Source organism: Equus caballus, chromosome X (assembly GCF_041296265.1).
Source record: "Equus caballus isolate H_3958 breed thoroughbred chromosome X, TB-T2T, whole genome shotgun sequence".
Lineage (NCBI taxonomy): Eukaryota > Metazoa > Chordata > Mammalia > Perissodactyla > Equidae > Equus > Equus caballus.
Genome location: NC_091715.1, coordinates 45,966,736 through 46,110,914, shown reverse-complemented (window position 1 = coordinate 46,110,914; position 144,179 = coordinate 45,966,736). Strand labels below are relative to the sequence as shown.

General features: G+C 37.9%; 1 protein-coding gene and 2 pseudogenes across 2 annotated transcripts; all 3 read right to left on the bottom strand.

Moving 5' to 3' along the window:
* Positions 1–32,046: 32,046 nt before the first annotated feature.
* On the bottom strand, positions 32,047–64,105 carry RRAGB (Ras related GTP binding B). 2 transcript variants are annotated; one of them, XM_023634395.2, is made up of 11 exons: positions 63,339–64,102; positions 62,436–62,469; positions 59,410–59,509; positions 54,913–54,996; positions 52,944–53,010; positions 48,314–48,536; positions 39,142–39,237; positions 36,840–36,962; positions 34,671–34,762; positions 33,497–33,612; positions 32,047–32,573 (listed from the first exon to the last, which is right to left on the bottom strand). In XM_023634395.2, exons 1-11 carry the CDS (start codon positions 63,428–63,430, stop codon positions 32,476–32,478), a joined length of 1,125 nt encoding a protein of 374 aa, XP_023490163.1. In that variant the 5' UTR covers positions 63,431–64,102; the 3' UTR covers positions 32,047–32,475. The 2 variants fall into 2 exon arrangements, with proteins under 2 accessions (XP_023490163.1, XP_023490164.1); XM_023634396.2 differs by lacking the exon at positions 54,913–54,996 and having other exon boundaries at positions 63,339–64,105.
* On the bottom strand, positions 50,074–51,967 carry LOC100146389 (aldehyde dehydrogenase, mitochondrial-like; annotated as a pseudogene).
* OR12B1P (olfactory receptor family 12 subfamily B member 1, pseudogene) lies at positions 139,180–139,928 on the bottom strand (annotated as a pseudogene).

Genomic DNA, 144,179 nt, shown 5'->3' with positions numbered 1-144,179 from the left:
TTTACAGAAATTGAACAAAGAATCCTAAAATTCAAATGGGGTAACAAAAGACCCCGAATTGCTAAAGCAATCCTGAGAAAAAAGAACAAAGTGGGAGGCATCACAATTCCTGACTTCAAAACATACTACAAAGCTACAGTAATCAAAACAGCTTAGTACTGGTACAAAAACAGGTGCACAGATCAATGGAACAGAATTAAAAGCCCAGAAATAAAACCACACATCTATGGACAGCTAATCTTAGACAAAGGAGATGAGGGCATACAATGCACAAAAGCAAGTCTCTTCAACAAATGGTTCTGAGAAAACTGGACAGCCTCATGTAAAAGAATGAAAATTGACCATTCTTTTTCACCATTCACAAAAATAAAGTCAAAATGGATCAAAGACCTAAAGGTAAGACCTGAAACCATAAGGCTTCTAGAAGAAAATATAGGCAGTACACTCTTCGACATCAGTATTAAAAGGATCTTTTTGGATACTATGTCTTCTCAGACAACAGAAACTATAGAAAGAATAAACAATTGGGACTTCATCAGACTAAAGAGCTTCTTCAAGGCAAAGGAAAACAGGATTGAAAGAAAAAGTAACCCACTAATTGGGAAAAATTATTTGCAACTCATATATCCAACAAAGAGTTAATCTCCATAATATATACAGAACTCACACAACTCAACAACAAAAAAATAAAACAACCTGATCAAAAAATGGGCAGGGGACATGAACAGACATTTCTCCAAAGAAGATATACGGATGACCAATAGGCACATGAAAAGATGCTCGTCATCACTGATCATCAGAGAAGTGCAAATCAAAACTACACTAAGATATCACCTTACACCTGTTAGAATGGCAAAAATAACCAAAACAAAAAGTGAAAAATGTTGGAGAGGTCGTGGAGAAAAGGGAACCCTCATACACTGTTGGTGGGAATGCAAACTGGTGCTGCCACTATGGAAAACAGTATGAAGATTTCTCAAAAAGTTAAAAATAGAAATGCCATTTGACCCAGCCATCCCACTACTGGGTATCTATCCAAAGAACTTGAAATCAGCAATTCCAAAAGTCCCATGCACCCCAATGTTCATCGCAGCATTATTTCTAATAGTCAAGACATGGAAGCAACCTAAGTGCCCATCAACTGATTATTGGATAAAGAAGATATGGTATATATACACAATGGAATACTACTCAGCCATAAAAAAGGGTAAAATCGTCCCATTCACAACAACATGGATGCACCCTGGGGGTATTATGTTAAGTGAAATAAGCCAGATAGAGAAAGACAATCTCTGCATGACTCCACTCATATGTGGAAGTTAAACATGTAGACAAAGAGAAAAGATTAGTGGTTACCAGGGGCAAGTGGGGGTGGGGGGTGGGCACAAAGGGTGAAGTAGTGCACCTACAACACGACTGACAGACAATAATGTACAGCTGAAATTTCACAAGGTTGTACACTATCATAATCTCCACAAAATTTTTTAAAAAGATCAAATAAGACATGACAAAAATAACTTAGAAAGGGAAAAGGAAAGGGACGGAATTGCGATAGTCTAAGGAAACAGAGGCTATCAGAAAATTGACTCTCATCTACTAGACTTTTTATACACACTTAAGCATAATCCCTAAACAAATAATTAGAATGGAGACACATATGATAAACAAGGAGAAAATGAAGAAAACCATCAAAGAAAACTACCTAATCAAATTGGTAGTGTGAAGTACTCAAGATGAAAAAACAAAGAAATTCAGGGGAAGTGGGAAACAAGGAAGAAGATGGCAGCATTAAGCACTCACATATCAATAATCACTCTAAATGTAAATGGATTGAATTCTCCAATCAAAAGATATGGAGTGGCAGGATGGATTAAAGAAGAAGACCCAACAATACGCTGCCTCCATGAAACACATCTCAGCTCCAAAGACAACACAGGCTTAGAGTGAAGGGATGGAAGATATACTCGAAGATAACAGCCAACAAAAGAAAGCACATGTTGCCATAATTGTATCAGACAAAGTAGGCTACAAGATAAAATGAGTAAAAAGAGATAAAGAGGGGAGGTATATAATGATAAAAAGGACACTCTACCAAGAAGACATAACACTTATAAATGCACCCAACACAGGAGCACAAAAGTACATAAAGCAACTATTAACAAACCTAGAAGGAGATATTAACAACACAATAATAGTAGGGAACCTCAACACCCCATTTACATTAATGGATAGATCATCCAGATAAAAAGTCAAGAAGAAAATAGTGGAATTGAATAAAAAACTAGACCAGATGGACTTAATAGATATATATAGAGCACTCCATCCAAAAACAGCAGAATATACATTCTTCTCAAGTACCCATGGAACATTCCCAAGGATAGACCATATATTGGGAAACAAGGCAAGCCTCAATAAATTTAAGAAGATTGAAATCATATCTAGCATCTTTTCTTACCATGATGCTATGAAACTAGAAATAAACTTCAAGAAAAAAGCTGAGGAAGGAACAACAATGTGGAGACTAAACAACATGCTACTGAACAACCAGTGTATAACTGAAGAAATAAAGGGAGAAATCAAAAAATATCTGGAGACAAATGAGAATGAAAGCACGCCACACCAACTGATATGGGATGCAGCAAAAGGGGTCCTAAGAGGGAAATTTATAGCAATATGAGCCCACATTAATAAACAAGAAACATATCAAATAAGCTATCTTAAACTACACCTAACAGAATTAGAAAAAGAAGAGCTAACAAATCCCAAAGTCAGCAGAAGGAGGAAGGTAATAAAAACTAGAGCAAAATAAATGAAATTGAAACAAAAAAGACTGTAGAAAGGATCAATGAAACAAAGAGCTGGTGCTTTGAAAAGATAAACAAAATCGACAAACCCTTAGCCAGACTCACTAAGAAAAAAAAGAGATAAGGCTCAAATAAACAGAATTAGAAATGAAAGAATAAAGTACAACAGATACCACAGAAGTACAAAAGAGTATAAAAGAATATGGTGAAAAACTATATGCCAACAAATTGGGACAACCAAGAAGAAATGGAGAAATGCTTAGACTCTTACAACCTTCCAAAACTGAATCAAGAAGAAATAGAGAACCTGAATAGACAAATCACAAGTAAAGAGATTGAAACAGTAATCAAAAACCTCACAAAAACTAAAAGTCCAGGACCAGACAGCTTCTCCGGAGAATTCTACCAAACATTACAAGAAGAATTATTACTGATCCTTCTCAAACTATTCCAATAAATTGAGGAAGATGGAACAAATTCTAACACTTTCTATGAAGGCAACATCACCCTGATACAAAAGCCAGACAAGGACAACAGAAAGAAGGAAAATTACAGGCCCATATCACTGATGACTATAGATGAAAGACTCCTCAAGAAAACATTGGCAAACTGAGTACAGCAATACATTAAAAAGATGATACACCATGATCAAATGGAACTCATGCCAGCGACACAGGGATGGTTCAACATCCACAAGTCAATCAATGTGATACTCCACATTAACAAAATGAGGAACAAAAACCACATGATAATCTCAGTAGATGCAGAGAAAGCATTTGACAAGGTCCAACATCCATTCATGATAAAAATTCTCAATAAAATGAGTATATAATGAAAATACCTCAACATGATAAAGGCCATATGTGACAAACCCACAGTTAACATCATACTCAATAGAGAGAAACTGAAAGCCATCCCTCTGAGAACAGGAACAAGACAAGGTTGCCTTGTCTTGTTACCATTCTTATTCCACATAGTACTGGAGGTTTCATTCAGAGCAACTAAGCAAGGAAAAGAAATAAAAGGAATCCAAATAGGCGATGAACAATGAAACTCTCACTGTTTGCAGGTGCCATGATTTTATGTATATAATACCCTAAAGACTGTATTGGAAAACTGTGAGAAATAATCAACAACTACAGCAAAGTTGCAAGGTGCAAAGTCAACTTACAAAAATCAGTGGCATTTCTATACTCCAATAATGAACTAACAGAAAGAGAACTCAAGAATACAATCCCATTTACAATAGCAACAAAAAGCATAAAATATCTAGGAATAAATTTAACGAAGGAGGTGAAAAACCTATACAAGGAAAACTATAGACATTACTGAAAGAAACCGATAATGACATAATGAAATGGAAAGATATTCCATGCACATGGATCAAAAGAATAAACATAGTTAAAATGTACATACTACCTAAAGCAATCTACAGATTCAATGCAATTGCGATCAGAATCCCAATGACACTCTTCATGGAAATAGAACGTAGACTCTTAAAATTCATACGAGGCAACAAAAGACCCCGAAGAGCCAAAGCAATCCTGAGAAACAAGAACAAAGCTAGAAGCATCTCAATCCCTGACTTCAAAATATATTACAAAGCTAGTAATCAAAAAAGCATGGCACTGGCACCAAAACAGGCACACAGATCAATGAAACAGAATTGAAAGCCCAGAACTAAAACCACACATCTACAGACAGCTAATGTTTGACAAATGACCCAAGAATATACAATGGAGAAAGGAAACCCTCTTCAATAAATGGTGCTGAGAAAACTGGACAGCCACATGCAAAAGAATGAAAGTAGACCATTATCTTTCTCCATACACAAAAACAGACTCAAAATGGACTAAAGATTTGAAGGTAAGACCTGAAACCATAAAACTTCTAGAAGAAAATATAGGCAGTATACTCTTTGACATCAGCCTTCTATAATCATTTCATTGAGAGTTTTTTTAATCATAAATGGATGCTGTATCTTGTCAATGGCTTTCTCTGCATCTATTGACATGATCACATGATTTTTATTCTTCACTTTATTAATGTTATATATCATGTTGATTGATTTGCAGATATTCTACCATCCCTACATCCCTAGAATAAATTTCACTTCGTCATGGTGTATGATCTTTTTAATGGATTGTATTGGATTTGCTAGTATTTGGTTGAGTATTTTTGCATCTATGTTCATCAGCAATATTTTCATCTAATTTTTTGTGTTTGTGTTGTCCTTTGCTGGTTTTGGTATGAGGGTAAAGTTGGCCTTGTAGAATGAGTTCAGAAGCATCCCATCCTCTTAAATTTTGGGAGGAAGTTTGAGAAGGATAGGTATTAAGTCTTCTCTGAATGTTTGGCAAAATTCATCAGGGAAGCTATCTCATTCTAGACTTTTGTTTTTTGGGAGGTTTTTGATTACTGGTTCAATCTCTTTACTAGTGATCAGTCTATTCATATTCCGTTTCTTCTTGATTCAGTTTTGGAAGGTTGTATGATTCTGAGAATATATGCATTTCTTACAGGTTATCTAGGTTTGTTGGAGTATAGCTTTTCATAGTACTCTCTTATGGTTCTTTGGATTTCTGTGGTATCTGTTGTAATTTCGCCCCTTTTATTTCTGATTTTATTTATTTGGGCCTTCTCTTTTTTTCTTGGTGAGTCTAGCTAAAGGTTTGTCAATTTTGTTCATCTTTTCAAAGAACCAGCTCTTAGTTTCATTGATCCTTTCTCTTGTTTTTTTAGTCTCTATTTCATTTATTTCTCATCTTATTTTTATTATTTCCTTCCTTCTACTGATTTGGGGCTTTGTTTATTCTTCTTTTTCTAGTTCCTTACAGTAAACTGTTATATTGTTTATTTGAGGTTTTTCTTGTCAGTTGAAGTAGGCCTATATTGCTATAAACTTCCCTCTTAGAACCACTTTTGCTATATCTCATAAATTTTGGCATGTCACATTTTCATTTTTGTTTGTCTCTAGGTATTTTTTGATTCCCCCTTGATTTCTTCATTGACTCAATCATTGTTCAGTAGCATTTTGTTTAATCTCCACATATTTTAGCTTTTCCAGTTTTCTTCTTGTGATTGGTTTCTACTTTCATACTGTGCTCAGCAAGGATGCTTGGCATTATTTCAATCTTCTTATATTTATTGAGACTTGTTTTGTGGCCTAACATGTGTTCTATCCAGGGAATGTTCCACATGTATTCAAAAATAATGTGTATACTGTGGTTTTTGAATGGAATGTTCAATATCTATTAAGGCCATCTGGTCTAATGTGTCATTTAAGGCCAGTGCTTCCCTATTGACCTTCAATTGGGTGATCTAGCCAGTGGTGTAAGTGGAGTGTTAAAGTCCCCTACTGTGATTGTGTTAGTGTCTATTTCTCCTTTTATATCTCTTAATAATTGTTTTATATATTTAGGAGCTCCTATGTTGAGTGCATAGATATTTACAAGTGCTATATTCTCTTATTGGATTGTTCTCTTTACCATTATGTAGTGCCCTTCTTTGTCTCTTGTTACAGTTTTTGTTTTAAAGTCTATTTTGTGTGATATAAGTATTTCTATCCCAGCTTTATTTTCATTTCCATATACATGGAGTATCTTTATCCACCCCTTCAGTTTCAGTTTGTGAGTGTCTTTGGGCCTGAAGTGTGTCTCTTTTATACTGCATATATATCAGTCTTTTTTATCCATTGAGCCATCCTCTGTCTTTTGATTGGACCATTTAATCCATTGATATTTAAGGTAGTTATTGATGAGTAGGTACTATTCCCATTTTGTTGCTTTTTTTCTGGATCTTTTCGTAGTTCTTCTCTGTTCCTTTCTTCTCTTGCTCTCTTGCCTTATCATTTGATGGCTTTGTTTAGTATTATATTTGTGTTCCTTTCTCTTTGTTTTTTGTAAATTTATTATTGGTTTCTAGTTTCTGATAACCATGAGATTCATGTATCATAACATATTTAAATAGCAATCTATATTAAGTTGATGATCTCTTAAGTTCGACCTTTCACTAGAAGCCCTACGCTTTTCATCTCTTGCCCCACATTTTATGGTTTTGATATCATATTTAACCTCTTGTGTGTGTGTGTGTGTATCGCTTATCTTCTTATCACGGAGATAGTTGTTTTTAGTACTTTTGTCTTTTAACCTTCATACTAGCTGTATAGGTGGTTAATCCACTACCTTTACTGTATATTTGCCTTTGTATATTTTTTATTTGATAATTTTCTTATTCCTGTTTGTAGTCTTTTCCACTTAAATAAGTCCCTTTAACTTTTCTTGTAAGGCCGGTTTATTGATGATAAACTCCTGTAATTTTTGCTTGTCTGGAATACTTTTTTACCTCTCCTTCCATTCTGAATAATGGCCTTGCAAGGTAGAATATTCTCTGCTGTAGGTTTTTTCCTTTCAATGCTTTGAATATATCATGCCACTCCCTTCTAGCCTATGAGGTTTCTGCTGAGAAATCAGCTGATAGCCTTATGGGGCTGCCTTTGTATGTAAGTTGTTGCCTTTCTCTTGCAGCTTTTAAGATTCTCTCTTTATCTTTAATTCTTGACATTCTAATTTTAATGTGTCTTGGTGTGGGCCTCTTTGGGTTCATCTTGTTTGGTGCTCTCTGTGCTTCTTGTACCTGGATATCTGTTTCCTTCCCCAGGTTAAGGAAGTTTTCATGTATTTCTTCAAATAGGTTCTCTGCCCCTTTGTCTCTCTCTTCTCCTTCTGGGACACCTATAAAGTGGATGTTAGAATGTTTGATGTTGTCCCAGAGATCCCATAGAGGGTCCTTGTTCTTATTAATTCTTTTTTATTTTTTCTATTCAACTTGGGTGATTTACTCTACTTTTTTATCCAGATAACTGATATGTTCTGTTTCATCTACTCTGGTGTTGATTCCCTCTAGTGAATTTTTCATTTCCATTATGGTATTCTTCAGTTCTGATTGGTTCTTTTTTATATTTTGCAATTCTTTGTTGAAGTTCTCACTGTGTTCATCTGTTCTTCTCCCAAGATCAGTAAGCATCCTTATGACTGGTTGTACTCTTTATCAGGTAGATTGTTTATCTCATTTCATTTAGTTCTTTTTCTGAGTATTTGTCTTCTTCCCTTGTTTGGAACATATTCTTTTGCCTCCTCATTTTGTCTACATCTCTGTGTTTATATCTATGTATTAGGTAGATCAGCTATGTCTCCCAATCTTGGAGATGTGGCTTTATGTAAGAGATTACTTAAGGGTCCCAGCAATGTGCTTCCCTATCCTCACCTTTTCCAGATGTTCAAGGAGTGTTCACTGTGTGGGCTACATGTACCCTTCTGTCATGGTAGGCTTGTTCTTGCTGCAGGAACACAGCTATGCTAGGCTGGCCCCTGGGCTGGTTGGTTGTAAGGATCAACCATGTTCAGCTGCTACAGTCACTTTCATCACTTTATTGGGTGGGGCAATCCCTGGCACAGCAGGCTGCAAAGTCTAATAGCACACACCTGCTTCTGTTTTGCTGTTAAGTGAGTCTGGCCCCCCACATGGGTGGTTGCTAGGCTCAGGATTGTACAATTCTTGCAGGCATATAGCAAGGCTCCCTATGGTATGAGGCTGTTTTCAGCTTTCTCAGGAGCACAGACTGGAGGGGCTGGCCCCAGACGTGGAAGTGCACAATCTTTTCAGGTGTTGGAAGGCAGTGCAGATTCCCTGTGTGACCATTTTGATGGCTAGAGGCATGAGTCTGAGGCCAACATGCCCCATCACCCACAGGCCCACACAGGCCCAATCTGCATGCATGTGCCACCAAGACAAACCCACTCTCCATGCTGCAGAGGTCCCACACACCCTACCTACATGGACCCACCAGTTCCCTGTGGACTTTCTTGTAGGCAGGGACAGTCCCTCAGGTGGTTTTAATTCAAACTGAGATCCCTGAAATACTAATATACAAACGAAGAGATCTGGGTTATAAAATACCAAAAACTAAATATTCAATATGTCCTAACTAAGCACTGAAAAGCTGACATTGATAAAGGAAGAAAACGTTACAGCATAAATGACAATGCTAAAACTCAAAGAAAGAACCACACAAGCCTCATTGATACAGAAAATCATTATCATCATCACCATCAACATCATTATAATAATTGCTAAGATTTGTTAAGTACTTAGTATATCAAGCACTATTCTGTATCCTTTTATAATGTTTCTCCTGTGAAGCAAATTGGTAACTTGCGAAGGTCCTTCATTAGGTAAAGAATTACCCTGTCTAGTCAATTCCTGCCTTCAACTGTCCTTCAAAGAAGACCGCATCCAAGAAATTTGAAAAGCTTATTTTCCTAACCAGCTCACCTTTTCCTTCCTTAGCTATCCATCATCAGTTTAATGCTCAAAAAAATTCAGTATGTATTCTTCCATATCTTTCTTCAAATGTATACAAATATATGTGCCCAAAGAAAAAAGTGGCAGAGTTCTTTTCTGTGACTCACATTTTACTCAGGAGATTTAAGCTTCTTATGAGTTCTATGTTACATTCCAAATCAAATACATATGACAATTTTGGGGTAGGGGCAATAATTAATGTCACTTCTCATTTTAATATCTATTTCTAAGTGACATCAGGATCACGGCAGAGTGAATTGGTCCCTTTGTCTCTCCCCTCTAACTTGCGACCAGTTGGACATCCATTGACCCAGAAAGGAGCCCTCTGCAAAGCACACTGGAATGCCTGAGAAAGCCACACATCTATAAATATGAAGGTGGTGGACCGGACCTCTGGGAGGCAGTGGAAATAGGGGAACATGCAGTTCCCCCTCCTCTAGTGGTGGCAGTCCAAAATGCAGATCCTCAAACCAGCACATGGTGGCAGTGATCCCAAACATGGATACTCACACTGGAATGTGGCAGTGGTGATCCAAAATGAGGATCCTCACACTGGCATATGCACCAGTAACCAGACTGCAGGGGCAAGCATGGCACTCATAGCTTAGCACCTGTTCCCCCCAGCAGTGCAATGTGGTGCACACATCCTGAGAATTCAGGACACAGAGCAGAGCAGGTGGCCCAGCAGCATTTGCCTCCCCTGGCAGTGGTACCCATATTTCCAGCAGTAGAGATAGCATCCAAACACAGATTTCCCCATCAGGAGTGGAGTAGCATGACTGGAGGTTTTAAAAACCACATGAGTTTGCATTAGTGGCCAGAATCTGCAGGACGTGCAGCAATATTCATGGCTTCCTTCCTGCCCATCCCCAAGTGGTGGCACATGGCACCTGAAACCTGAGACTTTAGGAACCACAGAAGAACATGTGACCTGGCCCCCAGTGGCAGCACACCCAAGACTGGCTCTTACTAGCATCAGGAATTGCATAGAAGACCCCAAGCTTCTGGCAGTGACAGCGACGCCTGTGAACCCAATGCCCCTTGCAAAAGTGCTGGTAGCACTCTCAACAACCTGGGAGCAGTAGCAAAGGTAGTGCATGGGGCAGTATCATCCAAGACCATGGTGAGCCTGCAGGGAGCTAGTTGGCAAACACAAGACCAAGGTGACCCCAGAAGTAGTAGTGCTTGCAGCCTAGTGACCTAATGGTGACACCTGAGACTACAGCAACAACATAAGCAGCAAGGCACCAGCAACCTCAGAGGCACAAGCGGCACAAGGAAGTCACTGATGACACCGCTCTCAGAGGAAGTGGAGGGTGGAAAGTGCAGGCTCTCAAATACAACAAGAAACAGCTCAGAATCAAAGTAAACAAAGCCTTACCCAAATAAGAAATGTGGTAACTACCACAAACCATCAGTAGAAGATCAACTCATCAAGTACCATGAAGAACTACAGTAACAACTCAACAGAAAGAGAATGACAACTCTCCAGAAACCAAACTGGAAATCACAGAAAATTACAATTGAACGACAGAGAATTCAAAATAAGTGTCATGAAGAATCTCAGTGAGTTACAAGAAAACTCAGAAAGACGGTTCAATGAGCTCAGGGATAAAATTAATGAATACAAGGAGTACTTCACCAAAGAGATTGAAACTCCAAAAAGAAAAAAAAACCAAACAGAAATTCTGGAGCTGAATAACACTAATAATGAGATGAAAAATAAAGTAAAAAGTATTCAAAATAGAGTAGACCATATGGAGGAGAGAATTAACTCAAAGACATAACTCAGGAAATGATTCAGATGGCAGAGGAGAGAGAACTAAAATTATTTTTAACAATGAAGAAATTCTATGAAAAATATCTGACTCAATTAGGAAAAGCAACATAAGGATAATAATATCCCAGAGGTAGAAGAGAGGGAGAAAGGAGCAGAGAGCTTATTCTAAGAAATAATAGCTGAGAACTTCTAATTCTGGAGAAAGAACTGGATACACAAGTCCATAAAGCAAATAGAACTCCCAATTATCTCAATGCAAAAAGACATTGCCCAAGGCATTTAATATTAAAAGTGTTAAAAGCCAATGAGAAACAAAGAATATTAAGGGCAGCCAGAGAGAAAAAAATAACTTACATAGGAACCCGCCTTAGGCTATCAGTGGATTTCTCAGCGGAAACTTTACAGGGTAAGAAAGAGTGGAATGACATATTTAACATATTAAATGATAAACTATCAGCCAACAATACTCTATCCAGCAAAGTTTTCCTTAGATATGACAGAAGAAAAAAGCTTTCCAGACAAACAAAAGCTGAGAGAGTCCATCATTACTAGACCTGCCTTATAAGAAATGTTGAAAGGAGCCCTCCTACCTGGGAGGAGGAAAGGCAAAGGTTTAGAAAGTTTTGAGCAAGGTGATAAATAGAATCAGAAAATTGCAGCTCTATATCAGAATAAGTTATTAAACACTTAAATCTAATGCAAAGGCCAAAGGGAACAAAAGCATAAAAATAACTATAACCACTTTAATTTGCTCACAAACTCACAATACAAAAAAAAGATAATTTGTAGCAACAAAAACATAGAAGAAGAGGAGGAAAAAGACAGAAGCTACATAGGCTAATCAAGATAAGATGCTATCAGCAGGAAAAAGACTATCTCATCTATGATATCTTTTACGCAAACATCATGGTAATCACACAATAAAAACTCAGTAGAGTGACAAATCATAAATAAAAAGGGAGCTGAGAAAAAAATCACAGAAAACCACAAACTGAAATGGCAGACATAAATACAAGGAAAACAAATAATAGAAATATAGAACAACAAGAAAACAAAAGATAAAATGGCAATATTAAGCCCTCATATATCAATAATCACTCTAAATGAAAATGGATTGAATTCTCCAATCCAAAGACACAGAGTGGCTGCATGGATTTTTTAAAAAAGACCTAAAAATATGCTGCCCCCAGAGACCTATCTTGGTTCTAAAGACAAACATAGGCTTAAAATAAACAGATGGAAAATGATACTCCATGCAAATGGCAACCAAAAGAAAGTAGATGTAGCCATACATATATCAGACAAAATAGACTTCAAGCCAAAAAAGATAACAAGAGACCAAGATGGACATTTTATAATGATAAATGGGACATTCCACTCAGAAGACATAACACTCATCAACATATATACACACCTAACACAGGAAGACCAAAGTATATAAAGCAACTATAAACAGACCGAAAGGGAGAAATTGACAGCAACACAATAATTGTAGGGGACTTTAACACCCCACTTACATCAGTGGATAGATCATCCTGGCAGAAAATCAAAAAGGAAACATTAGCCTTAAATGAAACACTAGACCGGATGGACTTAATTAGTATATATAGAACATTCTATCCCAAAGCAGCAGAATACACATTCTTCTCAAGTGCACAAGTAACATTCTCAAAGATAGACCATATGTTGGGAAACAACAAGCCTCAATAAATTTAAGAAGATTGAAGCCATGTCAAGCATCTTTTCTGACCACAATTGTATGAAACTAGAATCAACTACAAGAATGCTGGAAAAGTGACAAATATGTGGAGACTAAACAACATGCTACTGCCCAATTATTGGATCAATGGAGAAATCAAAGGAGAAATCAAGAAGTATCTGGAGAAAAATGAAAATGAAAACATAACCTACTGAAACTTCTGCTGCAACAAAAGCAGTACTGAGGGAAATTTATAGCAATACGTGCCAAACGGAAGAAACAAGAAAAATTTCAAATAAAGAATCTAACACTATACCTAAAAGAACTAGAAAAAGAAGGACAAAAAAGCCCAAAGTCAGCAGAAGGAAGGAAATAATAAAATCAGAGCAGAAATAAATGAAATAGAGATTTAAAAAACAATAGAAAAAAAATCAATGAAACTAAGAGCTATTCTTTGAAACATACAGAAAATTGACAAACCTTTTGCTAGAGTTATGAAAAAAGAGAGAAGGCTCAAGCTATTAAAATCAGAAGTGAAAGAGGAGAAATTACAATGGACACATCAGAAATACAAAGGATTATAAGAGAATACTATGAAAAGCTATACTCCAACAAACTAGATAACCTAGAAGAAATGGATCAATTCCTAGACTCATACAACCTCCCAAAACTGAATCAAGAAAAAATAAGGGATCTTAATAGACCAATCGCAAGTAAAGAGATTGAAGCAGTAATCAAAAAACTACCCACAATAAAGTCCAGGAAAAGACAGCTCCTCTGGTGAATTGTACCAAACATTCAAAAACTTAGTACCTGTCCTTCTCAAACTCTTCCAAAAAATTGAAGAGTATGGGATGGTTCCTAACTCATTTTGTGAGGCCAACATTTCCCTGATACCAAAACCAGAAAAGAACAACCCAAAAACAAAAATTATAGGCCAATATTGCTGATGAACATAGATGAAAAAACCTTCAAAAATATTAGTAAATTGAATACAGTAATACATTAAATGGATCATACACCAGAATCTAGTGGGATTTATCCCAGGGATGCAGAGATGTTTCCTCATCTGCAAAAAAATCAATGTGATGCACCTCATTAATAAAATGGAGAATAAAACTCACATAATCATCTCAATAGATGCAGAGAAAGCATTTGACAAGATCCAACATCCATTTATGACTAAAAAAACTCTCAATGAAATGATTATAGAAGGAAAGTACCTCAACATAATAAGGGACATAGATGACAAACCCACAACCAATATCATGCTCAATGGTAAAAATAATGGAAGCTATTCCTCTAAGAACAGGAAAAAGACAAGGATGCCCACTCTTGCCACTCTTATTCAACAAAGTATTGGAAGTCCTAGGCAGAGCAATCAGGCAAGAAAAGGAAATAAAAAGGATCCAAATTGGAAAGGAAGAAGTGAAACTGTCACTATTAGCAGATGACATGAGTCTATATATAGAAAACTCTAAATAATCCACCAAAAAACCATTAGAAATAATTAGAAAATATAGTAAATTTGCAGGGTACAAAATCAACATGGAAAAATAAGTTGCATTTCTATACACTAACAGTGAACTAGCAGAAAGAGAACTCAAGAATAAAATCCCATTTCCAATCACAACAAACAATAAAATACCTAGGAATAAATTTAACCCAGGAGATGAAAGACCTATACCTTGAAAACTATAAGACATTATTGAAAGAAACTGAAGAAGATGTAAAGAAATGTAAAGATATTCTGTGCTCATTGGATTGAAGAATAAACATAATATTAATGTCCACATTATCTAAAGCAATCTACAGATTCAATGCAATCTCAATCAGAATCCCATGGACATTCTTCACGGAAAAAGAACAAAACATCCTAAAATGTATATGGAATGACAAAAGACCCCATGTAGCCAAAGTATTACTGTGAAAAAAGAACAAAGCTGGAGGTATCACATTCCCTGAATTAAAAATATACTACAAAACTATATTAAGGAACATAGCATGGTACTTATTAAAAATAAAAAACAGACACACAGATGAATGGAACAGAATTGAGTGGCCAGAAATAAAACCACACATCTATGACCAGCTAATCTTCAAAAAAGGAACCAAGAACGTACAGTGGATAAAGGACAGTCTCTTCAATAAATGGTGTTTGGAAAACTGGACTGTCAATTGCAAAAGAATGAAGGTAAACCATTATCTTACACTATGTAGGAAAATTAATTCAAAATGGAATAAATAATTGAATGTAAGACATGAAGCCATAAAACTCTTCAAAGAAAATGTGGGTAGTATGCTCGTTGACATTGGTTGTAGCAGCATTTTTCAAATACGATGTCTCCTCAGGGAAGAGAAATGAAGGCAAAAATAAGCAAATGGGACTACATCAGACTAAAGACCTTCTGCAAGGCAAAGGAAACCATCAACAAAACAAAAAGACAATCCACCAACTGGGAGAAAATATTCGCAAATCATATATCTGACAAGTGGAAGATAAACACATGGCTAAGAAGAACAGATTAGTGGTTACATGAGGGGTAGGGAGAAGAGCAAAAGGGGTAAAGGGGTACATACGCTGGTGACGGATGGAAACTTGGCTTTTCATGGTGAACATTATACAGTCTATACCATAGCTGAAATATAATGATTTACACCTGAAATTTATACAATGTTATAAACCAATGTGACCTCAATAAAATAATTTTTAAAATATTGATTTCCATTGTTAAAGTGAATATAGAACTGGAAAATGAGAAGTGTAAATCAGCTCTTGGTCGAAGGCTCAAATCTTGGGCCATAGCAAATAGAGAGATGTCCATTTCAGGTTTCAAATAATCTCACTTGGAATTTCCCAGGACTGTTGAAGCATAAAGAAACATTTTAGTTGGAAAGAAAATGAGTATAAGGATCGACAAGAAGGTGTTATCTGTTCTAAAAGCCTGATGTCACCTTAATCTTGCTAAAATATTGCTTTGAAGATACTGCTTTCTTATTCCTAAACTTTCAACAGCTCATCATTACCTATAAAACAAACCTTTTGGCCTGATTTTCAACATCCTTTTGGAACTATTCTCCATCTTCCTTAGTTTCCCCTCTCTTCTTGCTTTGGTTAGTTCCGTTCTTCAGCAAATACACATTGACTGTCTACTGCATGTCAAGTGTTCTAATGATGCCAGAGATACAAAGATGAAGAAAATAGATATGGACCCTGCCATATGGAACTTATAGCCCAATAAGGCTTGGATGGTATAATACATATAATGCATACATGCATACACAACTAGTAAATACATAGGAATCTACTCTGAGGAGAATGGGAAGTTATTGAAGAATTTCGAGTAGAAGGGTGGCTTGATCACTTTTATTGCTTTGTGGAGAATAGAATGTGGGAGGGCAAGAGCAAACACTGCAGTGGAGAATTGATGTTAACTAGAACTAGGATTTTTGTAGATTTCACATGAAAAAGTTCCACTGCTTTCTTTTTCTTCTTCATTTTTTAATTGATAACATTGATTTATAACATTATATAAATTTCATTGCACATCATTGTATTTTGGCTTCTGTATAGACTGTATCATGTTCACCACTAAACTCTAGTTTCCATCCATCGCCAGAATATGAGCCGCTTTACCCCTTTGTCCCTCCCCCCACTCCCTTCCCCTTTGATAACCACCAATCTGTTCTTTATATCAATCTGTTGTTTGTTTACCTTCCAACTATGAGTCAAATCAGATTGTATTTATCTTTTTCTGTATGTCTTATTTCACTTGGCATGATACCCTCAAGGTCCATCCATGTTGTCACAAATGGCACAATTTTGTCTTTTTGTGGCTGAGTAGTATTCCATTGTATATATATATATACCACATCTTCTTTATCCATTCATCTGTTTATGGACACTTAAGTTGTTTCCAAGTCTTGGCTATTGTGACTAATGCTGCAATGAATATAGAGATGCATATATCTTTTTGAATTAGTGTTTTTGTGTTCTTTGGATAAATATCCAGAAGTGGAATAGCTGGATCATATGGTAGTTCTATTCTTAATTTTTTTAGAAGACTCCATACTGTTTTCCATAGTGGCTGTACCAGTTTGCATTCCCACAAACAATGTATGAGGGTTCCCTTTTCCCCACATCCTCTCCAACACTTGTTATTTCTTTTCTTGTTAACAGTAGCCATTCTGATGGCTGTGAGGAGATATCTCATTGTGGTTTTGAATGCATTTCCCTAACAATTAGTCATGTTGAGCATCTTTTCATGTGCCTGTTCAACATTTCTACATCTTCTTTGGAAAAGTGTTGTTCAGGCCCTCTGCCCATTTTTTGATCGGGTTGTTTGTCTTTTTGTTGTTGAGTTGTATGCATTCTTTATATATTTTGGAAATTAACCCCTCATATGATATATAATTTGCAAATATCTTCTCCCAATTGGTGGGTTGCCTTTTGTTGATTGTTTCCTTTACTGTATAGAAAGTTTTTAGTTTAATGTGGTCCCATTTATTTTTTCTTTTTGTTTCCCTTGCTTGAGGAGACGTATTCCAAAAGATACTGCTAAGACCAATGACAAAGAGTGTACTGCCTATGTTTTCTTCTAGGAGTTTTATGGTTTCAGGTCTTACATTCAAGTCTTTAATCTCTTTTGAGTTAATTTTTGTATATGCATTGCTTTTTAATATTTTGAAGACTAGTGGTTTAGAATACTACCATATACCAATAATTTTAATACTTAAAATTAGTTCTTCATTTGTTTTTGTCTTATGCTCCAATTAAGGTTCTAAAAGGCCTGGGAAAATGTGTTTTCCTCTTTTACATGCCATGCTGACTTAATTACAATTTCCCAAATCTGTCATACTCCTTTACAATTCTATGCAAAAGTTCACAAACTCAAAATTCTACAGTGGTAAAGTGAGTAACATATATGAGGAAAGCAGGCCAACTATAAGCAAGTGGAAGAGGTGGAGACAGTGACAAACTCGAGTACTAAAATGCTCCTCTAAATATGGCAGCCACTACTTCCCTTCAGCCAGTTGTTGTTATGTGGAATTACTGGTCTAGTGTCTCCAGATCTTCTAGTTATTCAAGAAAAGCGAGAAATCTAATTTATATGTGAAATCTCTTGATTTTTTTTCACATTGTCAACTAATTCAATTTTTTAAAAAAGTCTGTGAAGACCAAATAAAACACATCTGCAGCCTGAATTCTTCCCAAGGGAAGTCCATTCATAAGCTCTGCTTCTTTCCTTTGCTTATACTATTCTCTCTGCCTAAAATGTTTGGCCTTACCAACCCTAACACCCTCCCCCCACTAATCCATCCATCCAGTAACTCATCATCCTTTAAGACTTAGCTCAAGTATCACCTCCTCTTAGAAGACTTCCAACAATACTTCTATTCCCAGCCTCTTCCTTTGAAGGGTTTAGAGTCAAGAGTAGAATATGGCAAATAGATGATTTCAGTACAGCACATTTGCTTGAAGGTGTGCTAAGGGTGTAATCAGGGAAAACTTCATAAAGCAGAATGATGCTTGAGATGAGCCATGAAGGAAAAGCAGGAGGTAGCCAGGTGAAGAATGAGGGAAAGGGCGTTCCAGGAAAAAATGAGTTATAAGGCATGGTAGAGCACACTGTGTTCATGTAAGTGCAAGCCATTCAGTATTGCTGGAGTATAAACTTGGAAGTAATGAATGGAAAGTGAAAAGCAACAGAAGTATAAATGAGGATAGTATGTCATGCTAAAAAGTTTGAACTTTATCTACAAAGTAATGGGCAGCCGTTGCAGAATTTTGTAAAAAAAAAAAAAAAAGAAGAAGAAGTGACAGGGTTTATTTGCCTTATTCTGGTAGCAGAATGAAAAAAATATTTTGGGGGGCTATAGTTGGGGAAGAAGAAGAAGAAGCCTGGAAGCTGGGTTCCAAGTTAGAAGGCTAATGTAGTAGTGCAGGTGAAGGATTATGAAGTTCTAAATCAAGATAACAATAGTAGAAATAGAGAAATATTTGGGAAGTCAAAACAGGGTGGTTTAGTGCTTGGATACTGGGGTAGGAGAAACAAAAAAGTTGGAAATGCTTCCATGGCTTGGCATTCCTAAAGTGATGATTAACCCACCAACTGAGAGGAGAAACAGGACGAGTTGGAAGGTTCAGTTCTGGACATGTTGAATTTAAGATACTTGTGGTATGTCCAGGCAGAAATGTCCAATAGGAAGTTTGATATCTTAGTCTATATCTCATAGGAGAAATGAGTGCTGGAGATAAGAATTTGTGAATCATTATCAAATACAGAATCACATATAGTTGTGCAGGTTGTGTACTATAGAAGCTTCCTGTTTTAGGGGCTCACTTGAGACTAAAATTCAGTCTACATGCTGCTAATTAAGCTGTCCACCCCAACATAAGACTAAGTCTGCTTAGGGAAAGATGTGATTTTAAAAACTTAGCACAATGTTGCTGTTCACTAGCTAAGCACTGTGCCCACAAGAGTGGGTCCACCAAGAGGAGATACCTTCTTCATATTCTCATAAAAGTGCCATAAACATTAGTGGCATACCTGAGCTAATTCATGGTCATTAAATGTGTGCAAGTGGATGAACACTTCCAAGGATGATTTGTAGTTCAAGAAGAGCAATGAGCTGAGGATGGAACCTTGAAGAAAGCTTACATTTAAGGCAACCGGTAGTGGAAGTGGAATAGGTGTGTGAATAAATAATAAATGAAAGAATGAGTGAATAAAAGAAACAGAAAAAAATGGTTGAGTTCTAAGAGATACAGGGAAGTATGTTATAATGGAAACCAAGACAAGATAATTTCCAGACACATGTGGTATAGTTGGGTAGGTGTGTCCCTGGATGTCTGTTACCTTATTTTCTACATTCATCTTTCTTGTTTGATATATTTAATCAAAATATGTAGAATTATAAATCCTATAAAATATTATGAAGAGATCTGGTAAGATAAGACTGAAACTGTTACTTTTTTTTGCATTGTGTTCCTGTTATCTGTTACAATGTATGTCTCCTCCAGTAACTGTGAGCTACTTGAAGCCAGAGACTGGTCTTAGTCATCACTGTATCCCTGGAACCTAGAAAAGTGGCCTAGAGCAGGCACTCAATAGTGTTTTCTGAACAAATAAATAAATGGCTGCCCTTAGTGTCTAACACAGGGCATCACACAGGATAGACTCTCCAAGAATGCTTATTAATTGCTCAATTGATTGAATCAATGAGAAACAAGCTTCTTTCTCTTAAGGGTTCAGGTGGATGAGAGACTATCTCTTTCCCCACTCTGGTAGGATAATTGTACTTGCATATGCTGACTTAGGAGTTAAAACACATCAAAATCTAATTAACTCTACCAATTTGGAATTCATGATGATTCCAGCAGGAGCTGGGCTATAACTTTCCTTATGTGGAGGAAGATCACAAAGAAATACCAGAGAGCAACTGGACTGAGTCACTATTCAGAGTTTGGTCCTCAGCTTTGTAGGCCCAGATGGACTTCATTCACTCACCCACATGATAAATTATCCCACAAAACCCAAATTCCCAATTATTAATTCAAATGAGGACTTAAATTTTGCAATTTTTGTGTTATATAAATAGGACACAGCCTTTCCCAGTATTGGGGTGCCTGGTATACCAAATGAGTGATCAGAAACTTGCTCAGAGATGAGGGAATTAGAACAGAGGAAACTGGATAGCTTTGCCGGATGTTTCATTATGGCCATGGACAAAACCTAGTGCATGATCCCCGGCTCAGAGAAGACTCTACCTCTCCAGTGACCAGAGTATATGTGTCTTCCAGCACTCTTGGACAGCACAAAAGAAATGCTGCCAAATTCCTACCCCTTTTTAGATGTAATATAGACTATTCATTTCTACTAACACAATTTTTCCCCCAGCTTTATTAATACCGTTGGTCGGCCCATACTTTCCTTCAATTATGTTAAAGTTTGATTAGATTTCCAAACCTTATCCTTCCTGCTTTGACCAAGGAGCCATCCTGATTTTTCAAAGTGACTTCTGCAGATGATTCATCTCACTGAATATGTGGTGAATTCATTAGCTTAACTCTAAGAGGGCAACATTTATTTCCAAGGTCACTTTAGCTTCAGATGCTGACAATAGCCAAGGTCTATGACTTTGTTTAATCCTTGCTTTGTTTAACTCATTAGTCTTTAAAAAGATTAGTTTGCAACATTTTAAATTCTGAGGATTTCATGCAAAACTAAGAAATTCGGGTTGCTCTTGAAAATTTGGCAATAAAGAGATCACATTTCTTCATGGTAACAATTGGCTCAAGCTGAGAAGTGGCTGCCCAGTTTAGATAGGGCATGTGCGTGTGATTTTCTCTCTCCATATTATCCCCTGACAATGAGGCCATGTGTCCCTCGCCATTTTATCATATTGTTTCTCTTATTCTTGCCTGCTTTACTCATGTATACTACCTGCTTTGTCCCTCTAGAAATTTAAGTTTGCAAGCCATGAATTACCTTTAAAGAAATGGCCTACCATGTAAACAAACAGTGTGAGTATAAACAAGATTTCAGGGGAAATACATACCATGAACTAGTGAATGTAACTAACAAATCTCAAGCATCCAATGTTCCATTAAAAATAGTCCATAAAATATTCCATTTAATATAGTCACAATGAATTATATGTCTTTCTTCTATATTCCTTATAGCCATTATCTCTGTTAGAAAATTCTGCATTCTAGTTTCTGTATATATTCGAAGGTAATCAAGCTATATTTCTTAAAAAACAGCAGCTGATTCAGTCACCATTGACCTAGACTGGTTGTCATCCAGTTTTTCCACACTAGTGAGGTGTAAGTGTATGAAGCATGAAGAAATGTTGCTCTCTGGTTTGGCATATATTTCCATGCTTCCTCCTTTCTAGAAAAATATTTCTAGATCTGGACAGAATTCGTTGAGTACATACTGATGCCTAGAAAGAAGAGTTAGCTACATTAAAGGTGAAGTTGTTGGAGAAAATTTCAAAAAAGAACCACAAGCTTTTCTGGAGATTTGTGCCACTGGGATGGGTTAGAAAATTTTACTTGTGCATGTCAGCAAACATTGTCCCATTCGGACAACTCACTTTTGTTTCTGTTGCTTTTATATTTCCTTTCAACTAAATTGAAGAGGATGCCCATAGCTTATCAGAAATCAATTTAACTTTTTAATGACATTTTAAAAAAAGAGTTTACTCTTGGTGAAAAATTTGGCCTTATGCTGGGTAGATTATATAGTGTATGATTGGGAGTTATCTTCATTTAAATTTGATATTAATCTTGTGTACAGAAAGAGGATGGGATTAATTGTTCTGAATCATGGGTGAAATTCTTGAGGTAACCTTTTCCTTTTTTTAAATGTATGTGTGTTGTATGAGTGCATGTGTCTGCACCTCTGTCTTTCTGTTGGGCATTTCTTGGTCTACCTTTGTCTTTTTCTTGTTGGTTAACAGTTAGTTATGAATGATACTACTTCCTTGTTGAAACTTGGGTCAGCTGAAACAGAAACAAATTTCCTGATTCTAGTCCTCAGAGGGACATGGATGTTTTATGAACTCAAGTCAGAGTCAGACTCAGAGTCAAACTCAGGTTGGAGAAGGAGACCAAAACTTTCCTCATATCGTAATCTTCTGAGCATAACATGGGACCTGCTAGGTTCCTCTGCCAACTTTTGAAAGCCCTTTACAAGTGCTTTCTGGCTTTGCTGATCCTCTGGGATCACATAGGCCTATCCTCTGGTTTTAAGGCCAAAGCAGGAGCATGAAGAGCATTGACCTTTTCCTGGCACTTGCTTAGCAGGACAGCATGGCCTTCCTGGTCCATCAAGGCATGCATAGTCCTCTGCACATGAGCTACCCTCAGACCCACAGCAGTATGAGATGCAAGGCTTCCTCATTTTCCCCAGGTGAGTACATATTTCTTCTTAAGCGGGGATTCTTAACCTGGAATCCATGGATGGGCTTTAGGGAGTTACAAATCTCATGAAATGTACAAATCCCCTGGAAAATATTTGGTATATGTGTACATTTAACTATGTAGAGAATCCATGGCTTTTATCAGATCAACTAATGGAGTCATGAGCCAAAAATATTAATAATTACACATCTAGAGAAAGGTCAAGATGGGGAGGTACAACAGCAGTAAAGGAGTGAAGTTTGACGGGAGAGATTCCACATTCTTGGGGAAAGATTCTTACAGTTTAATTTGTGTTGTATCAGTCAGGTGCTGGCAAAATGAAGTGAAAACTTGTTCTTAACTATTCTCAATGCCTTTTTGTTCATTAAAAGTGTTTTGTTTAGTTGGACCACATTTCTTGAAGACCTGCTACATGCCAGGCCATAATGCTAAGTATTTGGGGCTACAGAGATGGATGAGGCACAATCTCTGCCATTGAGCAGCTCAAGTTCTGGTGGGAAAGATATACATAGCTCATTTCAATATAACTTGGAAAACACAGTGTTAGAGACACATAAAGGGTGCCATAGGAATTTCCAAAAAAGGGTAGGTACAAGTCAATGAGATAGATGATATTATCCCAGATTTTCATATGAGGAAATTGAGGTTTAAAGAGGTTAAGTGAGGGGCTGGCCCCGTGGCCAAGTGGTTAAGTTCACGCACTCCGCTGCAGGCGGCCCAGTGTTTTGTTGGTTCGAATCCTGGGCGCGGACATGGCACTGCTCATCAAACCACGCTGAGGCAGCGTCCCACATACCACAACTAGAAGAATCCACAACGAAGAATATACAACTATGTACCGGGGGGGTGTTGGGGAGAAAAAGGAAATAATAAAATCTTTAAAAAAAAAAAAAAAAAAGAGGTTAAGTGACTTGCCTTTTATCTCTCAGTGGCATGACCCAGCAGTGCACTAGAACCCAGGTCTTTTGACTATAAATATAGTCTATTACCCCTTTTCTTATACCACAGCTTGTGTCTATAGAAAAGTTGCTCTTGGCGTAAAAGCAGTACCCAGGTGGCAAAAAAGGTAAGTGTGGTATTGGTGTGGTAATAGTTAAAGACTCCATATGTTCTACCTTTGAGAAATTGCTGTTGATAATAGGAACTAGAATAGGAGTGGAGATGGGAAAAGTTGAGGCTCAGGGCAGAGATCCTCAGTTTTTGAGGTACAATGGGAACCCTTCCTTGTCTCATCTCTTATCAATAGCTCTTTTTAGGGCTCTACCAGAATTTTAGGCCTCATCGACTACATGTCATATATTAGTTTGCCAGAGCCAGATCTGTATGAGCACTGCAGTGTCAAAGGGACATATCATAAACATAGTCTTAGGTAACTCGGGTCTCAACATGAAATTTTTAATTTAACTAGTGAAATGTGAATTGGTCTCCCTACTGCTGAAATAGAATGCACATTCAAATGGAAATTAAATTTTTTAAAAAGCTCACTTCTTATCAGCACTAGTTAATTAATCTCTGTTGAATAATTTTGTGACACACAAACCGCAATGTGCAACTACAGTCATGCACCACATAACAACATTTCGGTCAACAACAGACTCCATGTATGATGGTGGTCCCATAAGATTAGTACGATATAGCCAGGTATGTAATAGGCTATACCATCTGGGTTTGTGTAAGTACACTCTGTGATGTTCACACAATGACGAAATTGCCTAATGACACATTTCTCAGAACATATCCCATTATTAAGCGATGCATGACTCTATAGGCTAGATCGCTAACCTGAGACCAATCAACTGAGAGTTGTCTAAAGGTGATAGTCCAAGTCAGATGGAATTCTGAAAACAAATAGTGCATGATGTATACTGTTTACTGAAAAAAAGCGTTGTTTTATTAGCTGAACGTTATGTCTTTTAAATATGTCTCCCAAGAAGTTGTCTGGTTTTAGAAAATCACATGTAATAAATACACACCAAATTCTTTATTTTGAAATAAAGAGATATAAAAACGTATTGGTAGGAAAATTGATTATAATTTCAAAAATGCTAAAAACTAATGTTTGAAGAATATTGACTTCATGAGGAACTAAATAATTACCTTGCCTGTGTTCCACGTGTCTGCCTTTGTTCTGGCAGTAACATTTCCTGGGGCTTCACTTAAGGGCCATGATAATTACTTACAATTCAGTTAAGTTCATTTAATGAATATTTGAGAACTATTATATTCCAGGGACTGTTTTAGGTGCTTAGGATATAACGGTGCACCAGACAATGTCCCTGTCCTCAGAAAAGTAACATTTTATTGAGAGAGACAAAACATAAGCAAGTAAACAAAAAATGTTTATTACCATTTCAGATAGTGATAGGTACTTTTTAAAAACTGAAAAACGGTAAATAGTTAGAGAGTAACAAGTGGGAATGGGGTTTTCATCATCAGAAAAGATCTCTCTGAGAAGGTGACATTTGAGCAGAGACCTGAATGAAATGAAGGAGCAAGTCATGTGAATATTTGAGAAAGGAGTGGTCCAGAGGGAACATCAGGTGCAAAGCACTTGTGGACAGGCAGGCTTAGCATATTCAAAGAACAGCAAGGAGAACAGTATGGAGAAAATTCTGCAGGACAGGAGCAGAGTGGTAGGAAATGAGATCAAAACAAGTCATGTAGGTCCTTTTAAAGTCTTGTTAAGCAATTTTGTGTCTTTTCTAAGTGTGATGAGAGGTGATCTGAGAAGTTTTGTTTTTGTTTTGTGTATGTGCACATTTGTGTTTATCTGTATTTTGCTTTTCTATTTACTTTAAAATTTTTTATTATGTAATGTTTCAAATATATACTCATCACTCAGCTTTAATAATTATCAAGTCATGGCCTCTCTTGTTTCATCTATATACCTACCTACTCCTCACACACCTCCAGGTAATTTTGAAACAAATTTCACACTGCCTATCCTTTCATCCATAAATATTTCAGCATTTATGTCTGAACGGTAAGGACCATCTGATAGTTTTGAGCAGGAGAATGTTAAGTAAGATTACTTTGGGGATGAAACAAAATAAGTAAAATGACTTTCCAAATAGCAGTTATTATCTCTATTATTCCGGCAGGATGCTGAGTGAAGTTGCAATCTTGAGTGAGATTGAGACCAGAATGACCGAGAAGGGTAGAGACAGAACTGGGGATCAGATTAGGGGGAAAGCCAGTCAGGAGCAAGGTATGATGGAGACTGAATAGGGATGGATATAGATTAGGCAAATGAGCTATTGCCATCATGGTTACCAAATCAGACCCAGGTCTGTAGAGTGAGCCACAGATAGTCAGGTACATCTCTGAGCTAAGCTCCCTCAGTACCACAAGGAGTATTTCTGCTCATGTGAAGCCTTAGGAAGGCAGAACTGTGGAGCTTTCTATTGACCTTGCCAGGCTCAGAATTGCCAGAGATTTGTAGAGACTCCAATGCCTCATGACATTTCAATGGTTTAGAGCTTCAGTTTCTGGGGAGTTAATCAAGTCTCCTCCCCCTTAACATCTTCCTGAGCCCAGTATTCCAGCTTCATCTCACCATGGATCTACCAACTGGATGAACTTTTATTGTTGCTGTTATTATCTACTGTTGTTGAGTACCAAATATTTTCCAGGCATTTAGGGAGATTTAGATACATTATCTCATCTCATCTCATTCTTCATACTGCCTGGTAATGCTGGTATTATTACCATTTTACTGATGAGGAAATTGAGGCTAGCAGAGGTTAAGAGAATATCCAAAATAATCCACCTAGAAAGTGTAAACTTGGTTTGACTTTAATGCCCATCCTTTTACTTCTACACCAGGCTACCTTAGAGAAAAGTCATTATCTTCCATATTCAGACATCTAGGTAGCTCTTGGCAACCTGAGCCATTGAAAGTTGCACCTTACCTATCTCACTGAGTAGGGGGCAAAAGGAAGACCAGGCATCTGATTTGGGGGTTTGCAGACCCCAGTCCCTGACAGTTCTAAGACAGCATGACTAGAGGCAGAGATAGTGTCTGCAGTGAAAAAGTAGGAAGTATACATAACCTTGGCCATCCTTCTCCTCCTAGATACCAATCAGAGAATAGCCTGATATGAACTGATTTTATTCTCAAAGGCCCACAGCAGCAAAATACCTCTGTCTCGCTCAAAGTTTTGAGAGGTATTTTAGCAGTCTGGCTCAGAAAAACAGAAACCAGCTGGCTCAGGAATTTGACCCCCTGCCTCCAACTGATGACGTAAAAAAGAATCTGACTATACAGCAATCTAAAAGCTATTAACTAGAGCTACGTTTATTCTTGACCTCAATTAATCCAGCCAGCATTGCTTGCTCCCTCTCTAGAATAGAGACCAACTAGAGCAGAAGCTTTACTCATTCATTCATCAACTATTTAGTGAATGCCTATGACATGTCAGGCAGTATACTGTGTTGGGGAGAGACAGTGGGGAGGGGAAATAGACATGTTTATGCCCTCAAGGAGTTTCCAGTATCGTGAGAAGACCTTTTTTGCAAGCAGAATTTTTGTCTTCCCAACCACAAGGCTTAAAACAGAGATAAATACATAGGGCTGCTCAGTCAATGCTTGCTAATATATGAAGGAAAATTTAAAGTGATACCCTATTGGGCTAATTTAGTTTCAACCTAGTAGAGAGATAGTGTGTCTGCCTAGTTCTGTCCACCCCAATCTGAAGTTTCTGAGCTATACAGACTGCAGGCATCTCCTTATCTAAAATCTTTTCTGCTATTCCAGCACTACAGCAGGAGAGGTTGGTGGCACACACTAGACTGCTTGGATTCAAGTCTCAGATCTGTCACTCACTAACCATACAAGTTGTGGGCAAGTAACCTAACCTCTTTGTGCCTCAGTTTTATCATATATAATAGTACCTAATTAATGGAATTTTTGAGGGTTAAATGAATTAACATATATAAATTCTTAGAAGAGTGCATAATATATGATAAGCAATCAATAAATGTTGGAAATCATAATTGTTGTTCCAGGGCTAGAATGAAGGGAGCTATCAAAAGTTAGTTATTTCCAATTGAGCTACTCCAAAGAAATTCAGTTTCCTGTTTTTATGGGGTGAGAACTTGGCTGCTTTCTCTTCTACACTGAGTTGAGCCTTTCCAGTCTGAAGAAGTGCTCAAGAGGAGCATATATCTGGCATTGAAAATAGATTATATATGAGGCAGTCTTTCATTCAGAAACTGCTGGTCAGACTGAGAAATTTCTTTTGGAATGAGACCAGCCCAAGCAAGAAATTCTTAAGGAGTTATGAAAAAATACTTCCCTAGACTTTGCTGCCATCTTATCTCTTTTCTTCCCTGCATAACTATACTTTTTTTTTTAAAGATTTTATTTTTCCTTTTTCTCCCAAATCCCCCCAGTACATAGTTGTGTAGTTTTTTCAGTTGAGGGTCCTTCTAGTTGTGGCATGTGGGATGCCGCCTCAGCATGGCTTGACGAGCAGTGCCATGTCCATGCCCAGGATACAAACCAGCAAAACCCTGGGCCGCCAAAGCAGAGCACACGAAGTTAACCACTCGGCCACGGGGCCGGCCCCATAGCTATACTTCTGGAAGGAGGAGTTGTCACTTCTTAGGTTCATCGTTGTCCACATACTCTTCATGCCCAGTGAGCGTGACTTCTGCCTCCTTCACTCCAATGTAACCATTTGTAACATTGCCATTTGTGACATGAATGAACCTGGAGAGCATTATGCTAAGTGAAATAAGCCAGACACAGAAAGACAAACACTGTATGATCTCACTTATATGTGGAATCTAAAAATGTTGAACTCATAGAAGCAGGTAGAACAGTGATTGTACCAGGTAGGACAAAGATGAATAAGTTCTAGGTATCTAATTACAGTATAGTGACTATAGTTAACAATACTGTATTGTATACTTGAATTTACTAAGAGAATAGATTTTAAGTGTTCTTACCAGAAAAAAAAAGGTAACTATTATGTGAGGTGATAGATGTGTTAATTAAGTTGATTGTGGTAATCGTTTCACAATGTATATGTATATTAAATCATTACATTGTACACCTTTAAAAAAACAAACACATTGTCCAACTAAATATATGCAATTTTTTATTTGTCAATCATACCTCAATAAAGCTGGAAAAAATGCTGATTATGTTCCACTAAATTACACACCGTGAGGACATTTACATGCAATGAGGCCAGAAATCTTGTTAGTGAGGCTGCAGGAAGACCCTGACTGCCTTCCTGCTTTATAAGGAAGTTAGGAATTTAAGTGGGAAAACATAAGCTGGCCTTTGCAAAGCACTGCTGTAGGTGACCAAAAAAGTTACAAACTTCTTCTCTCCTGTTTTTAAAGGGGCTCCAGAGAAATAGAAGCTATAACTGCTCATAGTAGCCCAATTCTGGGAAGAAAACACTAAATACTGAAAAACTGCTTAGGTTTGATCTAAATCCTTCAAGCGAGGTTTTTTTCCTCCTGTTGACTCTGCTTTTTACTGCCTACTGTGATGAATGCTTCTTATTCCATATGGGAAAGCCCCAGTGAAAACAAGAGTTAGATTCACAAGCATTTGGTTTACTATTTCCATAGAAGCCAACACAGTAGTAGTCTCACAGCTAGGTACTGCACCTGGGTGCACCTCAAACTCTCCACCATGAGTAGGCCCTTAAATTCAGGAAAGCCATATAACTTCAAAGTTAAGATTAAGTGCACAAGCTCTGGAGTTAGACTACCTCAGTTCAAATCCCAGCTTCCACACTACTGCATAACTGTGGGAAAGTTTCTTATCCTCTCTGGGCCCAGTTTCCCCATCTAAAACAATGGGATAGCAACTTATCTCATCAGGTTCTCATGAAGATTAAATGAGATAATCCTTATAAAGCATTTACAATCTGACACTTAGCAAATATTCAACTAAAGGTAGCCCTGTTTTCATTTGGCAACCCACCTAAGTTTTCATGGTATCCTATTGAGTTAGCAAATAAAGCTGGTTGAAACTGGAAAAAGCTAGTTCCCAACACAAATCACTATCCATACTCTCTTTATGCTATAGCAATGGTTTCAATTTGCAACATATTACTTAGGAAATAGAAGCTTCCTAGTTATTGCTATTGTCTAAAACAGTGCTTCCCAAACTTTTTGATCACTTTGAGAATCAGTGTTCTAAACTATATATATCTTACATTAGTATCATGCCTTCAACTTTTTCTGGCAATCCTTGTGAATACGTTTTCCCACTCCTGTTCCTACATCTTCTTTTCCCTAAAGAAATGGTCCCCAAAGTGTAGACTCTGGACCAGTGGGATAAGTACCAGCATCACATGGGAACTGGTTAGAAATGCAGATTCATAGGCCCCATCCTAGACCTACTGAATCTGAAACTTTCGGTGGTGGGGGTAGGGTAGCAGTGCATGTTTTAACAATTCCCCTCCAAGTGATTCTGATACATGCTCAAATTTGAGAACCATTGCCCTATCCTACTAACATAGCTAACGGCCTATAAAAAGCATCATTTCATTGTATCACTAATTCTATAATTTTAACAACTCTGGTTTTGATTTCTTCTCTCCATCTGTTTCTATGTACATTCCTTCCATGTCCACTTGTGTTTTCTTCAGTTTCTAAGTGGCTCTATCTTTGGACAAATATCTCAAAACATTTTTTTGTCTTCAGTGACAATGAAGACTGGCTGGTCATTACCATAAGAAGGACTGAGTGGATTCATAACTTTATTTTTCTAACCTTTCATCATCCTTTCATACATTCCCTAAGTTATACCTAGAATCTGAGCAAGGGTTGAACCAAGAGCAAATAGAGTAATGATGTAACTTCATGTTGTTCATTTTTTGTGCTCATCTAATTTAATGTCTATATCTATATCTAGCTATTCACCTTGTAAAAACAAAAGCACCTTCTGAAAGACAAGAAAAGAACGTACAACTGAAATTGCACAATGATGTAAACTATTATGAACTCAAATTTTAAAAAAATAGAAATATTGTATGATCCAGCTATTCCACTTCTGGGTATTTATCCAAAGAGCATGAAATTAATAATTCAAAAAGATTTATGCATCCCTATGTTCACTGTAGCACTTTTCACAATAGCCAAGACATGGAAGCAATCCAAGTGCCCATCAATGGATGCATGGATAAAGAAGATGTGGTGTATATATATACACAATGGAATACTACTCATCCATAAAAAAGACAAAATCATGCCATTTGCAACAATATGGATGGACCTCGAGGGTATTATGCTAAGCAAAAAAAGACAGAGAAAGATGAATACCATATGATTTCATTCATATGTGGAAGATAAACAAAGAAACACATAGATACTGAGAACAGATTACTGGTTACCTGAGGAAAAGGGGGTGGGGGGAAGGTGAAAGGGCTAAAGGGGCACATATATATGGTGATGGATAAAAACTAGACTATTGGTGGTGAACACAATGCAGTCTATACAGAAACTGATATATATTAATGTACACCTGAAATTTACACAATGTTATAAGCCAATTTGACCTCAATAAAATAATTTTTTAAAAAACTCTCCTTCTGCATTAGATTAATATAACCATTGATAAAATTAATCCCATGAGGTTCTTTAAAGAATTTAGATTTTTAATCTACATTATGTAGACTACCTAAAAAACAACATGTTCTTTGCCACTCAGTGAAAACTCTCTCAACTGGAGATCATAAGATGGGGAAAGGTGAGGTTCTGGTGGTCTGGAATAAGTTTGTTCATGACATAGAGACAAGAAAAATGAGATGAGTTTACTGTGCTGTAGACTGCCTAAATGCTTTTCTGTTCTGTTATCCTATCTACAGAGACTGAAAAAGTCAGTGCTTTGAGTAATTCTAGTTAGTGTTGTCAAGTTCCATTTCTCCCAGTTCACAATGCTTCATCTTTTCTTTAGGCGCTAAAGTCAAATACAACTCCCAGCTTGAAAAAGGTTTTAATACTACTTGACTAGCATAATGAAAGCATATCCCATTAGGTGTTATGGAATATATAAAATTAACCATTCTCAAACCTCAAAGAATGAATTACATTTCATAAATCCTATCTATTTTCCCTGAAGTTTTTATTCATTCCTTCTCCAGTTGCATCCTGGAACAGACTTTCAACACAACTCAGGCTGGGATTACTACCACAGCTTCCCTAACTGCCATCAGTCAGCCCATACATATAGTCTAGGTTAATTTTCTTTCAAAATTCCTTTCACATAATTCCCCTCCTCAAAAGCCTACAATGGTTTCCTATTTCGTATCGCATTATATCTAAACTCTTCTGCCTAGCTTTAATGGTAGAATCTGGCTCTATCCTTCCAATCCAACTTTATTTTGTACTATTTCCCAACCAGCAGGTCCCCTTCCCCTAGGTTTTGAATAATTGTGAAATTCATTTGCTCTTTTCTAGGGAAAAGTTGAAGAAACCAGGAAAAGAAAAACAGACACTGAAATCCCTAACAGCAAATTTTATTTACGATTGAAGTTAAGGATTATTTTTAATGCATGCTGAGAAAAGAGTAATATTAAAACTTATAGGTTACTATCTGATAAGGAATACAAGATGATGTTGGGAAAGGCTTTGGCATACACAACTACTGGAACCAGGTTATCAGAACACTTATACTATTGGAACATTGTTATCAGAACACTTACATATCACCTACTTTTATATCACACCAATTTCATGGACAGCTCATCTTCTAACTCCTCACTGGCTATTTGAGTAACAGCATTCAAGGTTAAATGCTAAGACTGGGGAGTATGGAAGAAATACAGAAGTGGTAAGCATCACATTTCAGAGCCTATATATATGAATACAACATTAAGTTTAATTAAGAAAGAGTATTTCAACTTTTTTCTGAAACAACATTTGGCAATGTTTAGCGCATGAGAAGACACTGCTTTGGTCCATCCACTCTTTCCAGCTTTTCAAAGTGTTTCCTGGCATTGCGGATGTTGATCAGAGTAGCTGCGGAAGCTGAGGGTAGGGGTGGGGGAGATACCCAACAGAATAAGTACGGGCAGCCAAAGGAATGTCTGACTAGTAAAAACAAACAAGAGAGAGCCAAATCCCTCATAATATATGTCACCAAGAACATACAGAAATAGGAGGTCCCAAGTTAACCTGAGTTTAATTTTTTTGAATAAGTAGATTTGTTTATATTATAAACACAAAATTTCCAAAATAAATTTTCAAAATCTTTTGGTTTGGGGCAAATACTATAAAACCCATTATCTTATGTTGCATTTTAATATTAACCTAAGGCAGGAAAAGCCAGTGGATCAGAGATAATTTAAAATTCTGGGAACACCCAGGAAATACCGCTAGAACCTTTATTTCAATGGTTGTGACGGATACAGCTATTATGGCATGGAAGCGCCAAATATTTCCCTTTATGCCCATAACATAATTATGGGAATACAGTACTTAGGAATATACAATGACATATAAAATGGTTCAACATTTAATAGTTCAGAGCTTAGACTGACTAGTCTTTTAAAAATTCCATACCATATGGAGCATAAATCATACATTTTGGTTCTCTTTTCTTTAAAATCCCTAGATTTAGCAACTTGATTTTTGAAGTTCCCATGAAGAACACATAATACCCTGGAGTCTAAATTATTTTTAAGCTTCAAAGTATAAGTCTATTAAATAATAAACTATTTACCACTAGTACTAAAATATTTTTTTTTATTATGGTAAATATACATAACAATAAATTTACCATTTTAGTCATTTTTAAATGTACAGGTCAGTGGCATTAAGTAGATTCACACTGTTGTGCAACCATCCCCACTACAAAATAGTTTTTCAGTATCTAATAAAGTACTACCTCTAGAGCAATTAGTTTAAAGAATATGTGGCTTTGAACATATGTCAGCTAAGTTTAAACTTACGAATGGATGGATCAGACATCACAACCATCACATAAGTGTTGGATGTAAAGATATCAATGAAAGCAGCAAAGTTAGAGTTCCTGACTTCCATGCTCTGGAAAGAAGCAGCCAGCTTGCTATAGGAGAAAGGAGAAAAGTGAGTAAACATAAAATAACAGCAATATAAGAAATTCTTATCTTTTATGTTAAACATTTTCATAGCATTATACCTCACTTCATCGCTTCATGAATACAGTTAATCACTAACCCCTCTTTGTTTTCTAAGGAAACTCTAATGCTGAATTTAACATATTTTGGAAAGTGACTTAGACAGAAAGTGGGTTAGGACTTGATATTGACTGTGAAATGAAAGTGGGTTTAGACCTAGATCCATGTTAAAAATCATGTTACAAAAAGTTTCTCTAATATTTAAGAATATTTAATACTTAAGTTTAAATTTCCCTATCATTGAGATTAATAATTATGTCTTTTGAATGTTATATTGAAATTTAAAAAATGATCCTATTTCTTTGAAAACAAACAAGATAATTACATTTGAATGTAATTTGCTATTTCTTCTTAAAAATATTAGCATAAACATGCCAGAAAGTCTCAAAGTGTGCTAAGGCATAAAAGGAGTAAACTTATACCTATTCTATCATCTGGGCATCAAAGTTGTACCAGGATAATAATTTTGATTATTAAAGCTTTACTAAATTATGATGTTCAGCCATTCTTTTTTCCTATATTCGCAATGCTAAGATTCAAATTGTATTTAGTCAAAGCTGAGACAATATGATATTTCTAGACTCTGTATTTTGTACTATTTCCGAATCAGTACCTCACTATTTTAGTTACTGTAGTTTTACAGTAAATTTTGGAATTTGGTAGGGTAAATTCTCCTCCTTCTTATTCAAAACTCTCTTGGACATTTTCTGTTTATTTCTTCCCAAATCATATCAAACATCTTGAAAGGGCACTCTAGATATTTTTCACACGCTTCTTCTGTATCAATTGAGTGTGCATTAAAGAACAATGACTTTCACCTAAGTCAACTGTAGGCTCCCTTGGAGTTTAGCTTTCTTTTCAAAGGAACTATTCTGAATATAGAAGTGAAGTCCACTATAGTTATTTGAACCTCTCAAAAATGACAGTAAATTTTTCAGGGATAAACAGGTCACACAAGATCTCTTACCTGCAGCTCAGCTTAAACTGCTTAATAATGTTGCTGATTTTTTCAAATCTGTGAGCATCACGCTGCTCTTTACACTGATAGTGAGAAATCACCTATAAAAAAGAGCAAGCCCTTTAAATCAATGCAGTGTAGTCATATCACCTCTGCTACTCCTCAAGGCAGACATCTGTCAGTCTTTTGGTCACCCTGATTTTCAGGATAAACTTGGCACCTGGCTTACTGTCTCTTTTCCTCGGTCCTATATCCTGCCAAGATTTTGCATAATTTCAACATCCCTATGGATGATCCATCCAGTACCATTTGGTTATTATTTTATCACACCATTTAAGTATTATCTAATTTGGTTCACTGCTGTTCTTTCTCACTTACTTTAATCATTAAATATACATCTGTTTTCAATATTTCACAGGATGGTCTTTGATTAAAAACAAGTACAAATCAAAAAGGAAAAAGAAAAATTTTTAGCTGTTCTTGAGGTATACTTAACGTTAATTATAATGAAGGCTATAACAAAGTAGCTTTTGGTATTATATTTAAAAAGCATAACTAAATGAGTCTAACCTCTGAGGATTTACTATTTATAAATGAATGTATTCATGATATACACCCATGCCATCTGAAATTACTTTCCCTCACACTTTCAGGTTTTATTAAAACCACACAAGTATTTCCTATAGGCTGAATATACAGATGTAAAGTTTTTAGTAGAAAGCAAAACTGAGTCACTCATCAGAAGAAATTCACAGGGCAATTCTCTGAAACCATGTGAAACTTTCAAAACATAATTCCTAGACCAATGATGGAACTGGTTCCCCTTGCTTGACTTCAACTCTCTCAGTGAAAATGGTCAATCACACCTAAACTTGGTCTTCAAGAGAAACAAAAGACACCTGTAACTCTTAGTGAATAACAAGCAGCTTATATGAGGTTAACCCCTATGATCATGTGTGGTGGATGTAGCAGGGGAATACTGCTGAAAGAGAATTCTGCTGTGGCATGTACATCAAGACAGACAGAATAGTTCACTTGCTTCTTGCTATTCACACTAGCATGAAAAATAGGACTCAGGGTGGCATAATTCCAAGCAAGTGACCCCTGCCAATAGGCTAAGACAGACAGACACTCTGGTTAGGACTCCTTGCCTCAGGTGTACCAGCTAGAAGGAAGGATGACTCACAAATATATTTACATTTACAAACAATGTTTTCACAAAGGAAGGAGGAAAAATTGCACTCTGCATTCTCTGCCCTCTGTTGCCATATTAGCAAAAGGATCCAATGTTTAATTAACATTAATAGCAATGTTTTATATATATATATAAAATAATAATAATAGTGACATGCTAAGCTATGTGCTAGGGCTTGATGTTGCCTTGTCCCATTTTAATCTACACATAAAACCTACGATATAGACATTATTATCTCCATTTTATAGAAGGGGAACCAAGCTCAGAGAGATTAAAAAATGTGTCTAAAATCATCAAGCATTGGCAGAGCTCAGAAACAAATTATTTACTGTGAGCTGCTCTTAGAGTTACATTTACTAAGGTGATCACCAATGACTTGTGCAATGCTTTGTGACATCTCAAATTAGTTTCTATTACTGTTATTTAGAAATTTTACTTATAAATATAGGTATTTGCACCCCCGTCAGGGCCATACACACAGTAGACTCTAATATAGTTAAGTTGAATTTATAAGAAAAATAGAAATATCAACAAGCTCCTAACTCCTTCCACCTCTCCATCTGAACTCTTAGCTACGTCACTGAGTTGACCATTTTATCTCTTCCATGTTAAAAGTTTTCAGCTCAGTCTTTTGGAGAAAGAAGTGGAATGCAAGTTTTCTCAAAGGGAAAACTCTCCTCATTTCATAATAAAAGTCATAGGAAATAGGAACCCTTTAACAAAAATGAGCAATTATTAGCAGAAATAATCTAAGCTGTGTAGTAAGGCATACCTGCAAAAATGTAAGTTTTACTATTAAAGAGCTACACGCCAAAGGACTTCTTTCAGGTCATTTGCTGACAACACTTATAAATAAGGCTATGCATGCTAAAGTAATGACAAGAGGGAAAAAGGTTCTTCCTGAAAATGGGAACGTGTTGTTTTCTGTTGCTGAGTAGAAGAAGGTAAGAGTGAAGTACATATGCAGAGCAGAAAGTTCTCACCAGAAAAGTAGCTCTCTCAAAGAGAAGCACTTCATCAGCCTCGATAATTTCAGCAAAATTCCTTAGGTTCATTTCCAGCTGCTGAACATTGGGAATCAGCTGATAAACAATGCTGGACCAAGCCTAACAGAACAGAAGCACAGTGTAATATTATTAACAGATAGCCAGTCCCAGACCTGCGTAAATGAGTAAGTACACTAAAACATATGGACAGCAAAATATGGTAATAATTGAGTCTAAAGCAAATACTGATAACAAATATAACACAAATAAAATGAGAAAAAGATAATATTTGATTTTTATCCTTTAGTTGGATTTTTTTTACATTTTACTTTTTTTTACATTTTGTCAAATGCAGGAGAAACTTCTTTCCATTGATAATTAAAAATAAACAAATAATTTAATTCCATCATGTTGCCTTAGGAAAAGTTGAAAACTCTGATCTACTGGGCTAAAAAGCTTCTAATCCAGCCATTCAACAAATATTTAAGTCCAACAGAGTAGAGTGCTCTAAGATCAGAATCTAATAATGCTACATTTAACATACATCCAAAAATCAATTTTGTGAAAATATTAGAGCCACACAAACGGCCCCTCCTCTCAATGGGATAACATACAAGAGAAATTAGTGGCATTATCATTCCAAAAGGCTTCTTGTCAGCTGTATAAATTACTGATCCAATTGAGTTAAAAATGGTCCACTGTGTGTTTGCCTAAAACTGACTTCATCCAGAGGAGTACAGCTAATGTAAGGAGTTGAAATTAACCACACACTCCCTCTATTCTCTTAAGGCTCTTTTATTTGACTTTCCATTATAATACTTCCTTCAATCTTATTCCAATTTGTCTGGTATGGTGTACAATGTTCTTCTCTCCTCTACTAGAGGGCAGGAACCTGGTCTTAGTCATTTGTGTGTCCAACAGCATCAAGCAGATATGAAACGAGTGCTTGTAGAATAAAACAATATAAAAGTTTGTCAGCTCTATGCAACATTGATGTAAGAGATAGTAGTGTCATGTTTTTGTTCCAATTAGTTTTATTACTTAAGCATGGGGGTTCGGGTTCCAAGATCCCAGGTCGGTGTTAATGTCACTGCTGAATTTACCTTGGAGAAGGCACCAAAGCTAACCACAGCAGAGACATTGTCACTCACAGCAGTGTTGTGATTAGCCAATTGTCTTTGGTCGTGTTATGTATTGCCATCCTTCACACCGCAGTTGGTTCTTATCAGTGCGTGATGTCCATCCTTATTCACGGTTACCTGTTCTATGGGAATAAGGCTTTGAGAGAAATTCGGCCCAAATTAATCTAGAACAGTATTTCTTTGACAGGCATCTCAAAATGATCTGTTATTAGAGTGAGGCTGGGTCAACATAATATTGGGGAAAAAATGAATTAGTTAAAAAAATAAATCAATGGCTATTGTTCAAGTCCAATGGTTTTTCTCCTTGACAAGTCAGGTTTCTGTGCTTCTGGTTGTAGACACGTGTCAGATGCAGTTGATACTGAGGCTGTAGCTACCATTGATGGAGAAGGATGCTTTCCCACCCAGAGTCAGACTTGTCAATGGATACCAGAAGTAGTATGAGGAAAGGTCTGACCACAGGAGGACCCAAAAGGAGCCAGTCTTTCAAATCACTAGATCGGTAGAAGAAAGGGAGGAAGGAGGATAAGCAGCCTATGTGCCAATAAGGTAATTTTAGCTTCATCCATAACACAGCTACTGTTGGAACCTCTACAACTACTGCAAGCAGTGTGGTATCCACTCCGGCAATGAGAATAATCTTTCTGGTTGAAAAAAATGCTAGTCTCCAATTTGGCATGAAAGTTGAAGCTCCCATACTCCAGGCATAATATGTCTCATTCTAAGACTCCTTTCTCCAATCTCTCTCCTAAATATTTTTCTTCTATTGCTGTCCAAACTTAGGCATAATAGCTTATATCCTGTAGAGGTATCTGAATATTACACATGGCTCCAATCAGCATTGAGACCACAACAGGTCAAAATGGATGATGGCCAGTGAAACTTCTGCTTTCACGAAGATCAGTGTCAAATTTATCATAACCAAACTGGCTAACTCAGTCTGATTTGGTAGGTATGTCAACCCAATCTAAGATAAAAACCAAAATCTCTTAAGGTTAAGTCTGATATTTTTCAAACAATTTGTTGTAGATTATTTCATTTTTTAGTTCAACACATCTAGATGGCTATGAAAGAGTTCAAAATCTTTTAGTTTTGATAATACCCTTCTAGCTTTTTTTGTGGTCTTAAAATGAGGGAACTCAGGGAAACATACACACCTTATAGAGAGTTTCATCCCAGATAGATGTTCGGAAACAAGAACATTCCAATGGGCGAGACAAACGCCTCAGATCTTCTTCTCGCTCTTTAAAAATCTGAATTAAAAAGCCCAACATATTGATTAACACATAACAGCTGTCCTCTTTCATAGCAAAATCTAAGATATAACTGTTTCAGCATATTTTAAACAGGAGCATTTCCTCTTTCCTCAGAGGAATTTTTCAGTGTGAACATTATTTCACAAACTGGGATGGCAGGAATGATTTCAGATAAGGTCTAAAAGTACAACAGTTACTATAATTCTTCAGGCCCATGCTGTTTGTGCTGAGTACTCACTGAGAGCACTATGTTAGAAAATAAAATTTACCATACTGAGGAGTCTTAATAAAATATATCTAACATTCCAAATCACCCAACCTGGGTCATTTAAAAGATAGCTATCCCACATCAAGATTTTGTACACAAAAATACTTTAACCGCCGGAGTTCCGCCCAGGCAGCAGACAAAACCCTCTGTCTGCCATTAGCAGAGGGGCCACGCCGAGCATTCACGGCTCCGGGAGAGGCCTGGAGAGAATCCCAGAGGGCGGGGCGACCCCCAGCTGCCGTTGCCCGCCCCGTGGGACTAGGGATAGCCGGAGATCTCGGAGAGGACCGGGGCTGGGGGAAGTTTCAAAGGCCGGCTCTGCGACCCGGACGGGAAGCGCCGGAGTTCCGCCCGGGCAGCAGACAAAACTCTCTGTCTGCCATTAGCAGAGGGGCCATGCCGAGCATTCATGGCTCCGGGAGAGGCCCGGAGAGAATCCCAGAGGGCGGGGCGACCTCCAGCTGCCGTTGCCCGCCCCGTGGGACTAGGGATAGCCGGAGATCTCGGAGAGGACCGGGGCTGGGGGAAGTTTCAAAGGCCGGCTCTGCGACCCGGACAGGAAGCGCCGGAGTTCCGCCCGGGCAGCAGACAAAACTCTCTGTCTGCCATTAGCAGAGGGGCCACGCCAAGCATTCACGGCTCCGGGAGAGGCCCGGAGAGAATCCCAGAGGGTGGGGCGACCCCCAGCTGCCGTTGCCCGCCCCGTGGAACTAGGGATAGCTGGAGATCTCAGAGAGGACTGGGGCTGGGGGGAGTTCCAGAGACCCAGCTTCGTAGCCTAGGGGGAAACCCTACAGGCTCACAGCAGCCTTAGGGAAAGCCTCTGCACAGCACCAGTAGAAGGCACCCAGCCACCAGCCACAAGGCTGGAAGACCCCAGGGCAAAAGCAGCATAGCTAGGTGAACTAACCACAGACTGTAGAAGATGCCAATAGCTCTCCTACGACCCATAGAGGACAAGTGAGATTTTGTGGGTGCCGACAGCAACGGAGCGACAAATATAAGTGATCCCACCCCTGGCCGCTGGAAAAGCCCATAACACCGTTGCAGACCCCAAGGAGAGAGCATATCTAGGTGGGCTGCAACAGTAGGCACCAGCAGCCTGAAGCCCCCCTGTGATGGCCCCCACAGAAGAGGAGGGAATCCAAAGGGCCACTGTGGCTATGAGGAGGGGCCCAGGCCCAGTTAGCAACTGCGGACAGGGTTCCTGGTTGGTGCAGTATAAACAGCTGCTCCCCCACCGCAGCAGCTGAAACAAGTGAAAGGAGCAACTAAACTATCTCCATGCGGAGGCACAAATCAACAACATCAAGCAATATGAAAAAATACATTAAATCTCCAGAACAGAAAGAAAGTAACAAATACACAGAAAACAATCCCAAAGAAAATGAGATATATAACCTAAATGATGATGACTTCAAAACAGCCATCATTAAAATTCTCAATGAGTTAAGAGAGAGTTCTGACCGTCAACTCAACGAGTTCAGGAGCTATGTCACAAAAGAGTTTGATACGATAAAGAAGAACCAAACAGAAATATTGGAAATGAAGAACACAATAGAGGAGATTAAGAAAAATCTAGATGCTCTGAACAGTAGGGCCGATAATATGGAGGAAAGAATTAGCAATTTGGAAGATGGCAATATAGAATTGCTGCAGGCAGAGGAGGAGAGAGAAGCAAGACTAAAAAGAAATGAAGAAACTCTCCGAGAATTATCAGACACAATTAGGAGATGCAACGTAAGGATTATAGGTATACCAGAGGGAGAAGAGAAGGAGAAAGGGGCAGAAAGCCTATTCAAAGAAATAATGGCTGAGAACTTCCCAAATCTGGTGAGGGAGATGGATCTTCAGGTGACAGAAGCCAATAGATCTCCAATCTTTATCAATGCAAGAAGACCAACTCCACGCCATATAGTAGTGAAGCTAGCAAAAGTCAATGACAAGGAGAAAATACTAAGGACAGCCAGGCAAAAGAAACTAACCTACAAAGGAACCCCCATCAGGCTATCAGCAGATTTCTCAGCAGAAACTTTACAGGCTAGAAGAGAGTGGAATGATATATTCAAAAATCTGAAGGACAAAAATCTACAGCCGAGAATTCTCTACCCAGCGAAAATATCCTTCAAATACTATGGAGAAATAAAAACTTTCGCAGATAGACAAAAATTAAGGGAGTTCATTGCCACAAAACCTCCTCTTCAGGAAATCCTCAGGAAAACCCTCATTCCTGAAAAATCCAAAAAAGGAAAGGGGCTACAAAACCAAGAGCAGAGGAGATAAGTAGAAGGACAACAACAGAGAGTAGCAGCTCTACATCAGAACAGATTAAACCATGGGACGAGAAACAAAGGAAACTGAAGAAAAGCGGAAAACAAGACACAAAATGGTAGTGGTAGGCCCCCACATCTCAATAATCACTCTAAATGTAAATGGATTGAACTCCCCAATCAAAAGACACAGAGTGGCAGGATGGATCAAAGAACAAAATCCAACAATATGCTGCCTCCAGGAAACACACCTCAGCCCCAAAGACAAACACAGACTCAGAGTGAAGGGATGGAGAACAATACTCCAAGCTAATAATGAACAAAAGAAAGCAGGTGTCGCTATACTAATATCAGACAAGGTAGATTTCAAAGCAAAACAGATAAAGAAAGATAAAGAGGGACAGTATATAATGATAAAAGGGACTCTCCACCAAGAAGACATAACACTTATAAATATATACGCACCCAACACAGGAGCACCAAAATTTGTAAAGCAACTCTTAATAGAACTAAAAGAAGACATCAACAACAATACAATAATAGTAGGGGACCTCAACACACCATTAACACCAATGGACAGAACATCCAGACAGAAAATCAACAAGGAAATAATAGAATTAAATGAAAAATTAGACCAGATGGACTTAATAGATATATATAGAACACTTCATCCAAAAACAGCAGGTTACACATTCTTCTCAAGTGCACATGGAACATTCTCAAGGATTGACCATATTTTGGGAACCAAAACAAACATCAATAAATACAAGAGAGTTGAAATAATATCAAGCATCTTTTCTGATCATAATGCTATTAAACTAGAAATCAACTACAAGAAAAAAGCAGAGAAAGGTGCAAAAATGTGGAGACTAAACAACACGCTTCTCAACAAACAATGGATCATTGAAGAAATTAAAGAAGAAATCAAATTTTATCTGGAGACTAATGAAAATGAGAACACGACATACCAAAACATTTGGGATGCAGCAAAAGCAGTCCTAAGAGGGAAATTCATCACAATACAGGCCCACCTCACTAAACAAGAAAAAGCTCACATAAGCAACCTCAAACGACACCTAACAGAACTAGAAAAAGAAGAACAAACAAAGCCCAGAGTCAGTAGAAGGAGGGAAATAATAAAAATAAGAGCAGAAATAAACGATATTGAAACAAAAAAGACAATAGAAAGGATCAATGAAACAAAGAGTTGGTTCTTCGAAAGAATTAACAAAATTGACAAACCCCTAGCCAGACTCACCAAGAAAAGAAGAGAGAAATCACAAATTAATGAAATTAGGAATGACAGAGGAGAAATCACAACAGATACCAATGAAATACAAGAGATCATAAGAGAATACTATGAAAAACTATATGCCAACAAATTGAACAACCTGGAAGAAATGGACAAATTCCTAGACTCCTACAATCTCCCCAAACGGAATCAGGAAGAAATGGAGAATCTGAATAGGCCAATCACAAGTAAGGAAATAGAAACGGTAATCAAAAACCTCCCCAAAAATAAGAGTCCAGGACCAGACGGCTTCTCTGGAGAATTCTACCAAACATTCAAAGAAGACTTAATACCTATTCTCCTCAAACTGTTCCAGAAAATTGAGAAAGATGGAGAACTCCCTAACACATTCTATGAAGCCAACATCACCCTGATCCCCAAACCTGACAAGGACAACACAAAGAAGGAGAACTACAGGCCGATATCACTGATGAACATAGATGCAAAAATCCTCAACAAAATTTTGGCAAACCGATTACAGCAATACATCAAAAAGATTATACACCATGATCAAGTGGGATTTATACCAGGGACACAGGGATGGTTCAACATCCGCAAGTCAATCAACGTGATACACTACATCAACAAAATGAAAAACAAAAACCACATGATCATCTCAATAAATGCAGAGAAAGCATTCGACAAGATCCAACACCCATTTATGATAAAAACCCTCAGTAAAATGGGTATAGAAGGAAAGTACCTCAACATAATAAAGGCCATATATGATAGACCCACAGCCAACATCATACTCAATGGACAAAAACTGAAAGCCATCCCTCTGAGGACAGGAACAAGACAAGGGTGCCCACTTTCACCACTCCTATTCAACATAGTACTGGAGGTGCTGGCCAGAGCAATTCAGCAGGAAAAAGAAATAAAAGGAATCCAAATAGGTAACGAAGAAGTAAAACTCTCGTTGTTTGCAGACGACATGATCTTATATATAGAAAACCCCAAAGAATCCACAGAAAAACTATTAGAAATAATCAACAACTACAGCAAAGTAGCAGGGTATAAAATTAACGTGCATAAATCAGTAGCATTTCTATACACTAACAATGAACTAACAGAAAAAGAACTCAAGAACTCAATCCCATTCACAACGAAAAGAATAAAATACCTTGGGATAAACTTAACCAAGGAAGTGAAGGATCTATACAATGAAAACTACAAGACTTTCTTGAAAGAAATTGATGATGACATAAAGAGATGGAAAGACATTCCTTGCACATGGATTGGAAGAATAAACATAGTTAAAATGTCCATACTACCTAAAGCAATATACAGATTCAATGCTATCCCAATCAGAATCCCAAGAACATTCTTCACAGAAATTGAACAAACAATCCTAAAATTCATATGGGGCAACAAAAGACCGCAAATTGCTAAAGCAATCCTGAGCAAGAAAAACAAAGCCGGCGGAATCACAATCCCCGATTTCAAAACATACTACAAAGCTACAGTGATCAAAACAGCATGGTACTGGTACAAAAACAGGTCCACAGATCAATGGAACAGAATTGAAAGCCCAGAGATAAAACCACACATCTATGGACAGCTAATCTTCAACAAAGGAGCAGAGGGCCTACAATGGAGAAAAGAAAGTCTCTTCAACAAATGGTGCTGGGAAAACTGGACAGCCACATGCAAAAGATTGAAAATTGACCAGTCTTTTTCACCACACACCAAAATAAACTCAAAATGGATCAAAGACCTAAAGATTAGGCCTGAGACAATAAGTCTTTTGGAAGAGAATATAGGCAGTACACTCTTTGACATCAGTTTCAAAAGAATCTTTTCGGACACTGTAACTCCTCAGTTGAGGGAAACAATAGAAAGAATAAACAAATGGGACTTCATCAGACTAAAGAGCTTCTTCAAGGCAAGGGAAAACAGGATTGAAACAAAAAAACAGCTCACTAATTGGGAAAAAATATTCACAAGCCACTTATCCGACAAAGGGTTAATCTCCATAATATACAAAGAACTCACACGGCTTAACAGCAAAAAAACAAACAACCCGATCAAAAAATGGGCAGAGGACATGAACAGACGTTTCTCAAAAGAAGATATGAATATGGCCAATAGACACATGAAAAGATGTTCATCATCGCTAATCATCAGGGAAATGCAAATCAAAACTACACTAAGATATCACCTTACACCCGTTAGATTGGCAAAAACATCCAAAACCAAGAGTGACAAATGTTGGAGAGGTTGTGGAGAAAAAGGAACCCTCATACACTGTTGGTGGGAATGCAAACTGGTGCAGCCACTATGGAAAACAGTATGGAGATTTCTCAAAAAGTTAAAAATAGAAATACCCTATGACCCAGCCATCCCATTACTGGGTATCTATCCTAAGAACCTGATATCAGAAATCTCAAGAGTCCGTTGCACCCCTATGTTCATCGCAGCATTATTTACAATAGCCAAGACGTGGAACCAGCCTACATGCCCAGAAACTGATGATTGGATAAAGAAGATGTGGTATATATACACAATGGAATACTACTCAGCCATAAAAAAAGACAAAATTGGCCCATTCACAACATCGTGGATGGACCTCGAGGGTATTATGTTAAGCGAAATAAGCCAGTCAGACAAAGACGAACTCTATATGACTCCACTCATAGGTGGAATTTAGTATATTGATATGGAGATCTGATCGGTGGTTATCAGGGAAAAGGGGGGTTGGGGGAGGGCACAGAGGGGGAAGCGGTGTACCCACAACATGACTAACAAAAACGTACAACTGAAATCTCACAAGGTTGTAATCTATCATAACATTAATAAAAAAAAAAATACTTTAACCTATGCAGATCTCTTTCTCTCTCACACACATACATGCATAAACTCATATATATTATTTCTGTATGGACTGTATTTATTTGGCTATATAGATATAACACCCCAGACACACATAAATATCTATCCATCTTGGATATGTCTCTATGTATATATGCCCACATATACATGGAAAAATATCTATTTATACAAATATATATATACACAGATATTTTCCATGACTGAGTGGGTCTCTAGTGAGTTTGTGTATACACTGTGATAGTTAATTTTATGTATCAACCTGGCTAGGCCATGGTACCCAGACACTGGGTCAAACATGAGTTTAGGTGTTGCTGTGAAGATATATTTTAGGTAAGATTAATATTTAAATCAGTAGACTGAGTAAAACAGATTCCCCTCCATAATGTGGGTGGCTTTATGCAATCAGTTGAAGGCCCTAAGAGAAAAAGACTGCCATCCACCAAGAAGAGAGAATTCTACCTCCAGATTGTCTTCTTAATAGAGCTGTAACATCACCCCTTTCCTGAGTCTCCAGCCTATCGGCCTGCCCTGCAGATTTCAAACGTGCCAGCCTCTATAATGCTATGAAGTCAATTCCTTAAAATTAGTCAAACAATCAATCTATATACAGATACAAATACACACACACACTTCTTATTGGTTCTACTTCTCTGAGGAACCCTGACTAATACACACATAATAGAAGGAAACATCTATATTGTTTGAACTTGAGAGTTAAGGAAGCATTCTAGCCATTTTTAGTTCAAAACTTCTGAATCTTTAGTTCAAAAGCCTAAATCTTTAATGAAATAGAGTATACTTTTCTTAATTAAGTTTAAAATCCCACAAAGAACATTAATGTATCTTTAGGCATATTTATAGAGGCATTTAGAAAACAGTAAGTTGATCACTAAAAATTAGAAGTAATTAGAAAATGCATACAGAGCTCATTTGTTGGAATGCTCTAGGTTTTTCTATTGCAAATTGGGACAGGGCATGAAGTGATTTTTAAAGGAAACAAAACAACAGCAGCAAGAATAACAATAACAAAACCCTCACAATCTCAAGACCCAAGCTACATACAGGATTTTATGCTGAATTAAAATAGAATTAATACTTAGTGAGAGAGAGAAAAGAAGAAGATACTAAAAAAATCTAGATACTCAAAAGTAGTTTTTGGAGTCAAATAGAGAACCCTGTCAAGTGCTTTTTGAAAACCTGTAAGCTAACCTAGAAACATCAAAACATACCCAACGCTGGAACACTGGAGGCAATCCTGTAACTAGTTACAGAAAAAAAGTATTCCTGACCACAGCTATTACCAAAAAACCCCTTTAGTTAAATAAAGGGTATCCTTAGACTCCTACGCTCCAACCCAAAGGGGAACTGTATTCTTCTACATCAGCAGCATGCAGGCATACCTCATTTTATTGCACTTCACTTTATTGTACTTTGCAGACATTGTCCTTTTTTACAAGACTCTCCACCAGCAAAAAGATTATGACTCACTGAAGGCGCAGATGACAGTTAGCATTTTTTAGCAATAAGGTATTTTTTAAGATATGTACATTATTTTCTTAGGCTATTGCACCTAATAGACTACAGTATAGTGTAAACATAACTTTTATATGCACTGGGAAACCAAAAAGTTTGTGTAACTCGCTTTATTGTGATATTTGCTTTATTGTGGTGGTCTGGAACAAAATACACAATATCTCCGAGGTATTCCTGTATTCTAAAACTGCTTTCCTCAGCTTTACCCTTGGAAATAGAGGATCTTCTCTTTCAGCTTAGACTTTAAAATCCAATCTTCTTATTTTATATTAAGCAAACTAAAGCTAGACTATATTTGTGACTTGCCAATCCTGGGGTCTCATAGCTAGAAAGAAGTCTGACCTTTCTACTGTGTCTTCTCTGGTTTAAATTTACATGCACTAACTCCCATGGTAGAAAAGAAGAGAAATATACCATATCAGTGCAGTTATGAGGGATTTGGCATTGTGACTAACACAGTGTGGCTGGCACTTGTATTGGTGCATACCGGTTTCCTCGATTAACCTAGTGACAGCTGTGACCTTGCTTCATCTCACCCCTGGTAGGTCTTCTAGCCTTGACAGTAACTGCCAGCTTTGAAGATCAGTAAAACAGGGGCAGCAAACATATTAAAAAAAATAAAACGGCTTCTTGGTGATATCACATGGTCAGGTTCCTTACCTAAATGTGAAAATTATTTGCTAAATTAATATGATCTTTCCCTTACAATGGAAAATTTGTTTATGAGCATTTTAAAACACAAATGACAAAACTTTATTTTGAAAGTTTCTGTGAGATTTTCTTCCTGAAAAAAGAATGATAGAAATTTACCTATACTTCTATAAAGGAAGTTTACAAAGCATGTCAACCATTTGGTGCATCTTCCTTTCTGTTTCTTACCAGGTCCCGTTGATCTTCCTGTACCAGATCCATTTTGTGCACCAAGCAAAAGATTTTGGCATCTGGAGAGTTCTGCAGAATGGCTTCCAGGCATGACTGGTAATAGTGCATATCCTTTTCCAGTTCACGGCTCTCCACATCAAAGACATAAATCAGAACCTCCACATTTCGGAAGATGTTGTCTCGTTGGCTAGTGAAATAATTTTCCATGAAGGTGTCCTGTCTAGAAGGCAAAAAATAATCTAGGTAGTAAGCAAGTCCTCAGTTTAGTCACTCCTATTTACAATCTATTTTTGTTGACTTAATCAATGTAAAAGATAATCTTAAGGCTTCAAATTAAAGGGGAAATAACAGCAAATCAGATTGGCCTCATCTTACTTCCTGAGCCACACCCTGTACCACCATTTGCCTCTTTGTCTTCAAAATACACTTTGATCTTCCCTCAGTTCTAGTGGCCCATGGTTTATCCACTGAGGGGCCTTTATACATGCTGTTCACTCTGTCTCACATGCTATCCTCCTACCTCTACATCTAATTAACTCCTACTTGTCCCTTTAGATTTCAGTTCAATCCATACTTCCTCACTGAAACCTTTATCCCTGTCCTCTCTGACTTGGGCAAATCCAGGTACCATAGGCCCTTATACCAACACACCGTTTTGTTTTCTTTCTGTGAGGAAGATTGGCCCTGAGCTAACATCTGTTGCCAATCTTCCTCTTTTTGCTTGAGGAAGATTGTCGCTGAGCTAACATCTGTGCCAATCTTCCTCTACTTTATGCGGGATGCTGCCACAGCATGGCTTGATGAGTGGTGCTAGGTCTGCGTCTGGGATCCGAACCTGAGAACCCCAGGCTGTGAAAGCAGAGTATGTGAACTTAGCCACTGTGCCACCGGCCCGGCCCCCACACTGTTCTTATTTTTAACACTTACCACAAGTGTGATACTACACGTTTGTGTATTTCATTAATGGCAATTCACTTCCCTAGACAGCAAGTTTTATGAAGGCAAGGATCATGTCTGTTACTATTTGCCATTGTTTCCCAGCTTTCAGCACAGAGCCTGCCATAGAGTAGGTGCTCAATGAATATTTATTGAATGACTAACTAGTAAAATATTCTAAACTGTATGAAAATAATTCCAAGATAACTTTTTAGCAGAATGTTGCTCTTTGCTCCTTAGGCTGTGTGCTGCTTCCCAAGAAGTTCTCAATTACCAGCTGCCTAGCAGAAAACAGTAGTTTTGTTGTGAAAAATAATCATGAACCCAGTTTCTAGTTCTGCACTTTGCTATTAATTAGCTGTATGACCTTGGGAGATTCATAATCTCACTTGACCTCAGCTCCTTTATCTGTAAAAATGATAACATCTTAGTGCCTAAAAGCAAGGGACTTGGACCAATCTCTTGACATAGATTACAGAATTAGAAGCAATGATAATGAGGAATGATTTGTATAGAGAGAGCTGCTAGGGTGTTAAGTGTTAAGTGATCCATCTGCTAGCAGTCATGGAATCATTTTCTTTTTGTTTTTTTTTAGCATTGTTTTTAATGAGTTTTAGTCCAGAATACAAAGCAAGGTGCTAGCTGTTGCCTCAATATTAATACAATTTTAAACAACGGCTTTTTCTTCCCCCATAAAGGCAAGTTAGATAAGTGTATGAGAAGGACAGGATGAGACATTCATTGAATCTATTTTTGAAAAATCACCCTGAAAGCTAGTAGCACTCTTCACCCAACACCTGCCCTATTTATTGATTCAAATTCTGGGACTTTCTTGATCTGACAGATATTGTGGGACAATTTCTCTTTTGAGACTTTTAGCATGTAAGGGTCATTTTTCTTGGTTTTGTTGCTCATCTCATTGAACTTTCATCTCTGGATGAGTAAGGAAGCCAGCATGGTTCTTTATGAGTTCTTCTGAGGAACTCTGATTGTGACAGTTCTCACTTTGGTATATGCCTGCAGGCCATACTCTCCCAGCTCCTGGCCATTCCCAGACATCTTGTAGCTACCAAATAGTGACTGGGCCCTAAACACGTCATAGCAGTTGATCCACACAGTGCCAGCCTAGAGGGCTTGGGACAGATACTTGGCCTTGTCCAAGTCCTTCATGAAGACAGCTACGGCCAGCTTATACTTGGAATTGTTGGCTCTCCCAACGACTTCCTCTATGGTCTTCAACTTCAGGATCTGCATCACTGGCCCAAAGATCTGCTCCTTTGCGACTATCATGCCATCTTGCACATCTCCAAACACGGTGGGCTGGATGAAGTAGCCATGGTCAGCAGCTGTCCCTCCACCACACAGCAGCTTCGCCCCCCTCTTCCTTCCCAGATTTGATATTGCCCAGGACCTTCTTAAACTGAGTTTCATCCACCTGTGGCCCCTGCTTGGTCTGGCTGTCAAAGGGGTTCCTGACCACACCAGACCGAGACCGGGCCTGGGCAACGCTGTGCTCCACAAACTCAGTGTAAACATCCTCCTGCACAAAGGTCCGGGAGCCCCCACAGCAGCACTGGCCCTGGCTGAAGAACAGGGCAAAGTGGGTCTGCTCCACCACCCAGTCCATATCAGCATCTGACATTATGGATATTGGGGCTTTTCCCTCCAAGCTCCAGGGTGACTTTCTTGAGGTTACCTCTCCCCACAGCAACCTAGATTAGGTGGCTAACCTCAGTGGAGCCTGTGAAAGTCACTTTGTCCACATCCTCATGGGAGGCAATGGTAGCCCCACCCATGGGGCCAAATCCAAGAACAATATTGACCACACCAGGGGGAAAGCCAGCCTCCTTAATCAAGTTGGCCACATAGAGGGCAGTGAGTGGAGTCTGCTCAGCCACCTTCATTACAACCACGTTTCCAGTTGCCAAGGCCTGGGCCCAGTTTCCATGCTTGCATGAAGAGAGGGAAGTTCCATGGAATGATCTGCCTGCACACCCCCACAGGTTCATGCAGGGTGTAGCTGAAGAAGTCCCCATCGATGAGAATGGTTTTCCCATGGTACTACTCGGCCCAGCTGGCATAATAACGGAGACATTTGAGGACCATGTCCAAATCCACCAGGTAAGAGATAACGTACGGCTTGCCATTATCCAGGGTCTCCAAGGCTGCCAGGTAGGTCTGGTCCCACTCAATCAGATCGGCCAGGTGGTTTAGCAGCCGACCCCTGTTGGACGCATCCATGCAGTGCCAGGGCAAGCCAAGCTGAAAGGTGGCCCGGGCAGCCTTCACTGCCCTGTCCACATCTTCCTTGTCACCTGTAGCTACCCAACAGATGACCTCCCCAGTGGACGGATTGACGGTAGGGAATGTTTTCTTGCTGATGGCGTCATGCCACTCCTTGTTTATGAAGATCTGGTTGTAGAAGACCTCAGGCTGCTGGCTGGGGGCCAGCACGGCCTAGGTGGTAGCGGCTGACAGGAGGCGATGGCCCAGGCGGGGCCTGAAGCCGGCGGCGGCAAGGGCAGTAGCACACAACATGCTGTGGTGGGAGCGGGAGTGCAGGGCCATAGAATCATTTCCTTACAGACTGTTTGGCTATTTTGTTATTCTTTCAACAAATACTCACTGAGCACCTACTCCACACCTGGCTCTATGCTAGGAGCTGGGAAACACTGAGCTAACAATATCTATTTTGTGAGGCATTTGCTATGTGTTTTTTTTGGTTTTGGTTTTATTTTTTTGCTGAGGAAGATTCACCCTGAGCAAACATCCATGCCAATCTTCCTCTACTTTTTAGTATGTGGGCTACCAGCACAGTATGGCCGCTAACAGAGTGGTATAGGTCTACACTCAGGAACTGAACTCGGACTGCCAAAGCGGAGCACGCTAAATTTAACCACTAGGCCACTGGGGCTGACCCATATACATTTATATATATATTATCTTACTTAATTATCAAAACAACCCTATGAATTGGTATCATCATTACCCCTATTGTACAGATGAAGAAACTGTGGCTTAGAGAATTTAAATGATCTACTCAAAATAACACAGCTAACAAAGCTGAGATACCCCAATCTAACTCCAAAGCCTAGGCTCCTAACAACTGTACACTACATGCTGCTGCTTCAGCACAGAGATGCAAATAGCCATAGGGTAGGGAATAATACCCGTATACAAGCATAGTGAATGTGCATTTGTGATGAGATATTCCAGAAGCGACTTGGCAGTGAGAGGAAAAACTGTCTCTTATTCCTCCAACAGTGAGTATCTCAGCTGGAGAATATGTGCTCAGGTCCGATCTACGTTTCTTAGACTGCCTGGAGATGATAATTGAAATAACAAAGAATGTGCTGGTATGGTGTGATGTCTAAGAGCTCAACACTGGTGTTAGGCTTGCTGAGTAGAAACCTAACTTCTTCACCGGCAAAAGAGAGGGATAATCTATCCTATATTACAGATATCTAGATTCAGCTTATTTTAGTGCTGCTAAAACATGTCACATACAGAGGGCATTCTCACAATTACATAAAAGTCAGAGATCTTTAATCAAGCGCTCATTCTGAAGTAATTTCTAGCCAATGTTTCTACTATAAGTGATGGTTACTCAAGCGTATTCTCTGTGCTGATTATACTAGATGCCATGATTACTGCCATTGACCTCACAAACAAGTAAGCAGATGATACTTACCCACCACAGTCCCACAGGTTCAATACCAGGTTTCCCAGAAATCGAACATGAGAATGTTCTACATCAACTGGAAGACAAATATGCCGAATCTAGTAATTGTAGCATGTGAAATGAAATTCAAAATAAGCAAAGCACTAACCCATGGAATTTAGAAGGACCAAAGTGGAGTGAAATGCTCAAAGCCACAACAAGAAGGTGATTTTCAGCTTAGTAGCGTGGTTTAGTGGCAAGATGGGCACCTAAACTACCCTGAGCTACAGAACTGACTCTCGTATAAGTCATTTTACTCTCAGCAGCTTATAATACTCAGTTTATAATACTCTAATTATAATACTAATGTTAAAATTTCAACAAGACAGAGACATATACCATTTAATAGCTCTTCCCTGACTCACCTGCCCCACCAACACCCTCCCTCCAAAATTAAAAAATGACAATAAAAACCAAATACAAAACAAACATAAAACATAACCAAACTTACTCCCTCTATTGATTTCATTATTTTGATTAATGACCCTACTATTTTCCCAATTTGTGGGGGGTCATTTTTGACTCCTCTGTCCACATTCAATTCATTGCTATTCCTTTGTAATCCCTCTCAATTCCACTCATTTTACAACCTGCCAGTAACATTAAGGAAAGCCCTGACCTTCTCAACTACAATAGCTCCATAATTACCTCCCACCAGGAAGCCTTACCCACTTTACTTCATCCTATAGACTACTGCGAGGTTCATCTTCTTAACACCACTTTGAACATGTCACTCCCCATTCAAAAAATTTTCAATGGTTCCTCCATGCCTATAGGGGGGGCATTCAAGGTCCTTCAGAATTTGGCTTCCAATCTACCTTTATAATCTCGAATGATTCACATTAATAAAGCCTTTTGCTCCAGTCCAATTTGGTTTATTCATAGTCCTCCCAAACCCCACTATCTCCCCAACCCCAAAACACCTTACATCAGGGGTCGCAAACTTGCTAATAGGGGCCAAGCCAGTAAACATACAAGAGCAAATTTGATCATGTATGGAGAGTAAACATCCACCCAAGGAGACAATGGAGTGGGTGGCAGTTACTCAACTCTAGCTCATTTGCCAGGCAGGAATGTGGGCTCAGGATTACCAGATCTTTAAATTTCTCAATAGTAGTGGGAAATCCAGATTTTTATGGAAACTTTTACATATTGATAACTAATTCCAAATTTTATAAACATTGCACAGGCCAAACAAAACACATCTATAGGCCTCATCCAGCATATAGGCTGCCTGTTTGCGACCTCTGCCTTACACTTCCCTCCCCACCCTATGCTTGGCCTACTCTGTCCATCTGCCTAGAAAGTCCTCCCCACTTTTCTTTCAAAGTTAGATTCATCTTTTAAGACCCAGCTTAAATCCCATTTCCTTTAAAAGCCCTACCTGGCCACCCCCACTTACCGTCATCACTCCCTCTGAATTCATTCAAACATATATTAAGCATCTACTCTCTGCCAGGCACTAAAAATCACAAGGAAGAATAATGAAAATTCTTATCCTGGAAATTTCTCAAAGTCTAACAATTATCATCTTTACCATTTGTGTAATAGTCAATCACACAGTGGTGTTTCTTCTATGACTATCATGAAGCTGTTGATTAAATTGACTGCTATCTAACTTTTGCAATTTTATCTTCTCATAAACTAGATCACAAGCAGCAAAGCATTATTTTAAAAAACATGGGCATTGGAGTCAAATAGTTCTTAGTTCAAATACCAGGTCTACCTCTCTCTGTGTGACCTTGGGCAAGTCACTTAACCTCTGAGTATTAGTTTCCACTTCTATTAAAAAGGTGGGAAGCATACTATTGACCTCACAGGTTTGGTGTGAGGATTAAAGCAGTTACTATACATGAAGTGCCTGGCACGTAGTAGGTGCTCAAACTACTTCCCTTCTCCCCTTTACTTCCCCCTCCTTGGAAAAGGAATCATATCTTACATGTCTTTGTATTTCCAACAGAGTCTACGAGAGAGTAGGTGCTCAAACTGCTATTAATTTGAAGACTATGTAAACGGTCTAGTACTAAAAAAAAATGGAAAGAAGTACTACTGAGAAAGGGAAAGACAATAACAAAAGAAGTGACAGGATTCAGTGACTGTTTAGATATGGAGCACATGGGATAGAAATCTGGTTTCTACTTGCATACCATAGAAATTGTTCTCATTAAGTGACCAATGGCCCCATTACCAAATCCAGTGGACTTTTTAGTCCTTGTCTTACTTTCTGAAGCATGACACTGTTGACTACTCTTTTCTCAAAAAATTCTCTTCTCTTGGCCTCTGATATCATACCTACAACCTCTCTGGCAGATCCTCCTTCACAGGCTCCTATTCTTCTTTCTGTCCCTTAAATGTTGGAGTTCTTCAGGATTCCATCTTTAGCCACCTACTCTTCTCTCTACATATTCTGTTCCTAGGCAAGCTAATCTATTTATATTATTTTACTTACCATTTGGATACTGATAACTCATAAATATGTATCTCTAATACAGATTTCTCTCCTCCCTTTCTGAATCATACATTGGACATCTCCACTTGAATAAACCACAAGTATCCCAAACTCAGTGTATCCAAAAATAACTGATTATCTCCCCATTCTTCCTACAAGATCTATTCCTCTTTCGATCTTCTCCATCTCAGTGAATTTAACCAGTTGCCTAGGCCAAAACCTTAATTTCATTGTTGAGTCCACTCTTTCCCCACCTTTCCTCCAAAACCTATCAGCAAGTCCCACTGACACTACCTCTTAAATATATCCCAAATCCATTTGCTTGTAACCATATCCACTACCACCACCCTAACCCAAGTTAAGCCCCCATCATCTCTTACCTGGTCTACTAAAATAGTTTACTAATTTGTCAACCTGTTTCTACCCTTGCCTCCCTCCAATCTATCCTCCATATTAAAGATATAGTCTCTCCAAAAATGCAGATTTTCTATTCCATTCTTCTTTAAAAAGAAAAAAAAAAACATGTCTCTGTATATATATAGGATTGTATACATCCAGAAAAAAAAAGGAAGGCCAGAAGTATAACCTCAAACTACTAATGGTGGTTGTCTCTAGGAAGTAGGCCTGAGAATGAGGGAAGAAGTTGACTTTCTATACTTCTGTAATGTTTGAATTTTTCGCAAGTATTACTTTTGTAAATAAAATTGAAAATTAAAAATCATAAAATCTGATGTTACTTTTCCGTTTAAAACTTTCTAGGGGCTGCCCTCTACCCTCAGTTCAAACTACATGACTTGGCTTATAAGGCACTTTATCATCTAACCCCCCACTTTCTTCCTCCCTCTTTAGTCTCATGTCTCCTATATGGCCCTCTGGCTCTCCTAGTCTTCCTGTCCTGCTATCATAAGAGCAACTAAAAATAACCAAAAACAGAGTTTGGGGAGTCACATACACTTATGGGGCAGAAAGAAGAAAATATTCTTTTTTTTCTTAAAATAGGGGGAGGGATGGTTAAACATAAAGGAAGAAAACCAGGGCAATAAAGCATTAAATGAAAGCCAAGGGAACAGAGAATTTTGAGAAGGTAGGAAATCTTGGAGCCATCAACAGTGTTTGAGACTAAAATTCTTCATAATCATATTTTTATTGACAAGTTTACTATTCCAACAAACACATTTTAACAGCCCCCTAATAAATTAATTATACCACTATTTGGTATCCTTACTTCAAATTTCAAAACACAGTAGGCTCTAAGTTTAACAAAATAAAACTGGACTTTTTTTAGCAATGACAAACAGGAAAAATACTAAAACAGTAAAAGTGATGTAATATTTTAGAAGTACTCTTTTACTACTTTTAAAGAAAATCAGCAACTGTGTAAAAAGGAATAGCAAGTAAAAATCAATGCACTGTATGTTTTTTAATTAGTCTATAAGTTAAGAAGTAGAACACAGACCTTTCTTCAACAATGAAAAACTAGCTAATGATACACTAAAGCATTAAGGCCAACATAATATTTTAAAGTATACTTTTATTATCTTTAAGGAAATACAGTAATTGCTAACAAAGTATTATCAATAAAGGCCCACTTGAGATATCCTTAAGAGCAACAGCCCCATACAATTCACAGTGCCTGGCACACAGTAAGCTCCAGAAAAGCACTTGAATAAATGGCTTGCTTTAATGTATAGGGTTCATATAATTTGCAACATTCTGTTTGTATCTTTTTAATTATGCTGCTAGATTATTTCAAAGGTATTTTAAGTAGTTTGAATAGTTCTGAAATTTGGGTTGCAAGACTATTCACTAGACATAAGGTAGTAAATCAACTCTGCTGATTAGCTAAAAACAAAAATATTAATTGGACTAGAAAAAGGTGCTTCAATAAAATGTGTAGAACTTAAAACACAAAGAGAAAGAAGTCTGCCAGGAGTTGTGGCTGTAGCATAATGAACAGAGCAGGAGTGTAGATTGACATTCCAGATCTAATGCTTAATAGTTCAGTAAGCTTAACTTCTAGGTCATACTTTCTTCATCTATTAAAATGAAGTTAATATGAGGACTAAAGTATATAAAGAAGCATACAATAAACATTAGCTTCTCTAATCTACTGAAACCATATGATGATTAGGTCTAGATATTTAACTTGAAAGAATAGAAAAAAAAATTAAAATCTAGCAAATCAAGACAGGGAGAATTCTGGACAGGAATTTTCTAGAAAGAAGTCTCTCAAGGCATGACAGGCCATAGGACCTTGTCCTGACCAAAATTTTTGATGAATGACTTAGATGAAAACTAGATGAGATGCTTATCAAATGTACAAACTGCAGAGTTAGGAAGGATAGCTAATATATCAGATGAGAGAATAAGTAGCTAAAATGAAAATAGACCAAATCCTTTTCTATGGACAAGGAAACTGAGGCCCAGTGAGATGGTGATTTGCCCTAGACTTCAGAGTTAACAAACACAGGGTATAGGAACATACCATGGGCTAAAACAAACATAACTGAATAATTTAACAGAGATAAGCATGTATTCTTAGGTTGAAAATATGAACTGCACAAGAATCAGAAGGAAGATATGTGTTTTAATAACAATATATGTGAAAAAGAATTGCTTTTTTTTTCGTGTGACTCAGTATAAAGGCCACTCCACAAAAGGAGAGTAGGGACTAGACTGTGCTAACAGCAGTGAGATGCCCAGAACAAAAGATGTAATAGTCCTACTCTGTCCTCATCAGACCACATCTGCATTTAAGTCTCAGTGCTTTAAGGAAAATGCAGACACGTTCAAACAAGTCCCTTAAAAATGCTTAAAATGATGTCAAATGCGTAACAGATGGAGGAACTGGAGATGTTTAACTTAAGGAAAATAAGATTTGGGAGGCAAGGGATAGCTAGGATAGATTGAGACACTAACCATACTCAAATATTTATAGAGGCTCAAGAGAAGAGAAAGGGACTAGCTAATAGAAATAAAGGAAAATAGATTCTCGGCTTTAACTAAAAAATAGCTTTCTAACCATTAAAACTGCCCTAATTATGAGAGTCTGTGCTATACTCCATGCACTTTAAGAACAGAAATGAGGTTTCCTTCTCCTTTATATCCTAGGATCTGGAACATAAAGTGTTTTTAAAATGTGTGTTGTGCCTGAAACCAGAGTGAGATACCTTATGAAGTAGTGGGTGACTTGTCCCTAAAAGCAGTCAAGACGCTAGAAACTTAGATCAGGAATATATGAAAGCCAGGTAGGGCAATGATTTTGTCACCCAGAAGCCAACGATCAATGCAGAATCCAGAAATATTCGGATGCTCCAAAATGAAATGGCATTACAGCCTAGAGACAGAAGGGATCTCCCGGGAGCATAGATCCACTGAACTGGCAGCCAGGGCAGCCGAGCTAGTCTATAGTAAGAAGCCAGATTTAATATTTAAACCATAAAAGGCGATCAAATATTTCTCAACTCAGAGCTGGAACTCCAGTGAGAACATCTATGCATATCCAGGAAGAGAAGCAGCAGAGTACAGATCAAGTTACCCTCCCTCCCGCCCCCAGCAGTTTACCTTTTAATGAAGGCTAGGACTAACCACTGCTTTAAAAATATCTTAGATTTTAGTGTTATGCTTGTTAATACCTATCAATTAGTTTCCCTTTATATAATAACAGTTAAAAACAAACCCCTGCCCTCCAAAAGAAACAAACAAAAGGGTCCCTATGCCTGTTTAAGAAAAAGCAGGGCAAAAAAGAAGTTGAACAAGGGCATCCCACTTGCTAAGCAACCAAGAAAGGAAAGAACCTCCCCAAGAAAGCGAACAATAGTAACCAGAATTAGGCCACACTCCTCTGAGAAGGAATTAAAAAAGAGGAAACATGCTCCAAAAGAAATCTCTCAACCTCTGTATCCCCAAGTTACTGCAACCAAGTGTGTTATGCAGATTAATAATAGTTAAGATCACCTGACTTTACAATAAGATAAAACATCTTACTTGTTGCACCAAGGCGACGTGTGTCTCTGGCAATATAATTTGCAAAGATAATAGATCTCATGCTGGTCTTACCAGACCCACTTTTACCCATCAGCAGCACCTAAGGACAAAGTGGTAAAAAAGAAAGAAAAGAAGTTAGCAATCTACAGCAAATGAAGTCTAAAGGGATCTATTTCTCTCCTGTACTTGATGTTTTACTAGAGTGATAGTACCAACACCCTGGAGTGGATACTTGTAACTAACTAGTTCCCCAATCAATGGTGAATGCAGATACCTGGAATTCCAGGGGCCAGGCACTTACCTGTCATGGGTCACACACGTGCTTGATGATAGTATTGCAGTGAATTTATTATGCTATTAATATTCACTATCATATCTTCAGAACCATGTTAAAGAAACACCATCTTGAGAGGAAAGTGAACCCTCATCTCTCATATTCTAATGTTTTATGCATTGAACTAGCTGGCAGGGAATTTCAGTAAAATTGAAAGTTCTTCCTCCTGCTCAAGGTTAACCTTTCCACCTTTGCCCCTGATCTCATCCCTTCCACTTACCTCCATGATTTTGTTCCATTAATTACTCTGTCTCTTTTTCTTTTCAAAAGTGTCCCATGGCCTATAGGATCAAATTCTTAAACTACATGTAAGACCCTCCTTGATCTGGCTTATCTACTCCTTTGCCCTCCTCTGTTGACCCTCCTGGGCTGGAACTTCAAGAGTCCAGTCATACTGAACTGAACTGCCTGTAGTACTTTTGACTGCTCCCAGATCTCCAGGGAGCCCTGCTCTACATCTTTGTTTCATGCTACACTCTATGCCATTAACTTTCCATTCCCTTTTCTTCCTTCAGCTAAGCTCCACTTATTCTTCAAGACTTGGTTCAGTAACCATCTCCTTAAGAGGTATTTCTGACCCCAATGCCCTAGGCTGGCTTAGGTGTGTCTCACCTCTGTCCTCCCACGGCACTCTTACAGTATTTGCAAAGACCATAATGCATTGCAGTTATCTATTTTTTTTTTTTTTGGTCTGTCTCTCATAATACTCTGAGCTCCTGAATGGCAGGGAGAATCCCCTTTGTATCTCCAGTGCCTAACATACAACAGATGCTCAAAATATGTTCTTCAAAAGAATGTGCAAGCTATCAAAACAAAGATACAAAACAAGCAAGTTTTTAACAATAAGAATTGTCCAACAGAAAGAGTGGCCTTATGCAGGTGAACAGCCTTCTTGTCAATATCATCATTTAACAAAGACTGAAAAACCTACCCAAGACGCTGTAGATTCTCACAGTAGGAGGGAATTAGGTAAGGTGACTTAAAAGTCTTCTCAAACTTAAAATTTATGAAATATAGTTCCAGTTCCCTTGCTTTTCCAATGAAGGGGTACATGTTCTATCTTCAATACCAAGATATTTTATAAAAATTTCTAATTACAAATAAGAGAGTATTCAAGAAAGTGCTCTGCACTCAGGCTCAATTTAATCTATTAAGCTATATAACTTAATCTCACTAAGGAGATGTTACTGATGAGCCAGTCTAAAGTTGTTACCAAAAAGTTTTCTTTTTCTTTTTTTTTTTTAGATTGGCACCTGAGGTAACAACTGTCACCAATCTTCTTTTTTTTTCTTCTCCCCAAAGCCTCCCAGTGTATAGTTGTATATTCTAGTTGTGAGTGCCTCTGGTTGTGGTATGTGGGACGCTGCCTCAACACGGCCTGACGAGCAGTGCCATGTCCGCACCCGGGATCCAAATCAGTGAAACCCCGGGCCACCAAAGCAGAGCATGCAAACTTAACCACTTGGCCACAGGGCTGGCCCCTGTTCTTATTCTTAAGGATGTAGAAATTTCTGGTGTTTTTAGGCATCCTTATTTTTTTTTCATGTGGCACGCTTTTTTTTTTTTTTCCCGGTAAGGAAGATTGGCCCTGTGCTAACATCTGTTGCCAATCTTCCTCTTTTTTATTTTTCTCCCCAAAGCCCCCATACATAGTTGTATATCCCAGTTGTAAATCCTTCTAGTTCTTCTATGTGGGATGCCACCACAGCATGGCTTGGTAAGCAGTATGTAGGTCCACGCCCAGGATCTGAACTAGTGAACCCCAAGCCCCCGAAGCAGAGCACACAAACTTCACCACTACACCACTGGGCCAGCCGCTAGGCATCCTTATTGATAGCAACTTCAGACAGGCTCATCAAGAACATTCCTTCAGCAAATTGGAGTTATATAACTCAACTGTTAGATGAAGTTAAGGCTAAATATGGTACATTTCTTTTGTTAAGACATCTTATCTCAATTGCTTATGAAAGAATTACCAAGACTAAGTGTGTTAGGTATTCATCTAAGTGCTCTACCTACATCTGCTCATTTAAACTTCACAACAATCCTAAGAGATAGGTAATATTATCATCATTTTACAAATGAAGAAACTGAAAGCCTGAAATGTTCAGAAATTTGTTCAGAGCTGTGCTCTTACTGATTCTGCCTAAACCTGAAGGCGGAGCACAGTACCTTGGAAGGAGTGTTAAGAGCACAAGGGAAGGAGTGTTCAACTGTATCTGGAGAACTCATATAAGACCTTATAGTGGCAATATTTGAGTTGGGTTTAACATAAATGTGCAGGCAGAGACCTGTGTAGTAGGTGTGTATGGCTTGCACAAAATGCAAATTAATTTTTAAATTTGGAGAAGAAACAGATTCTGTATGGCTATGATAGGGTGCATACGTGTGGAAGATGGTTTAGTCAGGAATAGATTTTTAAAGGGTATTCTACGCAGTGAAGTCATTTGGATTTTATTCTATGGGCTTTGGGAAGTTACAAAAAGTTCTTAAGCATGTGAATGACCCAGTTAAATTTATATACTAGAAAAATTAAATCTGATAGCAAAGAAGGAGACAAAAGTCAGAAGAACACATAGAAGGTTCCTGCAAGAGTCCAGAAAAGATGGTATACATACACCACAAATATATTTCCTGAATAGACACTTCTTACCTTTACCTTCATGTTTTTGATGTACCTAACACGTCTTACCTTTTTCTTCATGGCTGTATTTGGTAGCACCCACCTGTAGATATAAACCAAAAGACAGAGTTTCCATGATCCAATTGCCTTAGAAATTAGAATTAAAGAAATATAAATAAATGTGGAGGTGCAAAAGAGAATATTTAGTACAACAGCTGAATATAGCTGTGTGTAGGACCTCAGTCGAGTAGAGGCCTTCATTCTCTTAAATTATAAAAGTGGGTTTATGCTCCCTATCTCCTAATTACATGCTCAGGAGATAGCTCCTAGGAAGATTTATTTAGGAATACAAACGAGCCATTAAAATTCAAGATTCAATTTTTCATCTTAAAAAATTCATCAGAACACATACAAGTGCTTTAACAAATCAAACAATATTGTCATATTTGAATGTCCTCTATTTTTTTAAATTAGCCTCATATTTTTAAAATCTGGAAGACTCTTTAGTCCTTCAGCTGTCCTTCCAAGTCATATTTCAGTCATCGCAGGCACAAAGCATATAAAATATAATTCTCAAATTCAAGTACAAATTGACACAGAAAGCACTCTCCAGCCACTGATCTTGGCCCGGGAAATGCCAACCCTCTTCCTAATCTCCTTATCTTCAATATGATGTCAAATCTCCTTTATTGATAATTCAAAGCAACTCAGAACTGCCTCCTCAATTCGAACACTTTCCCCCTCCTCGCCCCCGGCCCGCGGCCTGATTATCAGGCCCGTGCCAAAATGTTGTTTCTACCCAGTTAGCAACCAGTCCTCTTTCCAGTTTATCCTGTCACCAAAACCATGATACCAATCAACCTTACTGGTAAATCGAAGCAATTCATCATGGGTGGGGTGTTCTAAGTCACAATACTCTACTCAATTAGAAAGCCCCCCACTTCCAAGTTTGACATAATACCCTTCACCCACCCAAGCGATCCTTCCGGTTCCCCTATGGGAGGATCCATTTTCGGCCCCAGATTCTCTTTCTCCATCTTTTTCTCAGAGTCAGATTCTTCCATCGTGCAACAAGTCCTTTCCAGTCCCTTCTAAATCCGCAGTACTCTTTTTCTTTTTTTTTCCTTGTTCACCCCCTCAGCCGCCTATTCTCATCGCCTGCGGCCCTTAGGCCTGCGCTATTCTTGCCTCCGCCTTTGTCCACTGGGGGGCTGCTTTACCCGCGGTTACCTTTACCGCCTGGAACTTGGCCTCAAGGCACGGCTGAGCAAGCCAGCTCAAAGGCTGTTTCGGTGGTGCAAAGGAAGAGATGGAGGATGGGAAGGAAAGAGGGGTGGGTGGGGGAGTCGTCTCGAGTTTGGGCCTCAGGCTCCAAGGTCTCGAAACCCAAAGGTGACTTCACCCGCAAAGAGGTAGGGACGACGAAGGCGAAGGTGGCAGAAAGAGCAGACCCGTGCTGTAGGGCACCCGTGCTGTAAGCGGTGAACGCCTCAACTGGCTCCTTGTTCCCGAGCTTGGCTGCCCAGGAGAGTCCGCCGTCGGCTACGGTTACGACCTAACCACCAGCCCTTCAGGAGCCCAGGTACTTCACCGCAGCCACCCGACTGCAGGCCAAGATCACGTGGGCACCTGCCGTAAACCCGGAGCCTGTCACGAGACTGCCGCTACCCAAGGAGCGGGTGGGCTGGGAAGAATACCATAGAGACTGCGCCGAGAAAGACAGAGTGCCGCCTGTCGCCGTCACGTGGCCCCAGCTCTCACTAAGCTTGGGCCGGGGAGGGCGCTGTCCGCCAGAAGGTGCTTTCCTTGTAAGCCGGCCTAGTTCCACCCGCCAGCCGTAGAGAATTAAAGGAAACGGTTGCAATTGCAGTGCCTTGAAGCTAGCCTTTTTTCGTTCTTTTAACTATTTCACCTTTAGCGTTTTTCGGTGGGGAAGGAGGAGCATTGTCTTTGTCTTCCTGTTTTTTAAAATCTTTGTTTATTATTAGTCCCTGTAACCGAGTTTGTAATTGAGTTAACACAGCCAAAGTAATTACAACTGTGTCTTCTATATAGTAAGGGTACAATTAAAGTTTTTTATTGCTGGGACTAGGGATTCATTGGAGATTTTAGTACACACTCATCCCCTCACTTGTTTAAAACTGGTGGTAAGGGAAATAAATTCTCATATACCATAGTAAGAAGTCAATAGTCTAGAATTGATAGCAAAAGGACTACTGGTAGGTATATACATACTCTATCTAGATATAGAGACCACCAGAAAAGACGGCCGAAAGAGTTCAAAGGGGTTGTTTCTGGAGAGGGGCAGGGGATGGGAAGTGAGGAGACTGTTGCTTTTCATCTTAAGACCTTTTGTAGTATGTATATATATATATATATATATTACTTGATGAGAAAGAAAAGGAAGGAAAGAAGGATGGAAGGGAGGAGAGAAGGAGGGGAAGGGAAACTGGAGAGAAACAGGGTGCTATCTGCTCTCAGACTTTCCCATTTGCTGTCCTATATAGTCCCTTCTCACAACAGCTGTCATGCCTCAAGAAAAATTTATTCCGATTACAGCTTCTTTAGCCCATATCACTCGCTAATCTCCTCCCTCCTCCCCACCAGCTTCCACCAAACCAGCTCCAGTTCTAGTTTTCCCTATGTAGTGAAACACCCTGAGTCTCAAACCAGGAAGTCACTTTAGATTCATTGCCCTCTATACAAGCAGTGAGACTAAGCCATGATTGGTGTCTAGGACAAATACAGCCTGAGTTAAAGCAGTGAAAACAGACTTTATTCAACAACCACTGACAGTAGGGGGAAAAGCTGAACTCCGTTCCAGTTTGTGCAGAGGTAATTGTTTGTTTTAAGGGGTAATGAGGGAGGAGGGAGAGCTACAGCTCCGTAGAGTCACAGAAGTGAAAAATTACAGAAGGTTGGTCAATGTAAATACGATTAAGCTAACTGTGTTTGCTAGCTGACAGTTATCAAAATTAGGAATCTATATTCCCTCAGAGACTGGGAGACAGAGGCCCTATCTTTCCCAATGATTACATTTCAAAGGAATGGCTCTCAGGTCCTTGAGAAAGACACTTCTGAAGTATAAGAGGTATGTGTTCAAAATTGTAAACCTTTTTTAGTAAATGCTCTGAGAAAAGGAGGTTAGGAGCCTATCATCACACTGGAACAAACAGTAAATTCCCCTTGTAGTGTTGAGCTTTCTCAGGCAGGCATTTTAATGGGGGGTTGGGGTCAATGGGGAGCTGGGGGTCATCCTAAGGGCATGACAAGCCTCTTGGTGCAGGGGTTTGGAGGGAGTTATGTGCTGAGAGTTCTGCAGTTCTCATTAGTCCGTTTTCTACAGTCTATCTGCTCCTCCCTATTCTTACTGGTGCTGCTTTTGTTCCAGCTCTTGTAATATCTGGCTTGAATAATTGCAATAGCCTCATAAGTGATCTTCCTAAAATGGCAGCTCCAAAGGAGTTGAGAGTGGGTGGAATAATCTTCCTCTGTCAAGTCACTCCCAAAAAGCATTCAGTGTAAGTAATATATGCTTGTTATGTAAAGGAAGCTTTCAAACATATCCTCTAACCCCTACTACCACCAGATTTCACCAGCCAAATTGTTCCCTTAAGCTGTTCTTTCATAGAAATTCACTGTCTCCCTACTTCTAGTCTCCTTTTCCTCCTCCTCCAAACCATCGCATTTCTCTGCCCACTCTTACTACCTCCCTTAAGGTCCATGAAGAACAGATGAAGAAAGGAGGGGAAGGGATGAAGAAGAAAAGGAGGAGAAGTAAGGAGATGGTAAGAGGAAAGGGAGAGAGGAGAAAGGAGTAGAGGAAAGAGGAGGAATGGGGTAGGAGGATGGGAGTGGAAGAAAGGGATTTGAAAAAAATTGAGGAACTAAACCAAAGTAAGAGTTGATTCCAAAGAATGATGAATAAGACTCTTGGTACAGTGCATCCCTATATGGTCTGAGGTTAATGTTCTGGTTTCCACCCAGGTATCCTTGGCTGTTTATTTTTACATTTTCATTAAAGAATCTTGCATAGATAGGAGATGAAGATTGATTTTTACTTTTGCTAAATTAATTTTTAAACTTTTTATTATAGGTTCTTTTCAGAAAGTGTTCATTAAGCCCTGCAGAGTTGTTCATGAATTCATCTAACAAATATTTAGTGAGCAGCCATTCAGTGCTAGGAACTATGTTAGACACTAGAAATACAACCATCCCTCTGTTTCAGGTCCCACTGCCAGTCAGATGCTTCTGTCTAACATCTCAGCTCCACTATACTCATACACACACATCTCATACAAACACATCAGCTTTCCATTTGTCCAGATCCCACCCTATATTTTTTTCAACCATCCATCTCAGCAAGAGAAAGTAATATAGACCCCTAAGATCCAGTAAGATGTATTTCCCTTTATTCCTTAAATTCATTGTAATTGCCTTTTTTCCTCAACCACATCTGAGTCATCAATTCTCAAACTGTCCCTCATAACTTCCCTGCCCTTCTTTTCCTACACCTTCCCTTCTTCCTCTGTTCCATAGTTCGTTGTTACTTCCCAGAGCCCCATGAGCTTATTTCTACATCCTGCTGGCAGCTCTTTCTTCCCCATTCCCAGACCTTTGCTTAAAATATCAAGAAATGATATTCCAGTTAACTAGACTTAAGGATTTGATGAATGAAAGTCTAATGGAGGGACATCTGGTTTTCTGCCCAGTATATAAGGAACTTAGAAGTCACCACTCCATACTAACGACAAATAAAAGGCTAAACAAACTGAAAAATCAATGTCTTCTTAGATTCATCAGGGAAGTGAAGTCATAGAGCAAACTGCTGCTCCTAAAATTGGAAAGACAGATGCGGGTACAGAGAATGATAACTCTCTAAAGCAGAAGCCCATCCACAGAAACCTCTGTGGGAACTACTACCGGAGTAGGAAAACCTAAACTGTAATTGGCAATTTTCTGGAGGCTCAGCACGAACAAGTCTGAGAGTTAAAAACTCCAGGGCAGCCCAGTCATAAGGGAGCCTTCACGCTTTTGTGAGTTTTACCTCCAGGAACTCTACTAGATCCTCACAGTGAATATCAGAGGAAAATCCCCTCCTGCTACTAGCTGTGGGAGGGGAAAAGTAACCATTCTGAAATAAACTAGAGCTTTTTGTTCTTAACAAAGCTTGCCCTCAGGAGAGGTTACTTTACTAGTGTCTACTCTGCTGGGATTTTATCAGTGCCTAGCCTATCTGAGGGAAGGGAAATACCCAACTTGAGCCCACTCTAGACATCCTGTCCCACCTAAAGGGGTAAAAACCCCGAGAAAAACTAGTAAGGTTCACAGTCTAGAGGCACAGACCCACAAAAGACTGAGACATAATCATAGGACTATAGGTTATAGTCCGCTTCCCCCACAGATTACCACCACATTACTAAAGGCCTATTGACCAAGCTCCTTTCACCCAGAACGTCATGTCCACCTTTCAACCAAAAATTCAAGGCATACAAAAAGGCAAAAAACACACTTTGAAGAGACTGGACAAGGATCAGAACCAGAATCAGATATGGCAGAAATGTTGGAACTACCCAACTGTGAATTTAAAGTAACTATGATTAATATGGTAAAGGTTCTAATGGAAAAAGTAGGTAACATGCAATAACAGATGAGTGATGTAAGCATAGAGATTGAAATTCTAGGAAAGAATCAAAAAGAAATGCTTGAGATCAAAAACCCTGTAACAGAAATGAAGAAGGCCTTGGTTGGATTCATTAGTAGACTGGACATGGCTGAGGAGAAAGAATTTATGACCTTGAGAATATGTAAAAAGAAAAGAGAAAAAAGGCTGTAAAAAAACCCAGAAAGGAATATCCAAGGACTGTGGCATAACTACAAAAAAGGTAACATATGCATAATGAGAATACCAGAAGGAGAAGAAAACAAGAAAAGAACAGAAGCAATATTTGAAGCAATAATGACTGAGAATTTCCCCCAATTTATTGTCAGACAGCAAATCACAGATTAAGGAAGCTCAGAGAACAACAGGCAGAGTAAATGCCCAGAAAAGAAAAAAATACACCTAAGTATATCATTTTCAAATGCAGAAAATCAAAGACAAATAAAAAGTCTTGAATGAAAACCAGAAAAATCCCTACACACACCTTACTTATAGAGGAGCAAACATAAGAATTACATCGCACATCTCCTCAGAAAACTTGCAAACAAGAGGAGAGTGGAGTGAAATATTTAAAGTATTGAGAGGAAAAAAACCCCACCAAGCTAGAACTCCGTACTGTACAAAATTATCCTTCAAAAATGAAGAAGAAATAAAGATTTTTTAGACAAACAAAAATTGAGGGAATTTGTGGCCAGTAGAAATTCTGCCCTGCAAGAATTTCTGCCCTGCAAGAAATGTTGAAAGAAGATCTTTGGAGAGAAGGGAAATGATATAAGTCAAGAATTTAGATCTAGATAAAGAAAGGAAGAACATTAGAGAAGGAATAAGTGAAAAATTATTTTTCTTATTAATTAAATAGCTTACAGTTTGTTCAAAATAATGATAGCAGCAAGGTATTTGACGATGATAGCTTATGTATAAGAGAAATGAATAACAGCAATGATACAAAAGACAGGAGCAAGGAATTAGGATTATTTGCACTACCTGTGAAGTGGTATATTGTTATTTGAAAGTGGACTTGGATTATTTTTAAACCTATATTGCAAAGTCTAGGTCAACCACTAAAATAAATTTGAAAAGAAATAAGATCAATATGCAAAGGAAGGAGAGAAAATGGAAGAAATTACCAGAAAAAGAATGGAAGACAAAAATAGGAAAAAAGAAGGGCAATAAATAGAAAACAGTAAAAAGTATTGGTAGATCTTCATCCAACTATATCAATAACCACTTTAAATATCAATGGTATAAATACACCAATTAGAAGACAGAGATTTTCAGAGTGAATCAAAAAATAAGATCTAACTACATGTTGTTGTAGGGGAGGAAAAAGTTTTCCTTGAGCTTCTTAGAGACCATGGCTGGGTCTGAAAATTAAACTTACAAAGACTAATAGGAGAAAAGCACGCAAATTTATTTAAGTTTTATGTGACACAGGAGCCTTCATAAGGAAATAAAGACCCAAAGAAAAAGTTAGAGCTGTGTATTTTTAAGCAAGGTTTGATGAAGAATGGACAGTCGTGTAGAAATAGAATAGGTTAAGGAGTTGTGTAGTGTAAGTGTAGGTAAGTGTAGTAAAGTGGAGGAAACTCAGCAAGGCCTGTTTGTTAGGATTCTTCTTGGTATCCATTTGTCTTCAAAGATAAGGATGCTCTTTTCCTCCAGGTATAGGGAGGGCACCTCTCACGTGAGGGTTTTATGACCTGTTTCTGGGAGAAGGGTGGGAGGAAAGTCAGAGTGACCTTTCTGCTTCTGTTATTTTCTCAAATTGCTTCAGGTTAAAATATTCAGGGGCTAGCCCAGTGGCACAGTGGTTAAGTTCACACACTCTGCTTTGGCAGCCTGGGGTTCGCCAGTTCAGACCCGGATGTGAACCTGTGCACCACTTATCAAGCCATGCTGTGGCAGGTGTCCCACATATAAAGTAGAGGAAGATGGGCATGGATGTCAGCCCAGGGCTAATCTTCCTCAGCAAAAAAAAAAAAAGGAGAATTGGTGTTGGATGTTAGCTCAGGGCTAATCTTCCTCAAAAGAAACTTCAATATGCCAAGGTACCACATTTTGGAGTAGTGTGCCCTGAACCCCATCATTGTTTACAAGACACCTACCTTGAATATAAAGACACACATAGATTAAAGTAAAGGGATGGAAAAAGATATACAATGCTAACAGTAATCAAAAGAAAGCTAGAGTACCTTTATTAATTTTAGACAGAACAGATTCCAGAGCAAGCAAAATTATAAGAGATAAAGAGGGGCATTACATAAGGATAAAGAGGTCAATACTCCAAGAGTACATGACAATTCTTAATGTGTATGTGCTTAACAACAGAGCATCAAAATCTGTGAAGAAAAAATTATGGAACTGCAAGGAGAAACAGATGGATCTACTATTATGGTTGGAAACTTCAACTCCACTCTATCAGAAATGAACAGATCCAGCAGGCAGATAATCAGTAAGGACAGAGCTGAACTCAGCAGCAGCATCAATCAACTGGATATAATTAACACCAATAGACTACTTCATCCAAGAACAGCAGAATACACATTCTTCTCAAGTTCACATGGATCATACGCCAAGATAGACTACTTTTTAGGCCATAAAACACACATTAACAAATTCAAAAGAATCAAAAGCATACAATGTATGCTTTCAGATCACAATGGAATTAAACAAGAAATTGACAGCAGAAAGATAGTTGGAAAATCTCAAAATACTTAGAGGTTAAAAAACATACTTCTAAACAACACACAGGTCAAACAAAAAAATCTTTAAAAAATTTAAAAATATTTTTAACTAAATGAAAATACAATTTATGAAAGTTTGTGGGATGCAGTGAAAGCACTGCTTATAAGGAAATTTATAGCAATGAATGAATATATTAGAAAAGAAGAAAGATCTAAAATCAATAAGCTTCCATCTTAGGAAAATAGAAAAAGAAGGGTAAATTAAATCCAAAGTAGGCAGAAATATAAGAAATAATAAAAATTACAGCAGAAATTGATGAAATGGAAAATTAATAGAGAAAAGAAAACTACAGACCAACAGCTCTTGTGAACATATAGCCAAAATAGTCAAAAAATATTAGCAAATCTAATCCAATAATGTATAGGGAGAATTGTACACTATGACCAAGTGCAATTTATCCCAGTATGCAAGTCTGGTTCAACATTTGAAGATTAATATAACCCATCACATCAACAGGCTAAACAAGAAACATCAAATGATTAAAAACATTTAACAAAATCCAACACCCAATCATGATAAAAACTCTCAGCAAACTAGGAATAGAGGGGAACTCCCTCAATTTGATTAAGAACATTTATATAAACCCTACAGGTAACATCATACTTAATGGTGAGAGACTTGAAGCTTTCCCACTAACTTCAGGAACGAAGCAAGGATATTCCCTCTTACTACTCCTTTTTCCATTATAGTGGAAGTCTTAGCTAATACAATAAGACAAGAAAAAGAAATAAAATATATACATATTTGGAAGGAATAAAGAAAACTGTCTTTGTTTGTAGTTGACTTAATCATCTATGTAGAAAATCTGAAGTGATCAATGAAAAAACTGGAATAAGTGATTATAGCAAAGTTGCAGGACATAAAGTTAATATACAAAAGTCTATAAAGGAGTGTCAATATACCAGCAATGAACAAGTGCTTTTTATAAAAAAAAATTAAAAACACAATACCATTTACATTACCACTAAAATAGCTATACACTTAGGTATAAACCTATAAAAAGTACAATATCTATAGGAGGAAAACTTCAAATTATGATGAAAGAAATTAAAAAACTAAATAAATATATAGGTACCCCATGTTTATGGCTAGAAGTACTCAATATTGTCAAAATGTCAGTTCTTACCAACTTGATCTATAGATTGAATGCAATCTCAATCAAAATCCCAACAATTATTTTGTGGTTATTGACAAACTGCTTCCAACCTTAATAAGGAGAGATTAAAGACCCAGAAGAGCAAACACAATATTGGACAACAAAGTTGGAACTCTGACACTACCCAGCTGCAAGACTGATTATAAAGCCACAGTAATCAAGAGAGTGTGGAATTGGCAAAAGAATGGACAAATAGACCAAGGGAACTGAACAGAGAGCCCAGAAATAGATCCGCACAAATAGAGTCAACTGATCCTTGACAAAGGAGCAAAGGCTGTACCATGGAGAAAAGATAGTCTTTTCAACAAGTGGCACTGGAATAACTGAACACTTACAAGCAAAAAATAAATCTAGACACAAAACTTACACCCTTCACAAAAATTAACTCAAACTGGATCATAAACCTAAATGTAAATGCAAAACTATAAAATTCCTAGAAGATAACATAAGAGAAAACCTAGATGACTTGGAGTATGGTGATGCCTGTTTAGATACAACAACAAAGGCCCTATCCGTGAAAGAAATAATTAATGTGCTGGACTTCATTAAAATTTAAAAACTTCTGCTCTATGAAAGACAATGTCAAGAGAATTAGAGGACAAGCCACAGACTGGGAGAAAGTATTTGCAAAAGATACATCTGATTAAGGACTGTTATCCAAAATATACAAAGCATTCTTAAAACTCAACAATAAAGAAAAAAGCAACCTGACTAAAAATGGCCCAAAGACCTTAATAGACACTCCGTTAAAGAAGATATAAAGATGGCAAATAAGCATATAAAAAGATGCTCCACTTCATTTGTCATCAAGGAAATGCAAATTAAAATAACAATGAATACCACTACACACCTACTAAAAAGGCCAATATCCAGGATATATACAAAACTAGATGCTGGCAAGGATATGGAATGACAGAAACTTTCATTCATCACTGGTGGGAATACAAACATGGTATAGTCACATTAATGGGAAGACAGTTTGGTGGTTTCTTACAAAACTAAGCATAGTCTCAGCATACAATCCAGCAACTGCACTTATTGATATTCATCCAAAGGAGTTGAAAACTTATGTCCACACAAAAACCTGCAGACTTTTATAGCAGCCTTTTCATAATTGACAAAACTTGGAAGCAACCAAGAAGTTCTTCAGTAGGTGAATGGATAAATGAACTGTGGTACATCCAGAGAATGGAATATTATTCACCACTGAAAAGAAATGAGCTATCAAACCATGAAAAGACATGGAGGAATCTTAAGGGCATATTACTAAATGAAAGAAGTGAATCTGAAAAGGTTACGTATTGTATGATTCCAACTATATGACATTCTGAAAAAGTCAAAACTATAGAGACAGTAAAAAGACCAGAGGTTTCCTGGCGTTGAGGGGGAAGGAGGGAGGAGTACAAAGGATTTTTAGAACAGTGAAACTATTCTGTATGATACTATACTTGTAGAAACATGTTATTATACATTTTCCAAACTCATAAAATGTACAGCACCAAGAGCAAACCCTAATATAAACTGTGGACTTTGGGTGATAATGATGTGTCAGTGTTTGTTCATTAGTTGTAACAAATGTACCACGCTGGTGTGAAGTTTTGATACTGGGGGAGGATGTGCATGTGTGGGAGAAAGGAGTATATGGGAACTATCTATACCTTCTGCTCAATTTTTCTGTGAACCTAAAACTACCCTAAAAAATAAAGTCTATTTAAAAGGGGGAAAAATAGGGAGCAATTAAGACAATCCTAGGTAAACAAAAGTTGAGGGAATACATCAAACTTCCAAACTTTGGCACTGCTGTTGGGAATGTAAAATAGTGTAGTTGCTGTGGGAAACAGTATGGCAGTTCCTCAAAAAATTAAAAATACAATTACCATAATCCAGTAATTCCACTTCCTGATACATATCCATAAGAGTTGAAAGCAGAGTCTTAAAGAGCTATTTGTACATCCATGTTCATAGAAGCATTCACAATAACCAAAGTGTTAAAACAACCCCAAAGACCATAGAAGTAGGAATGGATAAACAAAATGTAGTAATACATACAATGGAATGTTATTCAGCCTTAAAAAGAAAGGAAATTTCACCAACAGTGTACAAGGATTTCAATTTCTCCATATCCTCACCAACACTTGTTATCTTTTGCTTTTTTGATAATAGCCATCATAACAGATCTGAGGTGATACTTCATTATGGTTTTGATTTGCATTTCCCTGAAGGTTAGTGATCTTGAGCATCTTTTCATATACCTGTTGGTGATTTGTATTTCTTCTTTGGAGAAATGTCTTATGAAGTCCTTTGACCATTTTTTAAATATGTTAGGTTTTACTATTGAGTTGTACTTATATATTTTTGATATTAACCCCTTATCAGATATGGAAAAACAATATGGAGGTTCCTCAAAAAATTAAAAATAAAACTACCAGCAATCCTACTTCTGGGTATTTATCCAAAAGAGTTAAAATCAGTATCTCAAAGAGATACTGATACTCTCATGTTAACCTCAGCATTATTCACAATAACCAAGTTGTAGAAACAACCTAAATGTCCACCAATGTAGGAACAGATAAAGAAAATATGGTATATTCATACAATGGTATATTATTTAGCCTTGAAAAAAGAGGAAATCCTGACAAATCACAACATGGATGAAACTTGAGGACATTATACTAAGTGAAATAAGCCAGTCACAGAAGGACAAATACTGCCTGATTCCACTTATATGAGGTATCTAATATAGACAAACTCATAGAATCAGAGAGTAAAATGATGGTTGCCAGGGCCTCAAAGTAGTGGAAAATGGGAAGTTACTATTCAATAGGCACAGAATTTCAGTTATGCAGATGAATAAGTTCTAGAAATCTGCTGTACAACAATGTGCCGATAGTTAACGATACTGTATTATACGCTTAAAAATTTGTTGAGGGTAAATATCATGTTAAGTGTTCTTACCACTATAAAAAAAGGACATTCTTTCATAAGCTACAACAAGCGTGAACCTTGAAGACATTATGCTAAGTGAAATAAGCCAGTCACAAAAAGATTAATATTGTATGATTCCACCTATATGATGTACCTACAATAGTCAAATTCATATAGATAGAAAGAAGAATGGTGATTTCCCGTGGTTGGGGGGAGAAGAGAATGAGGAGCTATTGTTTAATGGGTACAGAGTTTCAGCTTTCCAAGATGAAATGAAAGAAAGAAATTATTCTGGAGATAAATGGTGCTAATGGTTGAACATGTGACTGTACTTAATGCCACTGAACTCTATACTTAAGTATATTTAAGATGGTAAATTTTGTGTTAAAAATTTAAAAAAATATATTGTGATGATGGTTTCACAACTCTGGGAATTTGCTAAAAATCACTGAATTGTATACTTTAAAAGATTGCATGGGGCTGGCCCCGTGGCCGAGTGGTTAAGTTCGCGTGCTCTGCTGCAGGCGGCCCAGTGTATTGTTGGTTCAAATCCTGGATGTGGACGCGGCACTACTCATCAAACCACGCTGAGGCAGCGTCCCACATGCCACAACTAGAAGGACCCACAACGAAGAATATACAACTATGTACCAGGGGGCTTTGGGGAGAAAAAGGAAAAAAAATTAAAATCTTAAAAGGTTACATGTTTTGTATGTGAAATATACCTATATAAAGCTGTTAAAATATTAAGAGGAAGAGGAAGAAGGTGAGCACTAGATGAAGAGGAAAATCATGTGATGATATGGTAGGAAAGTCTTTTCTAAACAAAAGAGCCAAACAGAAAACAATAAAAAAAAATACTTAGATCATTTAGTTAAGTGATTCTGGATCCAGTCTGATTTCAAATATCAGATTTTCCACTCACTGGATGTGTGACTACAGGCAAGTTGCCTAATTTGTCTGTAACTCAGTTCCTCATGTATAAAATGAATTTAATTATAGCACATGACTTAGATTTATGTCAACAATTTAATTTGGTGATAAGCACAGAATTAATTCAATAAATGTTAGTCACAATTGCACATGCCTTAAGTCTATTCACATAATAAACACAATTAAAAAGCAAACAACTGAAAAATTTGCAATATATATGGTAGAAGAAAGGTCAATATCATTAAAAATAAGAAATATAAACGTGAAAAAAGTGTCTTGAATAGTACATTAAAGAGAAATATCAATATGATTAATAAGCTAATAATCAAAGAGAATTTAACCTTGCATACCATTTTAATCTATCAATTTCTGAAATTTTTAAAAATAGTCTGCTACAGTGTTTGTAAGATGATAAGGGAATAGATAGTCTCTTATAGTCTGAGGGGAGATAAATTGTTATAAGCTTTCTACAGGGCTATTTGGAAATGATTGTGAAGAATTTATGTGTCTGTGTCTTTTGGCAATGCTACTTTTTATAATTACTCTGAGGAAGTTACCAGATGGTTGAATATATAAATACAGACACACACACACAAAATATCTTTATATCCTTCTTCATGATACTAAAAACTTAGATTCAACGATATGTGATACATTGGTCAGATACATTTTGTTAGACCCATGAAAAATTATACTGGATTGTAGAAGACTAGATAATAACAAGTTCATGTTATCTTGTAAAATTTTGAAAGACTGTTCACAAAACAATGTTTACAGTTTGATCTTGGTTTTGTATAATAGTGGCTATCCCCAGACAGAGTTTTATGCGTGATTTCTAGTTTTTTACTTCATGCTTTTATGTATTTTCCAAATTTTTTGTGGTGAATACACATGTATTTGGTAATTAAACAACAATTGTGAAATAGGGAAAAAAGTATTTGTTGTTTCTGCTATGCTGCTGCCCCAACCACATGATTAATCTTCCTGTTGAGAAACTCAGCACTGTGCCTCTTCCATCCCAACTTCCTCACCTTCCAACTTCCTCTTCCCCACTCCCAACTACTTTGATGGGACAATACTTATATTTGAATAAAGTGTGCTGGGGGAGACTCAGACTCTTATGGTTACACCTATTTAGGATTTAGCATATTGCAGAGGCAGCCTAGTATAGTAGTTAAATGTATAATTTTGCATCCAAATTGCATGGAGTTGAATCCTGGCTCCTTCACTTGTTAGATATGTGACTTTAGCGTAGTTACTTAATTTTTCTGTTCTTCAGTTAACTTATCTATAAAATCTGGCTAATAATAGTACCTAACTTTTTGAGTTGTTGTGAAAATTAAATGAGTTAATTTGTATAAAGCACTTAGTTTCTAACACATGGTAAGGATTCAATAAACATTAGAAATTTTTATACACTTAGGCACATGGCACATTTTACACATATATTATACCTTTACAGTTGTCTCAGTTTCCGCTTCTCAACTTCACCTTCTTGACCCCTTCTAGCTTTCTGGAAAAACTCGTAACATCCTTCAGCATAATCAACTCATGACAAAGACATATCACGTTGTTTTAGAGTGAGATGTGTATGTATCTTTACTATGCTGCAGTTAGGAATGATGTCATATGTACCTTTGCATCCCCGGTATCTAGCACAGACTGTCCATCAGTTTCAGTAAATATTTTTAATTGACCTGTTTATTTTGTTTCAATATAGTTCTATAGACAATGATCAAGTATTGACTTTGTACAAGGTACTTTTCATCAGGAGAGGAAAAGATAAGTAATGCATAATTCCTACTCTCAAAGAATATGTATATTGAATTGGTGGAGAAGGTGAAGAGGACAATACCACAAATGACTAAAATGTATGTGGTATAAAATTAGTAACATAAGTATTAGAAGAGTCAAAGGAAGGAAAAGTCACTGCCACTTGAAGGATCAATATGAATTCTTCTTTTTCTATATGAATTCTTTGAAAAGTTAATCTTAGAGGATTCATGAGTCAGAGTCCAGTCAAGAAAGACTGTAATACTGATAATTCAATATGGATAACTAGTTACAGCTAGTAACAGGTATTGGAATCACTGAAAACAGGAGAAGGTTAGAGGAACAACAGATTAATAATTATGGGTAACAACTACCACTCCTGTACTTAGAAGAGCAAAGGAAGGAAATAGTCTACCAGAGTCCAAGAGGTGGGGCCACCTGTTGGAAGCTAAGAGTGTGGGCCAGACCGCAGAGCTGCCACATAGAAACCTGAACAATAGAGGGAGGGTCTGTTCACTGGGAGATTGAACCACTGAAGAGACACAGCCACTGCAAGAGATTCTGCTCAAAGCAGAGAGAGAGAGAATAAATGCCCTGGCTTTTCTCTTCCCCCTGTCCACTAGCCTCCCACCAGTACTTCCTATTGACCAAAATTCACCAAAATTTAGTGAGTAAAGGGAGCATGGAAAATGCAGTTCACTATAATTATCCCCTTGCAACATAGAGAAGAGTGGAGGAAGACAGTAAAATAGATGTGAGACTAAACAAGCAAATGACCAAAATAGGATGTGGTGGGTATTGTTGATTGCTTACTCAGCATCCATTCTCCCTTTATCCCTTTCCCCCCTTTTAAGAATAATGCGGCTTTTGTTCAGGTATTCACTCTCTCCTCCACAAAGCCCAAGTAGTTCATGTGAAGCTGATTTCACGCACAGCTACCCTTTTGAGACCCTCATAAATTTATGCCAATTACCACATTCTATTTCCATGGCCTTGGTTAGGGTAAGCATCTGATCCAAATGGGATGATCAGGGTAAATCTTAGAACTCTTGCTTGGAATGTAGGCAAAATGACTTTCTTGTCTTCTTGATAGTGTGGTATTCAGATGCGAAATCTGAAATTGCTACATCATTTTTTGGGCCACCATGCGGGAAACAGCCTAATGATGAAGCTAATATACACATGAGAACACAGCCAAGGAAACTAAAGAAAAATAGAGCCAAAGACACTGATTTAAGTTAACCTCTCTATTACTGAAGCCCCTTCTCCCCCCAAAATCTTATTGTTTAAGGAAGTTTCTCATATTTTCTGTTCTCTATATCCAAAGACATCCTAACCGATACCTAGACTGATTAGGGTCAGAGAATCAGTCTGTGATGAGTGTTGACATTATTATAACAGCCTTCTAATTCCCTGCCTTCAGGCTTACACCTTGTCAATCTATCATCTTATATATCACCATTAGAAGGATCTTTGTAGTGAGGATTTGTCATTATTTTTACCACCCACACTCTAAGCCCACTTTCCTGTCTCTGGGAAATCCCTGTCTTGTAAGGCAGAGTCCACTTCTGACTGCAGAAACAGAAAATGCCAGATTCTCACTTTCCAGAATTTCTTTATAGCTAGCATGTAGGTGCATGTTATTGAAGCATCTGCCCAAGACTGAATTGAAAGTTAGTGGCACAAAGAGGCAGGGACCACACAGTGGTGACAGCTACATGCAATTTCTAGAAGCAGCATTGATATTGGTTCTAGTTATGATATCCAGTGCTAACTGCCTTTGGTATTGGTGGTATGAATTGTAGTGTCTTTGCACAGTGGCAGTGTCATTGGCATCTTCAGTGGATCAGTTCTGCAGCATGATTTTGGGCATCATTCCTGCCTACATGGCTTCCAGCCCTGGTACTCTGGCTCTACAGGAGAATCTGTAAGCCATTCAATGAGTATCTTTTAAATCCTTGACTGCTCAAATGACTTAGAGTGCATATCTTCTGCTTACAACAAAGAATCCTGTCAAAGCATTCAAAAGCATACATCTTGATGAAGTCACTAGGGTGCTGAATATTTTTCATTGGCCTCAGTATAATGTCAAAATTATTTATCATCACCTGAAAGGTCAGTCTACCACTGGAGTCTCATCTCTCCTCATTCTCACCATTCATTTTATGCTCTGACAATCAATAATTGAATATATCAGTTCCTTGCATTCAATGTGTGCATTTCGCATTTCTGCAATTTTATCCATGTTATCCCTTCTGCCTAGGATATCTTTCTCCACTTTTTGACCTGGCTTAATTTTACTTTTTAAGACTCAATTTTGGTCTCTTTTACTCCAGCAAGTGTTCTGTGACTGCCACTCTCTCCCTGCCCCAACTAAAGCCTGGATAAATTGCTCCCCTTTTGTGCTCTTATAGCAACAGATGTTTGGGAGTCATGCACATATTTGCTCTCAGATCCATTTCTTGCCTATCTACTGCTCTTCTCTGTGTAGAAGGAAATTATATTTCCTAGGTGCCCGTCTTGTTAGTTTCAGGGTATATTTAGCCAATGGGTGACATGGTGGGAGACTAGAGGGTGAGAGGAGGGAAGAAGTCAGGCTATTTCTTTCTTTCCTCCTTGTTTTTTCTTCAGTCTTGACAAGAGATATTCACATATTTAAGTATATGGGATAACTTATGGTTCAAAACTGATTTGGCTTGAACTAAAGAAGCCTGGCTATGGTCTATCAAACATACAGTGTACATCTGCTTTAACCATTAAAGAATGCACTCTCTTAAGAATGCATACTTCCCCTCCTGTGCCCTATCAGTAAGGCCCTATTGATAAAGCCTATATTAGTCCCTTTCCAGACATCAGGGTCATATTGACCTGCTAATTTGCAACTTAATACCTCCTTGAAACTTTGATAAATATGTATCCTGGGTATGTGTAACGTATATTCTCTCTTCTAAAAATGTTTAAGACTATATTGAAAACCATACTTCTCCAGAATGCTTTCTTCCTTTGTGGAAACTGCTTTCTCAGGTTGTAATCCTCACCCTGGCTCGAGTAAAACTCACCTTGTCTCTCTTATCTGTAGAATGGTTATTGGTTATTTTCCATCAACAGTCTCATAACCTAAGAATTAAATTGACGTAAGGTAGGTAAATAGGAGGAAAAAACCCACAATTTTAATTACATATGTATACACAAGGGATTCACAAAAGTATGAGAGTCAAGGAGGTGGCCAGGTGCCTGGGACATATATATTATCCTGGGCTACATAATGCAATAGGGGTTTGGGGTTCCTGAGTGAGGGAGGAGGAGGCAAATAGTGGAAAGATCAGGGGAGTAAGTGTGTGTATGGTAAATAAAGTTTGCCTTATTATGTAGCTAAGAGTCTCTCAGGTGATAAAAAGTTGTCTCTAGGAGTAGCTTTATTCCTGGTACAGGTATATTTACTAATGGAAAATTTCCTCTATGAAGGTAAATTTCCTTTACAAAAGGCAGTTAAGGGGGGATACAAAGAGCTTTTCCAGTATGTACTCATTCTCCATTGTCTTTTCCTCACAATAGTTCATATGCCAAAGTGGCTTGTTTTGGGGTGGCATGTTCTGAACTCCTTCATGGGTTTCCTGTTTCTTTCTGATAGCACCACCCTCATTGTCTCAGCTTCCTCTGGGAAGCTCCTAGCATGTTTCTAGCTCCCAAGGGATAGTTCTGCACTCTGGCACAATTCCTTTCTGTGTCCATCTATCCCTAGATATGATAGTGATTTTTATGCTACTGCTAACCTCTGGGTTGCCTCAGCCTTCCTTGTTTGGCCTCTCTATCCTTCCATTATCTATCTAACCAACTCCCTGTGCTGACACAAATAATCCATAATCAATCTATAAATCAAAATTTAGATGAGTTTATTATATGAGCCAGTTTTGAGGACTATAGCCAGAGAGAAAGCAACCTTTACCAAAGAAGGAAGCACTCCAAAGAAACAGGGTTTACAGAGTGGTTATATATTGTCTTGGAAGAGGGAACAATTTCAAATATGACAGGAATATCCCTTTTACTACAGTCACAAGATGCTTTGCTAGCACAGCAGATCAGTGGTCGAGAGAGGAGCACAGTAGGTATGTAATTAATCCTTAGTTTCTGGTAAGAAATGCTTATCTATAAAGAGATGCTGATACAGGGGAGGAGGCAACATCCCTATTTTTAAGGGCATCATTCTCAGCTCTGGAACACTGTACATGTTTAAAGTAGATGTACAATGCATGCTTGACAGGCAACATCAGGCCTTTTTGAAAAAACAAGGTCAGGCCAAATTAGTTTTAAATGAAATGGCTTCCTCATAAACTCCAATATTTTAAGTTTTCTTATTGCTTTTCATTTCATTTAAATTTATTCATCATTTTCCCCCTTTTTTGTTTTTGTTGCTTTTTAATTTTATTTTTTCATTGAGTTCAAAATAGTTTACATCACTGTGAAATTTCAGTTGTACATTATTTCTTGTCCATCAACACATAAGTGCTCCCCTTCACCCCCTGTGCCCACTCCCCTGGTAAACACTGAACTGCTTTCTTTGTCAATGTGTTTGTTTATATTCCACATATGGGTCAAATCATATGGTATTTATTTTTCTCAGTCTGGCTTATTTCACTTAGCGTAATACCCTCCAGGTCCATCCATGTTGTTGCAAACGGGATGATTTTTGTGTTTTTTTATAGTTGAGTAGTATTCCATTGTATATATATATATATATATACCACATCTTCTTTACCCAATCATCAGTCGATGGGCACTTGAATTGTTTCCTGGTCTTGGCTATTGTGGATAATGCTGCAATGAACATACGGGTACATATGTCCCTTTGGATTGTCGATTTCAAGTTGTTTGGGTAGATACCCAGAAGTGGGATAGCTGGGTCATATGGTAGTTCTATTTTTAGTTTTTTGAGGAATCTCCATACTGTTTTCCATAGTGGCTGCACCAGTTTGCATTGCCACCAGCAGTATATGAGGGTTCCCTTTACTCCACACCCTCTTCAGCATTTGTTATTTTTAGTCTTAGTGATTATAGCCATTTTAATGGGTGTTAAGTGGTATTTTAGTGTAGTTTTGATTTTCATTTTCCTGATGATTAGTGATGTTTAACATCTTTTCATGTGATTATTGGCCATCTGTATATCTTCTTTGGAAAAATGTCTGCTCATATCCTCTGCCCATTTGTTGATCGAGCTGTTTGTTTTTTTGTTGTTCAGTTGTGTGAGTTCCTTATATATTATGGAGATTAACCCTATGTCAGATATATAATTTGCAAATATTTTCTCCTAATTGATAGGTTATCTTTTTGTTTTGATCCTAGTTTCTTTTGCCTTGAAGAAGCTCTTTAGCCTGATGAAGTCCCAATTGTTTATTTTTGCTTTTGTTTCCCTTGTCTGAAAAGCCTTGGAATTCGAAAAGATCCTTTTAAGGTTGATGTCAAAGAATATATTACCTATATTATCTTCCAGGAGTTTTATGGTTTCAGGACTTATCTTCAAGTCTTTGATCCATTTTGAGTTTATTTTTGTGTATAGTGTGAGATAATGGACTACATTCATTCATTTGCCTGTGGCTGTACATTTTCCCAACACCATTTTTTTTTGTTTTTGAGGAAGATTTGCCCTGAGCTAACTGCTGCCAATCCTCCTCTTTTCGCTGAGGAAGACTGGCCCTGAGCTAACATTCATGCCCATCTTCCTCCACTTTATATGTGGTACGTCTACCATAGCACAGCGTGCCAAGAAGTGCCTTGTCCACACCCAGGATCTGAACTGGCAAACCCCAGGCCGCAGAGAAGTGGAACATGTGGACTGAAATGCTGTGCCACCAGGCCGGCCCCCAACACAATTTATTGAAGAGATTACCTTTTCTCCATTGTATGTTCTTTGAACCTTTGTCAAAGATTAGCTCTCCGTAGATGTGTGGTTTTATTTCTGGGCTTTCAGTTCTCTTCCACTGATCTCTGTGCCTGTTTTTGTATCAGTACCATGAGGTTTTGATGACTATGGCTTTATAGTATATTTTGAAGTCAGGGATTGTGATGTTTCCAGCTTTGTTCTTTTTTCTCAGGATTGCTTTAGCAATTTGGGGTCTTTTGTTGCCCCATATGAATTTTATGATTCTTTGCTCTATTTCCGTGAAGAATGGCATTGTGATTTTGATTGGGATAGCATTGAATCTGTAGATTGCTTTGGGTAGTATGGACATTTTAAGCATGTTTATTCTTCCAATCCATGTGCATGGAATCTCTTTCCTTATCTTTATGTCATCATCTATTTCTTTCAATAATGTCTTATAGTTTTCATTGTATAATTCCTTCAGCTCCTTGGTTAAATTTATTCCTGGATACTTTATTCTTTTTGTTGTGATTGTAAATGGAATTGTATTCTTGAGCTCTCTTTCTGTAAATTTGTTATTAGAGTATAGAAATGCAACTGATTTTTGTAAGTTGATTTTCTACCCTGCAACTTTACTGTTGTTGTTAATTATTTCTTATAGTTGTCTGATGGATTCGTCAGGGTTTTCTATATATAAGATCGTGTCATCTGCAAACAGCGAGAGCTTCACTTTTTCACTCCCTAGTTTGATTCCTTTTATTCCTTTCTCTTGCCTAATTGCTCTGGCCAAAACCTCCAGTACTATGATGAATAAGAGTGGTGATAGTGGGCATCGTTGTCTTGTTCCTGTTCTCAGAGGGATGGCATTCAGTTTTTGCCCATTGACTATGACATTGGCTGTGGGTTTGTCATATATGGCCTTTATTATGTTGAGGCAATTTCCTTCTATCCCCATTTTGTTAAGAGTTTTTATCATAAATGGCTGTTGGATCTTGTCAAATGCTTTCTCTGTGTCTATTGAGATGATTGTGTGGGTTTTATTCCTCATTTTGTTAATGTGGTGTATCACATTGATTGATTTTTGGATGTTGAACCATCCCTGTGTCCGTGGTATAAATCCCACTTGGTCGTGATGTATGATCTTTTGGATGTATTGCTGAATTTGGGTTGCCAATATTTTGTTGAGGATTTTTGCATCTATATTCATCAGCAATATTGGCCTGTAGTTTTACTTGTTGGTGTTGTCCTTGTCGGGCTTTGGTATCAGAGTGATGTTGGCCTTGTAGAATGTGTTAGGAAGCATTCCATCTTCCCTAACTTTTTGGAATAGCTTGAGAAGGATGGGAATTAAATCCTCTCTTTAAGTTTTGTAGAATTCTTCAGGGAAGCTGTCTGGTCCTTGGCTTTTATTTGGGGAGATGCTTTTGATTACTGTTTCAATCTCTTTCCTTGTGATTGATCTATTCAGATTATCTATTTCTTCTTGATTCAGATTTGGGAGGTGGTAAGAGTCTAAGAATTTATCCATTTCTTCCAGATTGTCCATTTTGTTGTTACATAGCTTTTCATAATACTCTCTTTTAATCCTTTGCATTTCTATGGTATCCATTGTTATTTGTCCTCTTTCATTTCTAATTTTATTTATCTGAGGTTTCTCTATTTTTTCTTTGTAAGTCTGGCTAGGGGTTTGTTAATTTTATTTATCTTCTCAGAGAACCATCTCTTTGTTTCATTGATCCTTTCTACTGCCTTTTTTGTTTCAATAGCATTTATTTCTGCTCTGATTTTTATTATTTCTCTCATTCTGCTGACTTTGGTCTTTGTTTGCTCTTCTTTTTCTAATTCAGTTAGGTATAATTTGAGATTGCATATTTGATATTTTTCTTGTTTGTTAAGGTGAGCCTGTATTGTGATGAATTTCCCTTTTAGTACCACTTTTGCTGAATCCCATATGAGTTGGTATTGTATGTTTTCATTTTCATTTGTCTCCAGACATTTTTCGATTTCTCCTTTAATTTCTTCTATGATCCATTGGTTGTTCAATATCATGTTGTTTAGTCTCCACATCTTTGTCCCTTTCTCAGCTTTTTTCTTGTAATTAATTTCTAGCTTCATAGTGTTGTGATTGGAAAAGATGCTTGTTATTATTTCAACCTTCTTAAATCTATTGAGGCTTGCCTTGTTGCCAAACATATGATCTATCCTTGAGAATGTTCCATGTGCACTTGAGAAGAATGTGTGTTTTGCTGTTTTTAGATGGAGTCTTCTATATATGTCTATTAACTCCAACTCCTTTAATTTTTCATTTAATTCCACTGTTTCCTTGTTGATTTTATGTCTGGATGATCTATCCATTGGTGTGAGTGGAGTGTTGAGGTTGAGTACTATTATTGTGTTATTATTAATATCTCCTTTTAGGTTTATTAATAGTTACTTTATTAACTTTCGTGCTCCTGTGTTGGGTGCAAACATATTTATAAGTGTTATGTCTTCTTGGTGGAGTATCCCTTTGATCATTATATACTGCCCCTCTTTATCTCTCTTTAGCTGTCTTATTTGTAAGTCTACTTTGTCTAGTATAAGTATTGTGACATCTGGTTACTTTTGTTTGTCATTAGCTTAGAATATTATCTTCCATCCCTTCACTCTGACCTGTGTTTGTTGTTGGAGCTGAGATACGTTTCCTGGAGGTAGCATGTTGTTGGGTCTTGTTCTTTAATCAATTTCGCCACTCTGTCTCTTTTTATTGGAAAATTCAATGCATTTACATTTATGGTGATTATCGCTATATGAGAGCTTAATGCTGCCATTTTATCGCTTGTTTTCCGGTCCCCCTGCATTTCCTTTGTTTCTCATCCTGTGTGTTTCAGTCTACCAACTGAGTTATGTTGTTTCTTATCTTCTGTTTCTTTGTTTTCTCCTTATTTATTATTTGTGTCTCTGTTCTGCTCTTTTGTTTAGTGGTTACCATGAAGTTTGTATTCAAAATATCATAGATAAGATAGTCCATTTTTTGATGGCCTCTTATTTCCTTAGACTAAACTGATTCAGTTCCTCTCCTCTTCCCCTCTTGAGTTGTTTTTCTCACAATTTATTCCATCTTGTGTTGTGAGTTTTTGGTTAAAATGACAGGATTATCTTTGTTTTTGGTGTTTTCCTTACCATTTTCTTTAATGTTATACTTCAGTATTTGCTAACCTGTTCTGATGTATAGCTACAATTTTCTGATTTTGTCTACCTATTTATTTCCTTACTCTGTGCTTTGTAACCCATTTCTCTCTTTTTTTTTCAGGTATGAGGGCTTTCTTGAGGATTTCTTGTAGGGGGTTCTGTTGGCTACGGACTCCCTTAGCTTTTGTTTATCTGAGAAAATTTTTATTTCTCCATCATATCTGAAGGATATTTTCTCTAGGTAGAGTATTCTTGGCTGAAAGATTTTGTCCTTCAAAGATTTGAATATGTCATTCCCGTCTCTCCTATCCTGTAAGATTTCTGCAAAGAAATCTGCTGAAAGCCTTTTAGGAGTTTGTTTGTAGGCTATTCTGACTTGGTGCCCTTAGTACTTTTCCTTTGTCATTCCCTTTTGCCAGTTTCACTACTACATGCCTTGCAGTAGGTCTTTTTACATTGACATATTTTGGAGATCTGGTATCCTCTTCCACATCAATTTCCAGCTTCTTCCTTAGGTTTGGCAATTTCTCTGCTATTATTTCCTTGCACAAGTTTTCTGCTCCATTCTCCTTCTCTTCTCCCTCTTGAATGCCTATAATTCTTATTTTGCATTGCTAATTTAATTGTATATTTCTCAGAGACTTTCTTCATCTCTTTTTAGTCTCAGTTCTCTCTCCTCCTCTACCTGGAGCATTTCAATATGTCTACCCTCGAATATGCTGATTTGCTCCTCTATAATGTCCACTTGAGCATTCAGGGAATCCATATTTTGTTTGGTCTCATCAATTGTGTCTTTCATCTCCAATATTTCTGATTGATTCTTCTTTATAGTTTCAACTTCTTTTGTGAAGTAGCTCCTGAGCTTATTGAATTCTCTACATTTTCTTTTAACTCATTGGGTTTTTTAAAGATTTTGTTTTTTTCCTTTTTCTCCCCAAAGCCCCCTGGTACATAGTTGTATATTCTTCATTGTGGGTCCTTCTAGTTGTGGTATGTGGGACGCTGCCTCAGCGTGGTTTGATGAGCAGTGCCATGTCCGTGCCCAGGATTCGAACCAATGAAACACTGGGCCACTTGCAGCAGAGCGCAAGAACTTAACCACTCGGCCACAGGGCCAGCCCCTCATTGGATTTTTTGATGATAGCTATTTTGAATTCTCTGTCATTTGGATTACATATTTCTGTGTCTTCAGGACTGATTTCTGGGTACTTGTCATTTTCTCTCTTGTCTGGAGATTAATATAATTTTTGATACTGCTAGAGGGCTTGGCTTTTTTCTTTCACATCCTCTTATTATTTGGTTACAGTTACCACCTATCGCCAATGGGTTGAGGTCAAGAGCCACGTATTCTGAGCCTTCTGCATTCCACTGTGATCCCAGGAACTGGAACCAATTCTGGGCGGGTCAGGGGGAGAGGCACTTTCTTCTGTGTGATCTTGCAGGTATACTTGCTCTGTTCTCACTCTCTGCTCTCCTGGGGTGTTGGCTTGAAGTCACCCCTGTGTTAGCTTTCCCTTTGGTAGAGGCTTTCTCCTAGTGATGGACCTTGGGAATCTTTGATGTTCCCACTGAGTGTCCTCTCCCCACTACTTTCCTTTCTCAGAGTCTGTGCGCATTCCTGAATCACAGTCTTTTTGGAGGGTAATGAAATTTTCTCTTACCCCATTCCACTTTTTCTGAGGGGGACTCCAGCCTCTCCACCCTCTGATGTATGGCTGTGTGATCTCTCACATGTCTTTTGTGTTGTGTGGATGTCCTCTGTTGGATATGAAACTCTTTTTCATTGTATGGTGGAGGGGAGAGTGTGCCAGGGGAACTCACTCTACCATGATGCTGATATCCCTCTCATTTTTCCCCTTTTGATCAATAATTCTTTGATAGAAATTATTGATCATCCAAATATTGTCCTTTTAGCACCAGGGGGGTTGCTGCCTGCTCTGGGTCCATCATATCTCTCATGTTAAGCTTTAGTTTCATTGATTTGCCCAGTTATCCATATTAGGGTAAAATAGTTGAATATAGTGGACAAGCATAGAGGTATGTATTAACAGGAGAAACATCTCATAGGCTACATAATTTTTCAATTAATCTTAGATTGTCACATGAACATTGTATATGTGCTTCTACATGACTTCTTATGCTTAAGGGCATTCACCTGCTTTTTCATGTGCTTTAGCAGAGATGACACATTGGAAGGTTCATCAGGTACAAAAGCACAGCATTCAGTTTGAATGCTTGCACACATACCACCTTGGGATGCAGTTAGAATATCTAAGGCTATTCTAGTTTAATAAGACAGTGTTTCTTATTAAATACGCTTCAGTATTTAATAAGGCTATTCCTGCTTGACTATCGTTAAGGGCTTGTTGACTAAATTTAGTCAGGTGTTCTGTTTGTGATGTGACATCTTCTAATGCCAAGGGAGGAACAAATATAGCTGCTAGATGGTCATGCAAGTGGCCCTAAGGACATATAAGTGAGCCCATCTGGCCTTAATGAGAGGAAGACTGGCAACAGATGTTAGCTCAGGGTGAATTCTTTCCTGCACCCCAGGGAAACCCAGGATGCAGTGTCCTAGGGATCCAGGTGGTAGCCAAGGCCAGAGGTTTGTTCCACATAACCATTGAGTTCCATTGGGAGCCAGTAAATGCCTGGCCTTCAAGACCAGACTGTTCCAAACCGATCACTTTCTTTAAGTATGATAGTATTCTGAAAACCCTAAATGAAGCAATTATAAAATTGGTATATGGTTTAAGCATTAAAAGGGTTTAAATGAGGAGATATAAGGTTGGAAATACAGGCCTGGTCTGGAGTCTTGAGACAGCTGTCTACAACAGATGCCATCTTCTTCTCATCCTGGTTTGGAGATATTTGTGTTCATCAGTTGAAGCTAGGTGTTAGAAATGAGAGTTAAAACCCACTCAGGTGGTGAATCCTGGTATGGTCCTTTCCAATGAGGCTGCAAAGCGTCTCTTATCTGGTGTCTTTTCCAATGAACAGCATCTCCAGGTTGTAGTCCATGATCCCTAAGGTCTTCATCTCCCAGGAGCTCTCTGTGAAGGAAATCAGCTACCAGCCTTTCATTTCATTTAAGGTCTCAATGAAACCTTGACAATAATGTAAGATATCTCTTTTAAGCAAAGTTGGTTCTTACATTCCTCCATCTAATTTCATAGGCCTCCTGTTATTATCTCAAAAGGAGACAGCCAATGTTTACCAAAGGATGTAAATCTAAGGTTGAGGAGCACTAGTGGAAGCGCTTTTGTCCATGAGAGATTAAATACTTCTGAACACTTTTCAAAGTGAGTTTTGATTGTGCTGTTTGTTAAAATGTATTATTGGCCAAATGTCACAAATAGATTTAATTATTTGTCCAGTGAAATGAGTTCCCTGTCACTCTGTAACTTGGTAGGAATTCCACAAACAGAAATTATTCTTTCCAATAATAATTTACCTACTACTAAAGCCATCACTCTTCTGCAATGAAAGGCCTCAACCCAATGTGAGAACATATAGATCATTACTAATATATGTCTATACCCTTGAGATGATGGCATTTGAAAAAAGTCCAATTGCCATGCCTCAAAGAGTCCCTTAAGAGGGGAAAGTGGCCTTGTGACCCATGAAGTGGTTTCCCTATATTATACTTTGGGCATATAGCATGAGTGTAGGCTTTATGGGCCACTGTGGGAGAAAGTTTCTGAAGGTATTGTTTTCCCCATAAAATCATCTTTTCAGGTGCCTGATGGGTTAATTTATGTATATGCTGGAGCAATGGCAAATGTGCTCCAATAGACACTATGTTTTTTTTTTAATCAGGCCCAAACCACATCTGCATGGCAGTGCCAAAAACTGCCCCCCCCCCTTCTTAAACTACCTTTGTTTCTCTTCCTCCATGGCAATTTCTTGAGACTGTAGAAGGAAATCTTTACTGGATTAGCAGAGTTAATAGGAAGTAGTGAAGAAGTGGAAGAGTTAATAGGAAGGTCACTCTCGAGGCTGGACAGCATATCCAGCCCGATAATGTCCTTGCTCATATTCTAAGAAAATCCCATCTGCAAACTAAATAAAATGCAGTCATGGTCATTTTCCTCATGTGGTGCTGGAAGCAAGGCAGCAGGGTTAAGATATGACTAGAATTGCCCACACAATATAACCTAAGAAGTTTTATCACCATTTACTTGACAAGGCTTCCCAAGCAATTTAACATACCAAATAAACCTAATTAGTTTAGTATCTCCCTCTTTATATAAGAGAGAACAAACTCTTTGAGAAGTCCCAGGGTCCCAATGGAAATTCTCAAAGTTACATTCAAGTCAAAAGAAAGGAACTTGTCAAAAATTTAGGGACAGCCAGTCAACAATACCAAAAATTCTTAAACTACTTGGTCAAACAAGATCATTGATCACTGTTAAACAATGTTTAGTTATCCATTTAACCATAATGACAATTAAAGATTTTCAAGCAAATACAGAAAATTAAATAGCTGTGAGAAAAACCTTAGCTCCATGATTAATGACCTGATAAAAACAATACAGGAAATGTATTTTGATAAAACATAAAATCCTTACCCTATGGTAGACTACTCAAAAGTAAAGAAAAACCTTTTGTGTCTTTTTCAAAAGCAGACTAAAAGTCCAAGGAAATTATCCTTTTAAGAGAAATAATGCCAAATTCTAATTTTTGCACCAGCTTACTTTTGATAGTAAAGCTCATTAGCTTAATTAAATTCATTTTAATTTTAGCCAACTTGACCATGCACAAAACTCTTTCCGATACTGGCTCAACACAAGGTTGATGTAAGGGAAGCCATATTATAGAAAAGAAGCCACAATGTAACTTTGGATGACCTCCAATTAACTAACATAGCTGGATATGCACCCTCAAGGAGATATACATGCTCTGTACATTTTATGGCCCCTGCTTGTGTATGTACCTCTCAGCTGTGATAAGATGATAACTTTGTTCTTTTGAGTTCCTTGGGAATGTGATTACTCCCAGACAGATAGTCTAAACTGATAGTCATCGTCAATGAACACTGAAAGATATAGTGTGGTGACTCCCAATGTGTAACACAAGAGGATCAACATTCCTAAACCCCTCCCCAATAACCCACTGGCCTATATAACTGCTTCAAGATTCTGTGACCCCCTTAAGATGGTTCTTCAGGATGTTAGTCCACCATCTTCCAATTTCTACCTCATCACTTTAAACAATGTCCTTTCTCTGCCACCATCCTACCTCTTGAAGGATTGGCTTTTGTCTTGCAGTAAGCAGATTGTGTCCTTTGTGTGGGAACATTTCCTCAGCGTTTCTCTTCCACAAACCATGTATAACTTTCTTTTTACATTCATAATTTGTCCCATGTCTTCCCTCCTTCCTATTATATTAGGACAAATTTATCTTTCTTAACAAAACAAAAAAAATCTCCATTCCTTATACCTTCTTTACTGAAAACATACATCTTACTTTCCTTAATTTTTTTATTGCAATCCTGGAGAATGGCAAATCCACAACTATTGTCTAGAAATATGTGATTTCTCATAGAAAATTTCTCAACATGGCACAAAACATGTTGATCAATAAACCCTAGTATTTTTCGTTTCTCTGTAATGAGAAGCCAAAGATAAATAAAGCTACATTTGGTAATTAATATCTAATATTATATCTTATGTGGAAATGACCTAGATACTCAATAAATTTTATCATTTAATTTAGTAAAATTCTAAGGTTTCAAGTTACCAAAAGCTTTTGAAGTTATTTTAAGTACATATACCATAACACATGATTATTGTTGAGGTTCACCCTAAACTTTTATCTTTTTCACGTCTATTTAGTTGACTTGTTCACAATAATTAGTTAGATTGCCTACAAAACATCATGAGATAATAGGCAAAATCAGCTATTATTCTAAGTTACATTTTTCCTAACAAGTTTTGTAACAGAGATAACATGTCTGTATCATATCCAATGTTGATAACTCTGGAAACACGTTTATTTCAACCAAACTTAAATAAGCTTTCATTTACCAAAGATTGTTTTATATCACATTGACTTGAAAGACATTTGGTTTAATGTCTATTACATTTATATCCATACTTACTTTATGCCAATTAAATAGAGCTCTTTTAGAAATTATACCATCCAGTTAAAAAATATCACACACACATGTAACATATATATAGACACACATACACAGAGTCTCCACAGCTATTGTTTTAAAATCACTGCTGTGAATCAGATACAGTAATACAAGGCTCACTAGTTATGAAAGAATAAGAGAATCCAAATTTTGCTTTAAGCTTTTTCTACTAATATTTGTGCAAAATATTCTTCAGATGCTAGATTTGGGCACAGGTGATTCTATAGCTCTTTTTCTTTCCTTTTTCCTCAGTCTTAGAAATTGATGCTGGGCTAGATAACAATTCCTGGAGAGGTGACAAGCTTTTTGAAATAAAGGAAATTGGTGGAATCTGAACTGCCTCTAGAACTGCATGTCTAGTTTTGCAAAGATTTGTAAGTTAAGGATAATTGTTCTTAATTCCCCAGAAATTGAGTAGTAACTTAAGTGACATTATAGATTGATCTACCTGTCCAACTACATCATCCCTAACTTGCTTCTTTCCCTCTGGGTGCTTAGTTTTATTTTAACTTAGAGAAGGTAGCCTAAAATAATTTCCTATCAGGCTCTGTATATCAGCTTCCAATTTGGCCAAATTTCTGATCATAAGTTGCTAAATACTTTCAAATATTTTATCAGGTTTCAGCCTGGATAAACAGTAACTATACCTGGAAGTATTGAATAACTCCATTAGTCTTTAATATAGCAGTTTTCCAGAAAATCTCTCAGAGTCTTGTTAACTCTGGCTGGGGATCATTTTGGGCCCTCATCAAAGGTGGCTTACAGGGGTGTCTGTAAAGCCATGACCAAATATAATTCTCTTTTAGATACCTCATATAACTTAATTTTTTAGCTTTTGCAGCAAAACTTCCAATACAGCTATTTAGGAATTTTGAAGTTTTTGCTTTCAGGTACACTTTTTAAATGCTGTTATTTAGTTGGAATATTCCTTCTGTTGGTTAATGTAATTCCCCTGAGGCTGACAGCAGTTTGTTAGGACCCTTAGCCACAAATGGAGTGCAATTTGCATTTTTGTTCAACCATCTCAGACCACAAATTGGGTACAACTGCATTTTTGTGTGACCACACTTTGGGGGTCCCAAACTGCTGATTATCATGCCAAGCCCTCAGGCCATGAAACAAGCTTAGTAAGATTTTGATGTTCTTTGTACATATTTATAGTTTCTGGAAACATTTAGATTTTGAGCTGTTGTGTCAAAAGGTGGCATGCTTGACCATTAAAAGATTAAATATTTCTCTATTCCATGGCTCAATAATCACCCTCAATGTAAACGGATTGAACTCTCCAATAAAAAGACACAGAGTGGCAAAATGGATTAAAGAACAAGATCCCACAATTTGTTGCCTCCAGTAACCAGATCTCAGCTCCATGGACAAACTCAGGCTCAGAGTGAAGGGTTGGAAGACAATACTCCAAGATGATAGCAAACTCAAGAAAGCAGGTGTCGCAATACTTATATCAGACTAAACAGATTTCAAGATAAGGTAGGTAAAGAGAGACATAGAGAGACAATACATAATGATCAAAGGGACACATCATCAAGAATAAATACTGCTTATAAATATCTCTGCACACAACACAGGTGCACCAAAGTTCATAAAGCAACTATTAACAAACCTAAAAGAAAATATAAAAAATAACACAATAGTAGGGGACCTCAACACCCCACTCACATCAATGGACAGATCATCCAGACAGAAAATCAACAAGGAAACAGTGGAGCTAAACGAAAAGCTAAAACATTTGGACTTAATAGACATATATAGAACACTTCATCCAAAAACAGCAGAATACATATTCTTCTCAAGCATGCATGGAACATTCTCAAGGATAGAGCATATATTGGGAAACAAGGCAAGCCTCTACAAATTTTAAAAAACTGAAATAATAACAAACATCTTCTGCGATCATAATGCTATAAAGCTAGAAATTAATTACAAGAAAAAAGATGAGAAAGGCACAAGGATGTGGAGACTAAACAATATACTATTGAACAATCAATGGATCACTGAAGAAATTAAATAAGAAATCAAAAAGTACCTGGAGACAAATTAAAGTGATAACATGCTGTACCAACTCATATGGGATACAGCAAAAGCTGTATTAAGAGGAAAATTCATCGCAATACAGGCACATCTTAACAAACAAGAAAAATCCCAAATAAGCAATCTTAAACTACACCTAACTAAATTAGAGAAAGAAGAACAAACAAAGCCCAAAGTCAGCAGAAGGAGAGAAATAATAAAAATCAGAGCAGAAATACATGCTATTGTAACAAAAAAAAGGCAGTAGAAAGGATCAATGAAACAAAGAGCTGGTTCTTTGAGAAGATAAGTAAAATTGACAACCCCCTAGCAAGACTTACAAAGGGAAAAAGAGAGAAAGCTCAAATAAACAAAACCAGAAATGACAGAGGAGAAATAACCACAGAGTCCACAGAAATACAATGGATTATAAGAGAATACTGTGAAAAACTATATGCCAACAAAATGGATAACCTAGAGGAAATGGATAAATTCTTGGATTCCTACAATCTGCCAAAGCTTAGGCATGAAGAAGCAGACAATTTGAACAGACCAATCACAAGGAAAGAGATTGAAACAGCAATCAAAACCATCCAAAAGAATAAAACTCCAGGAGCAGATGGCTTTCCTGGGGAATTCTACCAAACTTTCAGAGAGGATTTAATACTTATCCTATTGAAGCTATTCCAAAATATTAGGGAGGATGAAACACTTCCTAACATGTTCTACGAGGCCAACATCATGCTGATACCAAAGCCTGACAAGGACAGCACAAAAAAGGAGAACTACAGGCCAATATCACTGATGAACATAGATGCAAAAATTCTCAACAAAATTTTGGCAACCCGAATTCAGCAATTCATCAGAAGGATCAGACATCATGATCAAGTGGGATTCATACCAGGGACACAGGGATGGTTCAACATCCACAAATCAATCAACATGATCCACCACATCAACAAACTGAGGAATATAAACCACATGATCATCTCAATAGATGCAGAGAAAGCGTATGACAAGATCCAACAGGCAGTTATGATAAAAAATACAAACAAAATGGGAATAGAAGGGAACTACCTCAACATAATAAAGGCCATATATGACAAACCCACAGCCAACATCATACTCAATGGGGAAAAACTGAGCACCATCCCCCTGAAAACAGGAGTGAGACAAGGATGCCCTCTATCACCACTCTTATTTAACATAGTACTGGAGGTTTTGGCCAGAGCAATTAGGCAAGAAAAAGGAATAAAAGGAATCCAAATAGGGAGGGAAGAAGTGAAACTCTCACTGTTTGCAGACGACTTGATCCTATAGAAAGAAAACCCCAAATAATCCATTGGAGAACTTTTAGAAATAATCAACAACTACAACAAAGTTGCAGGGTATAAAATCAACTTACATGAATCAGTAGCATGTCTATACTCTAATAACGAACTAACAGAAAAAGAACTCGAGAACACAATACCATTCACAATCTTAACAAAAAGAAGAAAATACCTCAGGGTGAATTTAACTAAGGAAGTGAAAGACCTATAGAATGAAAATTACAAGGCTTTTCTGAAAGAAATGGATGACGACATAAAGAGATGGAAAGACATTCCATGAACATGGATTGGAAGAATAAACATAGTTAAAATGTCCATACTACCTAAAGCAATCTCCAGATTCAACACCATCCCAATCAGAATCCCAATGACATTCTTTACAGAAATAGAACAAAGAATCCTAAAATTCAAATAGGGCAACAAAAGACCCCGAGTTTCTAAAGCAATCCTGAGAAAAAAGAACAAAGCTTGGGGCATCACAATCCCTGGCTTCAAAATATACTACAAAGCTATAGTAATCAAAACAGCATGGTACTGGTACAAAAGCAGGTGCACAGATCAATGGAATAGTATTGCAAACCCAGAAATAAAACCACACATCTATGGACAGCTAATCTTTGACAAAGGAGCTGAGGGCATACAATGGAGAAAAGATAGTCTTTTCAACAAATGGTGCTGGGAAAACTGGAAAGCCATATGTAAAAGAATGAAAATTGACCATTCTTTTTCACCATTCACAAAAATAAACTCGAAATGTATCAAAGACCTAAAGGTGAGACCTGAAACCATAAGGCTTCTAGAAGAAAATATAGGCAGTACACTCTGACATCAGTATTAAAAGGATCTTTTCTGACACTGTGTCTTCTCAGACAAGGGAAACAATAGAAAGAATAAACAAAGGGGACTTCATCAGACTAAAGAGCTTCTTCAAGGCAAAGGAAAACAGGATTGAAACAAAAAAAACAACCCACTAACTGGGAAAAAATATTTGCAAGTCATACATCCAACAAAGGCTTAATATCCATAATATATAAAGAACTCACACAACTCAACAACAAAAAAATCAAACAACCCGATCAAAAAATGGGCAGGAGACATGAACAGACATTTCTCCAAAGAAGGCATATGGATGGCCAATAGGCACATGAAAAGATGCTCATCATCGCTGACCATCAGGGAAATGCAAATCAAAACTACACTAAGATAGCACCTTACATCCATTATAATGACAAAAATAACTAAAACAAATGGTAACAAATGTTGGAGTGGTTGTGGAGAAAAAGGAACCCTCATACACTGCTGGTGTGAATGCAAACTGGTGCAGCCACTATGGAAAAGAGTATGGAGATTCCTCAAAAAATTAAAAATAGAAATACCATATGATCCAGCTATCCCACTTCTGGATATCTATCCAAAGAGCTTGAAATCAGCAATTCCAAAAGTCCCATGCACCCCAATGTTCATTGCAGCATTATTTACAATAGTCAAGACGTGGAAGCAACCTAAGTGCCCATCAGCAGACGATTGGATAGAGAAGATGTGGTATATATACACAATGAAATGCTACTCAGCCATAAAAACGAACAAAATTGTCCCATTTGCAACAACATGGATGGACCTTGAGGGAACTATGTTAAGTGAAATAAGCCAGATAGAGAAGGACAATCTCTGTGTGACTCCATTCATATGAGGAATTTAAAAATGCAGACAAAGAGAGCAGATTAGTGGCTACCAGGAGAAAGGTGGGGTGGGGGGTGGGCACAAAGTGTGAAGAGGTGTACCGACAACACGACTGACAAACCATAATGTACAACTGAAATTTCACAAGATTGTAATCTATCATTAACTCAATAGAAATTAAATTTTAAAAAAACTGCAACAACAACAACAACAAAGCTAAATTCTGCCAGCAACTTGAATGAGCTTAGAAGAGAAACCTGAGTTCCAGAAAGGAATATAGCCTGGCCAAAATCTTGATTACAGCCTTGGGAGACTCTGAGCAGACAATCAGACTTAACTGTGCCCAGAAATCTGACGTAAAAAAAAAAAAACACTGTGAGAAAATAAATGTTGTTCTAATCCATTAAGTTCATGGTAATTTTTTATGCTGCAATAATTAATAAATACATCCAGTGTATATTAAAATGGTACAAAAATATTTTGTCCTTTTATGTGAAATAGAGTTAGGTTCTATGTTTGGATAATTGTAAACAGATTCTTCCCTACAAGAATGGTCAGTGGAATATTTGAAAGCTGTGTAGAATGAGGAAGAGTTCCTTATTGTGCAAGACTTTCCTACATACTCTGGGGGTCATTTCATTTTATTAGCTCCTGCAAACTAAATGATAGCAGTTCCTTCTGATGGTTGTGATAATCAAAAATACCCCTGACACATTTATTCCTGATTTCCTCCATGACTGGATTTTTCTTTTGTTCATATTTCTATTAAATACCCTCCCTTAAGAGAGGTCTTCCTGACACTTTTACCTAATGTTGCTCCTCTAACACATCGTTTTCTATCAATTTTCACTGTCAGGAATTATTTATTACTTTGTTTTCTCGTTTGTTTTTTGTGTCCCCACTAGAATATGAGCTCAATTACAGCAGGAACGTTTTCTGTTTTGTTCATCAATACCTAGAACAGACTCTTGTACATAATAGCATTGAGTGTGTGGATGAATGATTGAATGAATGCCCCACCACGACTTCTGTGTGGCTTTCTAAGGGTGAAAAATTGATAAGAGAGAGACTTTTTTCAAGGGACCTCAGGCACTCATATAATGTTAGCTATTTTGGAGAAGAGAAACTCTGAAGAAAATGAACCTCAAACGATATCAGAAACTAAGAAAGGCTAGATCTTTCAGGAAACTGAATCCAAAGACATCAGAAAAAAGGATAAGGAAGAATTTTGACCCTTTTGATTGTCACATCAAAAGCTTCAGACTCCTAGTACTGACGATCAAGAACGCTTTTTTTCCCAGGTATACATCATTATATTTCAATTTCTGGGTAGATTACATCATGTTCACCACGCAAAGACTAATTACAATCCATCATCATACACATGTGCCTGATCACCCCTTTTGTCCTCCTCCCTCCCTCCTTCCCCTCTGGTAACCACAAACCCAATCTCTGTCTCTATGTGTTTGTTTGTTGTAATTTTTATCTTCTATTTATGAGTGAGATCATAGGGTATTTGACTTTTTCGCTCTGACTTATTTCACTTAGCATAATACCTTCAAGGTCCAACCATGTTGTCACAAATGGCCATATTTCAACATATTTTATGGCTGAGTGGTATTCCATTATATATATACAACATTTTCTTTATCCAATCATCCCTTGATGCCCACCTAGGTTGCTTCCAAGTCTTGGCTACTGTGAATAATGCTGCAATGAACACAGGGGGGCGTATATCTTTATGCTTCGTGTTTTCTTGTTCTTTGTATAACTACCCAGCAGCTGAATCGTGTGGTACTTTTATTGTTAATTTTTAGAGTAATCTCCATATTGTTTTCCACAGTGGCTGCACTAGTTTGCACTTCCACCAGCAGTGTATGGGAGTTTCCTTTTCTCCACATCCTCTCCAACACTTGTTATTTCCTGTCTTGTTAATTATAGCCATTCCAATGGGCATGAGGTGATATCTCGTTGTAGTTTTGATTTGCATTTCCCTGATAATTAGTGATGTTGAACATCTTTTCATGTGCCTCTTGGCCATATGTATATCTTCTTTGGAGAAATGTCTGTTTAGATCCTTTGCCCATTTTTAGAGTTTTTTTTGGTTGAGTTGTATGAGTTCTTTATATATTTTGGGTATTAACCCGTTATCAGACATGTGATTTGCAAATATCTTTTCCCAGGTGGTGGGTTGTATTTTCAGTTTCTTATGGTTTCCTTTGCTGTGCACAAGCTTTTTAGTTTGATGTAGTTCCATTTGTTTATTTTTTCTTTATTTCCCTTGCCTGGGGAGACATGGTATGCAAAATATACTGCTAAGAACAATGTCCCAGAGACTACTGCCTATTCTAGAAGCTTTGGGGATTCAGGTCTTACATTCAAGTCCATTGGGGGTGAAATTTTGTGTATGGTGTAAGATAATGGTCTACTTCCATTCTTTTGTGTGTGGCTGTTCAGATTTCCCAACACCACTTATTGAAGAGGCTTTCCTTTCTCCATTGTATGTTCTTGGCTCCCTTCTTGAAAATTAGCTGTCTATAAATGTGTGGTTTTATTTCTGGCTCTGTATTCTATTTCATTGATCTGGGTGTCTGTTTTTGTGCCAGAACCATACTGTTTTCATTACGAAGGCTTTGTAGTATATTTTGAATTCAGGAACTGTGATATCTCCAGCTTTGTTCATTTTTCTCAGGATTGCTTTTGCTATTCGGGGTATTTTGTTCTTCCATATATATTTTAGAATTCCTTGTACTATTTCCATGAAAAATGTCATTGGGACCTTCATAGGGATTGCATTGAATATGTAGATTGCTTTATAAATTGTGGATATTTTAAATATATTATTTTTTCCAATACATGAGCATGGAATATCTTTCCATTTCTTTGTGTCTTCTTTGAATTCTTTCAACAATGTGTTATAATTTTCAGTGTAGAGGTCTTTCATCTCTTTGGTTAGATTCATTCCTAGGTATTTCATTCTTTCTCTTGAAATTGTAATTGGGATTATATTCTTAATTTCTCTTTCTGCTGTTTCATTGTTAGTGTATAGAAATGCAACTGATTTTTGTATGTGGATTTTGTACCCTATGCATTTACTGTATTTGTTTATTATTTATAATAGTTTTTTTGGTGGATTCTTTAGGGTTTTCTCTATATAAAGTCATGTCACCTGCAAATAATGACAGTTTTACACTCCCTTTCTAATTTAGATCCCTTTCATTTCTTTTCTTGCCTAATTACTCTGGCTAGGATTTCCAATACTATGTTAAATAAGAATGGTGAATGTGGGGATCCTCATCTTGTTCTTGTTATTAGAGGAATACCTTCCAGTTTTTCATGACTAGATATGATTTTGGCTGTCACTTATGTACGGCCTTTTTGTCTTTCGGCCTTTGTCATTTATGGCCTTTATTATGTTGAGGTATTTTCCTTCTATACCCATTTTATTTAGAGTTTTTGTCATAAATGGATGCTGTATCTTGTCAAATGCTTTCTCTGCACCTATTGAGATGATCATGAGACTTTTGTTCTTCATTTTGTTAATGTGGTGAATCACATTGATTGATGTACAGATGTGAAACCATCTGTGCATCCCTGGAATAAATCTCAGTGGATCATAGTGTATTATCCTTTTAATGTATTGTTGTATTCCATTTGCTAGTATTTTGTTGAGCATGTTTGCATCTATGGTCATCAGTGATATTGGCCTGTAATTTTGTTTTTTTGTGTTGTCCTTGTCTGGTTTTGGTATCAGGGTAACATTGGCCTCGTAGAATGAGTTAGGGAGCATCTCATCCTCTTCAATTTTTTGGAGGAGTTTGAGAAGAATATGCATTAACTCTTCTTTGAATGTTTTGTAGAATTCACTGAGGAAACCGTCTGGTTCTGGGCTTGTGTTTTTTGGGGAGGTTTTTGATTACTGGTTCAACCTCCTTACTAGTGATTGCTCTGTTGAGATTCTCTATTTTTCCTGATTAAGTTCTGGGAAGTTGTATGATTCTGAAATTATTCATTTCATCTAGATTAGCCAATTTGTTGGTATATAGCTTTTCATAGTATTGTCTTATAATCCTTTGTATTTCTTTGATGTCCATTGTAATTTCTCTTCTTTTGTTTCTGATTTTATTTGCACCTTCTTTCTTTTTTCTTGGAAAATCTAGTTAAGTATTTGTCAATTTTGTTTATTGTTTCAAAGAACCTGCTTTTAGTTTTTTTGATTCTTTCTATTGTCTTTTTAGCCTCTATTTCATTTATTTCCACTCAGATTTTTATTATTTCCTCCTTTCTACTGATTTTTGGCTTTGATTGCTCTTTTTCCTAATTCTTTTAGGTGTATTGTTAAAATGTTTATTTGAGCTTTTTCTTGTTTTTTGAGATAGACTTGTATTGCTATAAATAAATTTTGATAGGGGGTATTTCCATTTTCATTTGTCTCCCAGTATTTTTTAAAATTTCTCCTTTGATTTTTTTCAATAACCCAATGGTTGTTCTGTAGCGTTTTGTTTTATCTCCATATATTTGTGGCTTTTCCATTTTTCTTCTTGTAGTTGGTTTCTAGTGTCATACCATTGTGGTAAGAAAAAATTATTTGTTGTATATCAATCTTTAATTTATTGAGACTTGTTTTGCGGCCTAATATATGATCTTTCCTGGAGAATTTTCCATGTGCATTTGAAAAGAATGTATATTCTGCAGTTTTTGGATGGAATGTTCTGTGTGTATCTACTATGTCCCTCTGGTCTTATTTGTCACTGAAGGCCAATGTTTCCTTATTAATATTCGGCTTGAGTGATCTATTGATTGATAAGTCAAGTGTTAAAGATCCTTACTATTATTGTGTTACTGTCAACTTTTCCTTTTATGTCTGTTAATAATTGCTTCATATGTTTAGATGTTCTTATGTTGGGTGCATAGATATTTACAAGTGTTATGTCCTTTTTTTGGATTGTTCCCTTTATCATTATGTAATGCCTTTCTTTGTCTCTTATTACAGTTTTTGTTTTAAAGTCTATTTTGACTCATATAAGTATTGCTACCCCAGCTTGCTTTTCATTTCAGTGTGCATGGAGTATCTTTTTCCATCTCTTTCAGTTTGTGAGTGGCTATAGGTCTGAAGTGTGTCTCTTTTATGCAGCACATATATGAGTCTTGTTTGCTCTTTATCCATTCAGTCACCCTATGTCTTTTGATTGGAGCACTTAGTCCACTTCCATTTAAGGTACCTATTGTTAAGTGTGTACTTACTGACATTTTCTTACTTTATTTCTGGATAGTTTTGTAGTTCTTCTCTGTTCCTTTCTTCTCTTGTTCTGTTCCCTTGTAGTTTGATGGCTATCTTTGGTGTTATGTTTGAGTTCTTTTCTCTTTATTTTTGTGTATTTATTACGTTTTTTGGTTGTGGATACCATGAGGTTCATTTATAACACTATATGTATATAACAGTCTATATTAGGTTGATGATCTCTTAAGTTCAACCACATTCCAACAGCCCTACACTTTTACTCTCTCCCTTGTGTTTTCTGTTTCTGACATTATATTTTACTTCTGTTTATTTTGTGTGTTGCTTACCCTCTAATTATAGGTATAGATGATTTTAGTACTTTTTCTTTGATTTTCATACTAGCTTTATATGTGGTTGATCCACTACATTTACTGTATATTTGTCTTTACCAGTGATTTTTTTCTTTGATGATTTTCTTCTTATTACTTGTAGTCTTTTCTTTCCCACTTAAATAAACCCCTTTAATATTTCTTGTAAGGCCAGTTTAGTGGTGATGAACTACTTCAGCTTTTGCTTGTATGGACAACTCTTTATCTCTTCTTCCATTCTGAATGATAACCTTGCCAGGTAGAGTATTCTTGGCTGTAGGTTTTTCCTTTCAGCAATTTAAATATACTGTGCCACTCCCTCCTACCCTGTAAGGTTTCTGTTGAGAAGTCAGCTGATAGCCTTATGAGGTTTCCTTTGTATGTAAGTTGTTGCTTTTCTCTTGCAGCTTTCAAGATTCTTTCTTTATCTTTAATTTTTGACATTTTAATTATAATGTGTCTTTGTGCCTCTTTGGGCTCATCTTGATTGTTGCTCCCTTTGCTCCCTGTACTTAGATGTCTGTTTCCTTCCTCGGGTTAGGGAAGTTTTTAGATATTATTTCATCAAATAAGTTCTCAGTCCTTTTGTCTCTCTGTTCTCCTTCTAGGATGCCTATAATACAGATGTTAGTATGCTTGGTGTTGTCCCAGAGGTCCCTTAGACTGTCTGCATTCTTTTAAATTCTTTTTTCTGTTCAGTTTGGATGATTTCCTCTACTTTTTCATCCAGATCACTGATCCATTCTGTGTCATCCACTCTGCTATTGATCCCCTCTAGTGAATTTTTCATTTCCATTATTGTATTCTTCAGCTCTGATAGGTTCTTTTTTATATTTTCTAATTCTTTTTGAAGTTCTCACCTTGTTCATCTATTCTTCTCCCCCAGTTCAGTGAGCATCCTTAAAGCCATTGGTTTGCAGTCTTTATCAGGTAGATTGTTTATCTTTGTTTTGTTTAATTCTTTTTCTGAGGATTTTTCCTGTTCCCTTCTTTGGAACATATTCCTTTGTGTCTTCAATTTTCCCTATTTCTCTGTGCTTATATCTATGTATTAGATCAGTTAGGTCTCCCAAACTTAGAAATGTGAACTTATGTAAGAGATGCCTTATGGGGCCCAGCAACACACTCTCCTCTTGTCACCTATTTCAAATGTTCCAGGAATGTCCCCTGTGTGGGCTGCATGTACCCTTATGTTGTGGTGGTGTTGCTCTTATTGCAGGCCATGGGTAGTCTTGGCTGGCCCTTAAGCCAGAGGGTTGTAAGGCTCAGCCATGTGCAGCTGTTTTGATCACTTTCTGGGATGAGGTAAGCCCTGGTACAGCTGGCTGCAAGGTCTAATAGCACACAACTACTGCTGTTTTGCTGTTGAGCATGTTAGGCCCCCAGTGTGGCTGGTTTCTATACTCAAGGCTCAAAATTGCTATGGGCCTCTGATGTGGCTCCCTGCTGAGTGTGGCTATTGACAGCTCTCTTTTGGGTGGGGCAGGCCTCTGGCCAGGACAGTCTAAGTTGCCCTCCATGTGATACACAACTGCTTCAGGAGTGCAGATGAGTGGAGCTGGCCCCAGGCAAGGCAGTACACAAAAATTTCAGGCATTGGAAGGTGGAGCAGTTCCCCTGTGTAGTCCTTTGTGATGGCCAGCAACACAAGTCTGCTGTGGGCCCACATGTCCCACTGACCATGGACCCATGTGCCCCACCAACAAGGGCCTGCGTTCATGCTCTGTGGGCATGGATTCACTTGCCCCATTGCAGACATCCCACACTTATGTGGGCTCATAAGTTTATGGCAGGCTTGCTGATGGGCAGAAAAATTCACTGGTGTGGGCTGCCTGTTGCCTTGCTTTGCTGGATTGCCTTTTGTATTCTACTGGGCAAGGCAGACCCCTTTTGCTAACAGGCTAGTGAAGGAATCCAATGGCAGCTGCCAGTGTCTGTGTCATCATGCCTGAATGAGGTCACAATAATGGCTGCTGCCAATGTCTCAGTCCCTGAGAGGATGGGCCCAGCTGCCTCTTACCTCTCTGGAATGTGATCTGAGCTTAATGAGTCTGTTTTACAGATGGACTATGCACTTTTCTATCTGGTGTTTTTGTGTTGCTTTCTGGGTCAGGTGAATCTGTGTGTGAGCCCTTTAAGAGCAGATTTTTCTTTCTCTGAAGTTCTATAGTTTTTCTGGGCATATTCCCTATTGGTTTTCAAAGCCAGGTGTTACAGGATCTCATCTCAGTTGTGCTGACGCTAAGGGCTGGATGCATATTGTGGAGCTCAGATCCACTGCTCCTCTGGGAAAAGCTCCATACCTTTGACATCATTCCCAGCCATGAAGTGCCACAGTCAGAATGGTTTTTTTTTTCTCTTCAGTTGAGCTCTATTTCTGCTTCTCCCAGCCCTGTCAGTGTTGTTCCTTTTTGTGGGAGTTCTTTTTATCCAGTTTCCAGATCTTGGTCAGAGAAATTGGTACTTGTAGATTTGTTGTGTTTGTGGGAGTAGTGAGTTCAGAGGCCTCCTATGCTACCAACTTCCAATCTCTCCCTTGATCTTTTTCTATGAGTTTGGGTTTTTTTTAGATTCCACACATAAATGAGATCATACAGCATTTGTCTTTCTTTGTCCGACATATTTCTGTTAGCATGTGGTAAGGATCATTCTTAATTCTGTGTGAATGATAGACTTGTGGCAGAAAGCAGGATTGAAGCAAGGAGATCAGTTAGGACAATATTGTATTAGTCCAGACAAGAGAAGATGGCGGCTTTAACCAGGGTAGTAGCAGTGGAAGATTGAGAAATGGCAGGATTCTAGATGTATTTTGAAGGCAAAGTTGACAATATTTATGACAGGTTGAATGTGGAGTACAGTCGTGTTGCTTAACAATGGATATGTTCTAAGAAATGAGACATTATGCAATTTTCTTGTTGTGCAAACATCATAGAGTGCACTTACACAAAGCTAGATGGTACTACTAAATACCTAGGCTATATGATACTAATCTTATGGGACCACCATCATATGTCCTTTGTTGACTGAACCATTGTTATGTGGCCCGACAATATAGGAGACAGATAAAAGTCAAAATTAATGCTGAGGTTATTTGACTGAGCAATTAGGGGAATGTTGCTGGCATTTACTAACATGAAGAACCCTGGGAGGGGATCAGGGTTCTGTATAAAGTCTCAGTCTGTGCTAGAGAAAGGCTCTGTGTATAGCTGAAGTCAAGGTTCCGTTTGTAGTCAGGATTAAGTCAGTCTGAAACTGGGATTTGATTTCAACCTATGACCTGGAAAAGAGGTCTGTTTATGACAATGTTCAAGTAGCAGTCTTTGATTAGCACAGAATGGTCAGCCAATATTCAGATTTATGATTCAATCATTGGCTGGGATTAAAAAATAAATCTAGAGTCAGTCTTAAAGTTCAGTCTGTGACTAGTACTACAAAAAATTATGATAAAGAAAGAAAACACCAAAAGCAGAAGGGTTTAAACAACAATTTACAAAAAAGGAAGTACAAATTGTCAATAAATATATGAAAAGAAGGTCAAGATATTTAGTCATGGAAATTTAAGTTAAGAAAACTATGAGATATTTTATTGATTGATTGATTTTGCCTATCAGATTGGGACAAAAAGAGAAAACACTGAGTATATCCATAATTGGTTAGGTGTTAGGAAAGAGACATTTGAATATACTGGGTACATCTTTAAAGAGAGTAATTTGACAGGCTCTATCAGAATTTAAAATTTAATTTTGTAAACCAACCTATATAGACACACATTCTAACCTCGAAATATTTACTTGTATCTACCTATATGATAAAGATGTTCATGATAGCATTATTTCTAACAGGAAAAAAAAGAGATGATAAGAGATGATAATTTCTTATCAATAGCGGGTAGTTTTTAAAATATCACTTTTTAATGAAGTAGTTCTCTCCATAGTGGCATGGAAAGATGTCCTTGAGTGGAAAATAAAGTTGTACAACAACTTGTACATTGATTTTTGTATATGAAATATGATTCCATCATAGTAATAACCTAATATATATACATATATATACATCCACACATATTTTATCTGTGTATATTTCTTCTTATATCTTTATATATCTATATCTGTACTTATTTCTATATATTTGTGTATAATTTGTCCTTGCATTTATTCTTAATTTGTACTTAGAAAAAATTTTAAAAACTCAACACTAAAATTGCCACAATAGTTACCAATAGCAAGTTGGAGTAAAATGGAATAGAGCAGGATAAATGATTTTTATTTGTACTTTATATACTTGTGTGTTGATTGAATATTCATAACTGGAATGTGACGCTTTTTTAATGTTCAAAAACCGAAAAACACTTTCTGTAATCTGATAATTCATGCAATAAACTTCATGACAGTGCAAACACAACAGAATACAAACCTATGAGATGTGAACAAAACAAAATCTGCTGCTTTAAACGTTTTATATAAAGAACAGAAAAGATTGAAAATAAATGGAATAATTAGTCAACTAATAAAGATAGAAAATAAGCAAAATAATTCACAATGCATAATTAATTAGGAAAGAAAAACAAACTAAAAGTATCTTAGTTTAATAAAATCAAGAATAGATTATAGGAGAAGACAAATAAAATAGAGAAATATCTTGCAGTATGAATATAATATAGAGAAAATTCAAATACACATTAGAAATGTCTTAATAATACTTTTAATCAAGCAAGAATATTATAAATCTTTATGTCATTAAATTTTAAAATCTCTATAAAATATATGCGACAAATACAATTTGCCAAACTTGACACTAACAATTTTGAACAGCCATCAAACTAATATCTATAGCCTAAATTGAAAAAGCTTTCAGAAGTCAGTATACTCTGATTCTGGAAAGAATGGTGATGTAAGAAGCATCAAAGAGGGGCTGGCCCCGTGGCCGAGTGGTTAAGTTCGCGCGCTCCGCTGCAGGCGGCCCAGTGTTTCATCGGTTCGAATCCTGGGCGCGGACATGGCACTGCTCGTCAGACCACGCTGAGGCAGCGTCCCACATGCCACAACTAGAGGAACCCACAACGAAGAATACACAACTACGTACCGGGGGGCTTTGGGGAGAAAAAGGAAAAAAATAAAATCTTAAAAAAAAAAAAAGAAGCATCAAAGATCCCTCTCCCCACCTAAACAACAAGTGCAGTGGCAGAATCTGTCTAATGTAACTTTTTTAGAACTCTAGAGTCTATTGAAGGTTGAAGGCTTGAAATTTCCAAAAATTCTTCAGCTGCCTTCACATCAGCACTCACAGACTCAGCACTCACTTTCACATTATGTAATGAATCGCAACTGTTGAATTTTTTAAACCACTCAGAACTAGCAGTAAATTCAATATTGTTGTCAGGTTCAGTCTTTTCTTTCAACATCACAAGCAAACGTTTTGCTTTGGCTGTTGTTGTCACGGTGCTGAGAGGAATACACTTCTGTTTGTGGTCTTCAATCCAGGTCATTAGAAGTTACTCCATGTATGATATAAGCCCTTTTCAAATTTTCGTGAGTCTCATTGCCTTCAATGCAACAGACTCTTTAACAGCTTCTGTCACTGTGTTTTTATTCTTCAACATCATGGCTATGGTAGAATGGGACATGCCTGGCTGGTGAATGATAACCATCACTGACTTACCACCTTTGTAGTTGTTAATCACTTTTAATTTTGTTTCCAGGTCAATAACTTGACATAGCCTCTTTCTGGAAACACTAATGGTGGATTTTGTTTGCTTAGAGACTACTATGGACAAAACAACATAAGATTAAATCAAGGGGAAGAGAAAATGATGCAATCAAGTGATGTAGTAAACATTAGATGTATGAGATTGCTGCTGGTGTAGCATGGCATACTGTTTTACAGTAAACTTGTTTTTATATAATTAGAAAGCGTATACTCTAAAATAACAGTAAAAATATAGTATAGTAAATACACAAACCAGTAACATAGTCATTTATTTTCATTATCAAGTATCATGTACTGTACATAACTGTATGTGCTATACTTTTATACAAGTGGCAGCACAGTAGGTTTGTTTATGCAAGCATCACCACAAACATGAGTAGGGTTTTGCATTCTAACATTATGATGCCTATGATGTCATTAGACAATAGGATATTTCAGCTCCATTATAATATTATTTGATCACTTTCACATATGCAGTCTGTCATTGACCAAAACATCATGATGTGGCACACGACTGTAATTACTTTAAATGTAAATGGATTAAGTCTCTGATAAAAGACAGAGATTGGCAGAATAAATAAAACACAGTATCGAACTATATGCTGTCTATGAGAGAGTCACTTTAAATCCAAAACAAATAGATTGAAAGTGAAAGGATGGAAAAATATATTCCATGCAAATAGTAACTAAAAGAGAGCAGGGGTGGCTATACTAATGAGACAAAGTAGACTTTAAATCATAACAGATTACAACAGACAAAGGTTGTTATATATTAAAATATTCAATACAGCAAGAAGATAAAACTATTACAAACATTTATGTACCTAATGACAGACCATCAAGATATATGAAGCAAAAACTGAAAGAATTGAATGGAGGAACAACCAGGTTTAAAATAATAGTTGGAGACTGCAATACCCCTCTTACACTAATTGATAGAATCACCACACAGATGATAAGTAAGGAAATATAGAGCTTAAACAATACCATAAAAGAGCAAGACCTTACAGAACATTACCCAACAACAACAGCATACACATTCTTCTCAAGTGCACATGGGACATTTTGTGGGATAGACCATATTTTAGGCCACAAATTAAGTCCCAACAGGTTTAAAAACATAAAAATCATACAAAATATCTTTTCCAACCACAATGGGATGACATTACAAATCAATAACAGAATAAAAACAGGAAGATTCACAAAACTGTGGAAATCACACAATACACTTTAAAACAATCAGTGATCAAAGAGAATAACACAAGGGAAATTAGAAAATACAGACAAATGAAAATGAAAACAAAGCATAACAAAATTTATAGGACACATGAAGTGCTGCTAAGGGGAAATTTATACCTACAAATGCTTACATTAAAAAACAAGAAAGATCTCAAATCAACAAACTTTATGACTTAAGGAACTAGAGAAAGAAAAACAAGCTAAATTCAACAATAGCAGAAGGAAGGAAATAAAGATTAGAGCAGAGATAAATGAAATAGAGAATAGAAAAACAATAGAGATTCAATGTAAAAAAGTAGTTCTGTATGTAAAAGTTCTTCAAAAAGATCAACAAAATTGACAGACTTTTAGGTAGATTAACTAAGAAGAAAAGAGAAAACTTATGTTACTGAAATCAGAAATGAAAGTGGGGACATTACTACTGATTCTACAGAAATAAAAAGAAAATCCTGGGAGCTCACAGGGCCAGAAAAAGTTCATGCCTCCACTAGGTGGAGTGGAAAAACCTCCTAACACATGGAGCATCAAGTAGAGTCCTCAGAAGGTTATTGCCTCATTAGACCTTTGAGAGGGGAGTCACCTTAGCCATACAATAAGGTTGTCCTAGGCTTAAGTAACAAAACTTAAAAGCAAGATGCCAAAAGTTCAAATTATATCCAAGTAAATGAACTGTATTCCACAAAAAAAGCCCAACATAATCAAAGCAACACAAAAATTTCCAGTACCAAACAATGAAAAATGCACAATGCCTGGTAGGAAAATAAGATAAATAAATAAGAGAAAAATCAATAATTAAAAACAGACCCAGAAATGACAAATATAATAGAAATAATAAACAAAGACATTGAAACAGGTTTTATAAATATATTCCATCTGTTTAAGGAGAAAAAAGTGTGAGCATGATAAGAAGAAACATAGGATGTATTAAAAAAGACAAAACTTTTAGAGATGAAAAATGCATCTGAGATAAAATATATACTGAGTAAGATTAATTGCAGATTACATACTGCAAAAGAAAATATTAGTGTACTTGAAATCAAAGCAATGCAAATTATCCAAAGTAAACAGAGAAAATTAAAACAAATATGAACAAATCTCAATGAGTGACAGAACAACGTAAAATAATCTATCACACATATATTTGGAGTCCCCAAAAGAAAAAAATGAACAGAAAGAGTATTCAAAGAAATAATGGCCCTAAACTTTCAAATTTGCTGAAAAATATAAAGAAATAAATCCAAGAAGCTCAACAAATCCCAAGCACAAGAAAATAAAGAAACTACACAAAGTAATGAAATTGCTTAAAACTGGTGATAGAGAGAAAATCTCAAAAACAGCCAATGGGAGGGGCATCTTACATACACAGGAACACAGATAAGAATGACAGCAGACTTCTTGTCAGAAACATCATAAGCCAGAAGATAGTGAAGTGACAGCCTTAAAATATTGAAATATAAATGTCTGTCAAGATAGAATTCTATGACCAGTGAAAATAACTTTCAAAAATGAAAATGGGGCTGGCCCAGTGGCATAGTTTTGGGTTGCTGTGCTCCACTTTGGTGGCCCAGGGTTCATGTGTTCAGATCCCAGGTGCAGATCTACATACTGTTCATCAAGCCATGCTGTGATGAAGTCCCACATACAAAATAGGGGAAGATTGGTACAGATCTTAGCCTAGTGACAACCTTCCTCAAGCAAAAAGAGGAAGATTGGCAACAAGATGTTAGCTCAGGGCCAATCTTCACCAAAACAAAAGAGAAAAGCATGTAAGACTTTTTTCAACCTACCAAAGCTGAGATAATTCTTCACTAGCAGACCGCTACTCTGAGAAATGTTAAAGGATGTTCTCACATAGAAGAAAATTAATGCCACTTGAAATGTGCTCTTTATTTTTTCACGTTTCTGAAATTTTCTCTCTGTTACTGGTTTTAAATAGATAAATATGAAACATTTTCCCAATTAAAAACAATCTCTTTAAAAGTTAGTTGTTTAAAGCAAAAATAATAACAGTATTTTGTGTGGTTTATAAGATATGTAGAAGTTAAATGTAAAACAACAATAGCACTAAGTCAGGGAGGGGGCAATGGAAGTAAACTGTTGTAAGGTTCTTATACTATACATGAAGTGGTATAATATTACTTGAATATAGAAGGTGATAAGTTAAAGATGTGTACTATAAACCCATTAGTAACCAGTACAAATGACAAAATAGTTATAGCTAAAAAGTCAAATAAAGATATAACATGAAAATATTTTTAAAAAGCTTCCTTAATCCAAAATTAAGCAAAGCACAAGCAACAAAGGCAAAAATAGACAAGTGGGACTAGATCAAACTAAAAAGCTCTGCACAGCAAAAACAAAGCAAAACAAAAAATCAGTAAAATGAAGGTAACATATGGAATAGCAGAAAATATTTGCAAACCATATGTGGCTTGATAAGGGGTTATTATCCAAAATATATAAAGAACTCATATAACTGAACAGCAAAAACCCCACAAATAATCCAATTAAAAATGGGTAAAGTTCTTGAATAGACATTTCTACAATGAAGATATACAAAAGGCCAACAAGCACATGAAAAGATGCTCAACATCATTAGCCATTAGGGATATGAAAATCAAAACCACAGTGAGGTAACACTTCATACTCACTAGGTTGAATGTAATTTAAAAAGTAAAATAACAAGTGTTAGCAAGGATGTAGAAAAATTGGAACCTTCATATATTGCTGGTGGAAATGTAAAGTGGTACAGCCATTCTGGAAAATAGCTTGGCAGTTCCTTAAAGTTAAACATAGAGCTGCTGTATGACCCAGCAATTCCACTCCTAAGTACATACTCAAAAGAACTGAAAGCAGATACTCAAACAAGTACATCTACATGCATATTCATAGCATCCCTATTCACAATAGCCAAAAGATAGTAACAGTCCAAATGTCCATCAATGAATGAATGGATAAGCAAATGTTGGTGTATACATACACGGGATATTATTCATCCACAGAAAAGAATGAAGTACTGATGCATGTTACAATGTGAATCAACTTCCAAAATACGCTATTATTAGCATAAGCTAAGTTATAGAAGCCAGACACAAAAGATCACATATTTTATGATTCCATTTCTATGAAATATCCTGTATAGATAAATTCAGAGAGATAGTACTCAGACTAGTGCTTACCAGGGCCCAGATGTGGGAAGGGGAAAATGGGGAGAAACTGCCTGATGGGTAAAGACTTTTATTTTAGAGTGATATAAGCGTTTTGGAACTAGACAGAGGTAGTGGTTGCTCAACATTGTGAATGCACTAAATGCCACTGAATTGTTCACTTTAAAATGGTTTATTTTATGTTTTGTGAAGTTCACTTCAATAATTATTTTTAAAAGTAAAATAAAGAATTTATGATTATGATGTTCCCTTGATAAATGGACACCTTTGTCATTATGAAATGAACCTCTTTATGGCTGGTAATATTCTTTGCTTTGAAATATACTTTTTCTAGTATTAATACAGTCATTTCAGCTTTCTTTTCATTATTTTCAGCACAGTTTATCTTTTTCAAATGTTTCCTATTAATCTATTGCTGTATTTATATTTAAAGTGGACAATTTTTATTGACATCACATTAGATCTTCCATTTTTTATCCCATCTGATATTTTGTGGCTTTCAATTGGGATGTTTAGGCCACTTAAGTTTACCATGATTATTTTTGTTTGAGTTTCAATCTTCTTTCTTGATATTTGTTTTCTATTTACTCCATTTATTCTTTTTCACCCTTTTTTTTTTTTTCAATTATTTTATTGAGGTCACAATGGTTTAATAACATTATGTAATTTCAGGTGTACATTATTATTTGTCAGTTTCTGTATAGACTGTATTGTGTCCACCACCAATAGTCCAATTTTTACCAGTCACCATACATATGTACTCCTTCACCCCTTTCACTCAACCCCTAACCCACTTTCCCTCTGGTAACCATTAATATGTTCTCTTCATCCATGTATTTGTTATCTACCACATATGAGTGAAATCATGCAGTATTTATCTTTCTCTGTCTGACTGATTTCACTTAACATCATACCCTCAAGGTCCAATCATGTTGTTGCAAATGTGATGATTTTATTTTATTTTATGGCTGAGTAGTATTCTATTGTGATATATATATCCATATATATACCACATCTTCTTTATCTACTCTTCAGTTGAAGGGCACTTAGGTTGCTTCCACGTCTTGGCTACTGCAAATAATGCTGCAATGAACTTAGGGGTGCATAAATCTCTTTGAATTGTTGATTTCAAGATCATTGGATAAATATACCCAGTAGTTGGATAGCGGGATCCTATGGTTTTCTATTTTTAATTTTTTGAGAAATCTCCATACTGTTTTGCATAGTGGCTGAACCAGTTTGCATTGCTACCAGCAGTGTATGAGGGTTCCCTTTTCTTCACATCCTCTCTAACATTTGTTATTTTTTGTCTTGTTAATTATATCCATTCTGACAGGCATAAGGTGGTATCTCATTATAGTTTTGATTTTCATTTCCCTAATAATTAGTGATGTTGAACATCTTTTCATGTGCCTGTTGGCCACTATATGCCTTCTTGAGAAAAATGTCCATATCTTCTGCCCATTTTTTGATTGGGTTGTTTGCTTTTTGTTGTTGAGTTGTACAAGTTCTTTATACATTTTGGAAATTAACCCCTTGTCGGATATATGATTTGCAAATATTGTCTTGCAGATGGTGGGTTGTCTTTTTGTTTTGGTCATGGTTTCCTTTGCCTTGCAGAAGCTTTTAAGTCTGATATAGTCCCATTTGTTTATTAATTCTTTTGTTTCCCTTTCCAGTGTAGACACGGTATTAGAAAAGATGCTGCTAAGACTGATGTCAAAGAGTGTGCAGGCTATATTTTCTTTTAGGAGTTTAATGGTTTCAGGTCTTACATTCAAGTCTTTAATCCACTTGACTTAAATATTGTGTATGGTGTAAGATAATGGTCTACTTTCATTCTTTTGCATGTGGCTGTCCAGTTTTCCTGACATCATTTATTGTATGTTCTTGCCTTCTTTGTCAAAGAAGAGCTGTCCATAGATGTGTGGTTTTATTTTTGGGCTTTCAATCATTTTCTATTGATCTTTGTGCCTGTTTTTGTGCCAGTACCATGCTGTTTTGATCACTATAGCTTTGTAGTATATTTTGAAGTCAGGGATTGTGATACCTCCAGCTTTGTTCTTTTTTTCTCAGGGTTGCTTTGGCTATTTGGGGTCCTTTGTTGTCTTATATAAATTTTAGGATTCTTTGTTCTATTTTCATGAAGAATATCGTTGGGATTCTGATTGCGATTGCATTGAATCTGTAGATTGCTCTAGGTAACATGTATATTTTGCCTATGTTTATTCTTCCAACCCATGATCATGGAATATCTTTACATTTATTTATATCTTCTTCAATCTCTTTCAACAATGTATTATAGTTTTCAGTGTATAAGAATTTCACTTATTTGGTTAAGTTTATTCCTAGATATTTTATTCTTTCTGTTGTGATTGTAAATTGGATTGTATCCTTGACTTCTCTTTCTGCTAGTTAATTATAAGTGTATATAAATGCAACTGATTTGGTAAGTTGATTTTGTACCCTAAAACTTTACATAAGTTGTTGATTATATCTAATACTTTTATGATGGATTCTTTAGGGTTTTCTATGTATAGAATCATGTCATTCACAAACAGTAAGAGTTTCATTTCTTCCTTTCCAATTTGGATACCTTTTATTTCTTTTTATTGCCTAATTGCTCTCACTAAAACCTCCAGTACTATGTTTAATAGGAGTGGTGAGAGTGGACACCCTTGTCTTGTTCCTGTTCTCAGAGGGATGGCTTTTAATTTTCACTGTTAAGTATGATGTTGGCTGTGGCTTTGACATACATGGCCTTTATTATGTTGAGGTACTTTTCTTCTATACACATTTTATTGAGAGTTTTTATCACAAATGGATGTTGGATCTTGTCGAACGGTTTCTCTGTATCTGTGGAGATGATCATGTGATTTTTATACTTCATTTTGTTGATGTGTTATATCACATTGATTGATTTGTGGATGTTGAACCATCTCTGCATCCCTGGTATAAATCCCACTTGATCATGGTGCATCATCCTTTTTTTTTTTGTCTTTTTTTTTAATTAAGGTTATGAAAGTTAACATCCTTGTGAAATTACAGTTGTACATCATTATTAGTCATGCTGTAGGTACACCACTTCACCCCTAGTGCCCTCCCACCACCCCCCTTTCCCCTGGCAACCACCAATCTGTTCTCTTTGTCCATATGTTAACTACCACCTATGAGTGGAGTCATACAGTGTTCGTCTTTCTCTGTCTGGCTTATTTCACTCAACATAATGCCCTCAAGGTCTATCCATGTTTTTGTGAATGGGACGACTTTGTCCTTTTTTATGGCTGAGTAGTATTCCATTGTATATATATATATACCACATCTTCTTTATCCAATCACCAGTTGCTGGGCACTTAGGTTGGTTCCATGACTTGGCTATTGTGAATAATGCTGCGATGAACATAGGGGTGCATGGAACATTTGGAATTGGTGATTTTGGGTTCTTAGGATAGATACCCAGTAGTGGGATGGCTGGGTCATAAGGTATTTCTATTCTTAACTTTTTGAGGAATCTCCATACTGTTTTCCATAGTGGCTGCACCAGTTTGCATTCCCACTAACAGTATATGAGGGTTCCCTTTTCTCCACAGCCTCTCCAACATTTGTCACTCTTGGTTTTGGATATTTTTGCCATTCTAACAGGTGTAAGGTGATATCTTAGTGTAGTTTTGATTTGCATTTCCCTGATGATTAGTGATGATGAGCATCTTTTCATGTGTCTATTGGCCATCCATATATCTTCTTTGGAGAAATGTCTGTTCATGTCCCCTGCCCATTTTGTAATTGGGTTGTTTGATTTTTTATTGTTGAGTTGTGTGAGTTCTTTGTATATTATGGAGATTAACCCATTGTCGGATAAATAACTTGTGAATATTTTTTCCCAATTAGTGGGCTGTTTTTTTGTTTCAATCATGTTTTGCCTTGCCTTGAAGAAGCTCTTTAGTCTGATGAAGTCCCATTTGTTTATTCTTTCTATTGTTTCCCTCATCTGGGGGATTATGGTGTCCAAAAACATTCTTTTGAAGCTGATGTCAAAGAGTGTACTGCCGATATTCTCTTCTAGAAGACTTATTGTTTCAGGCCTAATCTTTAGGTCTTTGATCCATTTTGAGTTTATTTTAATAAATGGTGAAAAAGAATGGTTGATTTTCATTCTTTTACATGTGGCTGTCCAGTTTTCCCAGCACCATTTGTTGAAGACACTTTCTTTCCTCCATTGTAGGCGCTCAGCTCCTTTGTCAAAGATTAGCTGTCCATGGATGTATGGTTTTATTTCTGGGTTTTCAATTCTGTTCCATTGATCTGTGCATCTGCTTTTGTACCAGTACCATGCTGTTTTGATTACTGTAGCTTTGTAGTATGTTTTGAAGTCAGGGATTGTGATGCCTCCAGCTTTGTTCTTCTTTCTCAGGATTGCTTTAGAAATTCGGGGTCTTTTGTTGCCCCATATGAATTTTAGGATTCTTTGTTCAATTTCTGTAAAGAATGACATTGGAATTCTGATTGGGATAGCGTTGAATCTGTAGATTGCTTTAGGTAGTATGGACATTTTAATTATGTTTATTCTTCCAATCCATGTGCATAAATGTCTTTCCATCTCTTTATGTCGTCGTCTATTTCTTTCAAGAAGGGCTTGTAGTTTTCGTTGTATAGATCTTTCACTTCCTTGGCTAAATTTATCCCAAGGTATTTTATTCTTTTTGTTGCGATCGTGAATGGGATTGAGGTCTTGAGATCTTTTTCTGTTAGTTCATTGTTAGCATATAGAAATGCTACTGATTTATGTATGTTGATTTTATACCCTGCAACTTTGCTGTAGCTGTTGATTGTTTCTAATGGTTTTTCTATGGATTCTTTGGGGTTTCCTATATATAAGATCATGTCATCTGCAAACAGCGAGAGTTTTACTTCTTTGTTGCCTGTTTGGATTCCTTTTATTTCTTTCTCATGCCGAATTGTTCTGGCCAAAACCTCCAGTACTATGTTGAATAAGAGTGGTGAAAGTGGGCACACTTGTCTTGTTCCTGTTCTGAGAGGGATGGGTTTCAGTTTTTGTCCGTTGAGTATGATGTTGGCTGTGGGTTTGTCATATATGGCCTTTGTTATGTTGAGGTACTTTCCTTCTATACTTATTTTATTGAGGGTTTTTATCATAAATGGATGTTGGATCTTGTCGAATGCTTTCTCTGCATCTATTGAGATGATCATGTGGTTTTTCTTTTTCATTTTGTTAATGTAGCGAATCACGTTGATTGACTTGCAGATGTTTAACCATCCCTGTGTCCCTGGTATAAATCCCACTTGATGATGGTGTATAATCTTTTTGATATATTGCTGTATTCGGTTTGCCAAAATTTTGTTGAGGACTTTTGCATCTATGTTCATCAGTGATATTGGCCTGTAGTTTTCCTTCTTTGTGTTGTCCTTGTCAGGTTTGGGGATCAGGGTGATGCTGGCTTCATAGAATGTATTAGGGAGTGCTCCATCTTTATCTATTTTCTGGAATAGTTTGAGAAGGATAGGTATTAAATCTTCTTTGAATGTTTGGTAGAATTCTCCAGAGAAGCTGTCTGGTCCTGGACTCTTATTTTTGGGGAGGTTTTTGATGATTACCATTTCTATTTCTTTACTTGTGATAGGTCTATTCAGATTCTCTATTTCTCCCTCATTCAGTTTGGGTAGGTTGTATGAGTCTAGGAATTTATCCATTTCTTCTAGGTTGTTCAATTTATTGGCATATAGTTTTTCATAGTATTCTCTTATGATCCTTTGTATTTCTTCGGTATCTGTTGTGTTTTCTCCTCTCTCATTCCTAATTTTATTTATTAGAGACTTTTCTCTTTTTTTTTTAGTGAGTCTGGCTAAGGGTTTGTCGATTTTGTTAATTTTTTCGAAGAACCAACTCTTTATTTCATTGATCCTTTCTACTGTCTTTTTTGTTTCAATATCATTTATTTCTGCTCTAATTTTTATTATTTCCCTCCTTCTACTGACTTTTGGCTTTGTTTGTTCTTCTTTTTCTAATTCCGTTAGGTGTCGTTTGAGGTTGTTTATGTAAGATTTTTCTTGCTTATTGAGGTGAGACTGTATTGCAATGAATTTCCCTCTTAGGACTGCCTTTGCTGCGTCCCAAATCATTTGGTACGGTGTGTTTTCATTTTCATTTGTCTTCAGATTACATTTGATTGCTTCTTTAATTTCTTCAATAATCCACTGTTTGTTCAGTAGCGTGTTGTTTAGTCTCCACATTTTTGGCCCTTTCCCAGCTTTATTCTTGTAGTTGATTTCTAGTTTCATAGCATTATGATCAGAAAAGATGTTCGATATTATTTCAACCCTCTTGAACTTATTGATGCTTGCTTTGTTTCCCAAGATATGGTCTATCCTTGAGAATGTTCCATGTGCGCTTGAGAAGAATGTGTAACCTGCTGTTTTTGGATTAAGTGTCCTATATATATCTATTAGGTCCATCTGATCTAATTTTTCATTTAACTCTATAATTTCCTTGTTGATTTTCTGTCTGGATGATCTGTCCATTGGTGTTAATGGGGTGTTGAGGTCCCCTACTATTATTGCATTGCTGTTGATGTCTCCTTTTAGTTTTGTTAATAGTTTCTTTACGAATTTTGGTGCTCCTGTGTTAGGTGCATACGTATTTATAAGGGTTATGTCATCTTGGTGGAGTGTCCTTTTATCATTATATACTTCCCCTCTTTGTCTTTCTTTATCTGTTTTGCTTTGAAGTCTACTTTGTCTGATATAAGTATGGCAACACTTGCTTTCTTTTATTCATTATTAGCTTGGAGTATTGTCTTCCATCCCTTCACTTTGAGTCTGTGTTTGTCTTTGGGGCTGAGGTGTGTTTCCTGGAGGCAGCATATTGTTGGATCTTGTTCTTTGATCCATCCTGCCACTCTGTGCCTTTTGATTGGAGAGTTCAATCCATTCACGTTTAGAGTGATTATTGAAACATGGGGACCTACTGTTACCATTTTATCACTTGTTTTCTGGTTCTTTTGCATTTTGTCCTGATGGAAAGCCGTTACTTTGTGTAATTGTCCTTCTGCTTATCTCCTTTGTTCTGGATTTTGTAACCCCTTTCCTTTTTTTGATTTTTCAGGAATGAGGTTCTTCCTGAGCATTCCTTGAAGAGGAGGTTTTGTGGCGATGAACTCCCTTAACTTTTGTTTATCTGGGAAAGTTTTTATTTCTCCATCATATTTGAAGGATATTATCACTGGGTAGAGTATTCTTGGCTGCAGGTTTTTGTCCTTCAGAGTTTTGAATATTTCATTCCAATCTCTTCTAGCCTGTAACGTCTCTCCGAGAAATCTGCTGATAGCCTTAAGGGGTTTCCTTTGTAAGTTATTTTCTTCTGCCTGGCTGCCCTTAGTATTTTCTCTTTGTCGTTGACTTTTGCTAGTTTCACTACTATATGCCTTGGGGTTGGTCTTCTTGTGTTAATAAAGTTTGGAGATCTATTGGCTTCTGTCACATGAAGTTCCATCTCTCTTTCCAAGTTTGGAAAGTTCTCAGCTATTATTTCGTTGAACAGGCCTTCTGCTCCCTTCTCCCCCTCTTCCTCTGATATACCTATAATCCTTATGTTGCATCTCCTAATTGAGTCCGATAATTCTTGGAGAGTTTCTTCATTTCTTTATAGTCTTAGTTCTCTCTCCTCCTCTGTCTGCAGCATTTCTATATTCCTATCCTCCAAATTGCTAATTCTGTCCTCCATATTATAGACCCTACTGTTCAGAGAGTCCAGGTTTCTCTTAATCTCCTCCATTGTGTTCTTCATCTCCAGTATTTCTAATTGGTTCTTCTTTATAGTGTCAAGCTCTTTTGTGACATAGCTCCTGAACTCATTGAGTTGTCTGTCTGAATTCTCTTTTAACTCGTTGAGTTTTTAATAATGGCAGTTTTGATATCATCGTCATTTAGGTTATAGATTTCATTGTCTTTGGGATTGTTTTCTGGATGCTTATCATTTTCCTTCTGTTCTGGAGATTTAATATATTTTTTCATACTTCTTGATGGTGTGGATTTGTGCCTCCACATAGAGATAGAGTTTAGTCGCTGCTTGCACATTGGGACTGGTGTGGGGGGAGGGCAGCTGTTTAGACTGCACCAACCAGGAGCCCTGTCAGCTGTTACTGAGTGGACCTGGACCCTTCCTCGTAGTCACAGTGGTCCTGTGGGGTCCCTCGTCAGTTGTGGGGCAATCGCAAGGGGGCCTCAGGCTGCTGATGCCTACTGTTGCAGCCCACTTAGACACGCTCCCTCCTTGTGGTCTGCAGCAGTGTTGTGGGGGCTTTCCAAGCAGCGAGGAGCAGGATCACCTATAATCGTCACTTTGTCCCTAACAGAGCCCACAAGATCACCCTTGTCCACTATAGGCTCTATAGGTCCCAGCAGAGCTATGGGTATCTTCTGCAGTCTGTCGTTAGCTCACCTAGCTGTGCTACTTTTGCCCCAGGGCCTTCCCACCTTGTGATTGCCAGTTGGGACCTCTCCACTAGTGCTGTGCAGAGGCTTTCACTGAGGCTGCTGTAGGAACCTGGAGTTCACCCCTGGGCTACGTAGCCGTTTCACCGGAGCTCCACTCTGCCCCACTCCACTCTCACAGGATCTCTGGGAGCCGCTTGCCTCGTCTTGCACACGGCCAGAGTCCGTGGGCCTGGCAGTGGCTTGTAAGCTGCTGCCTTGTGGGGAATTCTGCTCTAGGGAGCTTCCTGGTGTTCCAAATGCTTGGTGGGGCCTCCCTGCCAATGGCGAGTAGAGGCCCTCCCTGCTGGGGGAGTGCAGGACCCTGGAGTGTACCCCTGGGCTGCAGAGCTGGGTGTTGGAGCTCCACCCAGTCCCCAAGCACATCCACAGGAAGTCCAGGCACCCCCTGCACCAACCCGTGTGCCGGAGACTGTGGGCCCAGCAGCAGCTGGTGGTCTGGTGCAGTGCCTGGGAATCTGCCTGCCCGGTGCTTCCCTTTGTTCTGAATTCTGGGTGGGACCTCCTTGCTAATGGCGATCAGAGTTTTTCCCTGCCAGGGAGGTGCAGGACCCCAGAGCCTCCCCTCAGGCCACAGAGCTGGGCGCTGGAGCTCCAACCATGTCTCCAAGCACGTCTACAGGAAGTCCGTGCGCCCTCTGCACTGACCCATGTGCCGGAGACCGTGGGCCCAGCAGCAGCTTGCCGTCTGGTGCCGTGCCAGGGAATCTGCCCACCGGGAGCTTCCCTTTGCTCTGGATTCTGGGTGGGGCCTCCCTGCTAATGGCGAGCAGAGGCCTTCCCTGCCGGTGCATGCGGGACCCTGGGGATTCCCCCTGGGCTTAGGTGTAATCATGGGGGGCTTGAGTAGGGCTGTTGTCACCTGTTTCCACTGTCACTCTGCTGGTGAGTGCACACTCCTGCCCTTGGTGTGTGGTGATGCTGTGGGGGAGTCCGCTGCAAAAGAGCCTCCTGCAGGAACTAGGCTGTCCGGGGGTCGGGGGTTGTGGATCGGAGAGTTTTCACCTATTTCCACCTCCTCCTGGGGGGAAGTCTGTCTGCCTTCCGATGTATAGTAGTACAAGACTCTTAGGCATCTTGAGATGCTATCTGGATATCCTTTGTTAATCGGTGAATGTCCAATTAGTTGTAGATTCGAGGGGGGAGAGACAAAGAAGACCGCTCACTCTGCCATCTTGGTCCCGCCTATTAGCACACTCATTGCAATTGTCCTCATAATTGGGTTGGTACCCAGTGTAGCTGGTTGCTAGGCTCAGGGGCATACAGTTGTGATAGGCCTGAGGCCAACAAGGCTGATGTCAGTTCTCTTAGGAGTGCAGCTGAGTAGGGCTAGCCCTTCGCATGGTGGCATTCAGTTGTTTCAGGCTTTGGAAGGTGGGGCTGATCCTTTTTATGGCTATTTGTGAAACACAAGTCTTCTGCTGCTCATAAGCCTCACCCCCCTCTGGACCACATACACTGTCAGCACAGTCCTGGTCCATGCACACTTCTCAACCCCCTGGAGTGTACCCCAATGCCACACTGAAGAGGCCCCCACCTCCGCCCCAATGCCCCCTACAGTTCACCTGGTCCTCACACAAGCCCTGCCCCACAGAGGCAGACACCTTTGCCTGCCTGTAGAGGATCAAGGCATTCAGTCAATGCAGGCTGAAAAGTAGCCTGAGGGCTTGCTGTTAGGTGGGGCCAGTCCCTAGGGCGGTTGCCTGCCCTGGCTGAACTGGATTAAATCTGTGCTCTAGTGGGTGTGGCAGACCCCTGGGCTAACAGCCCAAGGGATGCACCTCAATGACCCCCACCTGTGTCTGTATCAGCCTGCCTGCACCAGCTCAGAACAACAGCCCCCACCAATGTCTCAGTCTCAGGAGAGGATCCTCCTCTCACCAAGATGCCCCCAGAGCCCACCAGGTGAGTCTTGTTTCACCAAAGGACAGTCAGCCTTCTCTCTGGTGATTTTAGGTTGCTGCAATGAGTGAGTTTGTGCGTGAGCACTTTAAGACCCGGATCTTTTCGGGTTTCGGCCGATAGCTTTTCTGGGATGTCCTCGCTGCAGTTAATAGCCAGAAAAGCCAGACAGTAAGACCCCCATCTCAGTTGGGCTGAGTCGGAAGGATGGTTATAGCAGTATTGCCCCCGCTCCGGACCTCACTCCTCCAGGGAGGGCTGTGTACCTTAGGTTGGCTCCCACCTGGCCAGCTGAGAAGTTCTGCTGCTCCCAAAGGTGTCTTTTTTCTTCTCTGGCCGGAGCTACTGCCTCTTCTGCTTTCGTCAGGACTGTCCCTTGTTGTGGTGGTTCTTTTTATCCAGTTTTCAGTTTTCAATCCAGGGTGATTCTTCCCAAAATTGTTGTAACCTGGTTGTGTTTGTGGGGGGAGGTGAGTTCAACGTCTGCTCACAGTGCCATCTTGACGAGAACTCTCCAGGTGCATCATCCTTTTAATGTCTTGCTGTATTCGTTTTTCCAATATTTTGTTGAGGTTTTGCATGTATGTTCATCAGCGAAATTGGCCTGTAATTTTCCTTCTTTTTGTTGTCATTTCTTGCTTTTGGTATCAGGGTAATGTTGGTCTCATAGAATGAGTAAGGAAATGTTCTATCTTCTTCCATTTTTTGGAATAGTTTGAGAAGGATATGTATTAAATCTTCTTTGAGTGTTTGGTAGAATTCTCCGGAGAAGCCATCTGGTCCTGGACTTTTGTTTTCAGGGAGGTTTTTTGTGTGTGAGGAAGATTGGCCCTGAGCTAACACTCATTGCCAATCTTCCTCTTTTTGTTTGAAGAAGAGTGTCCCTGAGCTAACATCTGTGCCAATCTTCCTTTATTTTGTATGTGGCTTGATCAAGCATGGCTTGATGAGTGGTGTAGGTCCACACCAGGGATCAGAACCCACAAACCCAGGCTGCCAAAGCAGAGCATGCCAAACTTAACTTCTACACCAGTGGGCTGGTCCCATGGGAGGTTTTTAATTACTGTTTCAATATCTTTACTTGTGATTGGTCTATTCAGATTCCCTATTTTTTCTTGATTCAGTCTTTGGAGGTTGTATGAGTCTAAGAATATATCCATTTCTTCCAGGTTATCCAATTTGTGGGCATATAGTTTTTCATAGTATTCTCATAATCCTTTGTATTTCTGAAGTATCCATTGTAACTTCTCTGCCATTTCTAATTTTATTTATTTGAGCCTTCTCTCTTTTTCTCTTAGTGAGGCTGGCTAAGGGTTTGTCAATTTTGTTTATAATCTCAAATAGGCAGGTCTTAGTTTCATTGATCCTTTCTATGGTTTTTCTAGTCTCTATTTCGTTTATTTCTGCTCTGATTTTTACTATTTCCCTCTTTCTACTGACTTTTGGCTTTGTTTGTTCTTCTTTTTCTAGTTCTGCTAGGTGTAGTTTAAGGTTACTTATTTGAGATTTTTCTTGTTTGTTGAGGCGGGCCTGTATTGCTGTGAATTTCACTCTTTCACTTTTCCTACATCCCTTAAGAGTTGGTATGCTGTATGTCCATTTTCATTTTTCTCCAGGTATTTTTAAATTTCTCCTTTGATTTCTTCATTGATCCAATGGTTGTTCAGTAGCTTGTTGTTTAGTCTCCACATATTTGTGGCTTTCTCAGCTTTTTTCTTATAGTTGATTTCTAGTTTCATAACATTGTGGTCAGAAAAGATGCTTCATATGATTTCAATCTTCTTAAACTTATTGAGGTTTGCCTTGTTTCCAACATATTGTCCATCTTTGCGAATGTGCACTTGAGAAGAATGTGTATTCTGCTGTTTTTGGATGGAATGCTTTATATATATCTATCAAGTCCATCTGATATAGTGTTTCATTTAGAGCCATGGTTTCCTTGTTGACTTTCTGTCTGGATGATCTATCCATTGATGTAAGTGGGGTTTTGAGGTATGCTATTATTAGCGTGTTGCTGTTAATTTCTCCCTTTTGGTCTGTTAGTAGTTGCTTTATGTACTTTGGTGTTCCTGTGTTAGGTACATATATATTCATGAGTGTTATGTGTTTTGGTGAAAAGTTTGTTTTGTCATTATATACTGTCCGTCTTTGTCTCTCATTGTCTTATTTATCTTGAGGTCTGCCTTCTCTGATGTAAGTATGGCAACATCTGCTTTCTTTTGTTTGCCATTTGCTTGGAGAATCATCTTCCATGCCTTCCCTTTGAGCCTATGTTTGTCTTTAGAGCTGAGATGTGTTTCCTGGAGGCAGCATATTGTTGGGTCTTGTTTTTTAATCTATCCAGCTACTCTGTGTCATTTGATTGGTGAATTCAATCCATTTACATTTAGACTGATTATTGATATATGAAAGATTCATAATGCCATTTTATCTCTTGTTTTCTGCTTGTTCTATATTTCCCTTGTTTTTCTTGTCTTGTATTTCTGACTGCCATTTCAGTTTTGTGGTTCTCTGTGGTGGTTTTCACAGTTTTCTCTTTATTTATGAATTGTGTTTCTGCTCTTATTTTTTGTTTAATGGTTACCATGAAGTTGGTATAAAATATCTGGTAAATGTGATAGTCCCTTTTCTGATAGCCTTTTACCTCCATTAGCCTTAGCAAGTTCCATCCCTTTCCTCTTCCTCTTCTGAGTTCTTGTTGTCACAAGTTCTATTGTCTATTGTGTTTGTGATTAAAATGAAATGAAGCTAGTTATTTTTGATGCTTTCTTTCCCTTTACCTTTAATGTTATAATTGTTTGCTAACCTGTGCTGATATAGAGCTGCACTTGTCTGATTTTTTCTGTCTATTTATCTCCTTGCTCAAAGCTTTGTAGACCTTTACCTTTTGGTTTCAAGTATGAAGGCTTCCCTTATTATTTCTGGCAAGGGAAGTCTAGTAGCAATGAACTCCCTCCACTTTTGTTTATCTGGGAAAGCTTTTTGTTCTACATCATAACTGAAGGATAGTTTGGCTGGATAGAGTATTCTTGGCTGAAAGTTTCTGTCTTTCAATATTTTGAATATGTCGTTCCATTCTCTCCTAGCCTGTAAGGTTTCTGCTGACAAATTCACTGAAATCCTGATAAGGGTACCTTTGTAGATTATTTTCTTCTGCCTTGCCATACAGAGTGAACCTTACCATATGCAATTAACAAAAATTAGTAACCAAGATGTTGAGTGATCCCATGATAGAATGCAGACTGTGACAAATGAATCAAAGTATATTATAAATGTATGACATAACCTTAATAAGAAAGATGGGGGGGGAAGAGCTGCCCTCACTAAGTTTGGAAAACTGTTTTGACTGGATACTGTAAGGCTAAAGACAAAAGAATTGTATATAAACACTACATTAGTTGGTAAATTTGTTTCTCACAAGGGTATAGGTTAGTAGTTCCAAAACCACTTTACATGTACATTAGGCTTGAGCAAATAAGTAAATTGTAGATAATGGATGTGCTAGTTTTCAACAACAAAAATACCTTAAACTAGGTATTTTAAATGAAAGAAATTTATTTTCTCACAGTTCTGGAGGCTAGCAGTCCAATATCAAGGTGTTGGTGGGTTTTGTTTCTACTGAGACCTCTTTTGCTGGCTTTCAGATGGTTGCCTTCTCACCATCTCCTTGAGTGGCCTTTTCTCTCTGTGTGTGAATTCCTGGTGTCTCTCTGTGTGTTCAAATCTCTTCTTCTTGTAAGGACACCAGTTAGATCAGATTAAAGCCCACCTTAATGACCTCATTTTAACTTAATCACCTATTTGAACGTTTTATCTTCAAATAGAGTCACATTCTGAGGTACTGGGGATTAAGGATTCAATATATGAATTTTGCAGGAGACACAATTCAACCAATAACAATGAGAGCCAGGTTTTTCACTATAAGAGTAAGAAGTTACAAATAAACAAAGAAAATGCTAGAATGAACCTGTGGTACTGAATTGGAGTCTGAGATATCAGTATGAACTACTGTTTATACTGTTTATACACAAACACACACACAGCCAATACAGAATTAATTATAGATATGTGGATATACATGGGTTAGTATATATACATATATTTCCTAGCTCTGTCTGCTGAAAGGGCCTATACACAGTAGCAAGGAGCACACCCAGGGCTCAGTTCTTAGTTTCAAAATGCCATTCCCCAATACAAACAACCAGAATTCATTGGAAAAATGGCTGATTCAAGTGGTGGGGCAGGAAAATACATGATAATCCTGGCATCTTGTAGTGTCAGAAAGTAAGGAAGTGTTAAAACTCCAACAAACAAACTCCAGATGGCCAAAGCTGGAACAAATTGAGCAACTAAATAAATGTTAACATTGGATTATAAACAAAGAATTAATAACTACCCATGAGTCCATTCAGATATAAATACATTATTGAATAATTAAGTAATTGAGGAGAGGGAAAATCTTCCTTAAAGAATAATTCCAAATAATATATGTAGATATTCCCCCAGGATGTGGGACCTAATTCCTCTTCCTCTTGAGTGTGGGCTTGCTTCACAAGAATAGAGTACAGAAAGGAAAAAATAGTAACTTTACAGTGGAGAAACGTGGCAGTCACCACCTTAACCAAATGATCAAGGTTAACATCATCTGTGGTAGGTCATATTGGTAACATATATCCCATGATGTAATGAAAAATACACTTCATTGCTGTGATATTCTTCCCCAAACTCCTAGCTCCAATCTAACCATAAGAAAACATTAGACAGACTGAAATTGTAGGGCACTCTACAACACATCTATGAATACTCTTCAAAACTGTCAAGATCATGAAAACCAAGGAAAGTGTGAGAAACTGTCACAGGCCAGAGGAGACAAAGGAAAAATGATGAATAAATCTAACGTAGTATCCTGGATTGGATTCTGAAACAGAAAAACTGGTGAAATCTGAATAAAGTCTGTAGTTAGTTACTGGTATTACACCAGTGTTAATATCTTTGTTTTTACAAATGCACTGTGGTTATGTCAACATTAAGGGAAACTGGGTGAAGGGCATGTGGGAATTCTCTGTACAATCTTTCCAACTTTTCTTTAAATTTAAGATTATTAAAAAAAACATTAAGTCCTGTTGACTTGTTCTTCTGTAATCCTGTTTGAAATATATGAAGACTCAAGAATTGCTCTTCTGGTCACTTTCATAAGTCCAGGAAAATCTAATATTGAAACTCCAAAGTCTCACTCAATGTAAAATGTATATCCTCTCTCACCTCAGCCTGACAGATGCTCAAAAATCTACCATGGGAGAAGGGCATGTAGTTAATTTCTCTCTTCCAGACTCTAAAATTTTTAGCCCACTTTCTAGCTAAAGTCTCAAGTCTGTCTGGGGCTAGGTCTAGGGTGGAGGGGGAATTGGAAAAGAAAGTGTCCAGTATTATGTGGCTGGACCACTTACAGTATCACATTCACATTATCTTGTGTTGCAGATTCCAACATTGACTATATCTCTATGAAACATTGGAGAGTTCTCATTTGCCATCCCCAGACATAGGTGATGGTCCCTTGGAGGATAGCTTATGACTCTCCCTCCAGCCTCTAGAGTAGAGTAGATCATCATTTTGTTAGGGCTCCCTTGTTCCTCCAGGTAGTCCTTGTGGTCAGTGTTCTTGATAAGATTACCCAAGTCTGGATCCCTTAAATTTGGCCTAGTAATTGAGCACGAGGTACACCTGCTTTCCTCTCCCTTCAAATTCTAGAAATGCAGGCCATTTCTAATGCAACACTCTCTACTTCTTCTCCCTTCAGAGGCAGCTCTAGGCATAGCCTCTTAACTTTTGTATTTTCCAAATGGGAATCTTGTACAAGTCCCCATTTATCCCTAAGTTCCAGGTCTACATGTCAAATCCTCCAGGTGGTTGGTTCTTTTGATGCAATGCGAGTGCACATGCCCATGTGCACTTATGGCTTAAGTTAAAAAAGAAGCAATCCTGAGATCTCATCAAGATTGCGGCATAAGCAGACTCGGAACTCATCTCCTCCCATGAACACAACCAGGTTACAACTATTTTTGGAAAAATTACCCTGGATACAAAACTGAAAACTGGATAAAAATAACCCCCACAACAATGGACAGTCCTGACTAAGGCAAAAGAGGCAGAAATTCCTGTTTATGAGAAAAAAGCCACCTCTGGGAGCAGCAGAGCTGCTCAGCTGGCCAGGTGGGAGCCACCCTAAGGTACACAGCCCTCTCTGGAGGAGTGAGGACTGGAGTGGTGGCCAATACTGCTATAAGCATACTTCAGACTCAGCCCAACTGAGACAAGGGTCTTACTGTCTGGTTTCGCTGGCTACTAACTGCAGTGAGGATACTCCCCCAAAAAGCTATCAGCTGAAAGCCAAAAAGACCTTAGTCTTAAAGGGCCCATGCACAAACTCACTCATTGCAGCAACCTAAAATCACCAGAGAGAAGGATGACAGTCTTTTGGTGAAAAGATACTCACCTGGTGGGTTCCGGGGGCATCTTGGTGAGAGGAGGGACCTCTCTGGAGAATGAGACATTGGTGGGGGCCATTGTTCTGAGCTGGTGCAGGCAGGCTGACACAGACCCTGGTGGGCGCCATTGAGGTTCTTCCCTTGGGCTGTTAGCCCAAGGGTCTGCCACACCCACTGGAGCACAGATTTAATCCAGTTCTGCCAGGACAGGCAGCCTGCTCTAGGGACTGGCCACACCCAACAGCAAGCCCTCAGGCTACTTTTTGGCCTGCATTGACTGGGTGCCTTGATCCTCTACAGAAAGGCCAGGGTGTCCACCTCTGTGGGACAGGGCCTGTGTGAGGACCAGGTGAATTGTTGGGAGCAATGGTGGAGAGGTGGGGATCTTCTGCAGTGCAGCATTGGGGTATGCTCCAGGGGTTTGAGAAGTGTGTGCAGACCAGGACTGTGTTGACTGTGTGTGTGGTCCTGTGGTGGGTAAGGCTTATCAGTGGCAGAAGACCTGTGCTTCACAAATAGCCATAAAAAGGATGAGCCCCACCTTCCAAAGCCTGAAACAATTGAGTGCTCTTGTTCCAAGGGCCAGCCCCACTCAGCTGCACTCCTAAGAGAACTGACAACAGCCTTGTAGGCCTGAGGCCTATCACAACTGTAAGCCCCTGAGCCTAGCAACTAGCTACACTGGGTACCAAGCCAATTAAGACGAAAACTGCAACAGGAGTGTGATGATAGACTTTGTAGCCAACGGTACTGAGGCTCCCCAAACCGGATTTACAAACAGCTGGCCAGGGAAGGAAAGACTAGACTCCCTGGGTACCTGCAGTAAGAGCAACCCTGCCACAGCAGGACACAAGTAGGCCACAAAGGGGTCACCCTTGGATCATTTGGACTGGTGACAAGAGGGAAGCACACTGCTGGGCCTCATAAGGTATCTCATACATAAGACCACTTCTCCAAGATCTGGAGACACAGCCGACTCACCTAATACATAGAAATAACCACAGAGAAAGAGGCATAATGAGGAGACAAATGAATACTTTCCAAGCAAGGGAACAGGACAAAACCCCAGAAAAAGGACTAAATGAAACAGAAACAAGCGACCTATTTGACAAAGAGTTAAACAAAATATCATAAACATGCTCACAGATATTGGGAGAAGACTGGACTAACACAGTGAGCTCATCAGCAAAGAACAGGAATCTATTTAAAAATACCGATCAGAAATGAAGAATACAATACTGGAAATTAGAAATTCACTAGAGGGACTCAATAGCAGAGTAGAGGATGCAGAAGAACAGATCAGCGAGGTAGACGAAAGACTAGAGTAAATCACCCAAGCCAAACTGAAAAAAGAATTAGAAAGAATGAGAACAGTCTAAGGGAACTCTGGGACAATATCAAGTGTGCTAACATTCGGATTATGAGTGTCCCAGAAGGAGAAGAAACAGACAAAGGGGCAGAAAATTTATTTGAAGAAATAATAGATGAAAATTTTCCTAACCTGGGGAAGGAGACAGACATCCAGGTACAGGAAGCACAGAGAGCTCCAAATAAGATAAGCCCAAAGAGGCCCACATCAAGATGCATTATAATGAAAATGTCCAAAATTGAAGATAAAGAGAGTATCCTAAAAGCAGCAAGAGAAAGGACACAAATGACATACAAAGGGAAGCCCATCAGGCTATCAGCAGCCTTCCCAGCCAAGACCCTACAGATGAGAAGAGAATGGCATGACGTATTTAAAGCACTAAAAGGAAAAAACCTACAGTCAAGAATACTCTATCCATTAAAGTTGTCATTCAGAATGGAAGGAGAGATAAAGACCTTCCCAGACAAGCAAAAATTAAAGGAGTTTATCACCAAGAAACCAGTGCTTGTAGAACTGAAGGGACTTATTTAAGTGGGAAATCAATGACCACAAATAGAGATTCAAAAAAATTATTTAAAAAAGCCAGGCAAGGGGCTGGCCCCGTGGCTGAGTGGTTAAGTTCTCACGCTCCACTGCAGGCAGCCCACTGTTTCATTGGTTCGAACCCTGGGCACAGACATGGCACTGCTCATCAAACCACGCTGAGGCAGCGTCCCACATGCCACAACTAGAAGGACCCACAATGAAGAATATACAACTATGTACCAGGGTCCTTTGGGGAGAAAATGGAAAAAAATAAAATCTTTAAAAAAAATAAAGGCAGGCAATAAAATTACCTGTAAATGTAAAAATATAGTAAATGTAGCAGATCAACTACCTGTGAAGATAATATCAAGGTTAAAAGACAAATGTACTAAATCTATTTCAATGATAAGAGGGTAATGGATAGACATACACTAAACAAGGGACTATATATGATTTCAAAAACATAAAAAGTGGGAGGAGGGGAGTGAAAAAGTAGAGCTTTTAGAAACAGGTCGAACTAAAGCATCTATCAACTTGATATAGACTGATATATACATAGAATATTAAATAGGATCCTAATGGTAATCACAAATCAGAAACCTATAATAAGTAAGCAAAAAACTAAGACAAAAGAAATCAAACATATTACTAAAGAAAGCCATCAAACCACAAGGGAAGAGAGCAAGAGAAAAAGAAAGGAACAGAGAAGAGCTACTAAAACAGCCATAAAAGAAAGTAACAAAATGGCAATAAATACATATTTATGAATAGCTACTTTAAACGACAATGGACTGAATGCCCCAACAAATGCCATAGGGTGGCCAACTGGATAAAAAAACAAAACTCACGTATATGCTGCATACAAGAGACACACTTCAGACCTAAAGACACTCACAAACTGGAAGTGAAAAGATGGAAAAAGATATTCCATGGAAATGGCAAAGAAAAGAAAGTGGGGGTAGCAATACTTATATCAGACAAAATAGACTTTAAATCAAAAACTGTAACAAGAGACAAAGATGGGCACTACATAATGATAAAGGGAACAATCCAACAAGAAAATATAACACTTGTAAATATCTATGCACCCAACATAGGAGCACCTAAATATATAAAGCAATTATTAACAGACATAAGAGGAGAAATAGTAACACAATAATAGTAGGGGACTTTAACACTCCACTTACACCAATGGATAGATCATCCAAACAGAAGATCAATAAGGAAACACTTGCCTTAAAGGACACATTAGACCAGATGGACCAGATGGAATATACAGAACATTCCATCCAAAAACCACAGATTACACATTCTTTTCAAATGCACATAAAACATTCTCCAGGATTGATCACATATTAGACCACAAAACAAGTCTCAATAAATTTAAGAAGATCGAAATAATGCCATGCATCTTTTCTGACCACAAATGTATGAAACTAGAAATCAACAACAGGAAGAAAATCAGAAAAGCAACAAAAATGTGGAGATTAAACAAAATGCTACTGAACAGCAATTGAGTCAATGAAAAAAATAAAAAGAGAAATCTACCAATTCCTGGAGACAAATGAAAAGGAAAACATGACATGCCAAAATCTGTGGGATACAGCAAAAGCGGTACTAAGATGGAAGTTTACAGCAATTCAGGTCTACCTCAACAAAAAAGAAAAATCCCAAATAAACAATCTAAAAGTACTGGAAAAAGAACAACAAACAAAGCCCAAAATCAGCAGAAGGAAGGAAATAATAAAAACCACAGCAGGAATAAACGAAGTAGAGACTAACAAAACAACAGAAAAAATTAATGAAACCAAGAGCTGATTCTTTGAAAAGATAAACAAAATTGACAAACCCTTAGCTAGACTCACCAAGAAAAAAAAGAGGGAAGGCTCAAATACATAAAATCAGAAATGAAAGAGGAGAGATTACAACGGATACCTCAGAAATACAAAACATAATAAGAGAATACTATGAAAAGCTACACGCCAACAAATTGGATAATGTAGAAGAAATGCATAAACTCTTAGAAACATACAACCTTCCAAAACTTGACCAAGAAGTAGAGACTTTGAATAGACCAATAACCAGTAAAGAGATCAAAACAGCAATCAAAAACCTCCCAAATAATAAAAGTCCAGGACCAGATGGCTTCCCTGGTGAATTCTACCAAACATTCAAAGAAGACTTAATACCTATCCTTCTCAAACTCTTCCAAAAAATTGAAGAGGAGGGAAGGCTTCCTAACTCATCCTATGAAGCCAACATTATCCTGATACCAAAACCAGACAAGGACAACACAAAAACAGAAAATTATAGGCCAATATCACGGATGAACATTAATGCAAAAATCCTCAGAAAAATACTAGTAAAGTGAATCCAATAACACATTAAAAAGATCACACATCATGATCAAGCGGGTTTCATTCCAGGGATGCAGTTATGGTTCTGCAAATCTATCAACGTGATACACCACATTAACAAAATGAAGAATACGAATCACATGATCATCTCAATAGATGCAGAGAAAACATTTGGCAAGATACAACATCCACTGATGATAAAAACTCTAAATAAAATGGGTATAGAAGGAAAATACATCAACATAATAAAGGTCATATGTGACAAACCCACAGCAAATATTATTCTTAATGGAGAAAAACTGAAAGCTATCCCTCATAGAACAGGAACCAGACAAGGATGCCCACTGTCACCACTCTTATTTAACATAGTATTGGAAGTCCTAGCCAGAGCAATCAAGCAAGAAAAAGAAATAAATGGGATCCACATTGGAAAAGGAGAAGTTGAAACTGTCACTCTTTGCAGATGACATTATTTTATATATTGCTAACCCTAAAGAATCCACTAAAAAACTTTTACAAACAATATATGAATACAGTCAAGTCGTGTGATACAAAATCAACATACAAAAATTGGTTGCATTTCTATACACTAACAATGAAGTAGCAGAAAGAGAATTTGAGAATACAATCCCATTTAAAATTGTAACAAAAAGAATAAAATACCTAGGAATAAACTTAACAAAAGAGATGAAAGATCTGTACACTGAAAACTGTAAAACATTGTTGAAAGAAATTGAAGAAGACACAAAGAAATGGAAAGATATTCCATGCTCTTGGATTGGAAAAAGCAGCATCGTTAAAATCTCCATACTTCCTAAAGCAAACTATAGATTCAACGCAATCCCTATCAAAGATCCAACAACATTTTTCACAGAAACAGAACAAAGAATCCTACAATTTATATGGAACAACAAAAGACCCCAAATGGCCAAAGGATTCCTGAGAAAAAAGAACAAAGCTGGAGGTATCACACTCCCTGATTTCAAAATACACTACAAAGCCATAGTAACCAAAACACCATGGTACTGACACAAAAACAGACACACAGATCAATGGAACAGAATCGAGAGCCCAGAAATAAACCCACACATTTATGGACAGCTAATATTAGACAAGGGAGCCCAGAGCACACAATGGGGAAAGGAGAGTCTCTTCAATAAACGGTAGTGGGAAAACTGGACAACCACATGCGAAAAATGAAAGTAGACCATTCCCTTACACCATACACAAAAGTCAACTCAAAATGGATTAAAGACTTGAATGTAAGACCCAAAACCACGACACTTCTAGAAGAAAACATAGGCAGTACAGTCTTTGACATTGGTCTTAGCAGCACATTTTCAAGTACCATGTCTGACCGGGCAAGGGAAACAAAAGAAAAAATGAACAAATGGGTCTACATCAAACTAAAAGCTTCTGCACAGCAAAGGAAACCATCAACAAAATGAAAAGACAACCTAAAAATTGGGAGAAGATATTTGCAAACCGTATATCCGATAAGGGGTTAATATCCAAAATATACAAAGAACTGATACATCTCAACAACAAAAAAACCAACAACCCAATTTTAAAAATGGGCAAAAAATCTGAACAGAGATTTCTCCAAAGAAGATACACGGATGGCCAACAGGCATATGAAAACATGCTCAACATCATTAGCTATCAGGGAAATGCAAATCAAAACTACAATGAGGTATCACCTCACTCTGGTCAGAATGGCTATAATTAACAAGACAGGAAACGACAAGTGTTGGAGGGGATGAGGAGAGAAGGGAACCCTCATACACTGCTGGTGGGAGTGCAAACTTGGTGCAGCCACTATGGAAAACAGTACGGAGTATCATTAGAAAATTAAGAATAGATCTACCATGTGATCCAGCTATCCCACTGCTGGGTATTTATCCAAAGAACTTGAAAACATAAATGCATGAATATACATGCACCCCTGTGTTCATTGCAGCATTATTCACAATAGCCAAGACTTGGAAGAAACTTAGGTGCCCATCAAGGGATGAATGGATAAAGAAGATGAGGTATTTATACACGATGGAATACTACTCAGCCATAATAAATGATGAAATCTGGTCATTTGTGACAACATGGATGGTCCTTGAGGGATTATACTGAGTGAAATTAGTCACAGGGAGAAAGTCAAATACCATATGATCTCACTCATAAGTAGAAGATAAAGACAATGACAAACAAATACATAGCAATGGAGATTGTATTGGTGGTTACCATGGGAGAAGGGGGTGGAAGGAAAAAGGGGTGATTAGGCTCACATGTGCAGAGATGGACTATAATTAGGTTTTGGGTGGTGAACATGATGTAATCTACACAGAATTCAAAATATATTATGATGTACATCTGAATGCTGTATAATGTTATAATCCAATGTTACTGCAATTAAAAAAAATTTTAAAAGAAGCAATCCAGTAACTTAATTACCTCTCTAAAGAAATCTTCACTTTTCAACATCTTTGCTCAATTGCCTATCCTACTCCTTATATATCCTTAAGATGGGTCTTGAGCTAAAGTCAGGTTTTGTCCTACCTTTGAAAGTCCTGCTGAGATGATCCAGCACATCCTAGAATGTGGAAGTGCTTGGCATATAATATTCTCAGGAGAAATCCTGATATGAGAAAGGCTCCATTTAAAAATTCTGTAATACCTGCTTCACTGAAGAAATATTTTAAGCAGAAGCAAAATTATTCTATGTCATTGGTTAGAAGCTGGGCAACTATTTGGTAGTAACATTGGAGAAGGAATTCAGATATTAGGTGGATTGTTAGATTACTGCTAAGGTTTCTTTCAGCCTTGAGATTATATGAATCATTCACTGACAAAAGCCAAGAGTTGTCATTTATAAATGAAGATCAGCAACAAGCCTGCTTTGATGATGGGCCGGGAAGCTGCTGTACAAGTCCATGAACAACCTGGGTGTCTGAAGGTAGGGCAGGGCAGAACGAGGCCTGTAGACTAGATGAACCCAGCTGCAAAGGTTAGGGGCTCATGTGTGTGGATTCACAAGCATTTTATGTTTTTCCCTTAGCATCTCCATGTCTGGACCTTGACATATAACAGGCCAAGCTTGACTTTCTCTCCTTGGTTGTTGCACCAGTGTAAAACTTATAACAGTATCAAAAAAGTGAAGATGATATCTCTTGAAATTTTGGAGGATAAATATTAGAACCTTCACAATCCCCAAACGCAATTACCATAGAGACAAATAATTTGTTTGAATTTTTTATTTGTAAACTATATAAAACATATAAAAATATGGATACTCATAACTGGATGACAGTGTTGTTGAATAATTAAAGCAGAACAACAAATCCACTCTAGGATTAGGTGTGAATAAGGGAGTTGTCTAGACCTAGCCATTGGCTAAGTGACTCCCTGCTTTACCCAAAGTTCACAATAAGTATGGTTTAAATTGGTAAATTGAGGAAATTCCCCGTTACCACTGTTCATGGCCCTTAGGAGGTGAGCTAGAAGTCTCTTGTGTTGAATTTGGGAAAGAAACAGTTCTACTTTACTTGCATGGAGAAAAATGATTACTAAGGGTAAATCACATGCATTCCAATTAGAGAGATTTCATTATTTCAGAGCCTAAGTTTCTGTCTTCATGTGTGGCTCCTGGCGATTCTTTTTTTCTTAAAAATATGTAGCAGAGAAGGAGAGGGGAACTAAAGGGAAGCAGCTATGAACTAACAATATGGCCTGAGGAAAAAAAAATGTACTGGAGCTTATGTGTGTGGCCTTGTTTGGTCAATATAGCCGTCCCTCTGCAAAATATTTTCCTCCTCTTGGGGAGACCCAAGTTGCAAAGTGAAGAAATAGTCCCAGCTGTGGTGTATAAGCGATAAGAAATGTTTTCACAAGTTTACACTTGGTTGCTCTGTGAAAGAAGCTCCATCTTCTTACTCTGCTTGTGCACAAATTCTTATGCAATTCTTGCTCCTTGTCAGAAGCCTATCTGTAGAAAGTTGGTAATTGGATTTATTTCAATTTTTAAGTTAAAATTACTTTGACAATATCGTTCTTTGTCAGTTGTGCTAAAGAAGAGGCTTTGCAAGGTAGTGAGTAGTTTCCCATTTTACAGATGAAAAGGCAAAGGCTCTAAGATATCCAGTGCCATATAATTTGCAAGTGTATAATTTTAGAATAAAGATATATGGGTACAGATGCAGAGAGGTCCATAGATACAGTGTTGGAAGGATGAGGACGTTCTCCTTTGTGATAATGTATTTGAGGTAATTGCCCATGGAATTATAAGTTCCTTGGGTACAGAGCCTACTTTTTCCCTCTACTTCCTTAGCACCTAGACCACAATACTTAGCCCAGAGTAAATGCTTAATAACTATATATTAGGGAAAGAATGATTAAACGAATGAACGAGCAATCATGGAACTCATTCTGTTCTTGGCTCAGTGGAACAGGCCCCGTGGAGAGCCTGACATGTTAGGCCCTAGGGGAGGGTACTCTATCCCCTCCTTTTGTATGAGGACAGACAGTCTGTAACAGGTAATCCATGAAGGATGTAATTAGACTTTGACCATTATTTCACAGACAGAGTTTGTTCAGAGTCCTTCCTAAAGCATCCTTTGCCTCCTGGTTTCTCAGATTATAGACGAAGAGATTGAATGTTGGGGTCACAATGATGTAGAAGAAGGCCACATGCCAGTCCTGATCCAAAGTGTAGCTAGAGGCAGGTTGTAAGTACAAGCGGATAACAGTTTACAGTCACATGGGAGCCACAAGCAGAGGAAGCTTTGTGTAGGGCTGTAATGGAGCACAGCCTGAAGATTTGTTGTGCCAATGTAAATGTAAGAAGCTAAGGTGAAGATAAGATGGCTGAGGATAACAGTAGTGCTCTTCACAAAAAGAACCAAGTGGATGTCACAGACAAAATACAGAACTTGGTACTTGTCATCCACAGAAAAGCAGCCTGGATACCAGAAGACTGTGCAGTAATGAATGGAGAGACATCAGAGCCCAAGAACTCAAGATCAGGTGTTCACAGAAGCTCCTTGACATGATGGCAGAAGAGTATAGCTATTCATAGATGGCCACCTAGTGATCATAGGCCACAGCTACCAGCACATGGCCCCTCATGTTGCCCATATCCAGGAAGGAAAGTATCTGAGTCGTGCATTGGCTAAAGAAGATGGTTTGGCTCCTGGAGACATGTGCACTAATACATGGGGTACAATGATGGTGCTGAAGCACATATAAACAAAAGACAGCTGCCTGAGTTGAAGATACATGGGTGTTTCAAACTCAGAGTCTACATGGGTGAGTGTGATAAGGAGGGCATATGGCTCCTACTACACATTACTTGGATTATTGGCTTCAAGTTCTGGAATGTTCCACGTTGATGTCCAGGCTGAGAACCTCACAACCAGTGCCCATAGGTCACCTGTGTCTTCCTCTCCCCTAAGGGGAAGTGAAGGGCAAAGTAAAGGAATGAGCCTTAGGTTGTAATGCTGGCATGGTCCCTGACTAGCCATGAGACCCTCAACAAGTTGCTCCCTCTTTTGGGGCTTCGGTTTCCTCATAAATTAAGTGCACAAAGTAATAGACACTCTGCCTTCTTTATAGGGTAAAAAGACTGCCACAGAAGCAGCAAATGTGTCTCCAAAGTTACTTAGTGAAGGACTGTCACTGTGACCATGAAAGAATTTTATTTTATTTAGGACTTGGGTTATGTATTTGAAGCATCTCATCTTGATTGTAAAAGGTTTGTTGATCTGTGCTAACATCTGACTCTCCCAAGTGAAAAGTTTTTTTCAGAGTATTCAAAGGAGGCCAGAAAACTGGTGGTGTGGTGAAGGTCTGATGATTGCTGCAGGTTGAACATTTGTGTTTCCTCTAAAAGTTAAAATAATGGCTCACTAGAGAGGTAAAACAGCCTTCTCTGCACTTTGAGAATGGATCTGAGAGAGGATCCAAAGTCAGTGGCATTCTGGCAGTGGAGTACAGGGCAAAGGATAAAACTGGAAACCTCATTTCCACGATCTTGGATCAAGACGATTTCCTTCCTCTCTTAATCAAAGTTGCATTATCTGGTGACCAGAGACCACAAAATATCTCCTACAGTCTTGCAGGGCAGATGCAGGCTAATGTTTGCGGTGATGGGAAGGATTGGTAGGGAGAAGCAAGACTCTCTTCAAACCTGTCCCCAGGGTGTAGCAGTGAGCTCTGGGAATGCTCATAGCCTGTCAGGAACTGAATACACCTGATCTGAGATGCCCACAAAGACTCTTAGAACAAATTTAAAGGAACCACTACCAGTTTATCAGTCTATAAATGTGATATACCAGAAGAGACAAACATTGATAAGCCTGTATGAAGAGAAGCTGGAAGACACATAAATGAAATAAAATCAAGGACTTGGGCAGGAGTACTCGATGAGAGCTAAAGAAGGAGTAAAGGTTAGTGACAGGCTGGCCAAAAACCAATCAAAGTACAATCAAAGCAGACTTTCCAGGAACTAAATCTGTAAACCCCAACCACAAGCCCAAGCTCTTTTGTAGGTCTACCCCCAGTGTTCTCAGAAGTAGACACATATGAAAGTTAATTGGGTAGTAATTACATAGGAAGAATGCTGAAATATATAAAGGAAATGGCTATTCCAGTTCTTTAATAAAGCCTATAATCATATACACACAAGCAAATTTTTAACTCCACAATAGCTATCACCATGATGTCTCCAAGTAAAGGACTGTTTTTTCTTCATCTATACATGCCTAGAGAAGTCGTTGGGTCCCACAGTACCCAAAAGTCACCGCTAGGCTAATAATCCTAAGTGATATCCTCCACCACCAAATTTCTTCTCTGCCTTCTGTGATTTGCCTCTTGCACTCTTATTAGCACGCTTGGTTTATAACAAAGACTTAACTGGATTTTTTCTTGTGCTCACAGACTTTTAAGGATTTTTCAGAAATTTTATTGCAAAAGTGGTAAAACCAAAAGAAAGTTCATTAATAAAAATAAAGGAAAAGTTGTTAAATATTAGAAAGGTCAAGATTATTAATGTCAAATATGCCCCTGACCTTCAGTGAAGTTTCAGTGAAGCTCAGCCATCATATTTGTTTTATAGATTCTCACAAGACTCCCGTGAAAGGAATACTCACTCCCTAATGAAGACCAAAACCGTTCTTTATATAGTTTGGCCTCATAGAGAATGTATCTCCTTAGATTAGCCTGATATGTGTGCCCTTATGTCTTTGACCCACTGATTCTTGCCACATAAAAAAAACTCTGCTCCCTTGACTCCAGGACATATCTTCAGCTACTTCAAGACATCTTTCACAGCATCCTGCATTACTTTTTTTCAGCTAGCTAAGTGATCCAAACACTTACTACCATGATCCTTATATGGGTTCACAAACTTTCTGAGCTCTGTCACTTCTCAAGCTCTATGGATTTCCTTATTCATGTGGAAATTTCCCAACCACTCTGCACCTCCTTTCATAAAGTTGCAGCTCCGTGTTCCCTATGTGAGCATCTGTCCTATTCTCCTTTCCTCTATTAAACTCCTGATTACTCAGAAGCTGGATCTTCCTATACTCACCCACAGAGTGCCCATATGGAGATGTCCATAGGTACCATCTTCTAGCAGGTATAAATCCTTTAATGATGAAGGCAATGGTGAATCACAGAGAGCTTATATAATGTGCCTGAGACTATACAGCCCAACTATGAAAAATCTGGGACCTGAAACTTGGACTATGGGGGATCTTGCACCAACATTAGATGGCCCTGGCCCTGTGTTGGCACTTCCAGGGTCTTTTCTCTTCCAAAAGCAAGGCTTATATCCCTGCCCTTGTCATCCTGTCTTCCCTTTCCTTGCCATATGCTGATTGTGTGTAATATTGCTGTGATCTCTGTGTACTGGGCTACTCTTCACCATTTCACCTGTGCCATTGAATTCTGAGTTATCTCACAGACAAATACTGACACAATTATCACTACATTTTATAGACACTTTCTGCCGCTTCCCCATCATTTCCCTTCTTTCTTCCAGCTGTTCCTCCTCTTCCACTCTACCTCCACCCCAGTCAAAAGTAGGCTCTGGTGGTATATTTATGGGGGATTCAAGAGCCCAGCTAAGAAGATAGTACAAAGGTCCTCACTGATGAAAAGTACAAGCAATTCAGGCTGTATTGATACATCAGACCAATGACATACCCTGCACAGCCATCCACTGAAATGGTTTCCAGCCTCATGTTTCACCAAGGTTAACCTCAGTCAGCCAATGAGCCATGTGGAGTTTGTCTGGAGCTCTTCCCTAACCAGAGTTCTCAGAGGTGGGCTACCTTCCAGATCAGGGTAAGGCCTTCAGAGGCTGTAGGTTCTGAAAAGTTTGAAGTGCCTTACCCTATATATAATTTAAAGTGAAAATAATGATAAAAGATTTTTTAAAACTTTACTTGCATTATGAAATTAAATATGCTTGTTCATGGATTTCCCTGTTGCAAAATAACATTAAAGCTTCTAAAAGCTAAACATGACTCATTTTATTGGTTCTCCTGCTTTGACAGAAACCTGAGCTCATGCTCAGTCTGCCTTTGGGGTAACCCAGGCCTGGTCTCTCTTTCTATGGTAGGCTTTCCCTGAGAAAATAAACGTGCATGCCAGTCTTGTCAACAATGCCTTATTTTAAATGATAACTCGGGGTCTCTGAAAGGAATTCTGGGGAGAAATTTTTAGTAAGATAGAATTTGTGCCTTACTGTGACTTTTGTAACTGTTTTTCCTTCCATAATAATTAGAATAGTACACTGAATATTGCTCTCTCTGTCACTCACTTATGTGTTCTCTGGACATGCACCTTTAGGGCCCTAAGGCAGAGCTCCTACCCCAGAGTAAAGAAATGTGCTGCCCGCCTTCCCCTCATCATACCTACACAAGTCTCTCTCTCTCTCTCAACATACACACACACACATAATCTCCATGCCCTGGAGTTCCAGGTGATTGTTATTCTTTTTAAAATGAACATTTATATACCCTACCTCTGAGCCCAGAGGACAAGAAGTACTGAGGGAAAATGCCAAAAGGGAAAGAAAAAAAGGAGAAGGGTAAAAATGGGGCAAAGAGGATGAATACAAAGCAGAAGAGAAGGATAAAAGAGAAGGAAGGGAAGAGAAGTATGGGAAAATATGGAGAAATGGTGTAAAAGAGGGCTAGGTGAGGTAGGAAAGTGTGAGATGGGATGAGAGGAAGAGAAAGAGAGGAGAGAGGAGCAAAAAAGGCGCATGTACCAAGGAGGAAGAAAATAATAGGAAGAAATAGGTTTGGGAGGAAGGACAGGACAAAGAATATAAACCAGAGCAAAGAACTGTAGTGAATATCAAGGCTAGAAGTGTTGAGAGAAGGAATAGAAGGAGAGGAGGTGATAGAGGGTGGTAAATTCTGTTCATTTCCCTGAAGTCTCTCACTCTTGCTGGAGGTAAATGAACAATAATGACACACTTGTCTTCCTTAAACTGCCACTCTTCTCACTCAACCCCTAGGAATGGGGGGAGAATAGGGAATGGTGTTCACGCATTTCAGAGGATG

What these genes read in the sequence shown, in the direction of transcription:
- RRAGB (XM_023634395.2), bottom strand. Translation starts at nt 63,430, where the DNA reads ATGGAAGAATCTGACTCTGAGAAAAAGATGGAGAAAGAGAATCTGGGG. An exon ending in AACCTGTGGGACTGTGGTGG is followed by an intron (nt 48,537 to 52,943) that starts GTAAGTATCATC and finishes TTTGCCTTCTAG; the next exon opens with ACAGGACACCTTCATGGAAA. An exon ending in GGGATGAAACTCTCTATAAG is followed by an intron (nt 36,963 to 39,141) that starts GTGTGTATGTTT and finishes CTGTTCTGTTAG; the next exon opens with GCTTGGTCCAGCATTGTTTA.